The sequence below is a fragment of the Phaenicophaeus curvirostris genome, chromosome 2 (assembly GCF_032191515.1).
Source record: "Phaenicophaeus curvirostris isolate KB17595 chromosome 2, BPBGC_Pcur_1.0, whole genome shotgun sequence".
In the NCBI taxonomy this organism is placed as follows: Eukaryota; Metazoa; Chordata; class Aves; order Cuculiformes; family Cuculidae; genus Phaenicophaeus; species Phaenicophaeus curvirostris.
The window spans coordinates 30530039-30662592 of NC_091393.1; the positions used below are offsets into that span (position 1 = coordinate 30530039).

Below are 132554 nucleotides of genomic sequence, written 5' to 3' on the forward strand. Positions count from 1 at the left end.
AATTCTACACATCAAAACTCAGGGGACGGATAACTCTTCTGCAGGAAGCATCCAGAGGTAGCCTTGGTCGTGTCGCCTGTACACCTCTTGCAATGCCAAAGGCACCTACCTCTGACTTCAAAGCTGTCCTTATGGCTTTGGGTTTCCCTGCCTACCTTTACACTATTTCCTGCTACTGAAACAGCTCCTCGGTGGTGCAATCAATGTTTCACTTCTTATTTTTAACATAAGCTCCCCATCTCCTCTTACCCCACTCCCTTCTTCCCCGTTGGCTTTATCAAATTTCTATCAGACAAAGCTATGAACAAATAAACACTCCCCTCTTACAATTTACTATGTATACTCTATTATCCTGTAACTATACCATGGTCATCTCAAACGTCTTGCATGAACTATAACAAGTTATTTTTACTTATTTTTACTCTCTGCTTATTAGCATCATTTAAAAAATCACAATAGAAATTAAAGTGCAATAATCTATGGCAATGCAAAATGTTAAGTATCTGCTTTAGATTCACAAAGGCAAGGAAATTAAAAGAGGCTTAAACTGTGAGCTAACGCTTCATCCCTAATTCATTCTCTTGTGCCCATATACTGAAGTCTCAGCACAATGAATCGGTGAAAGGGCACATTAATGTGTTGTGGAAATGGCGTACAAAAAAATTGATAGGGAATTTAATGTAGATCTGATCAGAGACCGGGCCAGAGATTTCAGTGATGAGTAATACCAGGCAAAGAATTCATATTTTAATTCAGGCTTTCCTTGAATTTTTGGCTTTAATTCACACTCCAGATACTGCTGGGAAAGAAGGATTCTGCTGAGGCATCCTATACAAGGCAATGAATGTCTGACAGCAGTCAGTACTCTGTGATTTAATTGCATCGGTATTTCTTAAAAACAAGAGGCCATATGTCACAAAGCAATGTCAGGGTCCAAACTTCTTCTCTTAAAGACCACTAAAAACTATTAAGTTCCATTTACAACGGGAGACACATGCTAGTCCTAATATTGCAGAGTATATTTGTACTCTCAAAGGGCTCACAAGATCTCATAATCCTATGTTCTAATGAAGCAAAACCATCTTACATGGTATTAACATCAAATCAAACAGAAACTCATGCTCCGTGATAGATTTTTTCAAGAAGAAATGCCTGCTTTTCAAAGTTCTTTCTGCCCCGAGCTTCCTTTTTACATTTGCTATGAAATCAGACAAGATTTTAAAGAGTGGAGATTCAGAAAAAATACAGAAACGGTGTAATCTTTCCACTGTAAATACCCGTGCTGAAACGACAAAGCCAAGTGGAAGGTGTATGCAAAACCACTGCAAATAAATTGCTACATGTGCCATATCTCGTAGAACTGCTGAACAGTTTTTATTACATTTTTGTTCATTAGAGATTGCTATAGAGATTGCTGCATTGCAAGTAGCCACACCATTTCAGTGCTTTGCTGTTTCAGAAGAGCAGATTTTCTTGATTAATAACAAAAGGTTTTGTTGGGATCAGAGCTGTTTCCCACCATCTCTATGCAAACCCGGCAACACAAACTGTGTACATTAGCATTTCAAGGAGCCTCCTATTAATGATGGCAAGAAAAGCTCCTCTCGGTGGGTAAAATCCATTTTGTCCTCTCTTGTGACATCTGTTCTAACTTTTAAAGCCAGAAAGGAAACTAGATAATGCCAGAGAGTCTTTTGATTTACTGTATTGGCACTTGTGATGATGCTTCAGACTATAAAAGCATGTAACCCTAGTGGACATACATGACTGTGTAAATGTGAACATCTGCATATTCCCACAACATAGGGTGAATTGAAGAAGTAACTCCAAAGTTCTTTGTTAAACTTTTAACTAGCTTTTTTTTTTTCAGGATTTCATAATTATGCCTTCAATTACTTCTATACCGTACAAAATTCAACATTTTAAATTGCATTTTTATGTAAATGTTTACTGCTACATATGTTTTTTGATTTCATTTCATTTCCCAAACGCTTTTTTTTCTTCTTTTACATTTTTCCGTGAATAAAGACATTTAAGCAAATCGAGTTGGAGAAACTCAAATATGGTTAAAAATAATAAAACTCCAAACAGTGTAGGATAAGAAAAAGTAAACTAAACCCTGCAGATTTCTTACCTCTTCACACCATCTGTGCAGTATTGCTCTTAGGCCTTTTACATTGGTCATCCTGGGAACAAAGCTGAAGGCAGATTCCAGCAGTTTTTCCATTCACTATTCATTCAGAGGTTCATCAGCTCCATATGGATCCAGCCAACTGCTGTGTTAAATCAGAGCCTTTTCCCAGAATTGACATGGTAATGAAGTCATGGTATTGCTCACAGAAAAGGCCTCCATAGGTATTTTCCTCTCTAACAAATCCAGCCTTTTCACCCCATTCACTCCCTAAAATTATCTCATAACGTTACAACATCTGTGAACTGGGTTTTTGCCTTTTAACGTCTCGTATGTTTTATTACATGACTATGCATTACATACTGGTTAACAAGACTCCCATACAACCAAGCAAATAAAATAAACTTGTGCTCGTCTCTCCAGCTCAGATTGTTTCATCCCCTTTTCTTTTAACTTATATACACTATATTTCTTTTTCTCCAGACAGAGATGTCCAGAGTAGTGATGTGCAAGACGAACGTCATTTTTCTGATTTCTCATCAGAAACAGGTTTTAGAGATAGTCCTGAGCATAAAATCATTTCACCACAAAATGGTAAATCCATCAATACTAAGAATCACTAAAAAGAGACTTTGTTAGTGGCAACTATGCTGTACCAGTTCCCTTTGGCTTGTCAGATGTCTGAATCTGAACTTTGCTTTAATGGCAATAGTTCAGTATTTGTCAAGTTAGAGAATTAATATGAGAACGTTTATTTCTGTAATACACCATCTGCAACAAGTATGTAGAGACTGCCTTGATACGACACGAGGTAGCCTTATTGGAAAACCTCATCTTTCTCCCAGTAATAATGTACCTGAACAAATCAGATGTATAAACCCAACTATCATTACAGATGCACATGTCCTAGTTCAGCCCTACAGAGTCTAAGAGGACAGTCGGTTACTCACAGCGAGCACAGGCTTTTGAGACTGTTCGGCGATACGTATTCCACTTCGGACCTGCATGTATCCCAAGACTTTTCCTGTGTGAGTCAGCTCTGCCCTACTAGACACTGGCATTTGGGCCTGGAAAGCAGAAAGATATGGCACACGCAGTCTCCTTCCTGCACCCGAGCACGACATCCAACCAGCTCCATAACTTAGAAGGAAGCAGTACAGCTCAGAAACACACAGCGGTCAGAGATAGAGTGGGACTGATGCAGCAGCCACTAAAGACTCTTCCTCCAGAAACTGCCTGTGGTTACCTTCCCAAACGTTGAGTGCTCTTCGCAGCGCTGGTCCCTGCATCTCAAGATGGGTGTAGTGGAGATACTGCACGTACAGAGAAGGGCAACTAAAGCAACGAAAGGGACAGAGAAGTTGCTCAAAGACGGAATGAGCAACCGAAGATTAGGGCTCCAGTGTGGAGAGGAGGTAGCCGAGAGAGGGAATATACGTAAAGTTTATAGAATAACAACAGTGGTAGAAACACTGAAAGCAGAACTCTTCAGCGACTTTTGCAATACTGGAACTAGGGGGCCACTAAATGAAACCAGTAGGAGATTTGATTTAAAAGAAGCAAAGGCACTTCTGGAACTTGCTGATGCAGGCAGCTGTGGGAGGGGACTGCATCTGTAGGATCATTAAAAAAAAAAAAAAAAAGGTACCCTGATTGACCAAGACTCCACAAGCAAACAACAGAAGCAGGGCTACACTCCAACACCCCTAACACAACCGCTCTGGGTGCGAGGGAAGGGGAATGGATTGCACAAAATGACCAGGCTAGTACGGTCTCCCTACAGAACATCTCGTTTCTGCTCTTGGAGAAAGAATATCTGGGCAGCTAGACATTGGTCTGACCCCGTTAGTGCCAACTCAAGGTGTGTTTTACAGTCTGTGACTGTCACTCAGCCACTGCTCAGGTCCGGAAGCTTGTCATTCCTCCTACCCAAACAATGCCTGCAGGACTGCGCTGCCAAAACTGGCGTCAAACACAGGCCTGGTAAGCAAGTAAAACTATCTCAAGGTACATGGAGCATAAGAACACGTCACAGAGAACCGGGAACAGCTTTGAAGCAGAAACTGAGATTTCTCATTCGCATCCAACACAAATACTTCCCAGTGTCTCTGGTAACAGAAGGCACGCTGTACCGGGCAGTAGCAATTTATGGTTGTCTGATCAGGGTCCTCCAGCTGGGCATGAGACCTGGGACTGCATATAGTCACCGACACCTCAACGAGATGCCACAGAGTAACTGGGTGACAGGATTTCTGCTGGATTAGTTGCTGGGAAAAGGTATTCTTGCCTGTGCTTAGTGCAGTAAGACACTCTGTCACGATTCCTAAGATGCATTTGGTTCTCATCAGGAAAAGCAGCAACAAAAAACACCAGTAGGACACACATGCTTCTCACGAGTGAATTAATTCAGAAGCATCTGTTATTAGTGGCACCAGCCAAACAAACATGTCTTTAATCCTGACACCTTTAAGACTGCATATTTAAGGATACAAAGGTCCAAGTCGGAGGACATTCCTTCTCAACTTCTAATTCCAGGGGACTAGGCAGCTGTAAGGCACCGTGACAGGTCCACCAACGCAGTTTTTCAGAAACTTAGTGCTGGATGCATCCAAACTGGTCCTGGGATGCATGACTCAAGTCTGCATGAAGAAGCAGCACTTGATGAGCATGTACAACATCCTTAAAATACTTACAGTATTTGGAAAAAAAAAAATCTTTCTGTTTGTATATAAATAGAAAGAAATGCAAGAAGAAATAACATCTGCAAAGAAACAACACAAAGACAAAACATATGGAACTTCTATAGCAAATTATGAATACCCTGCCCACAATGACTTTGTTTTACCTACCCATGAAAAACAGCTGCTGAGTCAGCTAGAGCCTGCCCACTCCCTTTGTGGAAAGCTCCAGCTTTCAAACTAACTGAAGTTTCTACCACCTAACACAATGTTAACTGTTCGAGCAGGACATACCAAGCAAGGACAAACACCAAACTACTTAGAGACCTCTCTGGTCCCTCTGAATCACAAGACCCCGTCCTGTGAAGTGATACTGGGCATTGACACAACTGCTGCAGCAAAAATGTGGAACCGAGAGCAAAGCCCAGGCGAGTTTCAAGTCCTGGTTGGTTAGTCCTGTTGCGGCAGGCCACTGCGGCAGCAGCCTTGCACACCAAATGGATGGTTTCTACCAAGGTTTCCTGCACGACCTTCAGCAGCAGGCAGTTATGAAGAGGAAATGTGAATACTGTCTTCAAGAAATCACACACTACGTCTCCTCTTCGCCAGGCAGTAGAGTTTCCAAGTTGATTATAAAGCCAAACACTCCTGCGTAGTGAAGAGCTGAGATGCTGACTTGCTCCTTGCAGAGCAGGGGAGGGCAGGGAGGAGGGGAGACAAATCCTCAGTGCTGGTGAGGAAGATACACTTGCTGTCTTTGAGGACAGATGCTAAAGAAGTTGGCCATTCTCCGTCTGGGACACCTACTGACAACCGATCTTTTTAGATATTCAATGCACTTTAGATCTCTCCATCCTTGACTGAGGCAGAATAGCTGTTTAAATACAGCCCGGGGCAGGGATGTATGGCATTGTGTTGCAATTGCTTCCCCAATATTTGCAAAGAGATTGTTTATCTATTATCTAGGCATTACGCACCTCCCCTGCTTGCTTCTCCCTGTAGGTTACTATGAAGAACAATGCAGTCGTGCCTCAAAGTCTTTTAACCCACTATACAAACGCTCACCTCCACGGGCAGCTGAAACAAACTGTTTACAAAACCACTACAACTAACACCGCAAGATTGCAACACCGCATCTCGCCGCCCGCCACCTCGCAGTTATCCCTCAGCGATGTGTGCCAAAGGTAACGCTGACGGAGGGGAACGCTGCCAGCTCCAAACGGGACGCTGCACCGCGGCAGCACAGCGCTCAGTCCTTGGTCAGAGCAGCTCAGCCCCGCTCCCACGTAGCGCCGCTCCAGCCTCGAGAGGCAATTCTGCTTCCTCAGCCAACAGAACCCATACTTGCAGGTGGAAACCTGTATTCCAGCTCCTTCTTGCATTCCTGTAACAGCACTTTCCCTGCAACTTCTGTTCCCAGGGTGCAGGTTGTTTGATTTAGCGATGCTACGTGAGACAGGAAAAAAATCCCTTCCTCTTCTCCCAGGACTCAGAGATATTTTACTCCTGTATTACACTTACAAGGGTTGTAGTGAATGTAAAAAAAACCCAAAAAACCATAGTTTTGATTGAAATCAAACTCACAGGAGTTTGTAAAGGAAGGCAGGATCCTTTACTTGCTCAGTTCATCTCTCCTCGGCTGAAATGGCATCTACTTCACACCTACTCAGGGTTCTGGTACCACAACTTACTCAGTTGATTCCAGTTTTAGAAATGAACTGGGAAAAAAATTGCCAACGTGCAGAACGGCTTTGCCTGCTCCTCAGAAGACATGAGGGAAGATGCTTGAACATCTTCCCAGAGAGAAGTATCTGGGGTTCGAGGCACAAAGGCCCCAAGTATGAAGCAGATTATGCTGCTGTCACCATTGAAGGAACGAGGAAATACATTTCAGGGTCTTGTCCTGAACACTGAGTACAAACACACAATTTACAGAATGTAAAACATCATATGACTCACGTGTGTACATTTAGGACCACAACAAGATAAAAACATTGATTTTTTTTTTCTCCATAGCTCACAGAGGGCTCAATCCTACCCTTATGAAAACAGGAGAAATCTCTGCCTTTGTCTTTCAAGGGGCAGATATAATCTTTTGCTTTGCCCTCAGAGAGTCTTCAAACATTTCACCTCTCCTGCTTTTAGTCCGGTTTTCAACAAGCCACTTAGCAATTCTTGGAAATCAGCAGTAAGTGTACAGTACTTCTATTATTCATCTCACTTCTTTTAATCTTTCCTGTCTACTGCTGGTGAGGTTTTTTTCATTTCTAGGCAAGTGTTTTCAGCCTCCCTTCATCTGTTCCATTCTGGAGCTGCTGTCCTTACCACCTTGTTACGCTTCTTTCCACTGGATGCTTGTGTTTAGGTACACTTCATCCACATCATTGTTCCCAACCTGCAGCTTTTGTCTGCATTGACCACTAGCTCCTAAATATTTGCTGCCTCTACATTTAATCCATCACAAACCATAGAAGACCTATCTTACCCATGGCTGTCTATCCCTGGAAACAAAGATTGCAGATAATATGTAGATTTATAATCAACCGATACCTAAATCAATCAAGAAGTTTGGCTTAATTAATGACCACCCATACTTCCCAAACTAAAAAAAAAATAAAGTGAAGTAGTAAACTATTTCAGTATTTACTTCAGCACTTATGTTCCAGGCATCTTTTTTGGCCTTCCATAAGAGCACAAATAGTTCAGATGAGCATCAGTGCACAGAACAGGAACACATCCATAAAGCAAGATACTCATTAACAGTAAATTTCAGCATCCAGATTCCTTTCCAATATGCCAAGAAAAGTGAGATGAAGGACTGGCAGGGATTTCAGGCCTGCTGTATACAGCCTTTTGTAATTTCTTTAAAGATGAGGTAGTAGAAATTATGCTTAGTTGTTTGTAAGACTTATTTAGAAAGAAGCAAAGTTTGCTTTGAAGTTCACAAACTCACAAATATTTTAGCTCCTGGCTGATCTACTGAACTGCTTAGTGCAGCAGGACCAATCTGTTGCACTACTAATTTAAGAGATCTACGTATCTGTACTACTAATGATGCTGCCCTTGAGAGGAGAGGGAGAGCTTCCCTCACAAGACCTGATCCTGCAGACATCTTCAAGTTAGCAGGTTATGGAACGAGCAGCAGGATGAGGTACTAAGCCCCTACTTTCTCTTCTTTGGAGTTTGTTTACATCTTTTGCAACTTGCTTAATTTCACGTCACCTTAGAAACCTTGGCTGGCCTCCAACTGACCACCCAGCTACCAGCCAGAGCAGGTCACTCAGAATGCACTTGAGTTCACTCGCGTTTAGCTGATTTCGCTGCGTTAACTGCAGCCAGAGCAGAGTGCAGGCACCCGTGCCAGGGCTGCTCACTGCTGGTGGCAACACCAGAAAGCAGATAACCAGACACGGAGTTCTAAACAAACAAAACCTCAGGGAACCAGCAGAGCATCACACAGCATGGGAGCGGGTGCGCGGCTGGGTGTGCGCTGGCCTGTCTGTAGAGCAGTGCAACAGATCTTTGGCTCAGCAAGGCACCGCACAGCAAGCCAAGGACACGTAGGGTGGAAGGTACCCTCTGGAATGAGATAAATAACTTTAGTGTCTATTTGTAGGCGTCGATTTTGTGCGTTAGTGGTCACTGTCTACAACTGCCTGAAAGGAGGTTGTAGAGAGGTGAGCGTTGGTCTCTTTGCCCAAGGGACAGGTCATAAGACCTGAGAGGGAATGGCCTCAAGCTGCACCAGGGGAGGTTTGGATTGGACATTGGGAAAAACTTCACTGGAAGGGTTCCCAAGCACTGGCAGAGGCTGCGCAGGGAGGTGGTGGAGTCCCCATCCCTGTAGGTGTTCAAAAGACAGGTAGAAGTACTTAGGGCTATGGTTTAGTAGTGGACAGGGACGGGGGGACTTGGTTATCTCAAAGGTCTTTTCCAACCAAGGGATGCTGTGATTCAAAGGCTACAGAGACGTGCAACTGCCTCAAAAGCAGACACGCACATTTGGGCGGCTGGTTAGACACCCCTCAAACTCCTCCGAGTGCACCAATCGGAGCTCCACTGACTGCAGTTGGGGCCATTTGAGGTGCAATAGGGTAATCAAGAAATCCATGCAGGGCTGACAAGGACGGCCCACCATGTATGGGACTTCTTTAACAATATGGAGCAGCAGCTGGAGTCCAGATGGGAAACTCGAGCGCTTCAAATTGTGCTGGACTCCTAAACCAAGCCTCCGAATGTTAGTGCTTTAATCTGTGAGGTGAATCCCATGCTTACTTACAATAACATATATACGAATATTTTAGCACACATCTCTCTAAACTTTATGGGACACAACAGACCTCTGAGAGAGAGCAGAGGAGTCACCACAGGTTTGATGGGCTTGCGGAGGGAAGAATGCCCAATTAATCTTTACAATCGTTTTACATTTTCAAGGATCAGGTTAGTAGAAAAACGACTAACAACACCTTTTTAAACTCTGGAAAGCCTAAACACTTTGAGAAGCACACAAACAGAGGGATACGACACATCTGTGTCAAGTGTCACATCTGAACTCCAGAAGCATTGCTTCTGAAAAAGGAACTCTGAAAGGCTCCATTGTAGTCATTTGAACTGTGTAAGACACTGAAATATAAAAAAACATACATCGTACCACTGATAAGGAGACACCTTGCGTGATTGCATTGCAGGGGATGTTGCTGTTGTCTTGGAGAGGTTCATGGAGAGCAGAAAGGTGCATTCTGGAAAATCAAACAAAAACTACAACCCAAATCTGCTGGGCTGTATAGCTTACAGGCTTACAGCCCTGCCAGAGATGTTCAGAAGTAATCCAAAGGCAGCCTTTGAAGAGTATGTCACAGGCTGCAGCTGACAAGCCCCAAATGGGACAGCAGTGACAGATCAGGCAGCCTCTCTTCTAGCCAGAAAGGTACCACAACTGCTTTTGGGCAAAGAGATCCTCATTTCTGTTTCTCATCGGATTTGACTCCTCACAATAAAGGCTAATCCTTCATTTGACGTTTACTCAGTTTACTGCCTTTCTGTATTCTGCACTGACCACATCTGGACCACTCGGTATTTATTCTAGCCACTATACATTTATGCATCAGCTGCGTTTGTTCTAGCTATGGTTGAGATGGCAATTTCATTCTAAGTCTCTGCATACATTGATGGATATACTACCTTTCAGCTGAACTTTCTCGTGCTTGTTCTCAGGCCAGAACTTACTTTTTTCCCCCCTGAAAATTGGAAAAAAGATGTGTGGCCCTTTTCAAACCTCACTAATTCAGATGTGAGAATGCAGCATTTTAATAAAAACATCTTTTGATATGAGTGCTTTTTTATTTCTGAGTCCTTCAATTTAAAGTAACTCTGAAATTATGGGCACAAGTATTTCTTCAAGCGTCATCTTAAATGTGAAAAAGGCTCAAGGTTTTGTTTAGGAAAGGTAAGGTTTGTAAAGAGCAGGAACACCACGGCTCCTGTTTGTGCATGAACTCCAATGCGAGGAGAAAGCGCGTGTGACTGTGAGAATGTTTAATGAGTCACATTTGCATACAAATAGTTACAGAGCACTCAAATGAGTCATGAAAATTCACGTAGTTTCTAAAAATGAGTAGATATGTTAATGCAATAGTAAGGTTGAGATTTCAATTGGAGATAAGCAAAAATATTTACTGTTCTGATTTCAAAAGAGACTTTAACTCCTGCCCATTATTTCTACCTACAGCAACAGTCTATGTAGCGTGTTCAAATCAGATCTTGTCAGGATTTACCTACAGAGACCTTTGATTTTTTTCATTTCTTAAGAGAGGGTGGCTTTTTCTGTGCAATCCAGCATTCTTTTTCTTGCATTAAAGGTAAAGTGTATTATATCTCTATCACTTTCTATTTTGTGGTCACAATATCTGCTGATCTTCTTACCCTCCCTTCAAAAGAAAAAGCTTAAAAACAGCACTAGGGAACATCCTGAAGGTTATCAGATGTGGGGCACAGGACAGTGCTAGCCCACTGACTACAGAAGACGCTGCAGGGACAAGCTTTACCTCCTACCTGCAGGGACCGCTGCGGTGACAAACGCCCCAGTACAAGCACGCAGGCAGCCTGAGAACAGCCCACAGAGAGGGTGACGGTGCAAGGTGAAGGGGTAACTGGACGGGATTTCTGGAAATTAAAATATCAGCTGAGCAAAGAGAAAGCTGGGGTTGTCTGGGACCCAGAGCAGACAGGCGATGTATTTATGAAGCACATCCAGCAAAGGGTTAATAGGGCCACCTTATCAACGAGTCACAAAGAAACTTAAATTCTGGTAAAAACAGGTACATGGGCAAGAGATGGTGTGATGTGCTGTTCAGGAAAGTAAGGAAGGAGCCACAGAGCTGGGCTTTGTGCAAGGAGATAGCTGGGAAGAGGCAAGAGTTACCTTCTTTTGGAAGAAGGCTTGGTGCATATTTGCAGAATGGTGTCAGGCAGTTCTAGAGGACAAGTGAATGTGAATCGGGATGAGTGCAGTCTTCTGTTGCTATAATGACAAAAATGTAAAAAAAACATGAAAACCATCGAGTGCTGATGATGGCCAGGACCCAGGAGGCAAAGCAGAGGATTAACACAGCCTGAAGAGCTCGCTCTCCGTCCCAGTGGTTTACAAAAGCTAAGGTAATGTAACAAACAGCAGAACGAACAAAGGGGTTTTCTTTCTCCAGTACCAAATGCAACAGCTGAACAACTCAGCAAGCCGACTCTCAGGGACAGCTCTGCTCCCACACCAGCCATCGGAAGCACCTACCCATGCCACGAGTAACACTTGCATTGCTCTAGGAGAAGACATCACGTGAGGACTACAAGAACTAAGAATGGCCTGACTTTTGCACCTGTCATCCTTGCAAGCTGCTCAATTTTAAAACATTAGCAGAAATGGCAAGGTAACAGCTTGTGTTTGTTCTGTCAACCCCCCACTTCGAGACCCCTGACGCACCGAGAGACAGACTGCGGGTCGGGTTCTGCTCTGCCCCATTCTTTCTGTAGTCATTTACACCTGTACAAACTGAGTGGAAAACATGCAAAATGGTACCATTTTGTTTTGATAGTGTTTTACCCTCACTTCGCAGGGGTGAGAATGAATAGACAGGGTGCAAGGCAGTGGAGAATCGGGGACGCTCGGTATTAAAAAACAGTGCAGACAGCCGCGGAAAGTGTCAAACACCATACAAAAGGCCTGTTCATGCGTTCATGCTCAGCATCTGTGATCCGGACAGTATAAAGAGAAGTCACTATCTTTGTGCTACATGGGGCTTACAGCGTTTTGTTTATATAATCTAAAAACCAGCTGACCTGCAAGGCTGAGTGTTGCAGGGTGCTTTGCAAACAGCAACCTCGCTCCTTCACTGCATTTCCGAAGCCTCCGGAGCATACACTGAAGAATTCCCTCATTTTCAGTAGATGGTGAAGGCTATTGTCAGATGACTGATACTGGCTCTCCGCCACACGACGCTGGAGCCTACAGCTTTAATTAAAACCCCTAAAACAATGCGAAGAATCACCCGTCTGAAGCTCTGATTAGCCAGAATGCCTGCCTCTTCCAAACAAGGTTAGGCAAGGAGTAGCAACCGGGAAGGAAGCCCTTCTGCCCCTCTGAAGGGTTAATATCTGTGGCTCCACGTGCAAGAAAGCCGCTCCCTCAGGAGAGACCTTTGATGCTTGGAGCCAAGATGCGTTAAGGGCTCTGCCAGGGTGGACTCTGCATCAGTCCCGCAGCAACCGAGCTGAACTCACAGCTGTGCAAGAAGCACAAAGAACGAAGCACGATGGCTAAAAGCAAATTGGGAGAGGTGTGGCCGAAGGAGAGGGAAGGTAACAACCAGCGGAGCTGAAAGCTGCTCTTATCTACGGCGTCTTCAGTGACTGCTGGTGATTACTAAAACAGCATCGTGGCCTTGTCCCCCCCAGCAGGAAAGGGGCTGATAGCAAAACCACAGTAGAAATAATGGGCGCGTGTTTTCACACAGGCTGCCTAGCAAACAATTTCACTTCCACCCTGCCTAGCTATTATCAGCAATGCCCCACAAGCATCAGGGTCAAAGTGCATCTTAAGGAGGGATCTGAAGGAGAGCAGCTGGAGAGAATTTTCCAGACCTTTGTTCCACACATGGAGGACAGGATGCAGTAAAGCATGAAGATATCTGGGTGGGAAAAGGACTAATGTGTAGTAAAGGCCAGCATCGCTAGCGGAGCAAAGGTCACGTTCAGCAATGCGCTAAGTTAATAGAGCTGGAAAAAAAATGGATAAAGAGAGCCCTAAAAAAGAGCGAGGTTGTTTTTTGCCTGGAGCACAGAGGATGTAATGTGAGGTTAGTGGCTGTAGGTGCTGGTGTTCCTCTTTAACTATCTGGTTTGTGAACTGATGGCATTTTTTCTTGTCTGGAAGAAAATCTCAAGCATCCTGGCATTTTGTTTTGGTCTCCCTCATACTGTAAGCACACTTGAGAGCTATTAAGTCAAACAGCCACTAGTTAAGCAGTTAAAGCTGGGCTCTGACAGGTTTCCCAAGCTGCTTCTGAATGTATTTGGCAAATAAATTCCTCCTCATCTGCTAATTTCAGACTTTTAAAATAATTTAGCTCTCAAGTACATAACATAAAGTGATTATCTTGTTCTTCACAGTCTGAGGGCAGAATCTATTTAGAACCTGAGCAGGCTGGCTACACGCGAGTGGAAAGCTTTAGATAAAACGCACTTGCCAATCCAGAGCAAGGAAACGAATTCCCTCTCCACTCTCACAGGCAATCGCTATGCTAGCCGAGAATTCCACCTACGCCACAGTCACAAACACACCTGAACCCGTATCCAAAGCTGTGAAGCTGACAACAAGAGGCTTCATGAGTTTCACTAGCTTCGCATAAGGCCCCATGCATGTAAAGCATCAAGACTACCAAGTCTCCATCAAAGGAGTTTCCATGGCTTGCTTCATGTCGTACCCACAGCCACCCCCGTAACAGCTGATCCACACAGACAGCCTGCTTATTCTATACAGCAATGTACATTTGCTGCTTATATACATGAGCTTAGTGCCACAAAACATACCAAAATAGTAGAAAAGAGAGCAACTCACATACTGCAGATTGCCCCCCAAGACAATCTGCAAGGTGTGTTGCTTCTCTCACTATAGAGCTGAGTATCATCCCCCCAAATGGCAATGCCTTTGCCAGGTTTAAAATAGGAATATGTGCATTACAGGAAAAAAACACCCAGACAACCAAAAAATTACCTACAACTCTCCTATGACATTTGTTTTTCTTTGATAGAATCTATACAAACGCTATTGAGAACAAAGCAGAAGCTCACATTAAAAAAAGACAAAACCCTTGAAGCAGAACACGGCCACTCTGTACTAGATAATTTCTGCAAACATAGTAAAATATTCCCAGATATCAATCAGAATTTTAACATCAGCTGTGTCTTTAAAGAGATGCGGGACCCTATGGAAAGATCCTGCACCCCAAATGACACTGAACAGATTCAGGAACAAGATAACCACTTGATGTTATGTGCTTGAGAGCTAAATTATTTTAAAAGTCTGAAATTAGCAGAGGAGGAGGAATTTATTTGCCAGTTCTTTTCCCCATCTTGTGAAACTTTTGAGGATTTCAGCAGCCTTACTATCATGCATCAGAAGAAAACTCAAAGTATTTTCCCAAGTATTTTCTCAGGAAACTCTCAGAGAAGGGTCTGAAGTCTAAAACACCTGTCAAAAAAACAAGGCTTCAAGTCCTGTTCTTCCCAGTTCAGACTACAACTCAGACTTTCCACTGCACCAGGTGAGTGTCCTAGATCGCCACTTCTGCAGTGAGGCTTACAAGGACCTCATCAGGCTGGGAAACGTACCTGGTGTAAAACCATCACAGTTTGCTTCACGAGTTGTCCTGTCTTTAACAGGAGCCAGAAACACAGGAAACTTCCTCAAAGCATTCACTTTCTGGATAGCATGGCTTATTTCAGCTTGTCACTTGTCATGTCAAATGAAAGAAACCTAAAACAATGAATGGAGATCTGAAACACGAATTCTCCCTCTCCTTCATTCCCCTTTAATCCTTTGACTTCCTTGTTCCAGCTGAAAGTCCTCATCCAACTGTGACCGGTACTTTCCTCGGTCCTCCAGCCCCATCACGCTCAAGCCACCGTCCTTCCCCCCTTTCCATCAGCGTCACCTGGTCCCTGACAGTCGTCTTGGAGACTCTGCACCACCTTGAGAGTTCACAGCTGGAGAGAAGGAGCTAAAAACCAATCTACAGGCTCTGAAAAGCACCCTAGAAAGGAGGCTAGAATGTCCACAATTACAATGAATTTCTGTCCCCCAGATTCATCTCCCACACTTACTAGAATACACGCTGTCCTACCCTCAAAAGGAATATTCCCTTTCATGGGGAAAAAACAAACCAAACCAAAACCCAGCAATAAAAAGCTCTGGTAACTTTAACCTAATGGTCATTAGTGAAGCAGCTGACCAGAAAATGTGCTGGTTAACAACTCTAGTTCTGGCTGCCAAGCGTGTGATAGATGGTACCTGTTACTTCAGAGCACTTGTGTCCTGGTTTTGGCTGGAATAGAGTTAATTTACTTCCTAGAAGCCGGTACAGTGCTGTGGTTTGGGTTTAGAATAATGTTGACAATACACTGACGTTTTAGTTGTTGCTAAACAATCAAGGACTCTCCAGCTTCCTATACTGGACTGCGCGGGGGGGTGGCACGAGAAGCTGGGAAGGGACACAGCCAGGCCAGCCGGCCCAAACTGGCCAGAGGGATATTCCACACCATCCAGCGTCATGCTCAGCGCAGAACCGTGGGCGAGGCTGGCAGGGGAAAAACGTGGCTGCAGAACCAGCTGGGCACCGGTCAGAAGGTGGTGAGAAACTGTTCTGTGCATCACTCGTTTTGCATAGTCTATTATCATCATCACCATTTTTCTTTTCTGTCTTAGAATAAATAATTAAAAAAAAACCTGTTCTTTTACCTCTGACCTAAACTGTTTAAACTGTTCTTATCTCAACCCACGAGCTTCATCATTTCTTTTTCCCTTTCCCAGTTGTCTCCCCCACCCCAAAGGGAAGGAAGGAAGTGGGCAAGCGGCAGTGTGGTTGTTTTAGCTGCCTGCCAGACTAAACCACAACAGCTTGGCAACTTCATTACACTTCAATACTTAAGAACAACTCTCATTAAATTTCCATGTAGGAAACAATGTCCTGACAAAATTCGGCTTTAAATGACTTGTCCATCATCTCACAAAGAACTTTGTTGCAGAGGCAGGGATCGAATCACAATTTCGGTCACAAGTGGTGTCCCCAGGGCTCAGTGCTGGGTCCAGCCCTGTTCAATGTCTTTATCAATGACCTGGATGAAGGCATCGAGTGCACCCTTAGCAAGTTTACCGCACCTCGAATACTGTGCTCAGTTCTGGGCCCCTCACCACAAGGAGGATGTTGAGGCTCTGGAGTGAGTCCAGAGAAGAGCAACGAAGCTGGGGAGGGGGCTGGAGAACAAGAGGAGCGGCTGAGAGAGCTGGGGGTGTTTAGCCTGGAGAAGAGGAGGCTGAGGGGAGACCTCATTGCTCTCTACAACTCCCTGAGAGGAGGTTGTGGAGAGGAGGGAGCTGGGCTCTTCTCCCAAGGGACAGGGGACAGGACAAGAGGGAGTGGCCTCAAGCTCCACCAGGGGAAGTTCAGGCTGGACATCAGGAAAAAATTTTTCATTGGTCACTGGAACAGGCTGCCCAGGGAGGTGGTTGAATCACCTTCCCTGAGGGGTTTAAGGGACGGGTGGATGAGGTGCTGAGGGGTATGGTTTAGTGGTTGGTAGCAATGGTTGGACTTGATGATCCAGTGGGACTTTTCCAACCTAGTTATCCTATGAATCAAGTCCTCCACAGCAGAATTCTGCTATTTTATGGAAGCATCCTTCACAACCCTTTGAATACCTCCTACAAGAACTGAGGTAAGGCTCCCACAGAAAGCAACCTCCCTCCCTAAGTCACATCTACGCTGCAAACAAATAAGCAGTCCTGCAAATGAAGACTACCCCGTGGGCTGAACCATGGTGCAGAAACACACAGAGATTATGACTACGAGCACACAGCCTAGAGGTCACACACGGAGGCCTGTCTATCCGCAGGACTCCACAAGACCACAGCCAGAACGATGTCTTAGTGAAAGTGTCTCAGTGACTGTTCATTTTCTTACTGCTGTCAAGGGTTTTAATTAAAAAACGGAGAACCAACCCTGGCAGAGACCACGGTGTGCAGTTAAACCATACGCTGGCCGGGCTAAGGGCAGCTGGACTCAGAAGCCAGGGCAGCATCAGGGCACAGTAAGAGTCTTTCAGAGTTCAGCATTAGGAAGTAATAAAGCACCACAGAGGATATGGTTTTCTCAACTGTCTGTAAACAGAGCCTTGAAAGACAGGTTTCGATGTAGACATCAACCAGACACATGCCTTCAGTCAAGTGAGGTGAATCCCAGCTCCAGTGCCCAGAGACCTGCAGAGCTGTGAAAGACAGTAAGGAACACAAAACTACTGCTACTGAAGTGAAAACAAAGCAGAGTGAGAAGGCAGGAAATTAAGAAACTGCAAAAAGCCCCAATTCTGACTGTCCAACGGAGAATAACCAAGATCTTCAGCTAGGTATAAACCAGCTGTTTCACTCTGGCCCAAAATATTCTGAAAAGTTTGCACATCCTTTTATAGTTTTCAGACCTCATCTCTGCTGGCAAACATAGCTCGAGGCCTTAGGTCACTTAACTTTTAGTCCATTCCCAATTACTTTTATGTTACCAAATTTAACATTTTGGGTGCACATACAGTTTCAGTATTTTGATAAAAGAAGTAGAACAGCTTCCGAAGCACAAGTTTTGTAACACTTGAAGGCATTCAGCCTTATGGAATGATTGACAGGAACCACGTGGTGGAATCACCTTCAACTCTATTTGTAGCTAAAAACCCACCAGAAGAAAATACAACTTTAACGTCACCAAACCAGACACACAATTTGTCCACCACTCTCTCTACAACCTAAGTTTTGCCAAATGACCAGATCTAACCCTTTGATGACTTTTGACAGATATTAAATGATAAGAACACATAACTTGTCTTTTCCTGCAATCATCCATGTGCAAGGACCATACGTGCACCAAACCCAGACTAGCACAAAAAAACATTTGCACTCTTGAAATCTGATAAGAAGGCTGGGTGACCTTTGGCTGATCTCTGAGGGAACAAGGAGGTGCACATTTGGATTCAGGCCGTAGCACACCTCAGCATCACTCCACATTATCAAGAACTATAGCTTTTTGAAACTGAAAATTGCATGCTTACCTCTTCAAGACTACAATTAAAGGTAACATTTTTAAAGGCACCCAAGCACAAATTTTCGAAGTTAGAGATAGCTTTTTCTGGGTGTGCAAGTGCATAAAGCACACTCGGTGATACCTTCTGCAGTACTTAACTTTGTTTCGTTTAAATAAGGAGCCTTCCAGGTTTCTGAAAATCCCAGCTGCAGCCTCTTTATATTTTCAGACAATTTTTATGCATGTTTTTATGCAGCTGGCTCCTCTCTTAAAAACAGTGTGCAGTGCCTTAGCCACTTACACCATCCACACAAGTTTGCACAGCAGCATTTAACAATCCCACACTCAACTTTCAAACCCCCAGTGCCAGGATTCACAAGGGGCACATGTGGCCTTGAGGCTCCCCAGGCTCTACACCACGCGAGGACAACTCACCCCAGCTCTCATCTCCAGCCTCCCCGTGGAAGGAATGACCACGATTCTGAGACAGAACTCAAATGACTAACTTTGATTACATACCCAACTTTTAAAGGCTAAAAGGCTATGATGAATGAGAAAAATTAGTCACCTGCAGGGGAATTCACCTCACTTGGCATCTATAAGTCAGACTGCTGGTTGAGATGGGTCGTAGAGAACTGATGGGGAGTGACTGCCCCCAGCAAGGAGATGTTCCACCCGGAGAGAGGTGTCAAGGCACAGAATGAATCATTCTGCAGGTGTCTCTTGTTCTCTCTTCCCACTGACTATAGAAACACCAAACCTCTAATTCGTTAAGATAAGGCAAGATGAACCTCACCCTCACGAATGGGTGAGGCTGCCAGGCTAGGGCCAGTGTTCAGGCTTCTCACCATCCAGGAGATGCCTTTACCCATGAGCTACAGAGTCAGGCTCCCTCTTGTTTATAGTCCCTCCGGCCCTTTGAAATTGCATCTGTCCTGGCAAGCTCCAACAGGATGGGTGGGTGTCCTCCACCTGAGCCTTATCTTCACTCCTCATTAGGGGTGCTTTGCGAGTTTATATCACCTCTGATGAGGAGAACATGGGATCTGTGTCTCTCACTTCCAGGGCAAGCGCTCTCACGAGAAAAAACTGCTGATAAAGAGGCAGGTCTTTCCCTTTTCTCTCCCTGAACTTTCCGGCAGCTACAGCTGCTGTACCCTGTGCTGAGCTCCACGCTGACACTGTGTATTTGAGGCGATCCCAGCACCCCTCCTGGACCAGCCCCTCCAGAGATCCAGACGTACCTATTTTGTGATTCCCAAGCCAGTTTATGCAGGCAGCAGGCAGCTTAACCTAGATAAACGCTCATCCTGGGCCCATGAAGAAGCAAAGCTTTAACAGCCATGGGAACGTCACTGGAACTCAGGCGGTTCAGCCAGACTCACAAGGGAGCGCTTGCGTTTGAGAGGTGGGGCTCACGTCTCGCTAGGCTGCACTCCCAGTACCCAAACCCTGAGCAGGATTCGGCTCTTCTGACGACAGAAAATTTTACTCTCTGTGTTACTTAAGAAGGACTGAGAATGCTGTGGGTCCTGCCTGAACCTAACCAACAACCACAGCTTTGGTAAAGTACTAGATTAGTCCTGCCCGCTTAATACCAGGAGGCTTTCCGTCAGCTAACGGAGGCTCTGCCGGCACAGGCGAGATACGGATTCACCAGCGACGGGATGGCAGTTGAAGCAGATTCGAAGCAGATTCGATTTCTCCTCTCTGTTCACGAAACACTTTTACTGAGTTAAGAACAAACACACGCAGTACCTTATACAAACACATCTATCCTTAAAATTATAATAATTTTACAATTTTAAGGGGAAGGGGGCATTTAAAACCATACCTGTAACAGATGTTCAAAATCTTCTCCCATCAGTCCAATTCCCAATCCCTCCTTTTTCCAGTGAAATTAAGCCAAGCATTTTGCAATCATATTCCCATAGGCCAGTACCTAAAAATCAAATTTAGGCCAAAACGAGAGGCCAAGGGGAGCTGGACCAGCAGCCAGATAACTAGCAAGAGAAAGAACAAGCCCATTTTTCATTCCTTGGTTTATTCCTTACCACATGCGAGGCACTGTCAATAAACTCCAGCCTGGACCCTCTAAATGGATTTTCCAGCGAATTGTTGTGAGGGTGGGGGGCAAAAATTGCAGAGCTTTAGGCCTATACTAATTTAAAGGTATGACTAAAAAAGCTACAGCAGATGAAACACATTTGCTACGTAAGCCATGAAGTAAGAAGGGAACTCGTACAATCACAGATTTTAGCACCCCCTAAGTTAGAAAGCCACCTAACCAGTTCACTGCAAGCACTTCTGGAAAACATGCTATGCAACTTCATTAAACAGACGTTACATTAGTAAAATAGTTGAATATTAAAAAAAAATATATAAAAGTATCTGCTTTTGGATACGGGGTAGGAGTTAATACGTGGATTTAATACAGATCACAGCCGTAACCCTAACTACACCAGAGGGATGCTGCTTTCAGAAGGGTTTCGTGGCAGCATTATTCCAGCAGCTTCAGGTTAGCAACAGCCCTTTGCAGGTAGCAGCTTACGTCAAAGTGCCTTCAGGGCACCGATTCTACTTACAGAAATGAGAAACACCATAAAACAGGAAAAAGCATTAGAGCTGAAGTGTCTGAATTTGGACTTGATATAAATGTCCTGGCAAACCCACACAATTCATGTAGAAACACCCCTCTTTGCAGGGTGGTGCTAGAAAACACAGTTTGAGTAAAAAGGCATTCCTGCAGAGGAGCAGAGAGGGAGTGGGATCATAAAACGATAAACATGTCAAAACGGAATCGGAGCGAAGGCTTGTCCATCCTATGGTCCAAGGCTTCTGGCCAAAAAGCTGATACCTAGGAAAAACGACACAGCATCTATGGTTTGACACAACGCTTCCCAGGCCTCCAACAAGCAGCAGCTTGGGAACACACAGCAGAAAATGAGGGGTGTAGAGGAACAGGGACGACGGGAATGGTACTGCACAAAAGCAACGCTATTCCAAAGCATAGAGGGGGGAAGAGAGAGGAAAACGGGATCCTGCAGTTGGCAGATCCATGGCATTTGTAGATGGGGCCCAGAGTAGAACGGAGTTTGGAGATGGGACTCAGAGAAGGTGTGTCTGTGCATCCCTTGAAGAACACGGAGCGGATCCGAGCAGGGTGAGGGAAGCAACGAGCACCCTCACAGCCAAGCGAGGTCCCTGGAGGTGCAGGGGAGCGGTGAAGGCAGCCCCGCTGCCCCGAGAGGGACACGGAGCGGGAAGCACGGGGGCATCGCAAGCAGGACTCTCACTCACACCGGGTGACAAACAGCGACAGGAGCGGGGAGACGGGCAGCCCCATGCCACGGGCATGTGGCAGAGGGCGCGTGGGCACAACCGTGTCCCAGCCAGCCGGTGTCACAGCTGGGGACAGGGGGACAGGAGGGCCTGCTGCCCGCACAGCACCGCAACAGGGCAACGTAGAAATAAGATTTTTTAAAAAATCATAATCCCTTCCCCCAAGGCAGCTGCGGAGTGCGATGAAACCCCCTTTTTAGGCACAATCAGCCCCAAGCATCTGGGCGAGGATGAGGTGGGTGCGAAGAGGAGGAAATGTGTCAGCTGCAGCACCGAGAGCGCGGCGAACCCCGACGGGAAGCGAGTGCGCACCGCGCACCCCGCGAGATGAGCGGGGATAAGCGGCTTCGATGGAAACTGCAGCCCCACGAACCCAGAAACAGGCGGATGTCTAAGTTTTAGCAGGAGCCGGCTCATGACTGGTTTCAGCCACATTCCCCACCCCCTAAAGGAAAAAAAAAAGAGAGAGAAAAAGCTGCACAATGTGTTTCTTGTTATGGACAAGAAAAAAAAAAAAAAAAAGGGAGAAGAAGAAATGGGGACACAGGTTTTTTCCTGTATGGGCTACATCATATTAAGCTGTAAGTTTAGTTCTGGACAAACAATCTCTTGTTGCATCTCTGGGATGGAGGTTAATGAATTCCCACAGATGATGTTGGCCAAACAGTGGTCGGCTTGTGACTTGATTTCCAGCATCATGATGTGAGGGGATCAGTATAGAAAAGCACTTTGAAGGGAAGAGGCTGCCTACAGCAGGATTGTTTCTACAAGCTAATTGTACTGAGTGCAGCTGCACAAAGCTGGATCAACAGTAATAGAAGGCGGCGCAGACTTCCTGACGCCAGCCCCGCGGAGCTCCCACCAACAGCCTGGCAATTCCAGATTGTTTTCCAGACCTTATCTCTCCCCCAAGTTTTTTTTTTTTTTTTCTTTCGCCTCTTTTTTTTTTTTTTTTTTTTTTTAAATTTTGTGACCGGAACAAAAGTAACAGGAAAATCCTTTGTGAAAGCAGAAAACGCTGTTAGAGGCGAGAGCCCCTCGCAGAGGCTGCAACGAACTATCCCGCGCGTTCGGTGCGGGGAGAGGGGCGCGGGGGGGGGAACCGCCTCACACCCGCAGCCCCAACGCGTTATTATGGCGTTAATACCGGGGGAAACAGCCTCAACGAACGCCGTCCGCGCGGCGAGAGGAACGCGGGGGGCGCGGGGGCCCGTTCCCCGGCGCGGAAAGGGTGTCCCGGGCCGCAGGTGCGGGGGGGCCCGGTCGCCATGGCAGCCGCCTGCGCGGCGCCAGCGGGCGGGGCGGGAGGGGCCGGGCGGGGCGGGGCGGCGGCGCCGGGCGGGCGGCGGGGCCGGGGGGACCCGCTCCGGGCGCCGCGGGACGGGGGCCGCCCGCCCGCACAGCCCCCGGGGCGGAGGGAGCGTCCCGGGACGCGGCGGCGGCTCCGACGGCGAAAACGAGCGGCGGGGGCGCTGCCGGCGCTGCCTCCGCGGGACGGAGCGCGGGCGCCCAGCGGGTCGCGGCGGCGGTTGGAACCGGGGCCGTAACGACCGCGGCGTGTCCCGGTACCGGAGTCCCGAGCAGCCCCCGAACCACGGGTAAAATCATGGAATCACCGGGTTGGAAGAGACGCACGGGACCATCGAGTCCAACCGTTCCCATCAATCACTAACCCACGTCCCTCAGCGCCTCGTCCACCCGTCCCTTAAACCCCTCAGGGAAGGGGACTCAACCCCCTCCCTGGGCAGCCTCGGACAGGGACCAATGACCCTTTCTATGAAGAATTTTTTCCTAATGTCCAGCCTAAACCTCCCCTGGCGGAGTTTGAGGCCATTCCCTCTCGTCCTGTCCCCTGTCACTTGGAAGAAGAACCCAGCTCCCTCCTCTCCACAACCTCCTTTCAGGGAGTTGTAGAGAGCAATGAGGTCTCCCCTCAGCCTCCTCTTCTCCAGGATAAACACCCCCAGCTCTCTCAGCCGCTCCTCTTCTTCTCCAGCCCCTTCCCCAGCTTTGTTGCTCTTCTCTGGACTCGCTCCAGAGCCTCAACATCCTTCTTGTGGCGAGGGGCCCAGAACTGAACACAGGATTCGAGCAGCGGTCTCCCCAGTGCCGAGCACAGAGGGAGAAGACCCTCAGGGGGAGGCTCGGGTACAACTTTTCCCTCTGGCTGCAACCAAAACCCGCACAAACCGCGGCGTTTGTCCCCGGGAAGTATCGAACCCGGGTCCCGGGGGGCAGCCTCCCCTCCCTCAATCCGCGTTCGCGGGTTCGAGCCCGGCTCTGACCGCCGAGAGCAGCGGCAGCTGCTCTCGGCGGTCAGAGCCGGGCTCGAACCCGCAGCAGCAGCCCCGCAGCAGCAGCCCCGCAGCATCGTCCCCCCCCCCACAGACTCCGCCTCCCGCTCCCATTGGCCGCGCGTGCGGAAGGGCCCCGCCAACCGGCGCTTTCCCGCCGTGACGCGCGCGCGCGCGCGCGCGGGCGGCGGCCAATGGGGGTGCCGCGCGCGCGCCCGGCGCCGCTCTATAAAAGGGCGCGTCGCGGCGGCGCCGCTTCAGTGCGAGAGCCCCCGGGGCAGCAGCCGCCGCCGCCGCCGCGCTCCCGCTTTCATTCTCCGCTTATAAACCGACGCGAGCGGCGGCGCTTCCCTCACGGTCTCCCCCACGGTGTCGTCGCCAGCATGAAGGCGTTCAGCCCGGTGCGGTCGGCGAGGAAGAACGGTCTCTCGGAGCACCCGCTGGGCATCTCCCGCAGCAAGACGCCCGTGGACGACCCCATGAGCCTGCTGTACAACATGAACGACTGCTACTCGAAGCTGAAGGAGCTGGTGCCCAGCATCCCGCAGAACAAGAAGGTCAGCAAGATGGAAATCCTGCAGCACGTCATCGACTACATCCTGGACCTGCAGATCGCGCTGGACTCGCACCCCAGCATCGTCAGCCTCCACCACCAGCGGCCCGGGCAGAGCCCCGGCGCCAGGACCCCGCTCACCACGCTCAACACGGACATCAGCATCCTCTCCATACAGGTACCGCGGGGCCGGGGCTGTCACCCGAAGGGTCCCCCCCTGCCTCGCCTCCCGCCCTCGCTGACCGCGCTGTTCTCTCCCGCAGGCGGCCGAATTCCCCTCGGAGCTGCTGCCGGGGGACCCCAAGGCGCTGTGCGGCTGAGCCCCGCGGTGAGTGCGGCCCCCGAGCCGCCGGGGGTGCCGTCGGGAGCGGGGTGGGGGGGCCGGGGATCCCTGCGGGCGCCGCGCCGGGCGCCGCCGGTTCCCAGCGTTGGGTGTTGGGTGAAGCGCCGGGGCTGCGGCTTCCTCCCTGGCGCCAGCCTGTCCGCGTCCTGCCCCGCAGGCTGCTCACACGCCTCTTCTCCCTCTCTTGCAGGTGTGCCGCTGGCCACGGCTGGCTCCATGGTGTGTTTTTTTTGTTTTGCACAAGAAAATGTCTACAGTTTTTTGTTATTTTTTTTTTTTCTTTTGAGACGCTGAATTTATTTTTCAGCTTTATCTGGAGGGGAAAAATCCATATCTTAACTAAAAGGACCTTTTAAAACGCAATGAAGAAGAAGAAAAAGAAGTCGAGATTGATCCTTATCTCCCTGCCCCGTTCTTCAACTTGGACTGAACCTCGTTATTTATGAAGAGACTCTTAAATACCCTTTCCCTAGTTGGAAGGCTTCCTTTATCTACTATTCCCAACCTGGGGAGCGAAACCGAAATCTCACAAGGAGTTGCCCGTTTTAAAGCAGACTTTGCCTTTTTCCAAAGGTGGAGCGTGAGTACCAGAAGGATCCAGCGTTCAGCTCTTTGGGGAAGTCTGTGGTCAGAAATTACCTTTTTGACACAAGCCTAGGACTGAACGCTGTGTATATATTTATATATAAATATATATATATGAGTGAAACCTTGTGAACTCTTTAATTAGAGTTTTCTTGTATAGTGGCAGAAACTTGCATTTCTGCAAAAAGTGTAATGATGTACTTAATCATGCTAAACTTTTTATAAAAGTTTAGTTGTAAACTTAACCCTTTTTATACAAAATAAATCAAGTGTGTTTATTGAACTGATTGCTTGCTTTGTTCTTTGGGGACCAACTGTTTGCTGGTTTTGTGTTTGTGGTTTTGGTGTTTAATTTTTTTAAGTACTTCAACATTCTGTTATGACTTTACCAAGTAAAAATTAAAGTATGTAGAGAATATAAAGAATAAAATTACCTGAAGCGAATTATTCTTGTAACTTGGAAAATCTTATTTGAGTGTATATTCCTAACTCGTAAGCGAACCTGCCTGTAAACGGTGTGAAAGGGACTAGAGAAGGAATTTATGACAGAGGGGACCCTATTGACCAAGTGTTTGGGACCCTACAAAAGCAGTTAATCCCAATACAGTCCCATGGAGTATTGCCTTTTTTTTTTTTATTCCCTCCCACTCCTACGGATGATTCAGTTCTCGGTATTAATGGCCCAGATCTGTTAATTTCTGTTTAGAATAATAATGCGGAATTAAGGGTTGTGGGTGGTTATTAGTCCTCCAACTATTAAATTTCTCTTCAAAGGCTTTGAAAGTGAGAGTTGGTGATGCGTTAACATGGGACCTAGAATAATGGAGAGACTGCTGCCTTTCCACACGGCAATTTTCATGCTTCCATGCAATATTTCAATGAAATGGGGTTTCTAATCAGTTGCAGCAGCTTCTGCGTATGACTAAGATACTGAGAATTGAGCTAAATCGCTCTTGTGTTACTGATTAAACTTTGGCTGCTCCTAAAGGGACTCCTTCTCCATAAGAATTAAATTAAGTCTGAAATAGGAGTCTTGAGTTCCTGAAAGCCAGTAACAGTTTGTCTTCTTTCTCTTTTGCCCTCAGAAGGGAAACAATATCCCGTACTCAAGGGACAGTGACTGTACCAAGTCCATCAGCTCTGCTCAGCTGTCAGAAGGCAGGGGATGCTGGAACTGTGCCTGAGCAGATGACATTCTAATTTAAACTCCCTTCTTCAAGGCCAGGTTGGACGGCGCTTTGAGGTCCATTCCAACTCAAACCGTTCCATGATTAAAAACTTTGGGTTCCCCGAGGGCCGCTCGGTCCCTGCCAGCGGGTTCCCCGCTGGCAGGGACCGAGCGGCCCTCGGGGAACCGAGCAAGCCCTGAGATCCCGTATTTTCCTTTTCAGGGTGAGACCACAGGAATCGTTGCTTTAGTCTCACCATTCAGTTTATGAAATCAAAGACCTGCGGCCTTCAGGTCACCGTAATCATTTTGACATCGACCTCTCTCAAAACCGAGGCATCTGCACTCCGGTGTTTTCTAAGCTACAGGATGATTAACACGCTCCTAGAATGAAACCGGTTTCCTTCTCAGGCGTAGCCAAAAGAGAAATTCACAACTCGTAAGGCGTGGGGAGCTGAGCAGGAAAACAAACAAACATGTTTCTAAAAATGTAAATTAAGAAAGGAAGAAATTTTCCCCCTTTCAGGACTTAAGGCATCCTCTTGCTAGTGCATCCCTGGGATCAGAAGGGGCTGAAGCCAGGGCCTCTGCTTAGAGGTTCGCTCTTTGGATTTGTTCTTAAAGTTCTGGCATTCAAAGAGAAACAGCAAGGTCAAAGCTGAGCGCCCAAAGCCTTAACGTTAATTCCTGAAATTTCCTTGAAGGTATGAGATTGATGCTATAGGATTGTCACTGTCTGTCCAGAATCCATCAGAGAAATCTGAGACGTTTCCTCTCTTCCATGGTCCCTTCGCTCGCTCTGAGCAGAGCTGGTGCCGCCGGTGCTGGTGCCCGACCAGCTCAGCACAGCAGGTCGAGAGGACCCACGCTCAGCTGCGTGGCAGCAGAACAGCCTTGCCCACAATCACAGTTAAACACTAACAGGCCACACGTGAAAGTTGCGAATGCACCTACAGACACTCCTTCCCCCCCAAAAAAGATGCAACAGGAGATTGGAGAGGACTCTCCTGTCCAGGAGAGAGGTTGCCGTTAACAACACACAGACTGGCTGGAGCCATGACCGTGCACTGAAACATCTCACTTGGGTTTTCAGGGAACACTTCCGTACTCTAAAGCACAGAATCCCTAGATTGGAAAAAGCCTTTGAGTTCATTGAGTCCAACTGTACCTGTCCACTACTAAACCAGATCCCTGAGCACCTCAGTTGTCTGGCTTTTAAACACCTCCAGGAACGGGGACTCGACCTCCTCCCTGGGAGTCTGAGAACCCTTTCGGTGAAGACATTTCACCTGATGTCCAATCTGAACCTGCCCTGGTGCAACGTGAGGCCATTTCCTCTCACCCTCACCTGTTCCTTGGGAGAACAGACCCACAGCCACCTCGCTACAGCCTCTGTCAGGCTGTACACAAGGTCTCCCCTCAGCCTCCACAACCCGCCCCGGTGATACCTTCCAAAATGGCCCGTCCCTCACACGGGTGGCTGGAGCTCCTCCAGGTGAGGGAACCACAAGGAGTAGGTGCCTGCTTTGTTTGCTGCCTTCTAGGAAAATGGCTTTGAGTCACAAAGTCACAGAACGACCCGAGCTGGAAGGGACCCACAAGAATGAAGTCCAGCTCCTGTCCCACTCCCCGCCGATGGCGCCAGTGATGCCCACGAGCCACTGACAGAACCCGCGCCAACGCTCGGCCCAAACCCTCCAGGAGCGCCGACAGCGACTGGGAAGAGCCCTGGGAGCTGCTCCCTTGGTGGGAGCCAGGGCACAGCCAGGAGGGCCCGAGCGGGGTGCGGGACGGAGAGCAAGGTGTGGGGGGGACGGGGCGCAGGCAGGTGCGGGTGTTGGGGTGCAGGGGAGGCAGGCGGCAGCACAGGGCACAGGCAGCACAGGGAGCAGGAGGCAGGGCACAGGGCTCAGGGCAGGGTGCAGGGCGCAGGCTGTGGGGTGCAGGGCGCAGGCTGTGGGACGCAGGGCAGGGTGCAGGAGGCAGGGTGCAGGCTGTAGGGTGCAGAGCAGGGTGCAGGGTGCAAGGCGCAGGAGGCAGGCTGTGGGGTGCAGAGCAGGGTGCAGGAGGCACGGTGCCGGGTGCAGGCTGTGGGGTGCAGGAGGCAGGAGGCAGGCTGTGGGGCGCAAGGCAGGGTGCAGGGTGCAGGAGGCAGGGTGCAGGCTGTGGGGCCCAGGGCTCAGGCTGTGGGGCGCAGGCTGTGAGGTGCAGGGCTCAGGCTGTGGGGTGCAGGCTGTGAGGTGCAGGGCTCAGGCTGTGGGGCGCAGGGCTCAGGCTGTGGGGCGCAGGAGGCAGGGTGCAGGGCTCAGGCTGTGGGGCGCAGGCTGTGGGGTGCAGGAGGCAGGGCTCAGGCTGTGGGGCGCAGGGTGCAGGCTGTGGGGTGCAGGGTGCAGGGCGCAGGCTGTGGGGTGCAGGGCTCAGGTCTCAGGCTGTGGGGTGCAGGGTGCAGGCTGTGGGGTGCAGGGTGCAGGTCTCAGGCTGTGGGGTGCAGGGCGCAGGCTGTGGGGTGCAGGGTGCAGGTCTCAGGCTGTGGGGTGCAGGGCGCAGGCTGTGGGGTGCAGGGTGCAGGTCTCAGGCTGTGGGGTGCAGGGCTCAGGCTGTGGGGTGCAGGGTGCAGGGCTCAGGCTGTGGGGCGCAGGGCTCAGGCTGTGGGGCGCAGGCTGTGAGGTGCAGGGCTCAGGCTGTGGGGTGCAGGCTGTGGGGCGCAGGGCTCAGGCTGCGGGGTGCAGGGCGGTGCGCGGACGGGCAGTGCCACCCGCTGGCCCGGGTGCGGATCGCAGGCGCTGCTGCTGCTGCTGCTGCTGCTGCTCCGGGAGCCGCGGGCTCAGGAGGGCGAATCGCTGCCCCTTCCCTCCTGTCCCCGAACAACCGGGCTGCCCCGCGTTATTTAAAATCACATTTTTGCATCTGGGAAACGATATTTGGGCTAATTTGATTCTGCCAGCGGGGAACGTCACTCTAGGAAGTGAAGTGGTTCCTAAGATCCAAAGTTGCATTAAAATAATAAATACTTTGCTCGCCCGGTTACAGCACAAGCACCGTCTGATTGGTGCCGGTTTGCATTTAACTCTGGAAAGCAGAACGAGTTCCCTAAACAACCCTGGACCTGCTAGAGATTCTCCTACACAGCAGTTTGCGGCGCGGGTCAATTCACGCGATGAGGAAAAGATATGAAATAATTTCCTAACTAGAACGACCGTGTTTGTGAGCATCTCTTCTGCTCACCGCTGGCTTCACTTACTGACACGCAACGAGAAATTATTGGCAGAGCTTATACTGGAAGCTGCAAGGAAGAGGGATAACGGAACACAACGGCCGCGTGACAAAACACAGAGTAAACCATGCAAATGCTGGTATTGAATTCCATTCAGAAGTTTTTCACAGGTGCACTCCTTATCATTTTGCAAAGGGATCGGTATTTCTGATTCTACAGATAAATGAAAGTGTTCGAGCTTTGAAATCCAATTTGTTTTATCCACATCACCGTTTTCCTATCTAGAACAGCCATCTAAGTTATCACAATTCCTAAGCGTAAGAGGCAAATGCAAACACTCTTTTGATAAAAACAAAGCTTATATTGCACAGTCAATGCTTGCAAGAGCCCCTTGCTAATGTAAATCACGGGAGGAAACAGAAGAGGAAATGGTCAATCACAGGAACTGAGAGAAATTCATATTTCGGTTGGTTACTTGCCTTGAAAAGAATATTAAAAAGGAGTGGACATGGGGCAAAGACGATAAGCAGGGCCAAACTGAGAAAAATTAACCGCATAGAAAGTGTCACGGTGGACTGACTGCTGTGAGCTGCCCTACAGACAGCCCTTGGCTGGCTCCCAGTCCTTCCAAGGACACGGCGAGTGAATAGGCAGTGTGACATCACTTGAAGCGATAGGACCTACCCAGATCCAGAGTAACTGAACCGACTACATTATCTGCCAAAAAGAGTCCGTTGTTACAATTTCCAGTAAATATCCTCACAAATTACACCGTGTCTGTGGCAAACAGTTTTATGAATAGATCAGGTATTTCTACTCAAAACTAAGAGCTCGAGACAGCTCTCAAGCTTTACTGCTGATCGCAGAACTTCAAAAGCTCAAAGCTCCTCTTTTCTTTTTTTTTGGTTTTTTTTTTCTTTAAGCAGAACCGGACTGTAAACCTGCTGAATTTCTCTGTCATTCAGAAAAGAACAAATTACTTCGGTACTCACCATCTGGCGCTGCAGCAGGCGTGGGACGCGCAGCAGCGCCTCGTGGAAGCCCACCTCGCGCAGCCCTCTCGCCACCAGCAGCAGCAGCTGATGCCTGGAGAAGAACGTTAAGACCAGTGTTAGGTGATGCCTCCTCCACTTACTCTCAGCACCTCAAGCTCTCTGAGAACACCCTACTAATATGTTTGGCACGTAGATTCACTTTCCTGTACTGTTTGTCAACACCAAATATGAATATCCTACCTGAGTTACACCTGCCATCCCACTTTGTTATCGTCCTGAGAAGAGCTGTGGTGCTCCAGAGGGGGAGAGAGGACAGCAAGAAAAGGGGAGGGCAGGGATGACCTAAGACAAAGTATCTCCCCCATACGAGACTGGGCAAGATCAAAGCAGCATGTCTTGCCTTAAAAAAGCCATGAGGTTGAAGTCTGAGGTCTGTTTTCAGCCTTGTGCAAGGTTCTTTCACCTGGAGCAGAGCCCAGCCTCCTGTCCAGACCGACCAGCAGAAAGTTCCTGATGCCCCACAAAGCTGAGGTGGTTTAGTTACATCTGACACCAGCAAGGTACCTGACAGCCTCTGCAAGGGTCCTTCAGCCACACTGCTGAGAAGCTTATGCTCATCCACAAGTGCTGTATGAGAAATCTGCACAGTACTCGGAGAGGAGGAACATGCTTGACTCTGCTGGAAATCGATGTGGAGAGCAGAGAGCACGGGAGAGTCTGTACTCCCAGTGGGTGCTGGTGCTGACGCTTCTGCCACGGTCAGACCAGTAGCTTCATACCCGTAAACCTGTAACGGTACCAGAAAGGCTCACTGGAGAGGAGAGAAAATGCTACTTGCACACAGTTAACTACAAGAGATGTGGAAGATGACACAAGATACTTGTCTCCAGTCTGTTACAGGTAGGAGAGATTGGCTCCCAGAGCAAGAGTGTGCAAAAAAAGACCAAGAACAGGAACATGTAGTTATATTTTTAAGTTCAGTCTTAATTTTCAACATGAGTTAATACACAAGAATAAAGTGAGAGTAAGGTTATAGCTGAAAAATGAGTTAAGCTACGTTTCACAACTTGGAAAAGCATCTAACTTGTGTTTTTGTATTTGTGCTCGTAACTGCATGAAAAAGCCTACACCACCGCTGGGGGTTTGCTTTTTTAATTAAAAAGTTTGTGTAAGATACATTAAGTAAGACTCCCATTAGAACTTTTTGGAAGATGTAATGGTTAGAGGGCTGAGTAAATCACACGCCAAATCTCCAAACCCAGTCTAGTGCTCGCTGAAAAGCTGCTTCACCCCACACAGACATTTCCACCCAACAGACATGAAGCAAGGTGCTACACGTGGACACATGCTGTTTTCTAATCCTTACTGATTCTCACTGGACTCCGATTATCCCATCATTGCTCTTACCACTCCTACAGAAGAAGCTGAAGTGTTGGTTGGTCCTCCTCCTGTAAGTATTAAAAATTCACAGCACCTATAAAATTCAATTTCTAAATTCCACCGTAAATCTGCTGCTTCAGTCATTCAGAAATTTTAAGAGCTCCTGGGAGATCAAAATTTTTGACTGAATTCATTTGATTCATCCCCCTACCTAAGGACCTGTCCATCCTTCCAACCTAAATCTAACTTAGAAAAAAAGGCAGACTTTTAGGGGGAAAAAAGCTTAACTGTTTAGAAGTTTGAACCTTTGCAATAAATACATATGAACTGTCTAGGTTACGTACGCACCACATCCAACACACAATTAGCAGTTTATTGACAACCAAATTCTCATAATCTGAAAATCTGAAACAGATTGTCACTAATATTGAATGGTTTGTTATTTTTTGGCAGCTCTGAGTACTTACCATTATTTTCATTACTCTTTTAGGGGGTTCTGATGTCAGCAATGTTGTCCAAACAGATAACAGAAACGTAGATGAGAAGGACTTGCCAGGGGAAAGGAAGCACTGGTTGAAAGATTTCCAGAGGCAGAAACATCTACCTGGACTGCGGCAGACCTGGAGGAATGCAGATTTGTCAGTTCTGAGCCTTAAAGTAACTGAAATTTTTCAAATGGAAAAAGAAACTCAGAAGCCCGACATAAGAGTGAGAAAACGAAGCAGGTACTTTAAGATTTACTAGAGTTCCACTGGAAAACGTGAAGTGGAAGCATCCTGTCACAAAACAATGAAAACGTGACTAAAAGTGGAAGAATGAGAGAAGATGGATAAACAGTACGGAAAGAACGAGTATTATAGAATCGTAGAATCACCAGGTTGGAAAGGACCCACTGGATCATTGAGTCCAACCATTCCCATCAATCACTAACCCATGTCCCTCAGCACCTCATCTACTCGTCCCTTAAACCCCTCCAGGGAAGGGGACTCAACCCCCTCCCTGGGCAGCCTCTGCCAGTGCCCAATGACCCTTTCTGTGAAATATTTTTTCCTAATGTCCAGCCTGACCCTCCCCTGGCAGAGCTTGAGGCCATTCCCTCGCGTCCTGTCCCCTGTCCCTTGGGAGAAGAGCCCAGCTCCCTCCTCTCCACAATCTCCTTTTAGGGAGTTGTAGAGAGCACACCCACACCCCTTCTAAGAAAATCACCATGATTATGCCAGAGGAAGGGAAGAAAAGCAGGTTTTACACAAAGAATCACAGGTAATAAGAAAACCAGAAAATATGAGTGAGACAAAGAAGAACTGGAAGAACTGTCTGGGTAAGAAAGAGACAGAACAGAAAAAAGCATTTTTACAAGATAGAAAGTGAGTGAGGTCACAAATTCTACAAGGAAAAAAAATCAGAGTACGTATCAGAACTAAGGTACGGAAAACAAACGTGTCCTATGAGCTAAGGATGTGAGCGCACAGATTCGCTCCAGCCTCACAAAGAGTTTTAATAAATAGCTAAAAAGCCCTATAGTGACCCCACAGTATTTACAAATATAAAATGCTCATTCCAGCTTGCCTTGAACCTCAGTCACAACAGAAATTATTTTTTTTCCCATTTTGTAGATTATTCACAATGCATAACCTCTGGAAGCTAAACTGGGCTTTTAGCCCTCAGTTCTTACGCCTGATATAATTGACCCGATTTAACATATTTTAAAGGAAAAATAAGATAATTACCTGTAAAGGTATTTCTTAAAAACTTCGCTTTGCAGGTTCATTTACTAGGAAAATTATGAATTAATCATGTTCAGTAACTCAATTCCTGCCAAGCGTACTGTAACAACAAAATATCACAGGAAGCAGCAATTCACTTAATTAATGGAGAGGAAAAAATAGGTCAATTTTGACAACTTATTTTTTTGGATTCCATCTTCAGGTTCACTGGATAGTATCATTTCTGATGAAATCCCATGTGTTTAAAACATCCATGACATGATTTCAGGGGTTACTTATAAATGTGTAAATAAATAAGTAATCAGGAGATTTTTTTTTTTTTTAAGGTTGTCTGCATAATGAATAAAAAGCATGGGTTTTTTTCCTTCAGATCTATATGCAGCAAAGTATATAAAGGACTGCTATTATATCAGAAATAATAGGCACAATGAGCAAAGTTCAGTCAATGACAGAGAGGAAAGGAGGACTGTGACACTAAAAGCAAGATTTCTGTGGCCTAAACTTATCAATCAGATTTGCCAGTGAAAGTCGTTCACTAAAAAACAACAGCAGGTTCTTTCAGTACACATTTTTCTGGTTTACAAAGAGAAACCAACACTATAAATGCTATTTTTGAGGACATTCATTCATGCAACTCGAAGGTTAGAGAGGGAGTGGGTGTGAAAATGCAGCTTTTTTCCAAATGTAAGAAAGAGACACCCATAGCAGAGCTGGGAAGCAGGAGCACAGGGTGTGAGGATGAGCCTTGGTCCTGGGAGGCTCAGCACCAGCACCAGAGACTGTCCAGTACAGACCTCAGTGCAGGAGACAGGTTCAGATTGGACATTAGGAAAAAATTCTCCACTGAAAAGGTTTTCAAGCACTGGCAGAGGCTGCCCAGGGAGGTGGTGGCATCCCCATCCTGGAGGGGTTTAAAAGCCAGGCAGATAAAGTGCTTAGCGATATGATTTAGTAGTGCAAAGGTACAGTTGGAGTTGGTGATCTCAAAGGTCTTTTCCAACCTAGGGATTCTATGGTTCTCTGAACTGGTTCAGTCACTCTTACCTGCGTGAGCTGACCTAACACCATCAGACTGCAGACATACCCGAAAGGAAACGCTGGAGGGCTTTGGGTGGAGGTGCCCTTGGAGCTATTACTTCACATCATCAGTTGCTGCATAGCTATCCTTATCTTCAAGGCACCACCAGAATGAAATACAGGACCTACAGGTAACTGCGGGGCAGTTTCATGTGAGTCACAACAGACAAAGGTCTCAAAAAAAGAAAGACCTTCAGATAGAGATGCCTCTTAAGGAAATTAGTATTTCATCTAGAAGACATCTATGTTTAGTGTCCTGGAGAAAAAAAAGCAGCTTTCTATTTTTACCATCTCTTCATCTCTGAACTATTGCTGAAACGTATTTTTAAGTTTTTTTGATCAAGTGATGGCTTCCACACATTTCTTACGCACTTAATTACAAGTCAGGAGAGAAAGTCCATTTCATTTGATGCCCGTAGAGCTGGTGAATGATTTAAGGTGCTCATGAAAACACTTAAAAGCTATGATCATTCCTTACCTTTCCCTTCGAAGTTCTGATGTTTAAGCAGCTTGAACAATTTATCAGCTGTTGAAGGTGACGAAACACAGCTTCACTGATGTGGGGGAAAATAACAATCTTGTGGTTAAGACTTTGAACTGGGAGACACAGCTTTTATGCCCTATTTCCCACAGACTTTGTATCTGATCTCTGTCATGTTGCTCCTTCACATTTCTATACATCTGTAAAAGTGGGAAAGTTAGTTCTGTCTCTCTCTCTGGAATTCTTACAACCTAGCATGTCCAAACGGGTAAGATACCAGTAGATGAGTAACGTGATTTTATAGAGGTTGCATTTTTGCTTAAACAAGCATGAGATACACGTTCTCTCTTCCTTCTTGACATCCTATAACAGTACAAAGATGGTTTAAATTCAGCAGACCCGTGAGGAACCGAACAACATAACGTAAACAGCGCAGAGACAAAAAAGAGGCTGCATGAAACTGATGAAGAAGAGACAGGGCCCCAAACTGCAAAATTCCTCAAAAAGTTAAAAAGTAAAGAGCAAACCATTTTGCGTGGATTCTTTGAGAGGCATACAATTAAATATCGATGTCAGCAACACCATAACATGGAAACAAACACCCAGAATGAAGCTAGGCTGGGTGTAAGGTCACTGCGAAATACAAGAATGACACTTGTGACTGGAGGCCCGGCCACTGAGGGCAGGAACAAGCAGCCACAATTCCTGTACACAAACACGCTGGTTTGCTCCTCTGCCTGAGCTGGCAGCCCTCGTATCCCACACGACTGCAACGCTCCGAGGCTTCCCCTGCGACCGCTGCCTCTCTGCCTCCAGCCAGCTGTGTGTCCCCTTGCACTTGACGTTTCACAATATTGAGTGTGACCTTTGGCACTTGAACTTCTATTTCTGCTCTGCTAAGGGGAATGTTGCAACTCCTGCTCTTCCACGGGTACTTACAGCCAGGCCTACTCCGTCAGTGACTTTCCCAGGAAAACAAACGGTTTGGAACATGCTGTTTTTCCTCTGGGAGTCCCATTGGTGGCAAATGCAGTGACAGCTGCTGCTTGAAAGTAATTTTTGTGCATTTTGCTATGCAAAACCAACAAGTGCCAACCACAGTGGCAGGAGGTCATCTCACGATTCTTCCCATTCACTTACATTACTCTTGAGTCATGGAATCATGGAATGGCTTGGCTTGGAAAGGATCACAAAGCCCATCCAGTCCCACCCCTGCCACGGACAGGGACACTTCCCACTGGATCAGGGGCTCCAAGCCCCATCCAACTTGGCCTTGAACCCCTCCAGGGATGGGGCAGCCACCCCTGCTCTGGGCAACCTGGGCCAGGGCCTCCCCACCCTCACAGTAAACAATTTCTTCCCAATATCTCATCTCAACCTCCCCTCTTTCAGCTCAAAACCATTCCCCTCATCCTATCCCTGCATTCGCTAACCAAGAGCCCCTCCCCAGCTTTCCTGGAGCCCCTTTCAGTGCTGGAAGCTGCTCTAAGGTCTCTCTGGAGTCTTATCCAGGCTGAACAACCCCAACCCTCAGTCTGCCCTCGTACAGGAGGTTCTCCAGCCCTTGGGTCATCTCCGTGGCCTCCTCTGGACTCCTGTGCTGAGGACTCCAGAACTGAATGCAGGGCTCCAGGTGAGGTCTCATGAGAGCAGAGGGGAAGAATCACCCCCCCTTGACCTGCCAGTCACACTTGTTGATTTATAGATTGTTTTGACTGGATCCTTAGCTTCAATGAGAAGCAGAGCTATGCCACACCGACTTGAGCCAGTCACTGAGAGAAAAACACACTTTAATTACTATCTAGACAAAAACCTGTTGGCATGCTGGACAGGTCTAGGTGTTCAGAACCTCCTGTTTCTGACCTCATCAGTTTAGGGTTTTTTAATAACAGTTCTCAGGACTACAAAATTCTCCTGCACAATTAAGCTTTGTAAGATAATTGGAGAGAAGAAAAATATATTCAAAGATTCCCCGACCTCCCCCAGCACTGTCCTTCAACAAGCCAAAGAGCAATGCAGAGTCAACTTACCTGGAAATATTTTTCTGTTTCTGCTCGGTTTTCTTCTGAGAGCATTAAACAGAAAACCTCACGGTAACTGAATTCCTCAACTCTCTGGACGATAACTTCATGGCACAAGTGCTGAGGGACCTTCCTTGATTTGCTGCTTGTTAACAGAGAGGGTCTCGTGGGTGAGGGGCGAGTGGAGGCTGCCTTGGCCACAACAGCCATGAAGCAGCCGAGTTTAACATCTCTGGTACCAGGAGGAAAACCGACAGCAAGCCCCTGGCTCTGGATGTGAGAAGAGCAGAGGTCAGGGGGCTCAGGGAGCTGCTTAGTAAGGTCCTCTGGGAAAAGGCTTTTGAAGGTGCTTGAGTCCATCGGTGCTGGTCACTTTTGAAGTGCCAGCTCCTAACAGCACAGGAGCAGGAAATCCCGGAACACCGGGAGTGACGCAGGCGAGGCAGACGCCAGCCCGGCTGAGCAGGGATCTCCCACTGGAACTGAGGCACAAAGGGAAGGTGTGTGGCCAGGGGAAGCAAGGACAGGTGACACAGGAGGACTACGGGGATGCTACTCACCACCGTAGGGCAGAAATTTATGTGGCCAAAACTCAATTAGAGTTGACGCTGGCCAACTCCATGAGGGAGAGTAAAAAGGGCTTTTTAGAATATATTAACAGCAAAAGGCAGGCTACAAGTACCAGAGGTCCATTGCTTGATGAGTATGGACACCTCATGAACAGGGAGAGAGACAAAGCAAAGACGTTTACTGGGGTTTTTTGTCTCTGTTTTCAACACCAATGATGGCTCAGGCCGCCCAGAGCCCTGGGCTAGAGGACCAAGACGGTGTGAACAATAAACTCCCACTCAGCCCCAAACTTGGCTGGATTTGCTGTTCCAGCTGCATCCCTATAAGCTGATGGAGCCTGATGGGATTCATCTGAGGGTACAAGGGCATGGAGTGATAGGACGAGGGGGGAAGGCTTTAAATTGGAAGGGGGAAGACTTAGATTGGACATTAGGAGGAAATTCTTCATGCTGAGGGTGGGGAGGCCCTGGCCCAGGGAAGCTGTGGCTGCCCCATCCCTGGAGGTTCCAGGCGAGGTTGGATGGGGGTTGGAGCCCCTGATCCAGTGGGAGGTGTCCCTGCCCATGGCAGGGGTGGGACTGGATGGGCTTTGAGGTCCCTTCCAGCCCAAACCATTCTATGATTCCATGATAAATGTGAATGCATTTTGATTAAGTTTTCTTAAGACTATTTTCAAATCCAAATAATTCTAAGATATCTGAATAGAATAAATTTCAGTGCTACGTAGGATCAATTGGGAAGATTTTAATGACTACCTTCAGTAATTTTTTTTCTGAAATCTTTTCTTTAGCTGTGATTTACCTTCCTAGAAGCGTTGTTCGTTTACATATTTATATTTAATTGCACACATTCCAAGGCGGTTAAGAATTTTCAACCTTTGTACTAACCCTGGCATGCATTCATACCATATCCTTAGTTCATGCTGGAGACATAGGTGCTGTCATCTCAGTCTTGGCTCCACTACAGAATTCCAGAGTTCTCAGGAAGAATTATCCTTCAGGGTAACCTATAAATAGGGATTTTTCCCTCCATTTTTAAATGTGTATTTAAACATCTCTCTGCATTACTCTCAGTGACCTGGAAAGGGGCGTCCAAGTCCTCATACTAAGGCTGACGGATCAATCTTACAAGCTTAGTGTTAACTCCTAGTTATGTGATGGCAGAACTCTTGCTGAGTGTTGGCTCAAGGTCTGTTGGCTCTGCTCTAAGCAGAGGAGAGCTTGATGGCTTTCTACACTGGAGACTCTCCTCAAAGGTTACAAGAGTTCTGCCAAGTGTGCCACTGCAAGCGGGTTCCACTGCAGACATTGTGTGTCACTGTCCTGTTAGCAGCCTCTTCCAATAGCTTTGCTTAACTATTAACGTCATCCTGACTTGATCTTTTGAAGACTAAGACACCCCTTTTTCACATCCTGGTCATGGAAGAATGGCCTAGGCACAGGCGGCTACATGAAAATTACATTCCTTTGTGAACATAGAATCGCTCAGGAAGCAGGGAAGCTATAAGACTTCACAGATGCTTTATCCAAAAAAGTAGAAGTGGCAGAGAGGGGGCATAAGTGTAGATTTCACTTGAAAATAAATGTGACCATGAAGGGCCATGCTGTAACTCCAGCGAGGTTCTGTCACACAGTCCTAATCCTGATCATTACCAGCTTTATGCCTCACTGCAAACAAGTTAATGAAACCTGGAGAACCTTTGAGAGCACGTGCGGCTGGTGCTCCAAGATAACTTTGCCAAGTGAGTGTGCAGCAAACTGTGGGATGGCTGAGCTTCTTTAGCTCCAACAGAAAGTCCAAAGACTGGACCTTCAGCCAAGAGAGAGCAGAGAGAAGCCTTTGAGATAACCCTCTTCTAGAGCCCTTTATACTCATGATAAGGATCTCTCCCACAGCACAGGAACACGAGTACTCTAGCACTGACAGACCTCCAGTGTTCACATTTCAACAGGAAGGCTGAGTGGACTAGGACAGGTAAAGAGTTTTTCATCAGGTCAGAGATCAGGAAGAGATGTTATTTGGAGATTTGTTACTGACAGAGCAAAAAAAATCTGACAATGTGATGTAAGAAATGCCAGAAATGTGCACACTGAATTTCTGATCATACACCTGGGAACACCCTGAACAGGGATGAGGGTTAAGTGAACCGCAGGGACAGAAATTTCTGCTTCTTACATTAAAGAAAAAAAAAAGGTATTGAAATGCATCAGGATATATGCGCACACAAAATCAGGACAGAGAATTAGGATTCATCTCCCAATCACGACTCCAGCCATCCACCACATACTTAAAGCACTCGGGAGAGGAATTGGCAGATGAAAACAGTGCTTAACATATGAAACCCAAGGACTTCTGGACAGTGAGAGTAGAGTGTACCACACTACACCTTAATACAACATACCACTTGGGTGCTGGCAGTTGTCACTTGAACATGACACCTCTGAATGTGAGAGAAATGCCCAGCACATTTCAGACATAGGTTTTTGAGCTACCAATGAGCAGAACTTCCTCTTCTTCAGCCTTAGTATGTCTCCAAGAAGTGACACGCTATGGTCTTGTAATGAAAATACGTAGAAAAATATATCTTTCTGCATAAAGTGGCTGAGTTTCACCATCATAGTCAGAGATTTCTCAGCTTCTACAAGTATGCTGTGGGATTACACAGTTCACAGCTAGACCTCAAAGCAGGTGCTGCAAGGTATAAAAGAAAAAAAGACCCACTCGATCATCCAGTGGGTCTTTTCCAACCTAGTGATTCTATGTGAAAAAAGAGCCCTACAGGTGTTTTTCTGGGTATTAGTAACAGACTAGAAAGGAGCTCGTCACAGTAGGAAGACAAGTATCCAACTACTTCATCCAACTTTTCACAGCCTGAAATGAATCCTGAGGAGAAAAAAAGTGATAAGTTGATAAGTTTCTCTCCTCCCTTGAACTCCAGGGGCTATTTAAATACAGGTGATTATTTTTGACTACTGGCCCTGAAATTAAACAAACAAAAAAGAACTATTAAGTAGTTTACAGAACCTCAGCAGACTGTTCTTGTAATACCTTTTCAGCAGCCAGTAATTCAGCCAAGGGAGTTCTGGTCCATCTCTAAGGAGCTATCATCTTTGCTCAAAGACAACTGCTCCAAACAAAAGCAATTTGCGTTTTTTCTGAAAATCCAAATATTTTATGCATTGAGCATAAAAACAATGTTTTTCCTACCTATACTGGAAAATAGCCAAAGTGGGACTACTTTACTGAATTTGAATTTTAAGCATAAATGCCCTCTCTTGCAAATCTAGGATGAAACACCATTGCACTTTCTGCTTGGAAGTAAAGTGTGCGTACTGTAAATGCAGAAAAATGAGTTGGGAAAATGCGAAAAGTTTGAGAAAAATGGGTCCCAGTATTGCAAGAACCTGCTAGGTACTTAAAGAGATCACTGTATAGAGAGGCGTGGAATTGATGTGAAGAATGGGGGACAAAAAAGGGAAAAAAAAAAAGAAAATTAAAAAAAGAGATAATTATTGAACACCGTAGATATTGACTACAAAACTAAAGACTTGGGTTCATATTAGCATATAAAAAGATCTGATGAAGCTGAGCTAGTCTGTCATCAGATGGAAGAGAGGCAGAAGGTAGCACAGATGGTGAAAACAGAGGAAATTATTCATGGTTCCTCATCACACCTTGAAAGGAGCTACTAAAAAGAAAATTAAGACCAGAAGGCATCCAGGAACAACAAAACCTCTAAACCCTCCTTTATATTCTAAAGGTGTAAATATGTCCTGAGGTTAAATAGGCTTATGGTTTGAGGATTTGTCTTTTATAGAAAATGAAAAAGTCAAAATTTCTTTTTATCTTTCAGAGTAAAAATACCTGAACACCAAAGACTGGCTCTTGAGTCTTTAAACAAACGTAGAACCTCATAAATCCTGACATACTAGATCAACAGTCATGAACAGGAGTTTTCAAAGTTTGTCTTTCTTCAGACTACCTCAAAGCAAGAGCTAAAATGTCCTGTACACTGTTATTGGCGGCGCCAACCTGGTCATTCTACAATTCTGTGATTCTATGAGGATGGAGAGAATCATAGAATCATAGAATAACCAGGCTGGAAGAGACCCACGGGATTATCGAGTCCAACCATTCCTACCAAACACTAAACGATGCCCTTCAGCACCTCGTCCACCCGTCCCTTAAACCCCTCCAGGGAAGGTGACTCAACCCCCTCCCTGGGCAGCCTCTGACAGGGACCAATGACCCTTTCTGTGAAATATTTTTTCCTAATGTCCAGCCTGAACCTCCCCTGGCGGAGCTTGAGGCCATTCCCTCTTGTCCTGTCCCCTGTCACTTGGGAAGTACAATAGAGCAGAAATGAGGAAAAACTGGATTGCAAAACCTAGACCCTACCTTGTTTGTAAAACCTTCATAAGGTTAAAAAAGAACTAAAATCCCCATTCCAGCAACCACCATCACAACAGCAGAACCGAATCTGCTGCCATTACCAAAGCAAGAGAAATCTGCTAAATGGCCTCAAGCTCCGCCAGGGGAGGTTTAGGCTGGACATTAGGAAAAAATTCTTCACAGAAAGGGTCATTGGTCCCTGGCAGAGGCTGCCCAGGGAGGGGGTTGAGTCCCCTTCCCTGGAGGGGTTTCAAGGATGGGTGGACGAGGTGCTGAGGGACATGGTTTAGTGATTGATAGGAATGGTTGGACTCGATGATCCGGTGGGTCTCTTCCAACCTGGCGATTCTATGATTCTAAATCGTGGTGCCAGCAGTGCTGAGGCTGTGGTGAAAGTTGAGGGAAGGCGAATTACACTGTGAGCAACCAAAGCCCCAAGTACGAGTCGGGCGCTGAGGCACAAGTCTTGCTCCAAGTACTCCACACGATGTACTCGTGCACCAGGCACACGAGAGGGGCAGGATAGGGGCACATCCAGTGAGAGCAAGGGAAAGCCCCAAATGACTGGCGTGCCAAAGACATCCCGAGTCAGAACACTAACTTTTAGCCAGAAGGAGAACACCACAAACAGGCAGCAAGGTTCACAGTCAAACACGAAACAAAGAGGATGGAAAACAAAAACGCCAAGTCATAACAGGAATCTAATTTCATAGTAATCCTTCAGTTTAGATCTCAGGACATCTCCTGGTTTACATGAACATAAGAGAACGGGGGCCTCTGACTAGACATAAGGAGGAAATTCTTCACAATAAGGGTGCTGAGGCCCTGGCTCAGGTTGCCCAGACAAGCCATCACTGCCCCATCCCTGGAAGGGTTCAAGGCCAGATTGGATGAGGCCTTGAGCCCTTGATCCAGTGGGAGGTGTCCCTGCCCAGGGCAGGGGTTGGAACTGGATGGGCTGTGAGGTCCTTTCCAACTCAAACCATTCTATGATTCTATGATATCAATAAAAGTTCAATTTGAGTGGTAGATGAAAACTCACAACTCAAATCCTGACTCTCCTAGAAAGTATCTCTAATTCTATTTTACCATTGCTGAGGTGGGAAAGGATTTTCCTGGTGTCCAAAATGAGACCTGTAAAATTTTGCTGCCTCTCAAAAGTACCATGACAAATTCAGAAAGATTTGAAAGTAAAGAGATTTGGGAATAAGAATTGCCTTTAGCCAAGCACAAACCATCACTTTTTTTCAGAAGGGAGAAATATTAAAGAACAAAAAAGTTAAATCTCTGCCGACTGCTCCTCTGTAGTACAGTTAGTGAGGAGAGGCAGTAAGGCATCACAGAATTTTCATTTCAGTTTTACTGCTGTTCCCCACAGTCAATATTTTATGCCTGTGTTTTTATTTCTAGGTTCCAGGGACACATACAATCCATTCAAACTTTGTTTTTTTGTTTTCTATCATGAGACATCCTGGACACAAATAAAATCTTATAATGGGCCAGTACTATTCCTCCCCTTTTCTTTCATAAATATCAAACATGTTGTACTGAAGTAGTGCCATACAGACACTCTGGTGCGCTTATGAAGATCATTCTGCAGTCCACGAGGACACGTAGTATCAGTGCTCAGAAAGGAGACTTGAAACATGGAAGAACCGTGTGCACTGTGCTGTGTAGTGGCAATATTCACACAAGCAAGCACGCTGTGTTGCTAGAACACCATCTTGCTAGAACACCACCTTTAAAAGAAATATGCACTTACTCTCAAATACAAGCTTTTACAAGCTGAAACCTCACACAACCTCTCACCTATTTCTTTTCCTCCTAAAGACTATGCTCTTCTTGTTCTTCTAAACTGTTCCAAGGGTGGTTTTTTTTCTTTCCATCTGAAAAGCAGGTGACCCCAAGATATGACAGACTAAGAGAAGTGAACTGGCCAACAGTGTTTCTTATAAAAAACAAAGAAATATAACATAGCATGCTTTTAGGGAAAAAGAACTTTTTTCAATGCTTTTCAAAGCCCAAACACTTGGTGTTAGAGCATCAGCCTAATGACTGAGAAAACATTGCTAAAAACCTGTAGCTCTGACTCTTTCCAGAAGATGAGGCATAAATTTCTAACCGAAACCTTCACTAAAATACTGAGTGCATCACGGGACTAAGAGCTGCAAATGAAAATACTAACATTAGACTAAAAGCTCAATAAAAGACAAAAACCTCCTCTGCCATTACTCTCACATTTTACCACAAAAGAACTGAATTGTGACAGTGCCAGAAGCTGTGCTCAGCTGCCATGAACACGCCTCTATTACAGAATTCCACATGAAGACTTCAACAAAGCAGTCATAAGCAACTGAAACATAAGATAAATTAAATCAAGAAACACACTATGGCCCCCCAAAAAAGTAAATCAGCTTTTAATTGCATTTTGACTTCCATAACCTGCCACCAGGTTAACCAAAGGACAGAAGATTATCTTGATGTTAAATAGCTAAAATAATATTTTAGCCTGATAGGTCTCCATGTGCCAACTGCTCTTTAGAAAACTCTACTTCTGTGGGAAATACATTGATATTATTTGCACTTTGTATTATTAACATTTTTGGGCATCCACTTCCCTGTATTTTTTCCTCCTTTTTGTTGAAATTCAGAAATGTGTGAGAACACATCAAACTCACAAAACTCTTGTGTATTCCTATGGAGGAAGATTCTGAGTAAAATTATTCCCACCCCACCATTATACTGCTGAAATGGGCCTTAATAAAGATAACTGAAATCCAGAAAATGTAATGCACAAGGCTAACAGAAAACAGTTTGTAACGCGAACACAATCCTTGCAGTCTTCTCTGCTTAAGCGGGATTTGAATTTTGCTCTGATTTCTCCCCAGTACAGCTATTATTTGGCACAGAAAAGACCAAAATGCTAACAGCAAGTAGGCTTTATCTTACGCTAATTAGCACATTGCATTTCTCTTACGTGTCTGAAACTCACTGTACTGGGGATTAACACTTCTATTTCAGCACAACTGTGGCTTTCAAGTTAAGAGACCTCAAATATCCAGGTATTATTTTCTTTAGTAATTTCTTAGTAATGTATTTGTATTTTTTTTTTTTTGTATTTTGAGTCTTGTGTCCAGTTCTGGAATCCTCAATGTAAGGAGATGGAGCTGTTGGAACAGGTCCAGAGGAGGCTACAAAGATGATCAGAGGGCTGGAGCAACTTCCCTGTGAGGGCAGGCTGAGAGAGTTGGGTTTCTTCAGCCTGGAGAAAAGAAGGCTCCGAGGAGATCTGTAAGATCTTCCAGTACCTGAAAGGAGCCTATAGGAAAGCTGGAGTGGGACTATTCATAAAAGCCTCTGGTGATAGGACAAGGGGGAACGGATATAAGCTAGAGAAGGGCAGATTTAGACTAGACATTAGGAAGAATTTCTTCACCATGAGAGTGGTGAGGCACAGGAACAGGTTGCCCAGGGAGGTCATGGCTGCCCCATCCCTGGAGGTACTCAAAGCCAGGCTGGACGGGCCTTGGGCACCCTGATTTAGTGGGATGTCCCTGCCCATGGCAGGGGGGTTGGAACTAGATGATCCTTAAGGTCCCTTCCAGCCCTAACTATTCTATGATTCTATGATTGTATTTAGAAACTTAAATAAACCCATCAGAGATGACAAGGCTTTCTAGCATCAAGGCCATGGAGTGCAACATGCTGGACCAGGGATAACAGATGCTACTGAGATCATCTGCCCGTGTGTCTCGTGGCCACACAAGGAGCTTCCTGCATTCCTACCATGACGTCCAGGAAGCTTCCCACAAGAGTTGCAAAGGTAAAAAACAGGCTTCAAGGATTCCATGGACAGAAGCGAACAGATGAACAAGAGAAACCAGCTGTTTTCAGCATGCTGTATAAACCCACGCTAAGTGTGTCCCAGGAAAGCTTCCCAAAGATTACATAAAGAAAAAAATAACAGAAGAAACAAACATAAAAAACCTAACAGCACTTAAAAAGAAACCTTAGACAAGGACTCAAGACTTACCAATGCCTCACACACTTTCTGCTGCACAGAAAGCCATACAGGGTGACCAGATTATCCCAGAGTGACCAGGACAGCAAAAGATGGAAACCTTTTCTAGACTCTCCAAGCATTTTACTGTATCATTATTTTGTTGTAAGGTTTACAAGTCCAATGCAAGAATTTTCCTCTCCCCTTCCTCAAACTGCAGTACTGAAAAAGGTGGAAAACAGCCATAGGAGTCCCACGTAAATCTTGTGATGTTACTGGCATTCAATTTTTCCTTTAAAAAAAATCATTTATTTCCACACATCCAGACATCAGAACAAGAAGACAAGGCAAACTGCACCATTCAGATTCAGTCAGGCAAAGAAGCCATGGTTTCAAGTTCCTGTAGTGTTCAGTCATCCAAAATTAGAGTGGAGGCATAAACTATCATTACAAGCATTCTGGAAAGTGAAGAGTACCAGAAATAAGTTTGCAGTTGTCTTCTTGTTTTATATTCTTCATTCATTTCCATTCTCCATGGAACTCTTGGGTTCCCTGAGTCCCACAAGTCACAGAGCTAACATTCAATATTTCAACACCGGAAATTGTTTACGGTTTCTTAACTCCAAGAACTGTGCAACAAACTAAGCTAGCTGGTAACCATAGCAACTGTGGTACCAAAAAAACCCCAAGGTTCAGCTACGCAATTTATTTTTAATTCTTACAAATGCTACTCTTCCATATTACACGTCACGAAGCACGTACAGTAACTAACAGGTATCTATTAGGTACTAAAAGATACGGCTTACTCCTGTGCTGCATCAAGTACTCCGTTACTCTCTTCTGTCTCTCTTTTCCTCTCTCTCTTTATCACTGAGTACTACACTTTCTTCTGTTTGCTTATCAACACCTGTATAAAAAGAATGAAAAGATACTTCAATGGAGAAGAAAACTACACTGTCATTATTTTTACACAAGTAGATTCCAAGTGTCAAGTTCATTTATTGCCCTGTTAACACAGAGCTTTTGCAGCACAACACCCTCAGACTGGCTACCATTCCCATTCTGCTGATCCTAGGAACTTGGGCAGGAAGGCATTAACTAACACGCCCCGGACCTCATACAAACAACAGCTAAGTAACACAGAGCAGGGAAAGGAAGCAGGACTGAGCCACTGTTCGGAACTGTAATTATCTGAGGTACTCACCCCCCCAGGTGAGGCATGGACCTACGTACCCAAAGCAAGAGTTACATGGATCCCTGTACAATCTTACACAGACTAACGATTGTTCTTTAGTAACGGTGAGCAATTACACTGGTATTAGTGAGTACAAGATAAAAACACTGAAAAGGTTTTCACTCAGCTACCTATTTCATCCCAATTTTGGTATTTTATGAAGACCTGAGGGACAAAAATTTCAGGAAGAAAAAGATCTCAGAACCATATGAAAATTGAGAATTCATCCATCTGGATTATTTGAGGATTTTAACAGAGGAAATGATTTGAAACAATTGGTTATCTTTCATCAATGCTGTCCATATGTGTAAACGAAGGCAGCTGCACTTCTCTCTTACAAAACAACACTTGCAAGGATCTTTCTACAAAGAGCTTTCACATCCCCAACATTTCAGAAAGCAGCGTTGATGGACTTGTGTTCTGTTTGGTTTGTTGTTTTGGGGTTTTTTTAATAGGAAGAACCTAAATCAAAAAATTGTTCCCAAAGATCCAGCGAAGTATCATGAAGGTACAAAGGCTCTGGGGGCTTCTTATTTTGGTTTAGGAGGCTCTTTGGTCAAACTAATAATCCTTCTAACAGATAAAGCTATGTGCACATGAGTTTCCAGTACTTCTGTAACACTGATGAGTGAATTTTAACTCCATCAAATAACACCCCAATTTAACAGGTCACATCTCCAGTCCTGCAACTATGAGACAAAATAAAGGGCTTAGGTAAAAAAGCCAGTTTTTCTCTGCTGACTCCGGCATAGAAAAACATCCTCTTGAATTGGATAACAAGGGTCACAAGCACACGGTCCCAACGGAGGCATCTGGTTGGAGATGCACTCAGGCAGAAACAAAACTGCACAGAAGTGCCAGCACACGTTCACCACCTCAGACAGCAAGATTGCTGCTTTGGAGGAGTCGGAGGAGGCCAAACCTCTGCAGCTCACATCACCTCCTTTTGAAACAGCTGCTTTGGCTGCTCCATTTATCAAATGTGTTTTTATACTGGATACTTATTTAGTGTTGTGTTAATAATATTGTTTTAATGAAGTCTTTTCACTCAAATCCGTCAAGTACTTCAACCAAAACAAGGAGGTAACGTTTTTATCGAGTGAAGAAACAAAATATATCGCAATAAATAGAAATTTGGACACAAACCCAACGTGCCAATTTATTTTTTATTCTCCTTGTACTACCAGAGTCTAGCTCAAATGACTCTTCCTCAAAACATGCAGATTTCACTTGACGATACAAGGTTTTCCTACAACAACATTCAGATACATTACTTAGATGACATAAAAATCTCCAAGTGCTGTACTTCAGGAATAAAGAGCTTACAGCTCTGACAAGATTCCAAAAAGTAGGCATTATTTTTAAAATGGCAAACATTGCTTGTTTTTCTTTCCATTACCAAACAATAAACACCATACCAAGGAAAGATCACACAGAGCAACAGACACTCTACAAGTTCTGACACGGTGTCCATACTGTATCCCTACAATATTTTCATTTACTCAGGTGGCTGCATCTATTTAGACTTGTCACCATAAAATCATGTACCTATAATAAATAACGGATGCACTAAATCAGTTATAAGGTATTGCCTTATAAATAACTGCCAATTCCAATGACATATCAAGACAATGTTCCTTACAAACTTTATCACCTCTCTACTCAAAGCTCACAGTCAACAGCAACTACTGAAAATACAGAGAGTAAAAGTACATGTACACCCATACAAGTATCTTAACACTCATATTTCAACATACATGTTGCACACATCAATCCACTAATCAAATGATGTTTGATATGGGCACCACAGGTTGTGATGCTTAATCTTCTGGCATCTCAAACAGCAGAGGTGCACAGTCTTAACTTTACTTGCGAGTATGCAGACTTAGCTGGAACGTTTAGAATGGATAAGTAATGAACATCCCAACAGAAAAGTAAAATCACATCATAACTTTAATAATTAAACCATGCTCAATTCTGTAACATCTGCCCCAATCAAACCTTTGCACAGTGTCTTAACAAAGAACTTTCTTTCCATGCTGACAAGTACTGCTTTTATATGTGGGGAAGGTCTGAAGTAACTTGCTTCTTGTAAAAATCACTTCTCCTCTCCAATAAAATGACTGAAAATAATCTAGACCTTCTACTACAATACCAAAAGCCTAAACTACAGAGCTCACTGTAACCGCTCACTGACAAAGAATTCCAAGCAAGCTAAAATTCCTGCGCGTACTGTTTGAACCTAGCTGCTTTTTACAGGATACTCTCCCTCTCTTCTCCAAACCCAGCCCCTTCCGAGGCTGTAACAGTGTGGAGCTCTGCTGAATCTTTTGAGAGCCTGGTATAACTTGAACGCTGGCTTCGCTTATGAGCAACACTCTTCAGGTTCTCATTCTGGACTGCAGTTGAATTTGAACCTGAGCCAGGGTGCAGAATAATTTGAGATGGATCTCTGATACCTTGCACTTCTTCAAAATTTTGATTAGCTCGATTGTTTGGGGCACTGTTGTTATTTAAAGTTACTGTACTAGGGGTTCTATTTAAATTATAGACTTTCTGGCAAGCTGGCCAGTTCTCTTCTGGGCTACTTGCTATTAAGCTGCTTTCAGAAGGGCTCTTCTTATCTTCTGAGCAAATAGACATGCGAACCACAGCTGGATCTTGAAGGCCACTAAGGCTGTGTGGAATTCCTCTCTTTCCACTGTGACTATCATCTTCAAGCTCAATGAGATTTGCCTTTTCAAGCTGTGAATCATCTGCTCCCTCATTATGGAGGGAATGATTTGGAGAACTTTCATTCGATCTCACACCAGAGTCAGATGAATCTTTCTTATCCAGAAGGGCATCTGTCAAATACTCTTTTGCTTTGATGAAGGTTCTAATAGGTTCAGATCCGTGTTCTGGAGATTTGGGCTGCTTCTCTGTTTTGCCATCCATTTTCTTCTCTTTACCTTCCTTAAGGAGGGGAGTATTATCCGATTCCTCAGTTCCTGACTCGTCTTCATCACTTGGAAGTTTCTGATACCGGAGAGTAACTCCCTTGAGCTTTATATCTGCAGCCTGGAAAATACTTGTTCTTTCCAAAGACTTCTTTCCCGGGAGAAGCTTGGAACCAGACTGATCAGATTTTTCATCTTCTTCAGTGATAGGATCCAAAGGAGATGCATCGTTAGTTGAAACACCTGAAGTACTGTAATCACCAACATCATTCCTCTTCAGCAAGAAGGATTTCCTCCCATCATCTTGTTTCTGTTCGCTATCTTTTCCTTTTTCCGGTTCAGCACTGGAATGCAAGGAACCCCCCGACGTACTCTGCCCCATATAGAAAGCACTGGTACTGTGAGGGGAGGACCTACCGCTCACTGTAGTAGAATTGGCACCTCCTTCTAACTGTGACATTTGAGCAATATACTCTCTGTACGCATCTCGGTATTCTGCCTGCACCTTGTCAGTAAGCTTGGATATCTCAATACTAGAATCTTGAGAGTTAAGACTTGAAAGACTTGGAGTTCTACGCGTCTGTGACTGGAGAAAGGAAAAAAAAAAAGGAAAGAGAAGAGAAAAAAAAACGGTTACAATAATTATTTATTTTTACTTTTACTGGTCTTCTAAAATAAAATAACTCAAGGCATTAAGTATGTGCTTAAATGATTTTTTTGTCGCCGTGAATGGATTATGCAAGTGAAATTGTCAATGCTATAATTAAAATATGCTTACTATAATCATTTATATGCAATCACACACACATTCACCAAACTTGCAAACTGTTCTTATTGTTGGTCCCCATAATGGAAGATTTCCACAAAACAAGCATTTTATCCAGCACACTTGAGGCTAACTCTTTGGAGTATATAATTACAACAATTTAATTTGTTAGTCAAGATGGGCTTCTCTAGGACATTTTTGCATGTTTACAAAATTAGCATTTTATATTAGTAAGGCAGCAAGAGTTATCTAAATGCTGAACATCTTTCAAAAACACTTTAAAAAGTGCAAGTATATCCCGGCACAACTACATTGCACATAGCTGAGTTCAGAAAAATCAGTTACTCAGATAAAGACATTCCTCTTTGCCCCCACCTCTGGCTTATTTGGGGCAACACTGAAAATGAATCACTTTTCAAAAACCTACTCGCTATTAGAAAATCCTGTTCAAAAAAAAACCAAAACTAAAAGCACCTGGGTAATTCTAACAAGCTCAATGTAAACAAGAAGATCCATGTGTGGATTCATACACTGTGAATGAATTTAAGATCGAGAAGAGAATTGTTTAATCATACAGATATACCCTCTTGGTACACCACTCTCCTTCTCACACTCTGCTTTTCTCCTTCCCCCCAGCCTTTTCCTGCTTTCACACGCATCCTTCTTATCTTTTTTCTGTTCACCATCTTTTCCTTTTCCTTGTTCTGCATTGGAATACAATGACCAACATGCTTCTTTCCTTCTCAGAAGATGCTCACAATGCCACCAGCAAGCAACAGACACGAGATCTGTAGGTCACCATTCCATTTTCCTTCTACATCACCAAACAAGTATCACTGACTGCTTTTCATAAGATTAATAATGTTGTACACGCACTAAAATACTGGGGAACAGCTAAACTCGATTAACTAAAGGAAAACAGTGTTTAAATGACTTCTACCTGCCATGACTCCTAAATAACTCAATGTCCAAAAAAACCCACAAGGATCCCAGAAGCAGTTAACACTTAATTATTTATGCATATTTACTACTATTTATCCATGCTCGCAGCAGCTATGGTTTCTCACAAAAAAAGAAGTATCTGATGATGCTGGGCACTGCCAGCAGCTCTCCTCCTTTTTACAGGGGAGCAGCAAGATTATTTTTTTTTTAATGTAAATCGGCATCAATTTTTAAAATTCCAACAGGCAAATTCCAATGTTTTCTTAAGGACAAACAACCTTTCTAATTCTTTTGATCCAACTTCAGGTAACTGCATGGGCATCAGAAGCTGTACTTACCAAAACTTGTATTTTAAAGTGTTTTAAAAAACACTTTCTTGTACTACTTTCTGGGCTTTGCCCACAAAACCAATGCTACAGATGTGAGTCTGTGAGTCACTTTGGTTTGGAAAAAAAAAATCCATTGATGGTCTGTGGCTGGAAACAGGCAGCAGGGGTAATCGGAAATTCATCTCTGGGAGATATACCCCCAACCTGTTTACAAAGGCTTGTAGTGATAGGATGAGGGGGAATGGGTATAAACAGGAGAGGGGCAGATTTAAACTAGATATAAGGAGGAATTTCTTCACTGTGAGGGTAGTGAGGTCCTGGAACAGGTTGCCCAGGGAAGCTGTGGCTGCCCCATCCCTGGAGGTGTTCAAGGCCAGGTTGGATGGGGCTTGGGCAGCTTGATCCACTGGCAGGTGTCCCTGCACATGGCAGGGGGGTTGGAACTAGATGATCTTTAAGTTCCTTTCCAACCCAAGCTATTCTATGATTCTAACCTATTTTCAGTGGCGATTTTGAATATTAAAAATATAACCTATTGCTAGGAATTTGGTTGACTTCCTATTCTGATGCACCCTATAGATTTTCTAATTCAGACTTCCAAAGATAAAAAAGTCACCAAATGCTGGGTTTTTTTTTTTTGTTTTGCTTTGTTTTTAATTCTAAGCACTATTTAGATACCAGTTATTTGCCTTGTTTCTTAAAAAGGACAAAAGAAAATCAGATGCTTGGGGCAATTTCATAAGATACAGAAGAAAACTAACCATAACTATGGGAGAAACCACAGTTAGAGAAGGATGTCAGCTTTGGAGTCCATGAATAGATTATGCATTACCAGGACAAGGCTCTGATGTCACAGAGTGCTGTAGTCAGCAGTGCATTTTTTACAAAACAGATAACAAATCTATCTGTGACCCTCTGAACAGCACGTCTGTCCAGCACACAGCAAAAATACTTCAAACACAAAGTCTGAATGCCTTGATAAACAGAAATCTCGCAGGACACTGCCCTAAGCTAGATGAGAAAAGTAGGATAGTTTTGATTCTTTGCTTTTGAAAAATGATTACTGCGACAGATGAGTAGTTTTCAGATGGCAAATGCTTTGACTTGGAGAGCATGGTTCCAGTTTATATCTCAGCAAAACTGGTCTTTGCCAAGAGTGAGAACTGAAAGAACCTGAACTATCACAGATGTCTTATTTCTTGACCTGCCTATAGCCAAGAACGGAAAAACCCATTTACTACACAGGTAAGGAAGCAGAATACACTTCTCTATTAAATACCTGCCAACTTAAGTTACTATGGCGTGGAGGAGCTTCATCAAGACCAATCGTGTTGAGTTCTTCAAAGCTGAAGTTAAGCGTGTAGGGAGCTTGACTGGAAAGACCCGTGAGCTCAGTGTGAGGCAGCTCCGTGTTATGCCCAGGACGACGGGTAAGTTCACTGTGAGGAATCGCGGTGGTGACGTGCTCCGTCGTTCCACGAGGATCTTCCTGAACAGCCTGATTTTCTGAATTTCTCATTTCAAGTATCTTAACACACAGAAACAAACAGCAGAAATGTAATTGTTTAAATGAAATTTTTTCAACATTTTAAAAGAATATTCCTACTGAAAATAAGAACAAGGATTTCAGGACTGTAAAAGTGCACTTGCATACATGGCTGTGGTCATGGAAAGGTAAAAATCTGTTCACCAATCTAGTGCAAATCATATTTTATATTTTCATAATTTCTTTGTATTTACAAATTATTACTACTGCTCAGATTCTTAAAAGAACTCCTATGCGACAAAACACTTAAATTCTTGTAAAACTAGCTGAGATACATTACAAATTTAAAAGCAAAATGAAACATTTCCCTTTCATAGCTTAATCAACCTGAATCTAACAATAAATATCATCTTGCAATTCCAGTGTTTTTTGAGACTGATCTAACAGTTGAGAGACATACTGTTATTTTCAGAAAAAAAAAACCCCTGGCAATACACTAAAAATACTTCAGAGAAACCCCAGCTCCCTGCGATGCGTAACCCTCACTGTAGAACTGTCATTTACTCTCAAACTGGGCAAGGGGAATGGGGAAAATCAGATATTTGTGTGTAGGCTTTAATAACGGCACACAACGCAGCAATCTTGCATTGTACAAGTGTGTGCCATTCAAATATTACACATTTATTTCATTGGCTTGATTTTTAGCTTCAGTTTCTTTAAAAATTACATTACGCAACTGTATGCCAAGCATCAATAACAGCCTGGCACTATTCCCTTGCACTTTCATACTCTGAACTCCCTGATGAACTTGTAACAGGACAGGGGCTTCAAAGAGAATTAAGTGCTGACAATTTCATCACACCAGGAAAATTCAAAAAGAGAACCCACACAGGAAAAAACAGGTCTTACAAAAAGAGAAGGCAAAGCTTCAGAGTTCACAATGAACTAAGATGCAAATCTAAAGAAGAACTGGTTTCTTATCAAGTGCTCAAGATAAAAAGACAAAGCAACAAAATAAGAAATTCATGTATGTTTTAGGATGATATTTATCTTCTTAAAGATAATAACAAGAAAGCAGCAGGGAAAAAAAAAAAGAGATAAGGTTCCTAATGAAACGATGACTAATTCCTGATGACCTGAACGCTGAAGAGAAAGGCTTACCATGCTCCTGAACAGGTGCCAGTCACCAAAATTCATATTCATTTCTTTCTTCAGTTCATCAATGTTGCACTGAGCCAATACACGGCCATTAATATTTGCCTAAAAAAGTAAAACTAAATAATGTAAATTAACAGTACAAGATTTTGGCGTTGCAGTAATAGACAAAAAAGGTAACTAAAATTGGATATACCAATGAGGACTACTAGTGAAATTCCCCAACATCACCCTAAAGTCCAAAGCTTTGTAATAAACATATTTTTATAGAAGAATTTTTACTGGTGATCTCTGGTGGACAAGAACCTGTGTGTAATGGAAAAAAATGAAAATATTAAGCCCATAAAAAATGTGTATATGAAAGGAAGGCAATATGATTGTGTTCTATAAAAGATGTAAGGAAACAACACATCAGTAGCAGAAAACTTCACATGGAGTAAACCACAATACCCTGCCTAGATTTCTGACTCAAAACACAACCAGACCACAGATGCCCAAGTATCAAACTTAATTGCCGGATACTTAATTAAGTCCCCAGCATTATCTGATCCCTGGCTTGAGGCACCTAAGATCAAGTACTACCTCCATGAAATTCCCTCCCGGCAGAAATACGGGTTTACATTCCTCCCATCACCAAAAAAACCTGGGGACAGAAGACTAGACTTCTCTCTAATTTGCATCATCATCATCGAGAGATCAACACAGAAGAGCCTGAACACTACTTTGTTCCACAAAGGGAATTCCTGGTGTTAGAAACGCTTGTACGGACCTTAACTTCCACCGCACCAAATCCAATAGAGAACCACTTCCATTCGGTAACAGTGAGCAGTACTTCTCTTTATACCACGTATCCGTGGATGGACAAAACATAAAAGGGGAACCATGTCTTAGGAGAGAAACCACAAAAGGCAAGACCCAAGTTGAGAGCTCCGCTCAGTCTGAGGGATCTCATTGGTTTTGTCTCCATATCCCAGCAGACAGTCTTCATCAGACCAGGAAAGAGACCAGGATGAGCCATTTTCATTCTTCGCTTCTACATGATATCACTTTACTTAAATATGCAAGGATGTAAGAGGAATCTCGTTAGAGGTAACTGATGAGCACATTCTTTTGGTACTCAAGAGCCACTGAAGCAACTGGTAATTTTTGCAGCCACACCTTATGAGCTGCAATCTGACATCCTGCTTCTCGCTTTAAGCAATGCAGCTGAAGCTTCCCATGATAAACCTGTCTCTGAATCCTTGAATCAACATCCTCCCTGTATTATTTAAGATATGACAGGCACTGGGATAAACCAAGCTCAGAAAAAAAACATTCACTAATGACAACGTTCCTACTTTTTCCTTCTTTCTTTGTAAAAGGAGCACGCAGAATGGTGAAAAAAAGTAATAAAGACAAAAATGACTCTGTGCTAATGCTTAAGAGAAAAGAATAGTAACACAAAAATGTACAGCAGTCCTTTTCTAAAACAAATAGACATGAAACGTGGTAAGAGAGAAATGAAGCCATCTTCACCACTCATTTACAACAGAAGTGCCAATTTCTCAGGAAAAAAATGTTGCTACCTGGATAGAAAATAACATTTCCAACCCTGCCTATCTACACGTGGCAATTTTGAAAACGTTTTATTGCTTCTTTTTTCAAAATAACCGGTGTCATCAGTATTTATATTTCTGAGCCTGCTTTTCCTTTCTGACAAGAGAGCATTTTCTCTTAGAAATATAAAATATACATGCTTACATTAAAATGACTCCAAAACTTAGCACATGTAGAAGTTTGGATGTTGTTTTTGATGTGTTTCAATAGGCACCTCCAAGAAAAGAGGCAACTAAATATTTGCTTTTCCTTGTGCATCTCTATGTTTAGGTCTTACATACATGAATGGAATTCAGCTGATACCTTTCTTATAGTTGCAGAGTACTGAGGCAGCAAGCTCTGGTCCAGACCATCAATCTGCTTCAGCTTCTCGCACACAGCTTCCACACTCATTGTGCTCAGAGGGACGTGTGATGCTCCTGCAGTTGATCCTGTGCCCGCTCCTGCTCCCTGCAAGAGGTGAGAAAATGTGCACATAAGATCTGTTCAAATACTCGTTACATCCAGAATTCCACGATAGGCACTAACACAAACCAAGCTCTGATGAACTAAGTTTTAAAATTAAGATATGAGAATAAGAGTGTACAGGTATTTTTAATCACTACCTTAATATCTATATACTGGAAAACATTTATTATAGGTATCTAGATGAGAAAAAACACAGCATCTTGAGTCCTGCCTATGTGAGAAAATAACTCCTTTAAATAACGTTATTTCAGAGAAGCAACAGAAATATCAGAAATATTAAATAAGGGTTAATCAATTTCAAATGCATCTTTACTCAGAGTTATCCCTGACTTTAGTAGTTAGTTTGGGGTTTTATTTGTTTTTGGGGTTTTGGGTTTGGTTGTTTTTTTTAAACTTTAATTTTCCTGTCTTAAAAACTCCTGGTTTAGTACAAGACAAAGATGACCTAGAACTCCTCAATTATATGGATTCTTTGGGTAATTGTAGCATCATCTGACCATCTCCCAGAGGTTTCCTCAGCTCTGTTTCTGCAAGATGAGCCAAGGGGCTGTGCACCACAGAGCAGGAACACCGAGCAGCACTGCCACTCCCCTCCGAGGTACTATGAGGATCCTTCACGTATCTCAGACTTTGGCGGGGTTTAGGTAGCAATTATTCACAACTCGGATCTGTGACATCTAAGTTGTCTTGTTAACATTGCCAGCTTCTAGGAATTTCAAAGAATAAGTGGATAAACAAAACAAATGGATCTTCAGCTGGTCAGTGTGTTCCCAACCCCCTCCACATTCTCCCTGGATGGGGACCTGTGCATTAGGCAGGGGAAAGTGAAAAGCTCTGAACAGTTACGCTAGTGATGCCAGATTCCTAAAAGCAAAGTCAGATCTATCTGCTGTGAGACACTTGTAAGCCCTTCTCCTGGGAGGGAGGGTGCATCCTCCCCTTTTCCTGAACGTGACGTTTTGGTTTCAGCACTGCAGACCATGTGCCACACGAAGCTCGTTCTGTGAGGATGCAGAAGCGCTTCTAAAGCTTCAAAGCTCAATGTCACATGCATAAATCCTAGGATGTAAAAGTACATTTTGCCTATCCAAAGTCCAGTTAATTGAGTTTGACTGTATTCTTCAAATCACCACTTCTCACAGTCACAATGCCTTTTCCAATTTTTACTGAATTACCTCAAAGTTATTTAATTTTTCAGAAATAATATAAATTAATAGAAATATATTGCTTACAATGACCAAGGATTGTCACACAGAATGGCATTAACCGTATCTAAATTATCTAAATCAGAATATGTAAGATTTTATTAAAATATTAATTTCAAGACATCAATCCAAAAATCCATCATCTACTCCCATTCAACCTCAGAGTTATTTCTAGCTTATTGTTAATCTGATGTGGGGAAACAGGCAAGCTCCCCATCAAAGCTACTCTGGGATTAAGAGTTTAGATGCTATTACATGTAATTCTCCCAAAGTTCTTTGCCAGATGTGCTTGAAATGGACGTAAACCTCCCCTCGCGTGCACTGCGGGAGGCTGCGGGGCACCTACCAGCTCACACGCTTGAGGCACCAACATTTGTTCCTTTGACCATTTATATATTTTTATGTATGTCAGCTGGACACTAAACAAAAGACAGAACCCATTTCCTACGTAGGTTGTGTACTTAAATTATTACATAAAAATTAAGCACTACAATTCCACTGAGGTCTAAGCACCTAACTCAGTGGCTTGGCATTCCTTCCAAGGACAAGACAATTACTTCTCAGATTCTGCAACATCTCCCTAATTAGACACCTTAAATACTTAATTAGTTATCGTATTAGACATGTAAAAGCGGAAATTTAGTTCTTTATTTAGTCCAATATTTAGCACAACTAAAATTTTTATCATGTTATGGATATAAGCCAGCCACCAAACTGATGAGGATGACATGAAGCAGCTTCATCCATTAACTACTTATCATATACTTTTTATGTACATCTCTACTTTTCCTCTTTAAAAAAAAAATTACTTTGAGCTTCTCTTCAGAATGCCTGTTCTGTCGATCATTTCCCCACAAACACATTATTTGCTATTGCCAAGTTAGACAACACAACAAAAAGAAGAGGTATTAATTCAAATCTTAATTATTTTTTCAAAGAAAACTTATCAATTAAAATAAATCTTATAGGCAAAATTACACCACAGCACTACTAAAATAAACGGTCCCTAAGCAACATGTTTAAGCAACTGCCTTTGTTCCCTGAATCTATTAAATACATTATTTGCAGATACTGATAGGTAAATAAAGAGAAGTTTTAAACAATTTAATAGTTCTCCTCTGGATCAAAATACTTTTTAACAATCAATAACAAGTCATTCTTTCTGCATGCAGTAACAGTCAGTTCAGAAACTCTTCTTTCCATTTATTAAAAAAAAAGGAAAATCACTAAAATATTTAGACTATTTTTGTTAAAGTATGAACTGTTAGAAATAGATGCCCATTAATCCAAATCATTCTTTATAAAAAGCACTCTCTAAAGAATAAGTAATGTAATAGCTTTAGGGATATTGTCACTGTGTAAGTGAATTAAAACTGTGCTTAAACTGACACATTTTTCAGCCTTAGTGGTTTTGTTAGAGATGCTTAGAGAACATTAGTCTGAGAGTATTTGCCATGCAAAAGCTAAAAGCAGCTTGTCAAAACAAACCTCAAGGCTAGTAATGAGCATTAGTTTACAGACAGCCCAGCACGAAGCGCCAGTACGACAGCTTCCAAAATGACTCTGAAATAAGGGAGCGATAATTCACAAAAAGCAGCTGTACCTGTCTGTGTGTGTTCAACCCAGACTTACAGAGCTTTGGGAAAAGGATGAAACACCGTGAAAAGAAACAAGAGCTTAAACTGACACCACGAAGGTTGAACACACAGATAACATGCTTTGAAGTAAACAGAGGAAATCAGTGTTAGGACAGAAACAGAGCAGTTTCATAATGTGAAGAAACTTTAGGAACAGACCTTCAGAACATACACTCAGTACACGCGATGCAAATCCTAGTTTCCTATGAGCAGGACGCTTCTCCTCGGACTTGTAAAAAAAGTGACACTTGCTGTATTTGGTTTGCATAAGAGTTTTATGTTATGTTTCTGACAGAAAATCCTGCTTTAAACCAAACGTTCTCCTGCCATCTCAAGATCACATTATACCAGCAAACTATTACAACTCAGCTACCTCCGAGATCATGTGTCCGTCCAAGATCTCCCACACACGTCTAAAAAAAGCAAACCACCCCCCCACAGAACTGAAAAGCTACTTCTTTTCAGAACAAAGTCAAAGTACAGGAATGCTACGTAAAAGCACCTGGAAAATGCATGTAAGAAAACTGCCACGCCACATACTCTCGTTCAAACTCAAGCTTTCCAAAAGCACTTGCAGGTTCCCACAGTGTCCTGGATGTGCACCCGCACCACAAGCTCCGGGCCGTGTAAGCGCTCGTCCGCAGCACACATCCTGCATCCTGCGGTGTTATATACTCAACGCAGTATGAAAAGTGTATTTAAACAATGCAAATTAAAGCAGATGATTAAGTTTAGGACAGAGAAGCACTTCTATGTTAGTTTGACTTCTACCTCAATAGGGAACGCTCTGAAGAGACAAGAGAACGCTACAATCCAATGATAAACCCCACAGAAGAGCAATCAAAGTGTTTTGCAGTTCTGGTGAAGAAACAATTTTTACAGTGAAGTCAGCAGAAATGCATGTTCTTCTCCATCACAGGCTGGCAATTTAAGTTAAGGCTTCTTTCATTAGCGATTTAAGTCGATTCTCTAAAATTCGCAGTGCGCCTTTATGTTAATACAACTGCAGAGGTGGCACTGGTAAACTCACCCTTTCAACATTTGTTTTGATCCACTCAGGAAAGAACAGTAAACAGCAGTCTGAGATGGACAAGTTGTATCATCAGCAACAGAATCCAAACAAAAAGGGTGGCAGAAGTCGAATTATTTATAAAGGAAGACTACACTCGAAATATTTGTGACTTGCATTAGGCTAACTCAGACTTGCGCTGATTTTACAGGATTAACGACCAGGATCTGCCATTTCAGAACTCTGTCGACTCCAGCAGCAGGCTGAGAGCAGCAGGGCCAGAGCAGGGAACGGCCTCAACACAGCCCTGCCAACTCCGGCAACGAGCGGCAGGGATGTCTGTGTGAAAAAAAAAATTACACTCCCAAAGAAGCTGGTTTTCGCTCTGTAAGAAGTAGAATATTCAGAAGAAAGATTATTCCCTCTTTTACACAGATGTAAAATCGCAGCACTTCTGGCTCCTTGACAGATTTGCATGAAAGACAATTTTGATTCTACACGCTCCTCTTGTTTTCAATCATCAAACTCTTCATTAACTATTTTGTACAGGTTTTTTTCAGCTTATTTCATTACTTTGCATGCGCCGATCCATTTAATGAGTAAAAGCTGCACCACTTACACAGCGGCAACGACCCATCAATTAACGTCTACCTAGACAGCTGGATGAAATTACTGTACTCATCACCTCTGGATAACTGCAGTACCTAAATCAATTTATTTCCTTTCAAAGAAATTCCAATAAAGTCTACAAAAGAAGCGGGTTTAGGACGGAGGAAGCCCCACTGAGGTATCCTGTCAGGCACTCTCTCTTCTTGACCGAGAGAGCTAGTCAAACACTGGAATAGCTTCCTAGAGAGGTGGTCAGTGCCCCAAGCCAGTCAGTGTTTAAGAGGCATTTGAACACCCTTAACAACAAGCTTCAACTTGGTCAGCCCTGGTGTTCATTTTAGATGCTTCCCAGCTGAAATAGTTCTGTTCTGCTCTGCTCTATTCTATTCTAATAGCATCCCCTGACTAAGAACATTTTCCCAAACTACCCAAATGATTTGAAAAAAATAGAAAAATTTAGACTTACACTGTAGGTTAAATACTGCTAAATCTTACACAAGTGTATGATCTGATGTGCTGTACTACACACTCACAGAAGTATAAAATAAACTCAAAAATAGATCTAATAAAATCCTCCATTACCATTATTTGAAGTAAAGTTTCTTTTCCATGTTCTAACTCCTGTATTTTCTTACCGGCAGCCAAAAGACTACAGAACTTACAGGAGACTTAAACTGCTGCTTGAAACTGCAGCCTATGTGTGCTTAAGATACACACTCAGAGCAAGCAGCAACCAGGTCCAGGTCAGTTGCTGCAGCTCATTCACTGCTTTTCCCTAAACCCAGCTTTTCCAGTTCTGTGTCCCTTCTCACGCTCATGGATGCACACATCACACTACTACTTTTGAGAAAGTCCTTCTTTTTCCTCTTGCACTGATAAGCTGAAAAGGTCTGGGAAGAGAAAGGGATACTGAAATAGGGAATAAAACACAGGGAAGGTGTCAGCATCTCCGAAAATATACTACCAGAAAAGCTTACTCCAAAGTCATCCCTTCACACAAGGTGACCTGGAAGAGAAAACATTAGGGTACATTTTCCATCGTCTCGCCCATACACGGATGCCCAGGGAAGGTGATGTGCAGTTAAACACAGTTCTGAAATTTATGCGTATTTTTTATCTTTGCACAACTGTGGAAAGATATTTTTGTAATTATTTACTAGAAGAAAAAATTAGCTGAGATCAAACTACAACTGTTGCCAAAAAACTACTGGCAGCAAGCATTGAGACAACGACAATCATATTAACCTCCTTGCGTTGGTAATAAACCATGATCTTCCACGGATTCCCACAGCTAGAGTTAAAACACATACCCATGAAGAAGATATCTTCGTGTGAGTACACAGGATAAAACAACCAGTCATAGCAAGGGAGATGTCAGCGTTCTGACTCAAGAACAAGCTTATAACCAGCAATTTACCTTTGTTTAATTTCTATTGGAAGTTGCTGTGTTAACTGCAACAGCTTTATGCCACCAGCTAAAGAATTATGGATCAGGTAAGAGAGCCAACTGAAGCGGGAGAGACACAGCTACTTCATTCTAAAATCTGAGTATCGAATGACCAGCAGTCATTCTTCACTCTGCGTAGCTACCACAACACTCTTTTCGCTGGAAGCTCACCACAGCTACCAAGAAAGGCAAGGGGAAAACTACAGGGGAGGAATACAATACGACTCACAAGTGAAGTATTAGCTCTTAAATTCATTCACAGACTACATTAGTTTTCAGCTACTCTATTTGCCCACCAAAGCCACTGATGCAGTGTTAGTGAACTGCAGTTATTATTAATGCAGACTCATTACTGCTGAAAAAGCAATGAGATGCGAAAATTTCCACACCACATGACTACTCATTTACCATCGAGGGGTCTGTGGGTGAAGGAAGCCCCTCATCAGCATCCTCCTTGATAACATCCTAACAACAACAAAATATTATGGTTTGGGTAAAACAATCAAGGGCTTAAAAAATATGAAATAAACAGTGACTGAGAACGATCTCGTAATAATACATAATTCAACAGAAACACATTTGTTTTCCTTAAGTGCTTAAAAAATTTATCACCATGTAATAGCTTTGCTTATTGTATCAATATCCTAGAAATAAACTGACTGACAAGTGAAGCTTTTACTTTTTTAGCTTTCCTTAGTTCTTAATTCCATTTGAACAGCCATCTGTCAGTAAAATAAATACTGTTAAATAGGGATTTTATGATTTTATAGGAAGCTAGAAAAGTCTGTTCATTCTTCCTTTTCAATGGGTAAATAAAGTTGAATTATCCATACTTACACAACCTACAACTGATGCATACTCCAGATAAAATGTATTTTGTTTTACTGAAACATTTAAAACATTCCTTTTAACTTTTTACTTTGGCCTTACAAATTCTAGTATTCTCTAGAACATTAAAGGACGTATTTTTAACTTATAAAATATGAATATAAATTTACAAGTACCACTCATTTTCTTACATTATTATGTCATTTCAATCTCTTTACTGTAGTACAGCTGGTGCTTTTAATAGAATATCTTCCAGCCAACATTACAGGTCCTACTCCTCTAATCTTGATACATGTACGTTACAATTGGTTTTGCTCCGTAAGTAATTTCTTAAGTTAAAACAAAATACATTTTACATTACATGTTAATAACACCTTGGCTTAAACAATTTGCAATATACAGCTTGTACTTGTCTAATAGCAAATCATCAATAATAATCTTCATTTTCATTACTTGTTATATGTATTGTCTAGGTTAGTATTTGAATTATCCTTCAAAATACTTACTAGGCCATTGCTCTGATCTCTGGACAAACCCGTTTTTAGTGGTGGACGTGAGATGAGATGAGAACTGCCAGGGCAATACCTTGGCATGTAAAGATATGGGGCAAAGAATGGCTATGGAAAAAAAAAATGTAACAAAAAAGGGACAAACAATTACACAAATAAAAATGTAACAATAAAATAAAACTTATTTCAACAAAACACATCCCCTAGTTGAGTTCAATAAAGCGAAAACCAGCAATTACTAATAGCTTTTTTTACTGTTTGCATTGAACAGAATTGAACCAAAAGCTCTAGAGTGAGTTCTTCAAAATCCCCCAGCGCCACAACCCTTACCCAGGGTGCCCTCGCATGGTTCTCGGGAGGAACAGAGCTGGAGTGGTTTGGGTAGCTACACTCTAACATCTGTTCCAAGTATGGGGAAATATGATCATTTAAGGATAATTCTGATAAATTCACTCTCTCATCCTGCTAAACGAAGAATTAGATGCTCAATAAAATTACAGCATTTCCTAATACTGAAGACAACAGCACCAAAAGCATCACTAGAGCTCCCAGTATTTGTGGTGACCAATCTGAAGGCTTCCACAAATACAAGATTTTATACATCCATAAATAGGTTTTTATAGCAGACTACATTTGAGCTTAGTGTTCTTGGAAATTGGTCAATGCATGTTGTTCAATACAATATCATTTTAAAGGACACTGTTAATTATCATAGAACAAATATCAGAAACATTTTTTAAAAATAGAGACACGTTTTTTCCCCTCCACAAACATAAGTTCTAACGATAATTTCTATAACCAGGTATCTTTTTGTCGCTTTTTACCAACAAATTTCAAGAAAGTCAAAATTTCAATTTTCCAAAAGTCTTATCAGCACATCAGTGTAAAGAGTCCAAATGAGAACTTATAGATATCTAGAGATCTCAAAATTACAAATACATCACCAACAGAGGATTCCATATGCTCCAGCCTTTCGAGTTTTAAAATCAACTGTAAAAACACGTTCCCTGACATTCCCATGCCACCCACTGGCCCACCACAGCATCTCTGCGTGTGCACGCACGAGTGTGCGTTTCATGGTTACAAACCTCCAAACTGGCAATGCCACTAGGAAGTACAAACTGCTTTTCCAATATTGTGATATTTTGGTTTGATCTATCTGTGAATCTGAGGTTTTGAAATAAAGACTTTCATCTCCTTCTCACTTCTCTTGTAAAGCCATGGAATGGAAAGCAATAGAGCCCTGAGATTTCAGGAAAGCAGCTTTACAGTCCTCATTGCTTTCAATTCATTACTCGGTCCCTAAAAAATATACACATGGATCTCCCAGTGTTGGCTGTATTGCCGATCTCCGATGCTTCTATACCGAGTATTTTAAAAATTGTACTACCCAGCTATTTAACCAAACAGAACATCCTCAGGTGTGTGTTTCTGCACATGACAAGATTCTGAGCAGGCTGCTGCACCAAAGTCAGCACAGTGTCCATAATTTTATGACTCCATGGCCAACATATATAAGGGAGCAGTAAAATTTGTCAGTGTTCCACTTTGGGTTTGTCTGTAAGAACTAAAAAACCTTTGCGTTCAGAAGTAGCTGCAAATGAACTGAGAAACTAAAAGTTTAATTCCTGCCCACATCAATCACTGAGATGGCGCACGCTACAACTTTTGAGTAATTTCTGGAAAACAGTAATAGTTCCATATTCTTAGCTGCTAGAGGCAGTCTTTGCATGCTCTTTCACATCATTACCACAAAAAGCTCACATGCTACAAAGCAACGGGAGATGTATTGTAACCATCAGTCTAAATCATAGAACCATAAAGGCTGGAGAAGATCTCAAAGATCATCAACTCCAACTGTCAGCCCAACACCACTGTGCCTGCTCAACCATGTCCTGAAGTGCCAAGTCCACACGTTTTCTGAACACCTCCAGGGATGCGCACTCCACCCATTCTCTGGGCAGCCTAATGTGGAAGTTTGTTTTGTTTTAAATGGAGAGAAGAACCAAACTCAAGCCTTTGCCTTATATTTATTTGCTAGAATAGGATGACTCTGAAAATGCACTCATTTAAAACTATTGCACTGTCACAAGGCACACATTCTATGGTATTTTTGGAAATGAAATTATCTTAAAAAAAGTTCATATTATTTCTAGATTCATTAAATGCCTCAGTTTTCCACTAAAAGCTTAAACCATGTGGAAAATCCTCAGGCATGAAATGCTCAAGGATCGTACTGCACTCCCTGCCCAGTGTTCACTGCAAAGATCATCCCCTGACACACAGAGTGTGCGCCTGCCTTGTGGTTGAGAGGAAACAAAACTACAAAGCAATGAAAAAAATGCGTCCAATAAGGTAATTATCCCACAATTCTTTCATAACTTCTAATTATGCCTTGAGCCCACTTGAGGACTCCACTGCTTCCCAGCCGTGGGATTAATTCTCCATTATAGGCTTGAACTCTGCAGACTTGACCTTCATGTGAAGTACAGTAACACAGGTATCATGAAAACACGAGACTGATATAAAATCATGTTGGGCATAAAGCAGCTGTTCTCCAGGTTTTCAGATGATTTTGCTCGTCTTTTGAAAAAAAAAGTCTTTATGTACCTTTCCTAGTTCCCACACAGGAAATCCTAATTAAGACTTTCCTACAGCTCTGACCTTCCCCGTAAGAAACATGATCTCCATCATGATCCACAACAGCAGCAATTTTAAGAAGCTGGGCTTGAATCCAACTTGTAGCCAGGCTGTTAGCGGTAAAACATACGCATCCAGCACAGTCCTGGACTGAGTGCCAGAGCGCCAAGTTGAAAAGCTGCTAAGTGGGTCTATCATCTTTCCTTTACACCTATACAGAGGGAGAATGGGGTTTTAAACCAAAAATTAATGCATTATGTCACTGGAAGCTTAACGTCCACAACACAGCAACGTCTAAAGAACAAAGCAGAAACATACATAATAAAAAAATTGTATTTCCTAAAAATAAACAGGTTTTTTCCTCTAAAGCTCGAAGGCTTTTTTTTTCTTAAGCACAAACAAAAACAGGACAGGAACCACCTATTGGTCTGAATTAAGGCATCTATCCCCAGAATTTAGGGTGTTTTGCCATACAATTTCAAGAGAAGCATTTAAACACATTGTGTTGTGTCCTGCAGACATCCAAGACGTCTCTCAGAAACTTCTACTGTGAAGAACCTATTCTTTGGCTGCCGTACTTTTTTTTAAATACCATTCTTGCAAAAAAACAAGATGTGAAATATCATTGAAAACGCTGAAGGAAACAGTCTTTCACTCTAAATTTTCTACTATTCAACCATTCTCAGCACTTACCTCAGCATGTGGTGTTCATGGCAGTACCTTTAGTACTTAAAAGTCATGAATACAGCTCTTTGTAAATAACTGAAAGCGTGAAACACTAAAAACAATTATACCTTTGAAAGGCAGTATAAAAATCCAAAGAGAAAGGCCAAAAGACAAGTACTGCAGTTTCCAGCAGGCAAAGAAAAAAAAAATCAGCATGCCTGGAAGCCTGTGTGTGCACTTAATGCAAACGAACAAATAAGCTGGTTGTAAGAACAGCTTATGACTCACCAATAATTGCTTCTGTAATGCTTATTAGAGCCAAAAAATCCCACACGTTTCAACTGTGTATCACTCCATACTTTAAACCTTGTCATGTACAGTAACACAGACACAAAAACAGGGCTTCCAACTAAACACCTGCTTTAATGAAGCTGAGATGATAACACTATGAAAATTCACGTGACAAGCATTTATCAGTATCGGCCTAGTTCAAAGCATACGTCACGTGGCATCTTGGCTTGGATCAGAAACGGCGTGGCCAGCAGGTCCAGGGAGGTTCTTCTCCCTCTGGACTCGGCACTGGTGAGACCGCTCCTCGAATCCTGTGTTCAGTTCTGGGCCCCTCACCACAAGAAGGATGTTGAGGCTCTGGAGCGAGTCCGGAGAAGAGCAACAAAGCTGGTGAGGGGGCTGGAGAACAGGCCTTATGAGGGGCGGCTGAGAGAGCTGGGGGTGTTCAGCCTGGAGAAGAGGAGCCTGAGGGGAGACCTCATTGCTCTCTACAACTACCTGAAAGGAGGTTGTGGAGAGGAGGGAGCTGGGCTCTTCTGCCAAGGGACAGGGGACAGGACGAGAGGGAATGGCCTCAAGCTCCACCAGGGGAGGGTCAGGCTGGACATTAGGAAAAAAAAATTTCACAGAAAGGGTCATTGGGCACTGGTAGAGGCTGCCCAGGGAGGGGGTTGAGTCACCTTCCCTGGAGATCTTTAAAATGCAGGTGGATGAGGTGCTCAGGGACATGGTTTAGTGGCAGACAGGAATTGTTGGATTCGAGGATCTAAGAGGTCTTTTCCAAGCTAGTGATTCTATGACTTTAAGTTGTTCTCAGCAAAACAGTACACTGTTGCTGTACTGAGGGTTTATAAGATTAATTTTAGAGCAGATAACTTCAAGAGTTCTGTGCTTTGCGTACTCTCTTCTGCTCTGGTTAACAAACACTGATTTAGGAGTAACTCCATTTTCTTTCCAGCTTATTAGCTTAAACATTTACCCATGGTCAAATCTACTTAAAGTTGAGGCCATTTCCTGTATAAATCTGTAACCTATGACTTATATCAGCTTTCTACCTATTTTCTCCAACAGTACTGGGGAAAAAATATAAATAATAAAGCTTAAAATCACTAAATACATAACACAAAACCAGAAATCTGGCTATGCAGTGAAGTACTTAATTCCATTTTTCAAGCAAGCCATGTCCAAGACTATGCTTCCTGAGGCCCACCAATAGCTCAAAACATCTGTTTTATGCAGTTTATGTTAATTCTGTTAAACTAGTACAACACCGGTTTAGGGAGAAGATCCCAGAATAATTTTAAAAAGAGACAAAAGGGAAGACAGCCACATCCTTGTGAGGTAGCTCCCCACTCAGATTTCTGTATGTTTTTAGGAAATTCACTAAGAATAAGCCGGGATCATTTCCAGTCTGTGAGCAAGTGTGTGAATGACTGAGCACAGTTTACCCCACAAAAATTAACACACACCCACACCTCAGTATCCTACAATTGAGCAGTGTCTCAAAATGATCTGACTTTTTTTCCCCTTGTGTAATTTGTTTTTCTGACAATATTTACCAAATATTTCTCCCCCAGACAACAGCAGCTAAACATGACTGTGGAATTTACCAGCTTCTGGGCTTCTCTCAGTTCCTAAAAAAAACTTGCGCGGGACTTTTAATATTTTACAGATGACATCTGCAGTATCACCAGATTAGAACAGAAAAACATTAATTGGTTCTCGATTATTTACCCGATTGTAAAACGGATGCTGAGGTCCTGTCATACCACTATAGTAACTGCTGTGAGGCTGCGGTGACAAAACTCCGCTGTTGAAAGGTCCATTGAAAGAGGTTGTAGAAGAACAAGCTGATGAAGGCTGACTGAACAGAGATGTGGCTCTGGCAGGTGCCTCGTGTAAAGGCAATGTGGGATAAGGAAGTCCTCCAATATTCATTTGATCTCTTGCAGCACGAACGTCTGAAACATAAAAGTGTGAAAAAGAATGAGATTTTCCTTGAAATATTTGAAGAAGTTTTCATTTGTCTGTCGGTTCATTAGAATATATTTTTGTGTATTTAACTCCAATCAGAATGTCACGTGTTGCATTTAGCTGCACTGGGTCTACTTCACAGAATCACTAGGTTGGAAAAGACCTCCAGAATCATTGAGTCCAATCATTCCTATCAATCACTAACCCATGCCCCTCAGCACCTCATCCACCCGTCCCTTAAACCCCTCCAGGGAAGGTGACTCAACCCCCTCCCTGGGCAGCCTCTGCCAGGGACCAATGACCCTTTCTGTGAAATTTTTTTTTCTGATCTCCAGCCTGAACCTCCCCTGGCGGAGCTTGAAGAGGTTAGTGAGACAGAACTTGTGAACAAAGTCAGGCCACCCCACTGCAGCTATCAAGTTCAGAAAAGGAAGTTGGAAATAAAGTAAGAATAAAAAGGATTTCAGTTGAGGACTGAAGAAAAGTCTCACGACAGTAATAACAGACAGTACTATTAATATCTGAATTCAGTTCCCACCCAGAATACTGACTGTCATATCAAGACTCACAAGGATCCTATTTTAAATTTAATGTTCTGTTTTTTTTCAAAGCTTTAACACTTCTTACAGGGTGGAAGTGTTAGGATGACTTAGCCTTACTCCAGAGCCAACAGCAATCCCTAAGAGTGGCCAAGAAGCCAACTTGTATCTCTACTATTAAAATATATCATTGTGGGTACTGGTTTTCTCCACCTGCTAAAGCAGTCCAGATCAAGAACAGTGGACTCCCCACCCCAAAGAGATGCTTTAGTTCAGTATGATCCAGCCTTTAGAGCAAAGGTGCTGAGAGAAAATGGATGGCCTGTTACTGAAGTCAAATCAGGCAATGTGAAGGTCTGATTTGATGAACGAATCAGGATTCTGTGTAATATGCAAAGCAGCTCTACCTAAAATGAAAAGAAACAAAAAAGTATACTCACCTGCAATGATTTCTCGTAGCTTGGGATCCAAGTTTACAGTACATGGCAAAAAGGTCCTTACATCACGTGCAACAAGAACAGGTGTTCGGGAAGATAAAAACACTTCAAAGTTCCGTATATCTGCATCAATTTCAAGTAGAGGTTCAACATCTTTAGTGGTAGGAATGTTCTTCGAAATTCTGTGGTGGGGGGAGAAGGGGAAATCAGATAAATCATAAACCATGTTTATTGCAGAAGAACAATTTCACATTTTCTAATCTGCAAAAAATCTCAAACTGCTAAGTAATCTGATCTACTTGTATGCTTCAGAGACATCTCAGAGAGGCCATACAGAAGACCAAGATCAGATCAGGAATTCACAGATCAGTAACATGAAATCCAAAGGAAGGAAAGTTAGCATTTGTCCACATCAGCCTCAAATAAGCATTCCAATTCTGAGAGCTCAATCAGAAATTCCATGGCTAAAAATCTCATTTTTATTAAAAATCTCATTTAATATTTCTTGTAACAGGTACACTCAGGCATCTTAGACATTGACCAAAACTCAACTGTGCATGGTTTCATGGTAAAAGCAGATAAACAACCACCTGCTTTCAAGTAATTTCTAAGACCAGAAGCCACAAAGAGAAAAGCAAACCAACAGCACATGATCAATATGAGGGACTCCTGATGCATTAGGACTACTGTCAAGAAACCATGGGGGTTCTTTTGCAGCACTAGTATAAAGGACAGCTTTGGGAAGGAACAAGGAGAACTGAATGTCAGACCTGTGGAAGTTAATGAAAAGCTCCTACCAAACAGAAGCAAGCGATGGAGGCAGATGGACCTATCTCATTTGACATCTCATCTGATACAAAATGAGAAATGACAATCGAAATTGAGGATTGCTAAAAGGAAAAAGTGTTTCCCACACCGAGCATAACAGAAAATGGAAACAGTGAAAGAATGCACTGAGAATGGCTGGCATGGCTAGGGTAACGACTATAAAGTGACAGTGAGGGCACTCTGCACGGATACCGGTGAAGCAATCACACAACTCTACCTGAAGTAAAACCAGAAAAAATTATGAGGAAAAAAATTAGAAGTAAATAAAAAACTATATAAAAAAATAAAATTAATAATGCAACTCAGCAGTTTATGGGCTTTCTCAAAGACATTTTATGACCGCAGTTCCAGGAGAAGAGACGATTTAGCACAGACATGTTTGACTGCTTGGTGAGCTGCTGTACCTTGCTAAAAGAAGTCATCAGAGCACAAAAAAGCCTGAGAGTCTTCTCTTATTCCTGGACAATCAAAGCAGCTAAGGAACCGCCAGTGCTGTCGTGGGGGACAGAGTGCACAGACGCATGGGTGGAAAGGGAGGAAGGAGCCCTTATGTACACTCAGTAACTGGGTAAAGTGCAGCCAAGAATCTCTCATGTTAAATAAACACATACTTGTGTGTCTATGAAAACAACAAAACACTTATAATTAAATTTTATCTTTAATACAATTAATGAACTAAGTCTATCATTAGCTGAATGATCATACCTTATTTGACAATTTGTTAGCTTTTTAAAAGCAACAATTTCCTTTTATATTTACTTTCAGATCCTCTACAAAACAAAGAATTTTATGTACCACGGGATTATTCCAGGGACAACAGTGCCAGATTTAGTCTATTCAGCACTGAATGTTAAGAAAAACAAAAGAATTGAGGATCAATGCTAGATGCTTGAAGCAAAACTCTCTTAAGATAAAAATGTATTTTAACTGGATGTTAATCTTTCAATCTGATCTTTCAACAAATTCCTATAAATTTTACCGGAAAACATCTTAATAGACCATGTACCCAACAGATGGAGGGTACTGCCATATCATGCTGTCATAAGTAGTATCTACGAATAACTCTATTTGCAGTAAGAAAATGTACGTGAGGCTTTACAGGCTCAGCCTTAAGAGAACAAGAGGTGGTGTTTCTGCAAGAAGCAAAACTTGACACCCAGAAGTCAGTCACAGTTTCAAAGAATGAAAACAGATCATTCTCCAACAGTGTTCAAAGAAATCTAAAGGGAGCTAAAAGTGGCCCTCTCCTCTAGGAGTGAGTGGTCAGAAGAAAAAAATTAAGAACATCGGCATTACCAAAGGAAAGCTTATATACCCAACAAAACCTGAAAAGTGTATATTTTACACTAATATTACCTCAGGTTATTCTATATTGCTGTACATAAAACTACAGCTAAATTGACTGTAAATACATATGTTTGTATTCAAACATCAGAAATGTAAAAAAAACCAAATCCACTAACACACCCTGTAATTATATAAATTTAAGTATTCTAGACAAGAGTTCAATACTGGTAAACTGAAAATGAAGTCAGTTCTGAAGGCAGGGACTGAAGGGTTAAAAAGTGTGGCCTACTTCAACACTTAAATCTACCAAGTGAAAAGCCAAAAGAGAATGTGACATAGATTTAAATAAAACACACAGCTGATGAATCACATGAAACAAATTAGCTGAATTTTAATGCCGGCTCTACTTAAGCCTGAATGTGAACAGTGTTCTCAATGCGCTGAACAAAGCTCCTGTTCAGGAGCCAAGAGCCCACTGCTGGTGCGCAGATTGAAGCCTCTGTTCTAACCTCCTGAGCCCCATGTCTTAAACTACGCCTTTGAAAGAAATATTTATGTAAATTATAATCTTCTGGCAAAGCGTCACAAAAATTGCGTGTGCCTGTACTTCTCAGATAAAAACAATAAAAGGTTAGCATGTAAAGCACCTCAGGAGTTACTTTTTCTAAAACATAAGCACACAGATCTAAAAATACAGCACTGCAAACACCCTTTTCTCATTTGGGGGCTGGATTTTCCTGAGGCAGAAGAACTGTTCTTTCAATTGGACACATCAAAATCCATCAGTGTTACAGCATCTGTTTCCACGAGAAACTACCTGGATTTGAAAGGAAGGGGTCCAAACCAGAACATTACTTTGAACGAAGAGAACCTTAAAAATTGCTTTCAGTGTGAATTAAGTTATATTCCAACAACTATGGATTATTCCTGGCTCTTTTCTGTAATAAGGACCATTTACTGCAAGTACATAGAGGCACATTATCATATCTTCCATTCAAGAGACCGTGAATTTGCTTCCAGTTTCTTCTGGTATAAATTGACCTTGCACCTGCACGGCTGGCTGGGGAACAGCCACTCTGGTACAACAGAGGGTTCAGCTTTGAAGGTCCCAGCACAGATTTCATAAAATCATAGAATCACCAGGTTGGAAAAGACCTACCAGATCACTGAGTCCAACCGTTCCCATCAATCACTAACCCATGTCCCTCAGCGCCTCGTCCACCCGTCCCTTAAACCCCTCCAGGGAAGGGGACTCAACCCCCTCCCTGGGCAGCCTCTGCCAGGGACCAATGACCCTTTCTGTGAAATTTTTTTTCCTAATGTCCAGCCTAAACCTCCCCTGGCGGAGCTTGAGGCCATTCCCTCTCGTCCTGTCCCCTGTCACTTGGGAGAAGAGCCCAGATCCCTCCTCTCCACAACCTCCTCTCAGGGAGTTGGAGAGAGCAATGAGGTCTCCCCTCAGCCTCCTCTTCTCCAGGCTAAACACCCCCAGCTCTCTCAGCCGCTCCTCTTCTTCTCCAGCCCCTTCCCCAGCTTCGTTGCTCTTCTCTGGACTCGCTCCAGAGCCTCAACATCCTTCTTGTGGCGAGGGGCCCAGAACTGAACACAGGATTCGAGCAGCGGTCTCACCAGTGCCGAGCACAGAGGGAGAAGAACCTCACTAGACCTGCTGAAATTCTACAAGTTACTCTTCGGCAAACCTCATTTTGTTCCTGTAAAATACGAGGAGAAAAAAACACCTACGTGGACAAGAGTCATTAACTTCTGCAAAATTAATGTGAATTTTCTAGAGTGATTTGCAGCACTATCAACAGAGCCACAGTGCTGCAAATATGTTTTCAAACTGAAACATCCAACAGGCTGTTTGGACATTGAAAACCAGCATTTGCTCACATCCACACACGTATAAAGTCATAGAGTGGTTTGAGTTGGAAGGGACCTTAAAGATCATCTAATTCCAACCTCCTGCCAAGGGAGGGGACACCCAGCCCTGAACACCTCCAGGGTTGGGGAAGCCAGAACTTCCCTGGACAACCTGGGCCAGGGCCTCCCCACCCTCCGTATGAAGAATTTTCCTCCTAATGTCTAGTCTAAACCCACCCTCTCAAACTTAAAGCCATTATAAAGGCAAGAATAAAAAGTCATCGCAAACTCAATACTAAAACACAAGGGAATCAATGCTTTATCTTGATTAAAAACAAAAAAGCTAGCCTGATAGCTAGACAAAAATTATACCCCTCTCAGAGCACATTAAGCAGTACAGACACTTCACTGAACAGATGCAATAGCTATTTTAATACTCCTATTACTGTAGGTATTCAAGAAAGCTTGTTTTGCAAAACTGTCTCTATCCATTCAAGTAACAGTAGAAGTTCTAAGTGTTCCTGCTTTTGATCATTTCAGAAAGAAAAATAATTTTGATCCTTGAAAAGATCGATATTTATTGAACTAATCTCTGACACCCAGCATTATGCACCATCACTCAGCCATATTTAAAAGGTCTACTTTTAATACGACTTTCCAGAATACACCCTACACAGACATTCTTAGTAATTAAAAGAAGTATTAATATAGTTACAAATGCCTGGGTTCATTCACAGATTTGCAGTGCTACTTGAATTACAGAAGGCAAAAGAATTTTTTAAAAAAAAATATATTTATTACACAGATGGAAGAGCAGTGAAACAGAGCAGTACTGAAGAATCTAAGGCTACTCAAAGCTGCTCTGTAAAGAAAAAAGTAATTCTGTCTCACTGGCTGACAAGTCCAACAGGATCACTCATTCAGTGGAATACAAGAATATTGTATTAATCTGGTTTTGGTACTTTTACTACTGAACGTCAGTTATAAAGCTACTTTATGGCTTTATGTAGGGATTCTTTTATTCTGTACCTCCACCTGTAGGACTTGGGAAATTCAGCAAATATTTGCAGGTGCTCTAGCACTAGAAATGGCCATGGCTCATCCTAGTCTCCAGCACAAGAAGATTTTTGGGGGCTACATTATGGCATACAGTGAAACCTCAGAACCAGGCAAAAGTCCCTGGCAAACACTTCACGCACAGAAGCAAAGTTCCACTTCGCAGGGTAAATCACAGACTAAGCCACCAATTTGTTGCAAACACCATCCAGAAATGGAGGGCAAAAAGGTACAATTGCTTTACCACATTAACAGGTTAATAATCAAAACTGAAGCCAACCAGGACCAAAGGAACATTACTTCCTTTACAGAGCACTTGGATTGCCTGATCTGCTCCTTATCTTGCCCTTCTGAAGCAGCTTCAAAAGTCAGAGCTGACCTAAGGAGGCACATTTATAGTATAGGCACACGAGCGAGTCGTTGCAAGGAATAGAATCATAGAATCACCAGGTCGGAAGAGACCCATCGGATCATCGAGTCCAACCATTCCTATCAAACACTAACCCATGTCCCTTAGCACCTCGTCCACCCGTGCCTTAAACACCTCCAGGGAAGGGGACTCAACCACCTCCCTGGGCAGCCTGAAGGCTCAGAGCATCAGCTTCCAAAGAACTTGATACTCCACGCTACTGCTGAGCCATCGGCTTTTACAGTGAGGCACAAGTCTTCTGAATATGAAGAAAATATTTTATCTCCTCTTTTTCCCCCAAGAGATAGATTACATCACATTTATTGTGGGGCAAGAGCTGGAATCCTGGCCAGTAGCAGTATGCAGCTGAGAGATGGATTTCCAGCTTATCACCCGACCGCACAATTTTTCCCGTGTTCCCAGGTTTTGAATAAAGATTCTACTTTTGACAAAAACATTCAGCAGACACCAAAAGGCATTCACTCCAATTTTGTTTCACAACTTCAATTCCCCCAAAAGTACAAGAGTCTCATGAATTGGCTCACATGGGTTAGAGATGTTTCCTGATTTTTATTTTTTTTATAGTGTTGCTAAAATTAAGGCTTCTGTGTTCTACCCTACCCTAGTCTCAACTTGCGGTGCCTGGAGGGACCTGAAATACAGACAGCAGCATCTTTGAGAGGTGCCATTAATGCGCATGAACTATGCTGTAATCACATTAAATTACCTGAGAAGTACTTCAGCAATATGACTTATTACTCTACATTACAAAGGTCACCACAAAAGCAAAAAATACTCCTCTGTCTTGTTCTGACTGGCTTTTGCTCCAATTCTTTCTCTCTCCCTATTACGTTTTCACCTGCCTTCCCTGTAGTTGTCATGTCCTCTGGTACTCTCTGCGCTGCTCCTTCACGCCTTGCCTCACCTCGGTCTACTGAGCAGGCAGTTTGGGGAACAACCACCTACTACTCGACGGGCACGTTGCCTTTTAACCTGGAGACCACACCACTAGCGCAAGAAGGAACTTAATAACTTTGTGCTCTGTGTTTTAAGTAGGAGGCAATAAAAGGAAAAATGAAAACCAAAAGCAAGTTAAATATTTAGAAGTAATAACATGCTGTGAGGTCCACAAGAATATTAAATTGCCTACTTAAAGGAAGCGATTTATATAAACCTAGTCTGGGCAAAAGATGATTGCAGAGACCATTATAAGCAGAGGGATGAATGGGGCACCTTCCATAGGTTTTCTATTTCTAATTTCTATAATCGCTAAAAAGCTACGCTTCTTAAATTAGAACATCAATAGACTTTATGCAACTCGCAAATCCCTCAGAAGTTCATTTCGCCATTTTTATTAAAAGGTATTTAAACAGTGTCAAAACTGGAATTAGAATAATAATCTCTCAGAAAAGTTACATTTCAAATGATCTTCCTCAATTTTAAGGTTGCTAGAGATTTGCTGAAAACATGTAACATACTTTTTTAAAAGAATAATTTAATACATACTTGTCTAAAGTGCTACAATGAAAAAGTAGAGAGATAATGCTTATCTTCAGTTTTTATTTTACTTTTCTTCTTACTTATGTATATTAACAAAAAAACTCAAATGATTTAGACAAAAGCTTTTAGCTCAACACATAATTGCAACAAAATTACAATAATTGTACCAATTAAAAAAATCCTGAATGAACAGTTTGTCATCTTAATGTTCCAATGGTTTATAGAAGGATCTACTTAATTAGCTGAAATTGCTTTCCAATGTTAGTATCAAATGTCATTTGTTAAAAGTTGAACGATTTTGAAAATAATTTAACAAAGCAATTTTACAAAACACCAAGAACCAACATTTTCTTTTCAGCTGAATAAAGCAAGCAGATGTGTCATCAAATTGCTATAAAAATAAATGAGCCTTTATATGGGAAAAAAAATAAATGTTACTACTAGTGCTACAGAATACTATTTTCTGATTTTTTTTTAAATCAATTTCTTTAATAAAATAATTTTGTATCATTTATATCTTGGTGGTATTTTTAGTATGCCGTAAATACACTTTCTTAAACTGGAGTAGTAAACAATGAAGTAGAAAGTTTTAACTGTACATGAGACAGAAAAATGTCTGAACCTGCCTAAGTGATTTCCTAATTTGATTCACATGGGCGGGTCACACAAAAGAGCCAAACTTATGAGTAACGCATAGCACCAAGGAAATCGTGCTGCACAACTCCAAATCCCCAGTAACCAACCGCTGTTCCACTTAACTGAACTAGTTTTTACCAGTTTAATCTGCAGAAAAAAGAGAAACAGAGGGCGAGTTGTCAAGTATTTCTCTGGTTACTATTACTAGAGACAACTATTTCTCTGTTTGCTTCCAAAAAGGGGTAAAAAGACTGAGGAAAAAAGCAATCAAAATCATATACAAGTGATGAAACTGGAAAGACAACATCTAGAACTGAAGAAATGCCAACATTCTCCATCATTGATAAATCAAACAGAGCAGACATCTTCCACAAATTATTCCTTAGAATGGTGTAAGAGTTGCAAAAGTATTAAAACCAGCAATAAAGGAGTTATGGCTGTCTTAGATTCTTTAGTCCGTCTCCCACTGAAAAAAGAATCGCGAACAGAAGAAACATACTATCATGCTATTCTTGTAAATTTAGCGTGTTCTGCCTAGGTACATTGTTCTGCCATCTAATTTGACATCCATCCTAGGTAGGCATGCACACACGTGTGCACAAGTACTTTATTGCAGGGGTTAAATGAAGCCCAAGTGGTGGATGACTTGTATGTTGCTCAGTTTTAACTAATGGTTACTGAGGAAAGCACAATAGTCTTCTCATCTTGGAAGATATGCAGCTTTTTTCAAAATCAAAAATTTAAGACTCCCGATTTCTATGGCTTCCTCCAGCTTCCCAAAAAGCACGTTTTCAAGGAGATTAAGAAAGGTGGAGATCCTAATCTGAACAGATGGCTCATGAGAATTTCTTCTATCCTGAGCCAAGTTCTCATGCTCTAATATTCTGAACGAATATATAAGAACAGTCACATCACAGAAATTCAGGGACTAGCAACTACTTGCCAATGTCCTCACGAAGAATCAATAAATTCTGTCTTAAAAACACCAGTGTGCGTAAAGCCTAGGCAAAGAATGACAGGGAGGACTGCCCCCCATGACATCAAGCACAGTAACATCACAGCCAGTGAGAAGCACAGGAATAGGCTGTGTGAACACAAGTTCTGTATCATTAACCAAAATGCAAATTCAGTTCCAAGGACAAGGACTTTCCTTTGCCCAGTGAGTATCTTTAAGCACCGAGACAGTGAGTCATGGTCTCTCTTAGGACTGTCCTCCTAGATAGACTGGTTTTACATCTCTCACCATTTCACCAGGTAACGGTTAGAACCATTTCCAGAGAGATATGGAACCTAGATTCTAACCACATATGAAAGAGGAAAATACTCACCATGGATCTTTAAAATTCCTGGGTGAACATTATACCTTGATGGCATCCAGACCATGAGGAAATTCTCACAGACTATTATCAGCTTCATACTGACTTCTTATCTTTTCCAAGAGGGCCTCCACAGCAGATCAGTCACTAAGTTGTTCTGGTAGCCTGTAGTGTGGTGTCCTCTGCCATCTTCTTTATGAAGGCCAACTGGAACTTTACTACACGGCCAACACCTTCCTGGACTATTCATCACATTCACTAAGACCAGAAGGTTTCTGAAAACGGTCATAAGGTCTCCCCCAGTGTTGGTGTAACACTTGAAACACAAAATTTTATATAAAATAGGTATTGTCACTCCTCTTCCACATGTATTTCTCAACTAAAGTAGCCTTTGCTGCTACGCTTCCTCCTTTACCTAACCTTTTCCTCCTGTTGCAAATTTGCTCAAACCACTTGTACCTGTCCAGTTTCTTTGAGGTCTTCAGCTACTGACTCGCAAGGATTCTGAACGCACTCTAGATGCACAGGCGAGCGTCACGAAGACTCACCTGAGGCCTCGCATTAGCAATTCTGGACATTCACGCACTAGCAGAACTGCAGGTGTTGCAGAAACTTCTGGGATAAAAATTTAGACATCTATAGTTTTTTGAGTGCTTACAAGTTTAGTCAGTCATGTTCTGAATCACATTCTTGTACTCAAGGGACATATACATGCTTGAAGTTCCACTTTCAGCTGCATAAACTTTAACATGTGGGACAGACTTCAATCAGTGCAGACATCTCACCAACCAATGGCTTTTGCAATGGGACAGACAGGCAAATCTGCCTTATATCAAACAGAACCGGCCAGCTCACATACACAGAAACTCTCCCCAACACCTTCAGCTTTCAGAAGAGCAAAGGCCTACAGGCCACGAGGGTTACAAAATTGCTTTAAGTGACTTCTAGGAACATCTTGCAATAGACAAAATACTGCAGACTTTGGTTTCTGCCGTGATAAGCAGGATGTTAACAGATAAAATACATTCAGCCGATTATCTCATTTAGTGAGTAAACTTAATGAGGAGACGGACTAAGAAGACATTCCCTCCCATACGATCAGATTTAATGGCACGATTTTTAATCAACAAGGTGGCAATATCAAATCACTGCCATCTACAGTCTTAAGCAGCAGAAAATATCAAGAAACAAAGTAAGATAACCAAAACACAGAGCCTCAAGCTGAAATGAAAAATTAAGGCCCGGGGGGAATAAATGCATCTGAGCAACAACTGAGAATCCAAAAAACAAAAAGGTATTCAGGGAGAGGGGAGAAAGTATTCAAGCAAAACAGGGATTCCTCGCTGCACGGGAAATCAGACAGTGCTGATGTTCCCAGCAAAACCTGATGTGAGACCAGGGCTTTCCCCATCCCCTTTAGTATCTCTTCTGTTTGGGTACAATCTTTTTGCAATGCAATGACTAGAATCACAGAGTGTTTAGGACTCAGATACATAATAGATTTGCATAATAATACCTTCCTTCTTCCTGTTGCTTTGCTAATACCTCCTAAAGTCTCCATTTCATCTTCTGACTGCTGTTGAACACATTTTTTCAGAGAAATCAGCAATGATTTGTACATTTCTTTCCTCAGCACAGATTTACAGCCCATTCCTATGTCAGCAGGATTGCCAGTGAGATGATTTTCCCCAGTATGTTATGATACCTGGAACCGCAATGACTTTGATCTGCAATTTACTCACAGCACCTTCCACCCACCTCTGTGAAACAGCTGTATATCCCCACATTGCACCTTCTCCATCTGCCAGACCACTTAGAGGCAGGTCAACGAACAGAAACGGTAGCTTTGGAAACCTTACCTGCAAGTTTCTCATGAGACACTCCTATCTCTTGCTTCTTTCTTTTGTTCTCCTGAGACAATCTTGCGCGTTATTACCTTAAATTTTAATACACTTAAAAGTTCTTAGATCAAGTTCTTGCTTAAAATTTCTTAAATTTTGAAATATTACATTGCCTTCTTCACACGTTCATTGACTTTGATGAGAATTCAGTTTCTTGAAACATATCTTCTCCCTACAAACACCACAGTGATTTTTCCCAATGCATCATTTACTTAGATCTGGCAGTGACATTTATTCTGGTGTCGTGCATGTTTCATTTAGCTCCACAAGAGAGCACGTTCCCATAGTTGGCTAATTTACAAGTCTGAGAAGTATCAGTTGCAAACACTCAACAGAAACTTGCTTTAATCTGACAACTTAATTCTCTTCTAAATTCATTTACAGAAAGCCCACGTATATTATTCCACTTCAAGACTTTATAAATTTGCTTTTTGCAACTTCTGCAAACCACTTTGGCATTACATAAAACCAGCATCAGGAAGACTTTACAGCAACAAGCAGAAGAACACGGCACAGCACAAGGCAGGTCCTGCATACGCAGCATACGTCCTGCTGCAAGGACAGGCTGAGAGTTGGGGTTGTTCAGCCTGGAGAAGAGAAAGCTCCAGGAAGAACTTAGAGCAGCTTCCTGTACTGCAAGGGGCTCCAGGAAAGCTGGGGAGGGAGGTGCTACAAGGGCATAGAGTGACAAGATGAGGGGGAATGGCTTAAAACTGGAAGGGGGAAGATTTAGATTAGACATTAGGAAGAAATTCTTCGCGATGAGGGTGGTGAGGCCCTGATCTCACCTGCTGCCCTCCCTGTAGCCCAGGCAAGCTGTGGCTGCCCCATCCCTGGAGGGGTTCAAGGCCAGGTTGGATGGGGCTCGGAGCAGCCTGGTCCAGTGGGAGGTGTCCCTGCCCATGGCAGGGGGTGGGACTGGATCGGCTTTGAGGCTGGATGGCCCTTCCAACCCAAACCATTCTATGATTCTATGACAAACATATAGGAATATTAACTGCATGTCACAATTTATAAATAAAATGGTAAAAATAATTGAAGTGGACCAGGATGGAGAGATGGTTAATGACAGTAGTGGACTTGACCACAGACAACCTAAACACAAAAGAGGAAAGCAAGCACAACAGACAAGAATTCAGAATTAGGAGCTTAACCTGGCAAGAAGCAAGGCTACATGAAAATCCTGATGATAACAGAAGACTTGAAAAGGCAACACATAAACCCAAAGGAGTAAATACTCATACTAATAAGTATATCAACTGGAAAGCTAAACCAAGCAAAGATCCAGACCAGCAAAGAGAGAGGCTGGAAGTGAGAGGTTAGAAGCGAGTTGGAACAGCAGGTGAGTTTGAGGAAGTAAGAAGAGTAAAGACATTTTTTTCCAGAAGCTGGACTGAAAGCCAACAGTGCAGACTCCGCATTTTATTTTCAAAATCTGACACAATTACAGAACACGGGCTTGTTCCCCTCTACACAAGAATTACAACACAGCATCTCTGCCCATTACCAAAAGAGAAATGTAAGTGACACCAACCCAAAAAGGCTGCTCACAGAGGTGTGCCTGTGCCACAAACTTAGAGCTTAGTTTTGGGCTGGTATTTTTTAAGATGCTAGGAAAATGTTGCCAACGCAATGTTCAATAGGTTTTCCCATCTCTGCATAGTACGATACAGTAAAGACACACAGTAAAGACTTCCTGACAGAAGAGGTTTCATACTCAAAGTCTTCCATATTCATCATAGTATCTATAGAGAAGCACTCACAGACTCCTTCCCCAACAACACTTCACAGTAAGTGCTGGTTGATGAGAAGCTCGACGTGAGCTGGCACCGTGCGCTCACAGCTCTAAAGGCCAATCGTGTCCTGGGCTGCATCAAAAGAAGTGCAGCCAGCAGGGTGAGGGAGGAGGTTCTCCCCCCCTGCTCTGCTCAGACTTCACTTGAAGTCCTGCGTCCAGCTCTGGAGCCCTCAGCACAGGAAAGACACGGACCTGTTGGAGCAGGTCCAGAGGAAGCCATTAACTGATCAAAGGCATGGAATAGCTCCCCTGTGAAAAGCAGCTGACAGAGTAGGGGCTGTTCAGTCCAGAGACAAGAAGGCTCCAGGAGACCTTATTGCAGCCTTTCAATCCTTAAAGAGGTCTTATAAGAAAGATGGGAAAAACTTTTTAGCAAGGCCTGTAGCAGTAGGACAAGGGTAATGCTTTAAAACTGAAAGAGGAGAAGTTTAAACTAGAGCTTAGGAAGAAATTTTTTTCATTGAGAGTGGTGAGGCACTGCCACAGGTTGCCCAGAGAGGTGGTAGATGCCCCATCCCTGGAAAGATTCGAGGCCAGCCTGGATGGGGCTCTGAGTGATGTGATTTAGTTGAAGACATCCCTGCTTGCTGCAGGGGGTTTGGACTGGACAGTCCCTTCCAATCCAAACCATTATGTGATGCTATGAATATTAGTTAGCTTTTTTTTTTTTTAACAACAAATCAAAGCAAAGAGATTTAGGTGTACTTTTGTAGTAACCAAACTGAGAGAGACAGTTTACTCAGAGTACTCGAGCTACGGAGCACAGAGCTTCCACTAGCTTCAGATCTAGCTCTGAACACCGAGCACTTGCTAGTCTCAGCCAAACAGAACTATAAGCTGCATACCACCACCTCCTAGAGGCACAAATATTGTCCAGGTGAAATGTACAGAGCAGCTTTCCATTGTCTCAGCTGAGTTTTCTTTCCACCTGTAAGAGACAGCACTGAGGTGTGATGGCAAAGGGCCCTCCCCTTTACGACACAGCCCACTCATACAGTTTGCAAAATGAAAATTTGGACAAGACAGAATTTTATAGGGGTAAAATAGTGTATGATCACAGAAATTATATCACAATGCATACGTAGAGGGGAATGAACTGCAGAGTACTCTATTCTTTCATTTCTTAATGCCTGACTACTCGATTCTTTTAATTTTACTGTACTTTTTATATGTTGTGAAAGTATTGCTTATTCTTTGAAATACTGAAAAACATAGCACCTAAGCAAAACAGATCGCTAATGTTAAATATGAATACAGAACGTGCCAATGCAAACAAGCAAATAGATGCTGCCAGACCCACACTGGAGAGAGTCACTGTGCCAGTGCCACCTGCCGGCACAGCACCACCCTACAGCCAGGCCCCACACTCAGCACACACAGATCACACATCACAGCATCAGCTGCGTTTGGCAGTGAAGAGCTGGTTATCACCTGCCTCCAAAGGTACAGCAGTAAAACATCATTGGTTTTATTACCGCTTGTCAGCCTCAGAGCGCCCTCAGAAGAGAACAGCTACTGCCGCTCTTTAGCGGGAGGTACCTGGAACACATCTATGACTCTGCCCCGCACGATCAGCGGGTACAAAGGTGACAAAGGAGAGTTCTCCCTGCAAGGGAATCCTGGTGACTCACAAGCTTTTTAAGAAATGGTATTTTAAAAGCTGGGAAAGAACTATAATAATAGGCATTCTACTTACACAGAGAATGGGATCAAGGGTGTAACTCCTACACCTGACACTGAACATACAAGAGTCCTCTCGTCTAAGGGAGCAGTCCAAGCAGAGCCCTCTCCCCACACACTCAGAGTGCAGAAATGCAGCAAAACCAAAGAAGAATTTGCTCTGTCACGATAAAAAGTAGTTTGGCATGAACTAGTCAATCCTAGAAAAATTACATTCTTGCTCCCATTCTAAAGTACCAAACTATTTAAAAAAAAAAATCCTTGCAGAATAAAAAGCAGAGAAGAAGTAACACAAACTCAGTACTGGAACAGAAGCTATACAAGAATCAAAATCTGGCACCTATGCATGAGACCCCAAATGGAAAACCTGCTTTATAAACTAGAAAACCTCAGAAAACAAACACTGATGCTTTAAAAGAGGAACTAAAGTGAACACTCTACTTCAAACTGATACTTGTCTTCATTATCTGTTTCTGTAACTTTAACCAGTTGTAGATAAAAAGAACAATGACACAAAGGATTATTTTGGATAAAACAGAATTCTAAGAGCATTAGATAATCCCAGAGAAGAATTCACAGACCTTTCCATATTGCGCATATGATCGCCCAAACAAGCAGACAGATGAGATCTCGGCTCCATCACTACATCAGCAGTTACATATTTAGTCCCTTGCACAGCTTCAACAGAAGTGGCTGAGAAAGACATTGAGTCTTCCTGAACACGTGGCGATGTTATTATTATGAATGTTTCTTTTTATGGTTAGGTAATCAAAGAATCTCAGTCTTGTAGTTTTATCATTTCCGTATCAACTAATCCTGTTGTTATTTTTTGCTAGAGAATGCTGAATGTTGGTCCTCTTTTTCTTTTCCTTGTTTTCCTGCTACTGCAGGTAGAACACGAAGAGCTATAATTAAAAGATCATCACTTTCCCTTTTCTAGTGCATGGTTCAGGTTTCTTCACTGTTTCTTCAAATTACAAGTCCTAGTTTTATACACTACAAATTTATTTTGGTCAAATGTTACCTAGTCAAACCTGTCAATAATGAACTGTCACTCTACTCAAGAGGCTGTGTTACATCTGAAGACAACCTGCACAGCAAGAGGCACAACAGCACACAGGGAGTCACACATCTCCACACCTCAAGTAAGAAACCCCGACACACTTCAGCTGGCACTGAATATCAGTGTCTGTACTAACAACAAATAATCCAGAACCCAAATAAGTGATTCACATTCAATTGCCACTGTCCTTTCCTTCTTACCACACTGGTTTACCACAGATGCAATGTTAGTTTATACCAGGATTACTAGTACACCCTTAGGAGAACAATTCAGGTCTCCAATAACTCCTTCGGTTTATCAAAAGCCCTAAACACTGTTTTGTCTCGATGACAGCCTTGGGCTTTGATCACTCCACAGTGATCTATTACTATTGATTACTGAATCAAACGACTGTAGTAAGTTTGTTGAATAAATACTGAAAATATAAAATTATGAAATGTGCAACACAGCAAATCTAAATAAAGAAAAGTTAAAAAAACCTACAGCAAGAGTACTGGAAAGCAGGACAGGAGAGGGAAGCCCTAATGACTCTGATTGACTGTACTCACCTGATGACATAAACATTGGTGGCACTACTTGTGTGAACCCACAATGGGGACATGGGGTCCCATTACTGCATCGATTTCTCAAGTATCTGTCACTTGCAGAGGAAATGTAAACCCAGAATCTGGATCCACTCCCAAGAGGAAAGCATCTTCTAATCCTGCATTTGTTCACCCCTGAAGTTTGCTATTTCAGTGACAACCCCTCAGCCTGAAGCCACCCCACTGTACTACTGCCCTCTTTGTCATCTTCAGTCCTCAGCCTCATCATACCCAGTCCACCCTTGTCCCTCCACTGTCTGGGTTCTGTATTCAGATCTCAACCTCAATCTCATCTTTCCCAATCTACCCTAATTCCACACTCAACACTAACCATTTCCAGCCTACCTCAGACCCTCTTCCATCTAATCTCTCATTCCCTGACTCTTAGGGTAGGGCAACTTCCCAAAATTTCCTTTCCAGGTTCACTCTCCTCTCCGTTCTTTCCCTGGACTCTGCCAAGTCTCCAGATTTTCTGACAATCCCGCTCTTCCCCTTTTTACCTCAGCTGCTCTTTTCACAGAATCACAGGATCACAGAATAACCAGGTTGGAAGAGACCCACCGGATCACCGAGTCCAACTATTCCTATCAAACACTAAACCATGTCCCTCAGCACCTCGTCCACCTGTGCCTTAAACACCTCGAGGGAAGGTGAATCAACCCCCTCCCTGGGCAGCCTCTGCCAGGGACCAATGACCCTTTCTGTGAAGAATTTTTTCCTAACGTCCAGCCTAAACCTCCCCTGGTGGAGCTTGAGGCCATTCCCTCTCGTCCTGTCCCCTGTCACTTGGGAGAAGAGGTCAGCACCCTCCTCTCCACAACCTCCTTTCAGGTAGTTGTAGAGAGCAATGAGGTCACCCCTCAGCCTCCTCTTCTCCAGGCTAAACACCCCCAGCTCTCTCAGCCGCTCCTCATAAGGCCTGTTCTCCAGCCCCCTCACCAGCTTCGTTGCTCTTCTCTGGACTCGCTTTTCATACGCTCTCGGTTATTTTCAACACAAGTCAAGCCCCCTTCCTCTCACTGACTTTCAGATTCTTTTTTTTTGTCCTATAGGCCCAAGTCCCAGTCACAACCTTTCTCTTCCATTCCTCCCACTGTCATCAGGTCACTTGTCACAACGCACGAGTGCTTTCTTACTCACAGCCAAGTTCTGAAGAGCCACGTTGAAAGGCAACAGAGGCCCCACTGGCTCTCAGCTGCAACACCCCGACTGCTCTGTTGGACAGCAACTGGCACTGGCAATGCAGAAAATCACATTAAATAGTGATTAAAGTCATTTAGAAGTTTCCAAAAGTTCACAGAAAAGAGTAAGATTGTGGGAATTCTAGATCACAACTTGGGAGCTGTTTGAAAGTCGTGTTATTTTAATAAATCAATGCTGACAGCTATTTTAGTCACTGGCCGTGCATACCATTACCAGAATAACACCTACCTCTCGTAAATGGTTTTTAAAGTCAGCTGATCTGGGACGCCTTCAGTCTCTTCGAGATGCAGGATGAGCCACGATGTTCTGTACGGCCACTGCTCTGTGAGATTGATCCAACTGGCCAGTCTATCCCAATTGAATGTGATCTGATTAGCTCTCAATAAACGACCTGATGTAACAGGCAAGGAAAGAGGAAACACGGGAAATTTTTTTCCATTTTGAAAGATACTCTTTTTTCCCCTCAAAGTAACAATGATGCAATCCTTTAACTTGATCTGGAAGTTTCTAATATTATATTTTGAGCTCCGTAAACTCAAAATCATCTCAAGTTGCACCTAAAACCACCATATGACAGCCTAATAAAAAGTCTTGCAAACACTGGTCAGAACATGAGACTCTCCAAAACTTCCATTCCAGGTTAAACACTAATTATTACCATCCTGTTACAGGTGAATCATAGGTTAATTTAACAAAACCTCAATAGTAAGTTTCACACAGCACTGACTACTCAATCTGAACACAAAAATCATGCTAATGCTCCGAAAGATCTGCGCATCAGCATATGAAATATGGGCAAAACAAGATAAGGCTACAACTGCCATCTTCAATAGCCAATAATGTGAAATTCAAAGCTATAAACATAAGGCTGTTTTAAGTTAACAAGTTTTAAGTGTGAATTACAAACAAAAATAATCTTTAAAATCAGCATTTCAAGTTTTGGCAAGTTTTCTAGAATTGCACTATTAATATTGGTGAAGACACATAATTTACGGCCTGAAGGCTCTGCTAGTGCAGCCGTTCAGGAAATCACCACATATAATCGCAGACTGTGGAACACTAGAAGTGTTCTTGCAGGGGTTGGTTTGTTTTTACAACTAACAGTTTGTGATTTTGTAATACTTTCACATCTGTTCTATAATCTGCCAAAACCAGACATTACACACCACAGATTGTAATGACAATGCTAAGAGACCGCACATTTATTTAAAAGTTTAGCTAGGAACGTTGTCACATATGAATGATCGCTAAAAAGGGGAAGAAGCAGGGGAAAACAACATATTAATGCTCTTCTATTGTATTAGCTTTAAGTCAATGCAACAGAAAATAAGCCATGGGTTATTTTACTCAACTGAGAACAGCATTTACATCTAATTCTTTGTAAACCTGAGTGAAGGTAAATTGGGGCAATCCAAACTGTGCAAGCACTGAGGATGGAACTGCAGAGACAGCTCACCCCTCTGCATTACCCAAGCCGGTCCAACAGAGCTGAACCTCAGCTCAGAGACAAAACTCTAACCTTGTTTTGTACTTTCTATGGAGCTGATCCCCTCAGCACTGTACCAGAGCTGAACCAGCTCCACCTACTTGTGACACGCTGGAAATAAACGCTCCCAAACACAGTGTGAAGCGAGGTAGTGGGTGCAGCAGAACTGCTGTGGCGGGTTTCTGCAGCCAAACATATGAGCAGGAATAGCTCAGTTTGGGTCTGTTATTATTACTGTGCATCTCCTGGTGAAGCAAACGCCCCAAGTAAAACTGGACATGGTTCCAACTCCAGCTCCGTGCTCTGCAGCAGAGACGGGCTGGTGTCTGAACTGTGCCCTGTGCAAGCAATCTGGCTCCAGTCACCCGATGCAGAACCAAACACCAGATCTGCTGGATCCTTCCTTGATGCACCTGCAGGCAACTGTGATATTTCTGTATCGGTAAAAGTCTTCTTCCTAAAAATTCTCCCTCTCAAATGATCCATCTCTCATTAGAAAATTAAAGTGACTTTTTTACTTTAAATGTTATTGTAGAAAGATAGAGGTCATATTTCTAGAAATGACAAAAGTCATTTAACACAATATTTTATTGCTACTATTACTGTAGTCTTCCTAGCAACCTAATTTTATTAGGCTTACTGAAATCACAAGTCTTAAAGATTCTGTTTTCATTAACATAACCCAAAGCTTGTGATAATTTGATTAACGCTGAAATAACTACAAAAACAAGAGCAGAACTCTCTTCCTTCAAAACAAAGCAATATTCACTTTGTTCTCCACTTCTAGTATAGTACTGCTCATAATTTAGTGAGATCCTTTATAAAATCAGGAGCTCAGGCTAAAAGAGCTGAAGTGGTATAAAACGAAGTAATCCATTATATTCAGGGGAAGAGTTCTACAGGACAGGAACCATAAAGAGTAGGATTCATGTCAACTTCCAAGATCTCCCTTACAGTGTAATCTAGGAAGCTGTAACTAGGATCAATTTGCTAAGAGCTCAAAGTTGCATCACTTCTTCTGAAAGACACCACTGATGTACAACGGGCCAACGGGAAAGCTACAATTGTGTGCAAGCCTAAGTATAAATAAAAGAAACAAAGCAAAAGCAGGAATATCTGTATGGTTTTTTTCAACTAGCTATTTCAAATTTTAGAAGCACTGTATTTTCTTTCCTAGACTTATAAATATTCAGAATACAGAGCCTGGAACAGAGAAAACATGACATTCGATCCTTTTGAAAAAGCTAGTATTGGCTTTCACATCAACGCAAAAATGAGTTAAGGATACTGAAATCAAGCTAGAAGCTTATGCCAGGATATTTTTTTCTGGTTAAAGATCACGCCAATTCTGAGTAAAGGCCCAAGTTGCCCAGAAGGCTCATACAGCATAACAGCAAGTGCTTATGCAAAAGCTTCAGAACCTGGGGGAAAGCAATACCGCAGTCCCTGGTAATTTGTGGTTCATTGCTTGCTTTCTGTTAGCACTTGATGAATTTTACTTTCAGGTACGTAATTGCTCCTGAATCCATGTAAGCTTCCCACACTCATGTGACACTGTTGCAGAGTTATCCACTTAACCACATACAGTGTGAAAAGGCACTTGATTTAGTTGTTCTGAACCAGTTAGCTGTCAGTGCCTTTTAGTGTCTGTAATAGAAAAGACAGCAAATAATCATCCCCCACTCACTCACTACATGAAACATGACTTTATTAGACTTACGTAAGTCTAATAAAATGAACACGAGGCTGACTGGTTGAGTTTAGTTTACACACTGAAATGTCTAAGCACAACTACAAGCAAATCAAACAAAACATGCCAAACTTGCCTGTCACTGAAACGATATTCAGCAATCGTCTCATGGTCTGAGGGCTGATGTCACTGAACCAATCCTCTGTAACCAACAGCTTGGTCAAATCAAAAGACATCTGCCGGGTCATGGTACGTTGCATCTGGCGTCTTCGGTAAGTGTCCTGATAACGACACAAAAAAGCAAGGAACATTTATTAGCATCAAAAACTTGTATGTATTTGAAATACTTCAGTTTCACTTCATTACTGAGTTAGAACCTCTGTGAACATGTGTCTGTGAGGCTGACACGAAATACTATACAAATATTTATCAGAATTTAATTCTGATTTAGCTGTGTAACAGTTGAACCTGATTTCCATGAAAGCTAAAAACTAGTAAGAGTTACAGGTTTTAATTCTATGACAATTCTGGGAGGGCATCTCACAGTGACACAGTGAGATATTTTGTAAAAATGTTACTAATTTCAGCATTGCCATCACTGTTTCCCACTGTCTCTACAAAATATTAATACTATCCATTTCCCACTTAAATTTTAAAATCAAAGTGAACATTGGCTTCCTCTACAAAACTCCAAGTCTCTCCTATGGCAGCTCAAAAACTTCCAAATTCTCAGACTCCACGTTGCTTTTCAATGCTCCCTAAATACCTCTTATTAAACCACTTTACTGATTTTATCTAAAGATGGGAAAACAAAACAGAAAGCAGGAAAGAAATCATAGTGGACACGATGCAGTGGAAGTCTGGTACTATAATATTCTAAATTCCTTGATTTGCTCAGTTACCACCTCCTGCTGCAACACCCTGTGATGAAGTGACACCAGGCTAAAAATAATCTAAAATATACATACTCGCCTAGATCATAGCTACCAGCATTCAAGTTCAGTGCTCCGTTTTGGTCCCTGCTGCACAAGGAGCATGAGGACAGGCTGGAGAGGGCTCACAGAAAGGCCACAAAGACGATCAAAGGACTGGGAAGCCTGACATGAGGAAAGGCTGAGAGAATAGGGTTTGTTTAGCCTTGAGAAAAGAAGGCTCAGGGCAGACCTCATCACCATGTTCCAGTATTTAAAGGGTGGCTACGAAGAACACAGACTCTCTTTTCACAGTGAGAACAGTCAGCCACTGGAATAATCTCCCCAGGGAAGAGCTGGATTCCCCAACGTTGGACACTTAGGATTTGGCTGCACAGCGTGCTGGGCCATCTCGGCTAGACCGTGCTTTGGCCAGGAGAGGCTGGCTCAGATGACAGTTAAGGTCCCTGCCAACCTGCTGTTCTATGATTCTATGATATCAGCATGCTGTATCATTACCATCTCAGCATTCACACAGTGTTGGATTTAAGTATTTGTGCAAAACAATGCAATGGTTTGCAAGCAAACTTTTTCCTCTTTGACAGAGCATCAGTCTACTGATCTAAGAATGTACTGTTCCTACATGCATCACTTATAACTTCATAAGAATGGTTTGACAAGTCTTCCAAGTTGACATGATTAAAAACATGACAGAAAAAAAGAAAAGAACAGAAAGGAGAAAAGGTATTATCAGTTTCTCTACTTAGTCTAAAAATCTCTCTCACCCGCCTATTGAGAGCAGTTTTGCTACCGAGCTTGGCCATGTCTACAAGACTGTTCTGCGAAACTCTCCTGTCAACCTCTTCATGCAACCCTATGGAAAGGAAATAAAAAGGCAGGTATACTCTCCATTCATAGACATTGGACTGATTTATAAAATAACACTAATCATCTGCAAATTATTTAAATAGTCTGTTCCAAAACCCTGGTTTTTGGAACCCTGGTTTTGTTAATTTCACATCATCCTTCCGCACAACCTCACCTGCGTTATCTGCATAAGGAATATCCCCATTGGTTGTCGAAGCTACCATCAGTTTTTTTGCATTACTGAGCCCTCGGCTATTCAGAAAAACGGGCAAATGGACTATGTTGCGCATGTAATCATGTCCATTTATGTTTGAATCACGTAGAACACTGTTGAGATTCTGGTTAATAGCCTTTATAATAATGTGTGGGTCACTTGCAAAAATAGCAATAAATGGGCCTTTCGAAAACAAGACTCGCACCTGTAAAAAAAGTAGATGGTACATCTTGTCAATAATAATTAATAATAACTGTGGATCATTTGAACATCTGACTCAACACTTCATATTCTTTCTGTTCAAGTTATAAACTTGAGAAGAAATATATAGAGATTTCTGTTTCTTCTATGCAAGATATCTAAGGTTAGAAACTTATCCACAATTAGAAATCAGCATAGCTGACAAATAAGCAGTAGCAGTTACAGTGAGAATCATCACCAAGAAAATACTGTGCAGTCATGTCCTAGCTCCACCAATTATTTAGCATTTAAGTATTACTCAGTAAGTACGAAAAACTGTCTGAACATTGTAAGCTTGTTTCAGCAGGAAATTAATTTTCAATAATTCACATCTCACTATTTCAAAAATTTTCACAGGCATTACCACGTACAGCCCTCCTGGGACTAACTGTCAATTTCTAAAACCCATCACTTTTGAGGCCATCTTTATAAAATGATCCAACTCACAGTATCGAGCATCTGTAAAACTTTGTCCTGCTCACAAGCATCCAATCCGTCAATAATTACAACAAGCCTTGTCTGGTTCTGAGTGAAGCTGTCAATGGTTTTCGCCATTCTGGCCATCAGTTCCACTTCACATTTCAAAACCTACAAAAATAAAAAGAAACGAAAGAAAAGACATCTCTATAACACTCGAAACTTACAAAAATACATAGAATTCCTTTTACAGATTGCTACTTGTCCCAAAAATACTTCAATAAGATTAAAAAAATACATGCTTATAAATACTTGAAGTCCTAAAATGTCACTTCCAGAATTTTAATTCCCTATTTGTACAAAAACGTACAGAACTGCACATTCCACTTTAACATCTCAAACTATCCTTATTTAAATTCCATTACAGTGTTATTTAAAAAGTAACATTTATGTACTGTAAATCAGTATTTCACAAGTAAACACAAGAGCATTTGTAGCTTCAGCTAATCCCCAAAAAATGCTTTGCATATGATGGACACTTGGGTTTTCTGTCTGCCTTCCAGCCAAGCAACTGCTGCCAGGGCAGCATCCGAAGAGTTTTTCAACATTAAGTTACACATTTATCAGCTACCCTTAATACGAAAACAAAGGTGCAATTCACCTGTCTTAATTTCAGCAACTAACAGGTAGACATTAAACTCTGATCTCCTCACCACTCGATTAATCTTGAACGTGCACATAAGATGACCTAAGCCATGCAAACAACTCTCCAGACAGACACACTGCTCTCCTCCAATTTCAAAGGGGGAACCTAACTCCAAAGGGGCTGAAGTTATGCCAGTTGAGTATCACTCGGAAAACAATTGTCAGGAAATAGCAGCAAGACAGGACAAGGTCTTCTGTGCTACAACAATGCGTGCAAAACACATTCTTATACAATGCGCTGGCTGTCATCTATGAAGGTAACCACCACAATGCTAAAGTTTATTTTCAAACAGGAGAATACAGGATATTCAGTGGCAGCCTGATGGGAACGTTCTTTATCAATTTAAAGCCAATCCAGTAAAACATTCCTGTTTTCTGTATTTTTTCATTAAATACATGAACCGGTTTGGAATGTTCTTCCAGTGCTACCATTCCTACCTCAATAAAGAGGTGCTGCTGACAGCTGAACTTAAGCGTGGTTCTTCACCTTCAGAATATTTCAAAAACGTTATTCGTTTTAATGTTATGATCTAAAGTAAACTTTTACTAAATTGTGACAATTTAGTACAAATATTTCCCTAGTACCTTCCCCTCAGCAAAAATACAATTAGAAACTGAAAAAATAATCCAAATTTACCATTCCTGGTTGAGCAGACAGATCCCGTACACTAAGCATAATTACCAGTGGAACAGAGGCGTTCGCTTCAGTAAAAATTCACTAAAGCTCATTCTCACACTGCAAGACCAGCCCGAATGGTTCCTCATCTTAAAAAGGCTACAGGCTTGGGGATTTGTTTCAGTCCTTTTAACACCCAATTCACACGAACATTTACCTTCATGAACCCCTCACTTTTTAACTTGTGCAGCTTGGAGGCAGCATTGTGAAGACGTTTTCTTTGAGAATTCAAAACTGAATCCATCACTTGCCACCACGTGCGACAATTCAAGATAAAAGCCAAACCAACAACACAGGTCACCGTTATAAGAATAACATTCACTGTCATGTTGGCTTGATCCACGTTAAAAAAGGCCAGCAGGGCAATAGCAGAGACAACGCAAACAAGTATGAACAGGAAAATCACAAAGGATGGCAGACAGCAGGTTTTCTTCCATTTCTTTTTACCTAGGAAACAAATACTTGCCATTAGAACGAGTGTAAAATGTAAATATAGGCCAGTACAAAATCTTTTAAGTTGCATAGTTCTCATAAAACACTAACTTGCACAAAAGGTTACTGCAGTGCTACCATGCAGTCACAAATATGAAAAAAGGTCTAAATTTGCCAAAATTCTTGGAAAATTTGAAGCAGAGATATTCCTTTAATCTTCAGTTAATTTCCATTGTTTCAAATCTACACTGGATGGAAATGGTTAAATACATTTCATATCCCTTTCATGACATCTCTCAGAAAAGTGTATTTATGCAAGTAAATGCTCAGAAAACAGTATGGGAACTATTCTGCTTTAAATAGGAACATTATACTTGCATAACCTAATAGTAACGGTGCCACTGGAGAACTCAAAATCGCAAGCTACGAGCGGAGAACCCTTTCTCGTACATTAAAACCTACACAAAAAGGGAGGGCTGCAGTATGTCAGGTCTGGCTAGATCACAATGGACCTCAGAAGAGAATACAGACCCTCTGACTTCAACTGGATCGATAGGGAAGAGGGAAAGAAATACTGGATGTCAGCACAGCTACTGCCGTGATCAAACAAACAGCAAAGAAGCAGCCCCTGCCTTTAGGATCTGTACACAGCCAGCAGCGCACACAGACAGAAGATTCACATCTTCTGAACATGTTTTTTCATAACAAAAACACAATATAGGAATAAACTCATGCAAAATGATGACAGAAAAAAATATGAACTGGAATGGAAAAATAAAATTTTAAATATCCTACAAGGAAAGAATATCCAAGGTTCATACATGGTCCATCTACGATATTTTAGACAGAAATGCATAATGACAAGAGTGAGGGGCAAGAGAGAAGAATAACAGCACCAGTATTTTCAAGCAGGGATGCGAGCTTCCTCTAGCTAGGAGACAGAGCTGGATCAGAGAGAGACTTGGGAACCCTCAACAATGAAATAGCGAGTGAATAGGCTCATCTGCGAGTTTACAGATGTAACAAAAATTAGAGATACAGGAGAGAAAAAAGAAACCTATATGGAATTTCTATCACTATCTAGAGACAAATATCTATGACCTCATACCTACAGACACCTAGAGACAAGGAGAAGATGTGCCAGATCGAACAGATACAATTGAAAATGAATAAATTAATTGGATAATGAGGAAGAAGAGCACGGGAATGCAACAGACTCAGAGAACGCAAGAGAAATGTAAGATTAGAAAGACAATTACTGCAGATAACCACAAGAAGCAGCATTACGCTGCCACCAGCAAGTCAATTTCAGGAGAAATTACAGCATCGTGAAAGCTGTTTAACCAAGGTTAAGAAGAACTGCAGAACATTTAATGTAAAAATAAGGGTGAAAAACTCCACATATCACTTTTGTAAGGAACATTCAGAGAATCTGAGAAAGAACAATGAAGACTGATTTGTGTTCAGCAGGTAGCATGTTCTTTTCCACCCCCTGTAAGACAGGAGAGCCTAAATATTTCACATCATCTAACAGACTCCTCAATTAGTGGTCAAGGTCAAAACAAAACGAGAAGCAACCAACTGAAACTGAACGCAAAGGAGAAATAAGCCCTCTATTACTTGAAAGTTACACTCAACAACTCCTTTTTTTCACAACATCATATTCTGCTCTGTGTTTTTGTTTCAGAAATCTACAGATGAGTCAGAAGAAAAAGGTTTGTTCCATTTGGATCAAGTAGGAATATTCCATCCCATCTTACCAGCACTGATCACAGTAATGTATGGCTTTGGACCAACATGTTCTAGACATTTATTATTTCCAAGAATAAGTAGTGGTCACTCATAAAAGCTCTAAATTAAAATCTGATGAGCTAAACAGAAACTTCTCTTAGCTTATCTGACTCGGACACGATGACTTAATTGCTGTAAAATAAATTGCCTGTAAAATAAACATACATTTCCACTGACACTTCTGGAAACTACACCTCACTGAAGATACACCCGTATGATATTAATAAAATCAAGATGAACAAAGAAAACAGGGCATCTTACTCTCCAAAACAATACAAGTTTTCCCTTCTGTGTGAATTTCTGCATGGCTAAAACAGTTTCTAAGAAGAGCTTATAATGTGGGAAACAGAAGCCCTGATAACAGTGCATTGAAATGGAATAATCAGAAATGCCATTCAGGTAATAAAAACCTTGCGTATCTTCTGTCTTGAAAACTCGAAATAGCCTTGTTGCTAAGAAACCAAATTCCCTTTCACACGCATCAGAGAGGGTAGCAATCATCTCAGCCAATGAAGTTTCTCCACCCACACTGGACAGTCTATTGTAGTCTGTAAACAGAAATCTGAAAGAGAAAGAAATGTGTATTTCGTATCCTTTAGAACACTTTAAATATTTTCTGGCAACAAAACCAAAAATCTTCCTGCATCTCTGTAGCTAAGAGTTTTTTCAAGTGGCATAACACCTAAAATACTTAAATTTTTTTTTTAACTCTACATGAAATTTAAGCATTTCTCTCTTTCTTTCTTCTCCTGTTATCAACCTCTTCTTTGTCCCACTTTCTAATCTACAACTTAATTTCTTAGAAAGATAAAAATGATCACATCATTAATTGCATCTCAGTTGGCAGTAAAAACATTAAAATACCTGTATGATGCCAGAACATTTTTATAATTGCATTCTGAGCTATTTTCAAATATTTATGGAGGATTAAAAAAAATACAGAAGAACATGATCACTCAAAAGCACCATGAGTCTAAAATACAAGTCTCTAAACAACAGGAGTAAACAAAACTAGAAAAGACATGGCATAAATTTTCTTCCTTTTAGGTAAACTAGAAGCTTTGAGCAGTCTGATGCTCTACTGCAAAACATGACCTTACGAGAAGCAATCAGTGAAACAAGCATTAAATGCGATATACAGTAAGCTATGCCAGAAAACTAAATTATTTTGTCTGTAACAGATTTAGTGTCATAGTCAAAATCTCTAACACTAAAAAGCAGAAACTTTCACTGACTCTGGCACAGAGCTCTTCCTGAAAACACTACTATCTTCTTCACACTGAAAAAATGTAGCTATGTGATCTTCTAGGGCTACTGGTTTTCAAACTGCAATCTTAACAGCTTTTCATAGAGGAAATGCAAGCACACTAATACGCACAGGTGGAAAAGTATCAGAGTGAACCTGAATAATTCATTCAAAAGGAAATGAAATAACTAACCTGACAGGTAAAGCTTTCGTGGTTTGCTCTGGTAATTCTGGTGGGTTCACAAACATGAGTTTGAGAAGCAACTCCAAATATCCAATGTGTCTGGCCAACCTCACACTCAACACCCAGGCCCAGTTCCAGCTCTCACCTTCTCTTCGGCCACCAAAGTAAATTACAGCTGGAATATTATAAAGAGATGTTACGGCTATATTCTAGCCAACGTTCACAACTGAAAGATCCAAGAAGTTTGAACAGATAAGGCATGGAATAGTGTAAAAGAAGTGGAATGAATTTTTAAGTTAAGGTTAAAAATGGGAATGGTAAGAGTAACATAATGAAGTTAATATTCAAAATTCTTCTTCGTTTTCAAGAATGCCCTCCTGGAAATCACAAAATCACCAGGTTGGAAAAGACCCCCAGGATCATCGAGTCCAACCATTCCCATCAATCACTAAACCGTGTCCCTCAGCACCTCGTCCACCCATCCCTTAAACCCCTCCAGGGAAGGTGACTCAACCCCCTCCCTGGGCAGCCTCTGCCAGTGCCCAATGACACTTTCAGTGAAAAATCTTTTTCTGATGTCCAGCCTGATTACATGCAAATTACATGGAAAACAGAAAGAAAGGGTCCGAAGGGGTCCTATTTTCTATGAAAACATTTAGTATTTTTTCTGAATCACCAAGCTTGCCTACAAAACAACACTGAATTCCAAAAACAGATAAAAACCTTCACAAACTTCACATAAAATAAGACTTACTAAAGAAAATGTAGAGAACCGCTAATAAGCTGAGTGACACCGCTATTCCAAGCTTTGCATCCACTGTGAAAGCAAGCAACAAACCCAAGCCTCCACACAGCAGAAGTGTGAGGAATACAACAAGCCAGGAGAACTGAAACAGAGGTTCAATCTGCTGTCCTGCGAAAGTCTTCATTTCATCTAAAGCAAAAAAGGTAGAGATCAGTTAACATGTTAATTCACTGTAGAATAGAAAGCAAAAAAAGGTATTTTAACAATCATCCTTGAAAAGAAACACTTTTTCCTTAGGCTGTTTAACTTTCCCCTTTTATTGACCCAAAAAAAAGACGACGACACTTGAATTCTTCAAACATTACTGCAAAACACTATGTTGTCATCCATGCTGTGAATGAAACCATTTAAATACATAATACTTGCATTAATTTCTACTTCTAAAGGCATGTATTAAAAAGGCACGCCATTTCCAATCCTTCTTCACAAGTTTAAAACACATTTTATTACACAGAGAAAAATAAATCCACAGTATCTGTCAAAAAAAACCCAGCTCCCAAAACTTCCATCATTGGAATCTGGACCACATTCCTTATTTAGTCAACATAACATTATAACATGAAGGCTCCAGTATGTACTTCTGGGTTTTGATTCCTATTTACAGTAATTTTCCTGAAGGAGCTTATTTAGCACCTATTGATAACGAAACATCAAATACACAACCCAGAATAAAAATATGAATGAGGAACAGGAAGAAAATACTGAAAAAGCATTCTAAAAGCAAAAGAGCTCATCAACAAAAACCACGACAGTAAAGAAGGCGCACCACATTTTGTTCATGACATGGGGCATGAGGTGAACAAAATTAGTGCAGAGACACCGTTTTGACTAATGCAGAACCTTTTAAAAACACAGAAATCACAGAAAGTAAGGAATATCAAGACTGGTAAAAGTATTTTGAATTTTACTAAAACATCTCAGAAAAACATTGCTTGTCAGAAAATGCTAAAGCTGTCAATAAGATGCCTGTTCCCACAGTGATTTATATTGACTCTCTTCATATACTGTATTTGCACCATTCTGTGATTTCAGTCAGCTAAACAGCTCCAAGTAAATAAGGGGAAAGGGAAAGAAAATTAGGTGCAGAGAAAATACAGAAGAGAATATTAATAGCCTGGAATTTGTTCTTACACTTAAAAGAAGATGACACACAGTAGGCACAATAAATAAATACTGCAGCAGAAGTCGTCCAAGCCCAGGCTGACACACAAACATTTCCCCTAAGGCACATTTCAGTGGCAGTACTTTCAGCGGTATCTACAGGATGTATTCCCTGCTGCAGATAACCCACAGGACAATAGACAGCAACACTTAAAAGCTGTCGTGACATTACATAAATGAACAAAGAACCCTATGGATGAACCGACCACCCTAAAATGTACACCCTTCTGTCACAGAAACAGAGACTGGAAATAACATTTACACAGATCAACCTCTGTTGTGAAAATTAGTAACTCCCACGTGATGCTTTACACAGATATAGTTGAGCCTACAGAAAAGACCAAAACAACTTTTACCTTCCAGTTTTTTAAGCAGGAAAGATTTTCCACTTCCCCACTGTGCATATAAGCCCACACAGATAGGTGGCTGCATGGTCGGTTCGCTCAGAATATCAGCCAAGGCACTGCTGTAGAGATCGTAACCCAGCATATCGCCGTCAGATTCCGTGGGAGACAAGTGTCCTGTGACAGGAATGCAACGTTAGAGAACTCTCCTTTAAGAAATCTCTCCAGTATCACAGTTTTCATACACATTCACCTGCATTTGAGTATGTACTCCTCTCATATAATAGCTCTTATTATCAGTACACTATTCTTCAAAGGAACTTTAAACCACCCACATAAATATTATATAATTATCAAAACCATTACAGCTTGCCACAAGCGGCTCAAACAAAATCACAAATCACAGCAACTCAAAGAAAGTAATTCCTGCACAAGCAAGATTAAGTAAAAACAAAACAATCAACATAAGTCACACAGAATTCAACGCCAAAAGTCACAAATAAAAGGTGCATTTAACTTTTCTTAGGCTTTTAGAGTGATGAGGTTTTTTTGCCAACTGATTTTCTTGAAGGTCTCCCATTAGTTGCAACATTAAAAAAAAAAGTACATGGCCAGCACTGTTCAATACAGAATTGAATAAACTGGATTCTCAAAATACAAGTGATGTGAAAAAAACATAAAATCAAACACTTATACTCACTGGCTCCAAATATCTGTGTTAAAATACTCTTCTGGTGGCTACAGTCAATATTGTAAGGTGTTTCTCCTGCTTTGTTGGGTCTATAAAGCAATCGACCATCTTTTGGATTTCTTAAGAGTAATTCAGCAAGCTTACGGCTTCTCCCACGAATGGCAATATGAAGTGGAGTATCTCCTTTCTGCAATTAAGCGAAAAACTAGTAACGGCTAACAAAACTATGTTCAAGACTATGAACAGTCCATATGTTCCACATGTTTCAGGTGTGTTATTTAAATGCATCTTAAGGTATTCTCAACAGCACCAATGCCGTACAGCAAGCGTTTCTCCTCTCAAAAAATGCACTACGAAAGTTTCCGAAAAGACATGTAAAAAGGCAGTTCTTATAATGCTAAATCCAAGGCACAATCTTCTTCTTTAAGTGCTTATATTAGCATCTTGAAGTTCACGAAAACGTAGTCTCTGCTGAGAAACAAGCACTTGCTAGCCTAGCAAACTAAGGGACTTGCTTGGGCCAAGAGATATTCTTGTCAGAATTACTTCCATTTCTGTTCTGAGCTCCCCGAAAAGCTTTCCAGTAAAAGTTTCCTCATTACATCAAATCAACATTATTACTTATTTCCCCTAACTAAAATATTAAGAATTAACCTCAAAGAGTTAACCTCAAGTATCAAATAAATGTTCCTGTATTTCAAGAGTTTACAGTTAAGTTAGATAATGCATAAAAGGACATTAACAAAATGTTGTTTTAGTCCTTCCCTAATGTCTTGGGCTTAGTTAAATGTGCATTATTGAAAAATAAACATCAGTGATAACCACCATTCTCTATACTCTTTTTCAAGTATATTAAGAATTAGTAATTCTTATCTGTGAAATTTTTATTCCTGACCTGAATTTTTTTCTTTTCACATTACTAAAATCTTCATAATACAAACAAAAAATCAACACATTAATGCTGGAAATTCATTTATGTTTATGTATTCCGATGTATTTAATAATTAAGCATGTGGGAGACTAAGCATTTACGTATTATGATCTATTTCATTAAGCATATGGGAAGCTCTCTTTCTGTATTAGCCTTGACAGCTCGTGACAAAACTCTGCTGCAAAACTAAAATTATTAAATATACTAAAGTGGAAAAAGAAAAAACCCCAAATATTCTTTACCTTGTCTACAGCAGAGACCTTAGCTCCTTTATCCAGAAGAAGCTCCACTATTTCAATATTTCTCATTTTGGTTGCCTTTATGAGAGGTGTTTCTCCATCCTAAAAGGGAAAAGTAGGCCTAATAAAAATATCATCCCTGTATACTGAAGAACAAGCAAAAAGTAGTGACAGCGTAACAAATCCCAAATTTTTAGGAGTGTTTTAATTAAGCATATCACTGTGCAAGTAATAATACTTCAGTGCATGCGCTACTGAAAAAGTATCACAGACCCTGTCTTCTTGACTGACGAGAATCACAGAACAAAATACATTTCAGTTAATAACAGTGTCAAACAGAGAAAGACAAGATTCAGGTACAATACGAGGTATTCAAAGAGAGACTCGTCGAAGAGGTAATTCAGCGCTGTACATATTTCTGCCTCTATTTGTTTTACTCCTGCACGTGCAATAAACAGTGGTCCGAACTTTCATACTTAGTAATATCAGACACCTCCTTCCTCAGCTTCCAGCAGCACCTGCTCCCTACTCCTGATGGCTGGTCACGTCAGTGACACTGGGGTTAAAGTATCCACACTTTTCCTGCTATTGAGGTTTACTAGCAGGTGACGTGTGTCAACACAGGGGACATCACCACTGCCGAAAATAAATTCTGTATTTCAGAAGAATTTTTTTTTTAAGAGCACAATATACCAACACTTGACAAAAATGGAATTTGTTATTACAATCTTAACATCACATAGGAGTTGAGAAACGAACCAATGGTAAACAAAGCAATTTGTTAAAAATTCTAATTGTTACCTTTGTACATGTTTCAGTATCAGGGTTGCATTGCAAGATGTCCCTCACCATTGTAGCATTTCCTTTCTCAACTGCCCAATATAAAGCAGTTTTATTATCCTGAAAACAAGAGAGTATTACATGTTAACAGTACTTTCATTCAGTTGGATTAATTACAAAAAAACACGTATAAAGTACAACCACTATATTAAAAATAGCACATAATACAGCAAATTTTAACACAGCTCAGGGCAAAAGGAAATGACACCAAACCTAACTGGCACACCAGTAGAACTTTGAGGCGGCAAAAAAAACCTGGCTAGAGTACACAAATCTATTTTAAAGATCTGTGGAAAATACACTAAAAGCTTTAACAAGGCAAGGAGATTCAACCTGTCTTGAAACAGTTCCCAAACCTATTATATGAGTACCTGGTTATAACTCAAACATGTAAGCTCCCTAATGAAATTAAACAACTTTTCCAGAGGTTGTCTTTTTCACCTCTACTACCCAAGTCATGTTTCTGCCTGGTTTTGTTTTTTATAAAAAAAAAAGCATTTCTCTCCTATTAGAACATGAAGTGCCAACCGATTCCAGGGCTTTAAAAATAAAATCCATTTTGTTCTCAATTTTACAGTACAGCCTAATAGAACTGTTGAACTGGCTGGCTGGCCTAAAAACAGGCCATGCAAGCTGGAAAGTTGTAGAAATAGATGAATGCGAAAGTCATCACAATGCACCAGAAGGCCGATCAGCCATACATTGAACCACTGAACCAGAGGGAATGGTCAATAGTTGCAAATATGCTTGTCTCGTCCATTTCGTCTCCCCACCAATGTGTGCTATCCCAGGAAGTCTTCATGCCTGCAATCTTCTTGTTGCCTAGTGGCACCAAGACCTTTTCTGTTTGATGCATACTTGGGTAGAGACATTTAAGAGAAGTCTCTGGACACATACCCGCTTCTAAGTAGCAATGTCGAAGTCCCCCTGGCAACCTTCTCCCTTGCTTCCCTCCTTCATTTGCAGCTCTTCCTCTCCCACTCATGCACTTCACAGTAAATGGAGTTTAAAGCCTTTCTTGATAGTTTTACAAGCACTCATTGCTGATTTTGACCCTAATCTGAAGATCTGAAGCGCACAGCCAGAATCTTCCCTTCATGGCACTCATTCCTGCTGCGTCAACAAGGCCACAAATGTATTCTCTAGATTAACCCCTGCAAATACCTATACAGACACCCTCGCACTGCCAGAAGTCACAGGCTTCCCAGCTTCCAAGGAACTTCCGAGGAAGCTGGGTCCTCTTGCTGTTTCTGCGTCACCTTGGTTATATCAAGACACTGAAAATCACCAGATTTTCAGACTCGTGTCAGCAAGAAGCTGAGACACACTATTTCAGGTATCCAGTGGCAGGTTAGAGAGATCCAGACAACCCTACTTCTCCAAACTAAAAGCTTCTTGGCTTCTCAAACAGGCTCTGCATCAATAGTAAGCACTGAATTGCTGCAGCTCTCAGCGTCACGTTAGATTTGTGTTCAAACTTGGCAGAACAAACGTGCCTTCGAGCAGAGTAAATTGAATAGTTTCAATCAAAATAAAGCACGCTGAATGCAACAATAAAACCAACTACTGTGCTGAGTAAGAAGAATAAAAACTATATCTTAATTGAAGGACAAAGAAAAGAAAGAAAGGGTAGGTAGAAGATACAGAAACTACTGACAACAGTATTTAACAGCAGGAAGTTAGTGAAGAAGAACCAACCAACCACAGAGACAGAACTGGCTAACCAGCACTGATAACAGATACAATCTAAGAGCTAATATGTTTCAATACAGTGATATTAAATTTAAAATATTTGATATTAAAATAATAATGTTAAGGCATTTTAAACTATTTAATTATTTTAAATGTCTTCAGCAGTGCAGGTGTAGTAAGTTCCATTTATACAAATTAACTGAAACAAACACCACATACTCAACAGCAACGTGATATATTCTTAATGTTTGATGGGAATCTGAGTTTCCAACAGAGCAGACAGAGCAATGTTTAAAGCCTTGTTTTGAGAAACACAGTATAACTGTTTGGTATTCAAATTCACATCCTACCTAAGAACCATTCTAACATTTACGCTGTTGTTCTTACCTGACCTCTGATGTCTATATCAGCATATTTATGGAGCAAGGCCCTCACAATTTCAACGTGACCTCCTCTGACAGCCCCAATCAGCACTGTATCTCCGCTCTACAAAAATTGTGAAAGAATTGTGAATTAATACTATTAGAAAAAAGAAACACAACACAGATACAAATTACAGCTTCTAAATACACATTATGCCTATTTGCATTGAGAAAGTTGCACTCATTCGAAAGGAAGATGCAAAAAATAGTTCTATCTGTGCAAATGAGCATATAGAGGAAAAAACTCTGGATTCCTTTTTTTAAATTCCTTTTTTAAATATTATATATTTATGGCAAAACAACCAGCCCCAAAACAGGTCCAGCTTAAACCATTATCTTAAAAAAATAACAGCACAAATTAGCATGAAAAAATCCAGCTGTTCTCTGTGTTTACAGCAAGACCAACCACTCACAGTAATAAGCTCTTTACAATCAAACAAATAATTGCTCATGGTAATAACCTCTTTACAATCAGACAAGGATGCTGGCTGTCTCCTTTAGATGTTTCACAGCTGACAAAAGACCTTCAAGAATTTTACAGAATTTTATCCCTTTTTTTGTGCAGGTTTGACTGCTATCCTGCCTACATACATCATGCTGTTGCAAAGAAAAGAAGCAAACCACTAATTTTTATCTCAAATTGATCAAAAAAAACTTTGCTGTGGTAAATGGAGCTGTATTTATGCCAAATGAAGTTACAATTCTGCTAAAGCTTTTTGATTTAACACAACTCAGGACATGTCAGAATTTCAGAAAATGAAATCCTGGTATATCCTAACACTTCTTTTATGATGAAGCAGAAAAAATAAATAAAAGTATAGCTAAAGGACAGGTGTGGAATTCAGATATAATGCTTAGTAGTAGCGGAACCCCCATCAATCACAGTTGTTACATTCTTGGCCACAAACCAAGACATTTTCCTTATCAAAATCTATTCAAGTACCTGCAACCAAGACTCCTCAAGGATGTAATTTTGGAATACAGTCACCTGTACTGAAAGCTGTATTTTGTCCTTCCCAAAAGCACAAAAACACAGCCAGTTGCAGAACTTTGTGACAGAAGAGGCTGGAAGGGAGACTGCAATGTATTTTCTTAAATATTTGAAGTTCTGCTTTGACGTATGCCTGAGATTGTATTTTTTTGTCCCATGTAACAGTGCAGCTCAGTACACACCCATCTAAGAAAGGGACTAAGCTGACACTTGAAATACAGGAAAATGAATCCAATAGTCCTTTATAAACTGCGAGGCAGATATTAGGAGGTTTTTCTCTGTTCTCTGCAACCCAAGCAATTCAATTTGGGGACTGGGAATTCAGTCTGAAAACCATGTTCCTGCTCTAACTAAAACACTGATCTTGACAGAGGCCCCTAAGTTTAAGTACCTACCACCTACAGCCCCAAGAGTGCAGCGTCAGTTCAGTGTTTGTTAGCCTTATGTTACAGAGATGACAAATATACAACCAGAAATAATTTCCATGTGCTATAAGGAATCCCAAGAATCCCAAAGGAAAAGAGTAGTTCCTTTAGTCTACCCTTTGGCTTCACACAGCCACATTTGCCACTTAGCATAATTTTAAATAGCAATACATAAAAGTGCCCCTAGATGGCGTAAAAACCAGAAAGCCAGAAAAAAACAAAGCCAGAAAAATCACGTACCCACAAATTTGTGTGCACTGATATTTATCATTATAAAACCATAATTGCAATGAAAATTCACTCACTCTATCAGGAATATTGACATAAGTTCCAGCATCAAGAAGATCCTGCACGATCTCAGTATGCCCCTCCTTTGATGCGATCATCAAAGCTGTGTTCCCATCTTTATCCGTAAGGTTTACATTTGGGTTCCTCTTCAGTATCTCTTTCACTGTATCCGTATAACCACCCTTCACTGCTACAATAAGCGCAGTCATAGAATTCTTTAAAGAAAAACAACAGATTTTATTGTATGGTGGATATAGAAATCATCATTTTATCAGTAGTTTAAATAACAAAAGAACGCTCACAGACATGACTTTTTTAAACAACCAAATGCTCCTGCAGCTTTATCTTTTACAGTGCACGTACTATGCTTTTTTTAGAAGAAAAACAAACTAAGTGCTATATCAGAGAACGCTGCAAACACAAGCAGAAAAGCACAGGTCAGTTTGTTCTAACTCCAGAATGTTACATGCATGGAAATATCATTTTCTTCTTATATGGGAACACAGTGTTTTCAGAGCATCCAGGTCTGCTGCCAATACCACTCACAAAGGGGTTTTCTGAAGAGCTTCATATGTAATCATAAGAATATCACACTTTGTCCTAATCTTCTGCTTAACTTTCACTCATTTTTTATTTCTACTAGCATTTTAAGTTTCTTACACAACAAAAAAAACCTAAAATCTGTTTTGTTTAAAAGCAATATGCAGCTGAAACCTAAAAAATCCCAACTTCTGAAAGGTACAGCCACCACTATTGTTTTCAAAAGGTGCCTTGTATTTGAGTTACTTTTCGAATAGCACTGAGAAATACGTTGTTTGACATGTCAGGCTTGAGTAGAGTGAATTTTGTTACTGTTAATCTTCAGTGAACAATAACCTAAGTTCATTTATGTTCATTGAAATTCATACTTTTATATAACAATGCGTCACCTGCCACTACAACTCCCAAGTTATGTAACACTTCTATTAAAAGCCACAAAAGCTCAAAGAATCCTCACACATAGCTTGCAAATATACTATATTCCAATATCAACATTTCATCTTGTTTCCATTTCTTTTTATTTGTATTATGAAATGAAACAGGACACGGATGTATGTACCCACACCTGATCACCAGAACAGTTACTTACAGCTCCTTCTTGATCAACATCAGCTCCCATTTGCAGCAAGTATTTCACACACTCCAAATGCCCTTTCCGTGCTGCCCAAACCAGAGGGGTGGTTCCATACTGAAAAACATTTATAACATTTTTATCTTATTGCTCTTGCATTTAGTATCCCCTACAATCTAGTACTAATCCTTTATTTTACTGCTTTAGTTTTTACAAAGATATAATTTGGTCTTGTGAATTAACAGGAGCATTTGAAAAGCCATTTTAACTTTTTATTTGTAGTTGACAGCTTTAAGCATTAATTTTCTATGCATCCTCGGACAGCAAGGTTCCCAATAGCTTAGGAAACAGAAACACACTCCACTGAAATACATGTTCACAACCACCTTCAGCACACTATGGAAAGACATCTTGCAAGTGTTACAACTTACCCCAGCACATCAATTCTAATCTCATGGGCAAAATATAACAGCAGGTTTTCTCCAATCAAAAACTCACAGATTTAAAACAAACAAACAAAAAAAAAAACCAAAAAAACCCAAACTTACATCAGTAAGGAAAGTCCCAAGCATTAAAGAAATTAAATATTCTATAAAGATAACTTACTTTGTCAGAGCAGTTCACTTTAGCTCCATGCTGCAGTAAGAGATGCACTATATCCGAGTGGCCTCGTCCTGCTGCCCAAATAATTGGATAAACACTGTATTGCTTAGAATTAAACAAAAGAAATAAAATCATAGTCAATTATTTTTCATGAACAATATCAACCACAAAGCTCCAAGAGACAATAAACTCATAGAAGAAGGAACATACAGAAATAAACCTAACTACATATCAAAAACTCTTGCCTAGTACATTGCCCAGATGATGTCTAGGACGATGTCTACTGTTTTGAATAAATTTTGCTCTACAGCTCCGTAAATAAGGTTTAAAAATTCACATCCTTGTCTCAACATAAACATTTGTAATGCAAGAGAAAAGTAGACAGCTATGTGATTATCCCTAATCAACGAGGACTGCGTACCAGCCACGTCATACACAACGCTGCATATGCAAACCAGATGAAACACACAATCAGAAGGGTAAGTTGCTAGAGTCTTCTGTGATTGTTCACTGTTGCCTCAAAAGCCAGAGGTCTGGCAGCATAAACAAATTGTACATTCAAGTTTCAACATGCCTATACATTTATAGAAAGTGCTTATAAAATGAAACAAATCAGAATATATTTGTTTTTTAATTCTCTCTCATATGTATGGTACATATTCATATAACCTAGTCCATTTGGTAACTACTATAAAATAATTAAAACAAATTATTGTTTCCAATCACAGATATTGGTTACATCATTAACTTACATAGACACAGAGAAATGACAACTGTTATAAAAGTAGCATTAGCTACACTACTTATCTTTTCTATTATTTCCTCTCCTGCTAACTTCAAGCTTATTAAGAGCTAAGTGTTCAACTGTTCTAACTATAAAAAAGAAAACTAAACTTAATCAAAAGCGGTGCCTGTCATGCAGATTCTTAAAGCAATCCCTTTACTAGTGAAGTGCAGTGATTAACATTACACTGCAAAAAATGGAGAACTTTTAATCAAGGTTATATAATTAGTGTACAATTCACGACTTTAAACATTTGGGGGGAGAGGGTTGTTAAGATTAACTTACCACTCCTGTGATGTTTGGATTTGCTCCTTTCTCCAGCAGCAATTTAGCTACTTCAGTTCGGCCTTTATATGATGCCCACATCAGGGCAGTCCATCCTCCCTGGCAAGCACAATTCAAAAAATGTAAAAAAAAAATGAAAAATACTCTCTAGAAACCTAATTAGTGACTGTCATTTAATTTTGCATTTGTCCTAAGACTGTTTAGCAAGTTCAAAATGTAACAAGGCCCAACCACATAACCTTGTAATCATACTTATCTAATCAGCACACAGGCGAAAATACCAGTTTCCTGGTGAATGCAAAATTTGGGAGAATATCGTGTCCCAAACATTCCTGAATTTTCAGTAAATGCACAATTCAGACTTCAAGTGCATGCAAATCTGCTCACGGGACTAACAAACCAAAAAGAAAGCACTATCTTAAAACGAAAGTCTAGAATCTAAATCAGTTAACTCGAAGGGTTAATTTTTCATTTGTGTGTCAGACACCTGGCCTTCATAAAGTACCTAGGAAGCAATTTGGTTCTTCAAGAAAAGCAGCAAATCATATGTCCTTTTCAGAGGTTAATTTAACAGCACTGAGTACATAATTAAAGAATAAAAGATCTTTGATGCGTTTTACAGGACTGAAAATCTCCCAACTCCCAAAACTGTTAATCTTACTTAAAACATAAAAGCTACTTTATTTTTGCATGAGGACAACACATACCAAATCCCGATGCTCCAAATTGACATTATGACTGAGCAGCTCTGCTACAATAGCTGTATGTCCTTCTTTAGCTGCTGAAATAAGAGCTGTCCAATTGTCCTAGAAAAAGAGAAAAAGGAACAAATGCACAGGGGGATGTGGATGACAGCTTCTTCGATTTACGAACACTTCAGCAGATACATTTCCTCTTACATCACACTTACCATGTGTTCAGATATGGATTACTAGTTTATGTGCTATACACTGATAAACACAGCAATAGTTTATATGGTAACTGTTCTTCCTGTAATTATAGAAACTGTAACATTTATACCAGATGTAATAAAATGTCCGCTCTTTCTTTCCTCCTTTTCTATATGCCAGTTTTCATACCAAACCTTTGCTGTATGTCTACACTGCTACAATTAAACTAAATGCAGAAGAAAAAAATGCAAGCAACATCCTTTTGCTGTTTATCATGCTTCACTGGAATAAATTTTATCTTATATATAATCAATTCTGACCTTTAATTCTCCCTTCCCCTCAATGCTCACCTAAATACCTTTTCTTTGCCTGCCTCATGAAATTCCTTCATCTATCGTTAGGCACATTCAGGTAAAGCAGCAATACTTACCGCATCTTCCAAGTTGCAATTAGCCCCCTTCTTGAGAAGCTCCTGGACAATCTCTAAATTGCCTTGTTCAGCAGCCAACATGAGTGGAGTCTGGCCATTCTGAAATTAAAATGATAGGAAAAGTGATGCACTGGGAAGCGATGCAAAAGATGCACGTACAATAACAAATGCCAAAAACTACAGATGAACATGGTCTTCAGTTTCTAATTGTCACTGAGAAGCACTGGTTTTCAAACCATGCAGGCAACTGGCAATAAGAATGGAGAACATGACATTAAACCCTGTCCCATAAGAGATTTAAAAAAAAAGAAAAACAAAGTAACAAAAAATTCAGACATTAAAAATAGCTACTAAAAAAGACAGTTACATTATTACATATCTTTCTTTCTGAATTATTTCCCACTAGAGACTTCTCTAACACTGCCTGTCACACCTTTACATCTTTAAGTACTGGGTCGTGTTGTTTAGCAAATAATACATAAATTAAGGAAGCCTAGGAACCACAACAGCCATTGAGACATGCACACCAATTCACAGGAACAGTAAGATTGCTGGCTGAAGTCTTGGAAAAAGCAGCACGGTTCTACACAACGCTTTGGTCGGAGAGCACATCAACCACACACACCGGTCCTGCTCTGTGCCACACAGGTTTCCAACTGGCAGCCTTATCGCAGGGAAGATGAAAGACAGAAAATCTGGGTTATTTGCCTTCAAGGCTGTTTTAAAAGTCAGCTGCAACCTGTCACTCTTCCATCAGTCTACTTCTGTGTCAGCAAACTTCTCTTCAGAGCTGCACAAACAGAAGAAAACCCTCAGATACAACTACTCTGCATGATGAAAAGTACAACTTATTAAATCTGACAGTAAATTTAAAAATTTCAACAAGCACAATAAACAAAGGGAACGTTTTCCTGACCTCTCTTTCTGTGTTTTGTCTGTACCATACAAAGAACTCAAATTACCAACTCTACAAATAACACAAAAGCTACGTTAGATGTTATACATCAGCAACTTGCCTGAAAAAGAAAAATGAAAGCAGAACCAGAATATGGCTAAGATCAATGATTTTTATTAGCAAAACAGTTAACAGTAAGATTAATAAAGATATTTGATGAGTTCATTCTGCTCTTCATGTCAAAAAAAAAAGAAAGAAATTCAGTGATTGTTTCAAAAAAAAGCTTTCTGGTCCACCAGCAGCTCCCTAACCAGTCTCCACAGAGCCTTCCCCATGATGCCACGGATAACGCACAGCATCATTCATGAAAGGACACAACCTAACACCGAACACTGCAATTCCTTTATGGGTAGAAATTACACTTTTGTGTGAGTTTATGTTGTTGTAAGTGTATGTTGTATAAATTCAAAATGATAGCTTTGCTTTTAGATCTTAAAGTATATTTAGTCCCACCAAGCAGGAGTTAGATTCAGCTCTGGTCATCAAGAAAAATAAAATGTTCAAAAAAGAACACTGATGTGGTCACCCCATCATAGAAAGCTACTCGGCTGGTCAGATAGGACTTGCCCTTGGTGAAGCCGTGCTGGCTGTCTCAAATCACCTCCCTGTCCTCCACGTGCTTTAGCACAGCTTCTAGAAGGTTCTGTTCCATGATCTTCCCAGGCACAGAGGTGAGGCTGACAGGTCGGTAGTTCCCAGTGTCATCTTTTCTACCCTTTTTAAAAATGGGGACAACGTTATCCTTCTTCTAGTCATCAGGGACTTCTCCCAGTTGCCATGACTTTTCAAATATCATGGTCAGTGGCTTGGCAACCACATCAGCCAATTCCCTCAGGACTCTGGGATGCATCTCATCAGGTCCCACAGACTTAGATGTGTTCAGGCCCCTCAGGCGGTCACAAACTTGATCCTCCCCTACAGTGGGAAGGGCTTTACCCCCCTTCTCATTGTCCATTGATCCAGGAAAGGTGAGGAGCAGTTGCCAGTGCAGACTCAGGCAAAAAAAAGTTGCCGAGTACCTCAGTCTGTTGATACCAAGTCACCATTTTCATTCATCAGTTGGGGGACGCTTTCTCTAACCTTCCTCTTCTGGTTGACAGACCTGTAGAAGCCCTTCTTGTTAGTCTTCACTTCCCTTGCAGAGTTCAGCTCCATCTGCACCTTGGCCTTCCTGACCCCATCCCTCAGATACTAGTATCTGATCTGTGACTAACACAACCAGGCAGTCCCTGTACTCTACCCAGGTTCCCTGTCCCTGCTTGCACTGCCTGTGCAGCTGCCTCTTGCCCTTGAGTATGACCAGCAGGTTTCAACTCAGCCACACTGGTCTCTTCCCTTCCCTGCCTGATTTCCTACATCTGGGGACTGAGCGCTCTTGTGCCTTAAATATTTGCTGGCTCTGTTCTGCTCCCTTGTCCACAAGAGTCGTATTCCAGTGGGTCCTACTGACCAATTCCTTGAAAGGCTGGAAGCTTGTCTTCCTGAAATTTAGGGTCCCGACTAGACTCCTCGCCTGTCCCATAACCCTCGGGACCTTGAACTCCACCAGTACATGATCACTGCAGCTCAGGCTGCCTCTGATCTCGATGTACTGTGCTTCTGTACGTCACAGCTGGAACATACGAATTATAAAGAGACACACCTGTAACTTTTAGGGAATTCATTCAGTGGTGTTACCTTACGGATCAGCTCTCTCACAGGCTGTGAGAGAACAGAAGATTCAGAACTGAAGATGGAAACAAAGTCTATTACACAAGGCGATCACTTATCATTAGCTGTTCAGTAACCAATGTATCTGGTATGAAAGAGGAGAATGAGCACATGGAAAGGACGTGCAGGGAAAAGGCAGGGAGACTGAGGCCTCCTCTACTGCATTGAAACTGCTGGCGTTAATCCAACAAAACCTTCCATACGCAAACTGTCTGGAACATCCCGGTTTTTCTAGCAACCGATCACAGTCAAGATCCAAATGGTCGGCAACCATGTGGATGACCCCACCATTAGATAAGTCACTGCAGCCTGGGAGGCCCTGGCACTAGCAAACCCTCGCTTGCCAGCATCTTTTTAGACTGACTCCACTGGCACTCCTGGTTTGGTACTTTGTTTTTATCCAAGAAGAAAAGATGCCTTGGCAGGTCCAAAACTGGAAACAGAATTGCACTCAATGCCACTGAATTCCAACAAAGAACGAGCACTTAAAACAAAACATTGTGGCTTTAAAGGCGAAGCAAACCATACGCATCTCCAGCAATTGCCTTCTCCAATGCAATCTGCCAGAAGACTGAAAAAATCAGGTGTCAGGGATCTCTACAAAAAAGGCATTACTGAAACCCACAGCATGCTTATCCCACTAAGAAGAAAAGAAAACTTTAGAAAAGAAGGTGAAGGCAGTGACACTGTTGATAAAGTTGTCAAAGTCTGATTTCAGTCATGTTGTTGAGAGGAATTGCCAGCAGAGGGAACAGATTATTCCTCTCCTCAGATACACAGCACACCAGGTGGTGCAGTTCACGTGCGTGCTCTGAAACTCACAATTTCACCCATCTCAAATACCTCAGCATATGCACAGACACAGCATGAAATGAATGTGCTGACAATGAAAGAAAACTGTTTTAATTGAAACCAGATCTAACAGCTATAGTAAGGCAAAATTCTGTACATTGTTTTCACACTCGCATGATGCTTTCTGGGTTTGTGTAATATATCCCCAAAAATTCTTTCCATCTTATGTAAGATTAAACAAATAATGCAACAGAACGTGCGTTTTACAGGACTTTTTTTCCACTACCTGCAGGGAAGGGGAACCTTAGGAGACTAAGGCTGATTAGTCTCCAAGATGCACAAGACAAAGATGCTCAAAAATACTAAAACCAACAGTCACAAGATGCAACAAAGGTTATTCCAGTGAAACATAAGCAACGTGTTTTTAAATAAAGAGTGGTTAAGCACTGGAGCACTGTCCAGAGAGGGTGCAGGTTCTCCATCCTTAAAGACTTCTGAATTTTACTTGAGTAAGTCCCTGAGCAAGCAGATGTAACCATGAAGTTAGCCCTGAAGTTAGGAGGAGACTGAATCCAATGAACTCTGGAAGTCTCTTCCCAAACAATGTTCGGGAAATCAAAACAAAAATTGACGATACAAGCTGCACGTCTAGATAAAAGAGAAGTCCAAGTGCTTACCTGGTGCATCAAGATAACTTTAATTTCAAGCATCATGCAAAACAATGTAATCGCCACCAACAAACATTCGCATGAACCAAACCTCTCAAGAAACTCTCAGGATGCCTTAGTCCACTATAATGAAATAGCGCTCATTTACTTCAATTGCTGATGGCAATATGCTCAAATTGGACTACATCAAATGGCAAAGCAGCAGCTAATGATTATCATACTCTCCCAGGACTGAGAATAATCCACATTTCAACTCCCTACCGTGTAACTAGACTTCCTGTGTAATACCAGTAAAGTCATTTAACACTCCTGGTTACATCTAGCCTTACCTTTTGGATTCCTGTCTTTTCTTTCAGAGAGGCTTTTGCTCAAAATAAATTACAAAAATATGCCCCTGTTTGGATACTACAAAAAAATATCTCTTGCCTGGAAATCAGGAAGAGTTATCATCCCAGGTTTCATCACAAAACAGAAAGGGCAAGAACGCACATGCAGCTGGATCTGTGAACTAAGAAACGATTACAAGCCACAGAAACACAGGTATAACCCCTATTCGCAAAGTAAGAATGAAGCCATGTTTTCCAGCTCAGAAGAACACTCAGAAAACAAACACAATGAAAACTGCTGAGGTACTCACAAAGATTAAATACTGTGTGTTTAGTCTGTGCAATGTAAGCAATCAGTTGAAAATAAAACTGAAATTCATACATTAAATAAACAGTGTGAACTCACTAACTATTCATTCTGTCACTAATAAGCTACAACGTGAAACTGACCTTTCCAAAAGTCATCTTACCTCATTTCTCTCATCTACATCCCTGCATTTCTCAAGAAGCGCTTTCAGAGCAGGAACGTTTCCTTCTTCTACGTAGGTCAACAGACTCTGACTCATCAGACTTGCCATCTTCGCACAGTATTTAAAATGCTTCTATAACAAAGCTTGCCTGTAGTTCAGAAAAGGAAAAAAACCAAAAAGCAAAGCATAAGTAAAGGCTACGAGAGTTAACTTGGACTGTAGAAAGCTTGACTTGTACTTGCCAGTAAGTTTCTGGTGGGTACAAACACTTGCCCTTCTCAACAAAACACTGTGGAGACTCGTGCATTGAAACACAACATTCCAATGAGAAGGCAATTGCTCGATCTTTCTTGTTCATGGAATATTACCGATCATATTCTATGTTTTAAGTATTGTCTAAATACTTAAATTTTGAATGGGATATATAACAATATTTAATTTGCATATTTTTTCTGCATATATAACATTATGGGAATACCGTTATGTTACACAGACATATTCTCTATATGCTAGTTACATTGACACTATGCAATATAAAGAAATACGGTGATAAAATCTAAATTATAGCCATACATAACTCAGAAAAAAACATTTATTAAAACAGTTATCAGCAACTCTATCCAGACACATCTGAATGTGATGGCAAATTGATAACTTGCTAGTCAAACTTTAACACAGCATCTGCTGCCTGATTACATGGTTTTAACTTCTAATACAGAACACAGGAGAGGTTGTTCTTGGTTAAGGCAGACCATGAAGAATGATTTAACTCCCTAAAAAGCTGTGGGCTAAGTTCAGAAAACCAGAAATACAAACACATGGCTCCAGAAGTGGCATTATTCACTGCATCTAAATGAGGTTTCCCTGGATGCAGAACAGATCGTGGGGCTAAACGCAAGATGCCACCTACCCCCTACCACTATTTTCTCCACCAGCGGATGACAGGATTGCTTTCTTTCTGGAGTTTTCTTGCATGATGGCAGCATAACAGCAGAGAAAAAACTGCAGTTTGGTGTTAGCTGAAGCCTACTCTCCACCAGGCAGAAGCCACAGCCCAGTGGCTTTCCCAGGCAAATGCTCTTAACTTTTACTCTCACATAAAAGCAGCCAGTGAATTTCTCTGCACTCCCAAAAGAAGTGGAACTTTAGCCAAAAAGAAACAAGAGGAAGCCAGCAGGAACTTCACTATGCTTAGCACAGAGAAGTTAGTTTTAATTTAGAGATATAAATCAAACAATCTAGCTCCACCTTAAATTGCTCGCACAGATCATAACACTATCGCACTACCTCTCCTCCTTTAGCAAGAAAGCATAAACAGACAAACATACAACCTGACCTCACTGACAGCACCGCAGCCGCCAGAGGATGTAGGTATAGAAACACCTGGTTCGTAAAAACACCAGCACAGAAGCAAACACACCCAGTCCAGTTAATATGACAGCAGCTCTAGGCACATGTAGAAGAACTTTAGGCACACATGAACATCAAGTGACAAAAGAAACTGAGTCTACTTGAGGAATGTAAATGGAAGAACACAAGGGGAGCAGAGGGGAAAAGCAGGGACTGTGACTCCCACTATAAATCTGAGCTTAAAATTCAGGTTGCAGTTTAAGGAGCAAATTCCAAGGAGGATTTAGGCATCTGAACGCTCCATACTCCAAATGCCCACATACCACGTAAAAAAAAACCCCAAACTATCACTCAGACATTATTTAAATGCCAAACCTAAAATTAGTTAAAAAAAAAAACTAGATTGGACATCCAAAGCCCAGCAACAGTTTTGCGAGAGAATGCAGAAACAGCCAGTCTCTCCCATGAGAAAGTTATAAATAAACTAAGCACACATTTACTGTACAGTTGAAGTCCCGTCATGCCAAGGCCATGGGCAGCACAACAGTGGTGTCATGTAACTGTATATTTTTTACAGTAGGAGGAAGTGCTAATTGAGAGGTTGCAAACTTAAAAAAAACCTCTAAACCACATAAGAAATGAAAGGTTGAAAAGAAGCAGTGACTGTAGCGACTCAGTGCTCACACACGGGCTCCTACTGCCAAAACACAAATAATGAGAACAGTCAGCATCTTGCCTGGCACCCTGCTGCCAGTCCAGACCAGTCCCCTCCCTTACAGCCCTATAAAGGTGTCTCAGATATTCTCAGGCTCCTAAAATGATGTCAGATTTCACATGTGGGCACCTGGATTCCTCCCTGCATTTTTTACATCTTCCAAAAGAAATCCACGAGACGTGACTTGCCACTAGTTCCACTGCTACCACTGCCATTTTCTGATCTCCCGGGACAGCACCCCAGCTTTGCCCTGTGGCTGTACCTTACATCTCCATGCTGTCTTCCATACCAAATACTAACTGGAAAAACATACTCCAAATTATCAGCAGAACACGACTGCAATGTCTCACCAAGGGAGCTGCACTCTGCAGCTGCAGTAGTTTCACCAATTAGCTCCCACCTAGGGCAAAAAAGTATCCAGCACTGCTTTTTCCTCAAAGTCAGATTCTTCCCTTGATGCTCCTTACTGCCGAATTTCCAAGAGGCAAAGGCAGCCCCTGCTGCTCTGTAGATAAGCATCCTGCTTCAGAAAGCATTACCTGAACTCCCAGTTCCTGAGACAGCGCAGCTTCTGCCTCTGTGTAGATTTGAGTTCGCGGAGGTACCCAAACCTTTGACTAACAGCAACAGATCTGATGCTAAAAAACACACTTAGAGCTGCACTGCAAACCCCATCTTAAAATGACTTAAAAAAAAAAAAAAAAGATAAAAGCTTTGTCAGGGTGAGCCATCTCAAGTATATTAATATTCTTTGTCACCTACACTTCATTTTCACATAATAACCCCTTCTTAGAATTACTAATAGTTTATTTTATAAAAACAGTAACAACAAAATCAAATATTATGAGCTTTATATCCTCACACACTCTTCCACTTTTCAAGCAAGCTTCTTCGAGCATCTAAAGGATTAAGATTGCTAGAGGGCGTTACGAAAGCACTCCCAGCAACATTTAAACACAGCATGAATTTAACAGGTTAACCTATGTGTCAGTATTCTTATTCTTAAATAAGCCCGGCAAAATATAAGAAAAAAAAAACTCCAAAACCCTCCTAGAAAACCCTACTGCCCCACCAGCAAACACACATTAAAATAAAAGTCTGTGTTAAGATTTTAGCAGTGTAACTTCCTCCCTCCAAACAACAAACACGCCTGAAACTAGGCTCAAGTTCATTCAAGCTATTTTCACTCCTGACAGCAACTCATTATAGATTGAGAACAGCTATGGTGCTCTTATTTTCAATGAATAAGAGTTAAGTCCCCATCTCTGAAGGTGTTCGGGTTGGATGGCCCTTGGGCAGCCTGATCTAGTGGGATGTCCCTGCCCAGCGCAGGGGAGTTGGAACTAGATGATCTTTAAGGTCCCTTCCAACCCAAACTCTTCTACGATTCTACGTTACATTTCAATAATCAAGCACTGTAATCAAAGTCTGTACAGACGCTGGACACCAAGGTGCGATTTCTTCCAACGCTTAAGAATTCTGTTAAATTATTATAAATACTTCGACCGGAGACTCTGAGGGATAAGCATTAATAACTCTAGATAAGCATTAATAGATAAGCTTTAATAACTAGATAAGCATTAATAACTCTATTCTGCCCCCACAACGGAAAAAGCTCCTGAAATATATATTTACACCCTTCTTAAAACAAACAACACTAGAACAAGGAAACTCCTAGTACCTTACACCAAAATAAAGAATGAGAACTTAATCCCTGCCAAACTTCATAAATCAGTGCAAAACCAGTACCACTGCATGATCCTTAATTGTCAATTAACTGCATTTACTTTGTACTTGGACACGGAAGTCTTTCCACAATCTGTAACTAAACCAGGAGCCCATTTAGGAGCTGATTCCCTTCCCAATAAGGATTCTTGTTATTTTTTTCCCACCAAAGCAAGCCAATTCCCAGCCCAACAACCAGCTCTTAATTCACAATCCAAACTTCCAAGTCTGGAAATGTCACAACGCCCTCAGGCAGCAAATCCTGGCATTTTATAAGACTAACAACACACTGAGAACTATGAAAAGAAATATTAAGAGCACAAACGCCCAGGTGGAGGTAAGGTTTGCACAAGGATTACCCTGTTTTTGCAAGGCGCTCATCCCGAGCTGAAGCAGACGTTATCACTGCTTTGGAAAGACCACAAACATTTGCAGATTTGCAAAAATCTCTAGCCTCAACTGCACTAATACTGACCGCAGGGGTCCTGACAGCCCTAATCTGCAGATACTTAGTGTACTCTCAGAATCTCATACAGTTTCTAACTACTTTTTCACAGTCCTCCTCCCGTCCTTTTTTTTTAAACTGTGCGAGCTGTGATCATTTATATGTAAGTATCAAAATAGGTAAGCAAACACCAGCATTTCTGAGAAGACTTTCTTTTCATGTTTTGTTTTCAACAGGTAAAGATAGCAGTGACATACATAAAATTCCTAGTTTTCATCATATGGAGAAAAACATTCTCACCTTCTTTTTAATGTTTCCTTCTATTTCCACACACAAAAGCTACCTTCCCAACATGCAATGCTGTGGCAGAGGACTCAGCTGTAAAAGGAAATAATTACAGTGTTGCTGAAATCTGGGCATGAACAAAACATGCAGCATTTTGCCCTGAAGAACTGGAAATGCAATCATTCCAAATAAGATTGCAAATAAATGTGGAACGCAGAAGAGCTGTACATGTAAAATGTACTATAAAAATATAACATAAGTCAGCTTCTTATTCTCACACATTTTTATATTTTATGATAGCATCAAAAAGGACAAACAAGTTGGAACATCACTTCTACTCACGCTGCAGAGCATCTTGCTAATACATTCTTTATGACACCTCATCGTAATTACTTGCTAAACGGACACACTGCATAAACATCAAGAGATGACAAGCCAGGCGTTACCCAAAGGGATGAATATTTTTAACTACTCTTTCTACAGGGACTGAGCCAACAGGGATTCTACTTAAAGAAAAACAATTCCAAATGGTTTAAATAAGTCTCTAAAATATTAACGTCTGGTATTCAGAGGCAGGACAAAACAAGAAACCTAAGTTTGCATAAGTCACCTAGACCCACACCTCATCTCAAACGCCTGAATTTCCACGGTGACTAATGACTTTCTGCTAATTTTCAGCTTTTCCTTATTTATCTGGAAACATTTATTCTACTTCCCTTAGCCGTGCTCCTGTTATCCAATTAAGAAAGGCTTAACAGAGTACCTTATTCTTTTATTACTTCATAGCAAAGAACATAACTAGAAAAAATAAAAATACTCAAAAACATAACTAGAGAAACACAGAAATACATATTTTGAAACCCGTAACAAACAAAACAAAGAAAAGGAGGCCCCTATGGCTGAACCCATTATCATTACAGTACTCTGTAAGAAACACAGAAAAATGAAGATACACAAGCCACTCTTTTCCATCTTGGGCACTCAAGGCAACGGCCATTTCCAAACACTGAGGTGAATTTTTTTTTTTTTATTAAATAAAACAATCAAAATCAGAGCTCACACCCAAAATACGAGCAAGAGGCAAGCACAGATTTAAACAAAACGACACCATTGTCATCTGAAAGCATTTATCAGGTATGACGAGGTTCCAGCCTACTTAAAAGGATCAGTTAAAAGAAAGTTGTATAAAGCATCAAATAATAGAATTTAAGCCTTACTAGAGGCTCTACCTGTCTGACTGAATATCTGTGTGGCCAAGGAACAAAAAAGTCTCGCTAAGCAAATCTGAATTCCAGAAGAAAATTCAATCCCTGCACGAAACACAAAACACTCAGTCCTACAAGCGGCTATTTCAAGTCCCACGCATATTAAATAAAAGAAAGCAAACGGGAGGAGGCATCAAGCTTTTAAACACATCCCATCAACCAGCATAAACCACTTCAACCCGCACAAAACACACACGCCTGCAGCCACAGAGCCTGCGGCGACACCCTCACGAAGGAAACGCAATTCTCTGCACCTTAACGTCACCTCTCGGCTTTGGGGGTCAGCAGGGCTAGGAATAAACCAAAATTACCTAATTACTCGGCCACACGGCGGCTCCCAGGTGGATTAAGGAGGGGGTGGGGAGCGGCCCCAGCGCTCAGCAACCAGCAGGCACCTCCGCCATCTTGGCTGCCTGGGCGCCCCGCGGCGTCACGTGACCAGGGGGCGGGGCCTCCACCTCCCCCCTCGAACGCGCGGCGCCGAGGGGGAGGTGGAGGCCCCGCCCCCGGTCACGTGACGTCGCGGGGCGCCCAGGCAACTTGTCTCTTCGCCTCACGCTCCTCTTCTCCAGGATAAACACCCCCAGCTCTCTCAGCCGCTCCTCTTCTTCTCCAGCCCCCTCACCAGCTTCCTTGCTCTTCTCTGGACTCGCTCCAGAGCCTCAACATCCTTCTTGTGGTGAGGGGCCCAGAACTGAACACAGGATTCGAGGAGTGGTCTCACCAGTGCCGAGTCCAGAGGGAGAAGAACCTCCCTGGCCCTGCTGGTCACGCCGTTTCTGATCCAAGCCAAGATGCCACTGGCCTTCTTGGCCACCTGGGCCACTGCTGGCTCATGTTCAGTCGCTGTCAACCAACACCCCCAGGTCCCTCTCCTCCAGGCAGCTTTCTAGACAGACTTCTCCTAGTCCGTAGCTGCTCAGGGTTGTTGTGCCCCAAGTGCAGGACCTGGCATTTGGCCTTGTTAAACCTCATGCCATTGGACTCTGCCCAGCGGTCCAGCCTGTTCAGATCCCTTTGCAGAGCCTCCTGACCCTCCAGCAGATCCACACTTCCACCCAGCTTAGTGTCGTCCGCAAACGTGCTCAGGGTGCACTCGATGCCTTCATCCAGATCATTGATAAAGACATTGAACAGGGCTGGACCCAGCACTGAGCCCTGGGGACACCACTTGTCCCTGGCCTCCAGCTGGATTTCACACCATTTCTCACCACTCTCTGGGCCCGGCCATCCAACCAGTTTTCCACCCAGGAGAGTGTGCGCCTGTCCAGGCCAGAGGTGACAGTTTCTCAAGCAGAATGCTGTGCTTGTAACTACTACTTTCTCCTGTGTTAGTTTGCTTTATTTCTACCTGAAGCAAATGACGCGAAGAGCCTATAGGTACGAGAGTCTTTACAAATGCTTTGGATCTCCCTTTTCTCTCTTATGGTTTGTGTTTGTTTTGAGTAGTGGAAGAAAAACAGTTTGAAAAGACACAGCTGTTAAGTTAGATTTTAACAGGAGAGTTGTATGCAGAGCAGTTGTGACAAACTGTAAATCGATTTAATTCAGATGGTCGTATTTTTATGTCATACATGTTTTAAAAGAGATGGGTAGTTTCTTGCTTGGTCAGTACTCACAGCCATGAATTATTCTCTGCAGTTCTTCAAAGAGTGAAGTACTGTTTGTTTCCCGTCCTCTTTATAAAAACCATCTTGGAAGAGCCATTAGGACCACTTACCATCTTATAAACTAATATTTTTATATCCAGGCTTTCTGGAGCGTCCGCAGCAGGGACAGAAAGAGCAAAACCAAATCAGGTGTACTGAGCCCAACCTGTGCTTCCTAAACAAAGCGTGGCTGGCTGCATCCTGCAGCTGTGGTCACTTTAGTCGTCTATTGGTAATGAGTTTTACAGGGGCATTCACCCTCCTCGCCTGCAAATGCTTCCTGAGGTTCCTACCCTGCTCCATCCCAGTCCACCTCCAGCCTGCCTTGAACTCTGATGACAACCCTCCTTGCCAAATGAGAACAAGCTGTACCGGCTGGTGACAGTCACCTTACCTGTGTAAATAATTTTAACAAGGTTTATGTGTTTTTCTGGCTTAGCTGTGCCCCCTCCTGAAACTCCGTCTTTACAAATCAAGGAGTCATATGTCGCTTAAAACTCTCCATGTATCGTGGTGTAGAAACTCTGTGAGCTTGTCCATAGAGCTTCTCATGAAGATGGATTTGACTGTATAGGCCTAAAATTCCTTTTAATGTAGAACAGCAGCTTGAGGACTTACACGGCCTCAGGCCCATGGCAGGGGGCTGGAACTGGGTGGGCTTTGAGGTCCCTTCCCACCCAAACTATTCTCTGATTCTATGATTTCCATGACATGCTTTGTCAGTTTGGCTTGGAAGACCAGGATTTACAGTGGCTGCATAAATGGGGAAAAGCCCCAACTGTCTGTGGAAGGATGAGGGGAACGCTGTTGAGCCGAAAGAGAGGAGGTTGAGATGAGATCTCAGGCAGAAATGTTCTGTGCGGGTGGAGAGATCCTGGACCAGGCTGCCCAGAGCAGTCATGAGAATTAACAGTCAGGAGTCAAACAATATGCCCTCACAAACTGCCCAGAAATGCAGCTTTCACCAAATCCTCCCCACAGCCCTCCCCAAACTCCCCCAAACCACGACTTTCGCCTCATATCTTTTCAAATTTCAACTCGATGTCCCCCCGTGTGGGAATTTTTACCCCACATCCCCTAACCAGCTCCCCCAGTACGTGACTTTCACCACCAATCTCATTCCAAATGGTCCAAAAGGACAATTTTCACCGCAAATCTCCAAACTCTCCAAAACCACAACTCAACACCTCTGGGAACTGAGGGGATGAAGGGCACTGGGAGGGGGATGGGGAGGAGAGATGTGAGGACTGGGAAGGGATACTGGGGTGGGATGGAGACTGGAGGGGGATATGGTGAGGGGATTAAGGCCCGGACTTCAGTCTGATGGATCGAAGACACTTTATTGAGTATCAATCAGCCCCACAGCATTCAGGCCTTCTTCTCTGTAAAATGTCTCCACAAGTAATGCTGCCCCTCTGCCTGGCTCAGCGCCACCAGGAGCAGATCCTTTGCAGAAGGCTTTCTCTTCCTCGGTTGTTGTTCGGAGAGCCCAGCAAGAAGAGGGCCGCATTCGCCCTGTCACAGACTGAGGTGGAGATGTCTATTCTGAGGGGTACAAGGGCTGTGATGGAGAAAAGCAGAGCTGAGATGAAGTCCCGCGTCTACAGAGACCTCCAAACATCCCCCCCAGACCCCACCCACCCCATCCAGTAGACACTTGTTGAGCAGGAGTGCCCCAGCTGCCCCACACAGGCTTCCCTGGAGCAGGACCTGGCAGGGTAAAACCCCATCCCCTGTCCCACCAGCCCCGGCCAACGCAGCCTTGCCCCTCCTCACCTTTGCAGATCTCTGACGCCTTCTGCGGGTTTTGGTCCTTCAGGGGCTGAGCAGCAAGCGCTAGGGACAGAGCTCCATCAGATCCCCCTTGCTCCCCAGTGCCGTGGTGGGAACGGGGACAAGGGTGACCCCAAACAGGGACCGAGGGGTGGTGGCTCACCAAGGAACGTCACAGCTGCCTCTCGCACTACATCCCCAGGAGCATTCAGGTACTGCAGGCTCTGGTTTACATAGTCCTCAGCCCTCTGCTTGTCCTGCTTCAGCTGGAGAGACCACAAGAGTACAGGCATGTCCCAGTCCCTCCCCAGCTGGCCGCCCCAGTCCCTCCTCCCAGTATCCCCCGCTGCTGCTAGGACCCCTCCCTCCTTCCCACAGAGTGTGGACAAGAACCCTTGGGGGCTCTGTTCTTGAGGATAGGGAGCAGGGACGCATCTCCAGGCTGTGGGCTCCAGGCTGGAGCAAGGTGGGTGAGACCCACACCCCAGACATGGGGGGCAGCCCTAGTCCAGCCTGGGCCCCGGGGTATGGGGGTTCTTCTCACCAAGCGCTCTGTCATGTTCCACGTCCCCTTCATCTGAACGAGGCTTTTGGGCAGTTTCCAGCCCAGGAACTTTGCCACAGCCAGGAGACCTTCCTGGGAAGCCTGTGGAGCAGGAGAGGGTGGGAGATGGCACCGCAGCCCAGACAGGGAGACTGGGTGTCCTCCTCCTCTTGGCTTTGTTGGTGGGGCATGGTGGCCTTAGGAAGGTGGGACCTGCCCTGGCCCAGGTGCCTGGGAGTCTCCTCCCTGCGTCACAGCTCAGCTTTGAAATCCGTACCTCACTCACGCTCGGCGTTTCGTCACGTAGTTGAGCCACGAGCGGGAACAGGGCCGTTCGCACCTGCTCCTTCATCTGCCTCTTGTGGTTCCACACCACGCTCTTCAGCTGCTTGGTGAAGAACCTGATGGCTCGTTCTCTCACCTGGCTGAGCGTCTGTTAGGGAGAAAGACAGCAGGACTTCAGAACCAAGTTCTCTTTGCCCGTGGTGAGCAGGAGCATCATCATGGCTGATGGGTGAGGAGATGCTCCAGGCTGGGATTTGGTCACTGGAGGTGTGGGATAGCTCCGTAGGGTCAGCTGAATGGCCCCAAACTTGTCCAAGGCCCCTCAATGGGCTTTCCTGACCACCCAGTGCTCTCCACCAGCTCCACCAGCCACATTAGGGATGAGTTCCCACCAAAACGGGCTGAGGAGTAGACGGGCTGGTCCTGGGCAATGCCTGTGGGCCACACACCCCTGGCCACGCTGCCTGGGGAGAAGATCTGGTCCTCTTCCCCAGCGCAGCTAGGGAAGGAGGAGCCCTCGGGGCTCTGAGAGCAGCTCTCCGGGAGAACCTGGGCTGCAAAACTCAGGGGAGAAAGGCGAGAAGGTGGCCCTGCTGCAGGTGCTGCAGTTGTCCATGCCCAGCGCCCGTCTGCGGGGCTCGGGCTCTCCCATAGCCTTACGTGATGAAAGAGGGGCAGCAGCTTCTCCACCAGCTGCACGGTGATGGCGCTGGCCGCCTTCTTCTTTAGGTGACCCAGAACGATTTGGAGGATCTTCAGGGCGTTCACAACAACCTTTGCGTTTTCGTCCTCCAGGTCCTCAGCCACATCTGGCAGGAGGCTCTCCATTCTTCTGGCCTGTGTGAAGAAGAGAATTTCCTTGTTGGGAAAAGCTCCACGGCTGGAAAGCTCCCCAGGTGGCCACCCTGGCGGGGATGGCGCTTGGGGCCATCACCCCACCGCCTGACTCCAGCCAAGGCCAAGCCACCACCTTCCCCACCGCCCCAGCTCCCGGCTGCCCTCGGCCAGGCCGTGCTCACCGTCTCGGGTCTCTGAGCGAGTGTGAGGAGACCCTGGAGTACTGCTGGGCGCAAGGCCAGGCTTGGGCGCCTCAGGGATCTCCAGAATTTGTAGAGTCCCTCAAAGTTCTCATTTTCAAAGTCCTTGCAGGCCAGGACCTGGAAGAAAGGCAGCAGTGATGGAGCGGCAGAGCAAGGTGTGGCTCCCCGCTCCGTGCAGCTCTGGGTTCCAACAGCAGCTGAGGCCGAGGCCACCAGGGCTGTGGGTGGTAACTCACCAGCAACTGGAGGATCCCTGTATCCTCAGGCAAAGCGTAGAGGAGCCGAGGAGCGTGTTCCGCCTGATGCCAGCTGAACAGCCCCAGCAAGACTCTGTCCATCGTTTGGGGCACGGAGAAAATCAACTCCCACAGGGGCACGGCAGAGCTGCAAGGCAGAGCGCTCGGTCAGCAGGGCGACCTCGGCCACCGCGGCCTGGCCTGGGGCAGCCCTGCAGGACAGGGACCCTGGACCTCAGCTGGGGTGGCCTGGGCAGCAGGAGAGGAGCGAGGGGAGGTTCACTGTGGGGCTGGGAGGAGCGTGGTGAATCATGGAATGCCCTGAGATGGAAGGGACCAACAAGGATCATCCAGTCCAACTCCTGTCCCTTCACATGGCAACCCTAAAACCCACCCCGGGTGTCTGAGGGCCTTGGCCAAAGGCTTCTTGAACGCTGTCAGGCTTGATGCCGTGACTGCTTCCCTGGGGAGCTGTTCCAGTGCTCCGCCACCCTCTAGGTGAAGGACCTTGTCCTAATGCCCGACCCAACCCTTCCCTGATGCATCTTCCTGCCGTTCCCTTGGGTCAGGGAGAAGAGCTCAGCCCCTGCTCCTCCTCCTCCTCCCCGTGTGAGGAACCTGCAGAGCACCATGAGGTCTCCCTTCAGTCTCCTCCAGGCTGAACAGAGCAAGTGACTTCAGCCGCTCCTCACATGGCTTCCCCTCTAAACCCTTGGCCAACTGTCAGGGCCAGGACCTGTCTCTGGGTGGAGCGATCTTCATGAGTGTTGAGACCGCTTCAGTAAGGTGATGCTCGGTCACGAGGAACAGAAGGGCGTCCATGCTCTTCCGGGCTGATTCCGTCCTGATGTCTTCGATGTTTTCCTGGAGGCACCTTATAAGACTGGGCACCTGGAGGGGACACAGGTGAGGATGGAGCTGCCCCTGGAGAGCAGCCATCTCCTCAGCTCCATCCCTCTCTGCTGGTTTCAGGTGGCTTCAGGTGCCCGGGACACCTGGGTTTGGGAGGGGGTGATGGAGGAAGAAGGTCTGACAGGACGCAAGGGTTGGGCCGTCCAGCCCCGGGCCACTTACGTCCATCAGCCAGCACTCAGGGGCGCTCATGGCCACGTCCAACACGTTTCTCGCCTCCTCCTTGTCAAAGACACTGGACTTCCTCAGTGCTTTGATGGCCACACAGACGATGTCGGTCTTCTCCACAGCGTCCAGGTATCTTGCAAACCTCTGCAGGAGGAAGGGAGAGAGGAAGAGATGTCCCAGTGAGAGCCCGGCAGCGCTGGAGACAACACCCAGAGGAAAGTGTTGGGCTCATGGGGGCAGTGGGTGACCCTCAAGCAATCCAGGCCTTGGCCAGCGATGCTGGAGGCGCTGCTGGGAACCCTGGAGTGCACCCTCGCTTGGGGACAGCAGGAACCTTCTCAGCAGGGACAGCGAGGCCACGCCAGCCCCACTGAGTCTCCACGCCTTTGCTCCTCCAAGTCCCCTGTCAACGCCTCAGGCAGAAATTCCAGCGACGGAGGAGCTCCTTACCGTGAGCACGTCTCTGGTGGAGAGCAAATGCATCGCAGAGGTGTCCTCAAGATCCTCGTGGATCTGTTCTCCTTCGTTCTTTGCCATTGACCTGCCTGAAGAAGCAGGGAAGAGGCAGAAGGATCAATAAGACAAAGCAGCTTGGCCAGCAAGGTCAGCCCTATCATCACCATCCTCAAGATCTAATGATGCTTAAAGAGAAGCAGAGCTACCAGGAGATGTCAGCGTGGAGGGACGAAGCCTACCACAATGTCTCTTACTTTCTTGCTTGCGGATGAAGTTGAACAGACAAGAAAGTGCTTCCAAAGCTGGAGCTTCTTCCTCTTTCACAGGACATGGGAAGACAAAGAGATGACCAAGCAGTTGGCCCAGGATGGGGATCTGCAGCCCTTCAAAGCGGACAGGGCTGTCCGTGGATCTTGACGCTTCATTTGGGACCTGGGTGAGAGAGGCAGAAGAGCGGGAGGGTTGAGGGCTGCATCCCTGGAGAGTCAAGGCTTTGCCGGGCGATGGCAGCTCCGGCTCCCAGAGCAGCCAACTGGGCAGGAGCTCCCCGCAGGGAGACCTTTGGCAGCTCTGGTGGGCAGGGAGGGGACGTGGCCTGGCTGGAGGGTTCCTCGCTCCTCACCTGCAGCGTGGGGTTGTTGGTCAGCAGACGAATCAGCTTCCCAATCCTGCCCAGGGCCTTCTCGCGCACAGTTGATGTCTTAGAGCTGGTGAAGTTCAGAAGGGTCTGGGAAGAGAGAAGGTCCTGGTGAGCCCTGGGAGCAGAGTTCTCCTCCAGCAGAAGCAACGCTGCTGAGCTCCTGGGCTGGACTCGCCCAGGCCATGAAGGCTTCCTCTGCTCTCCAGCAAAGGCTCCAGTGGGGGCCGTGCCCTAGGAGACCTCACAGACTTGGGCTGATGGTTGGACTGGATGAGCTTAGAGGTCTTCCGCAACCTTAACGATTGTATGATGCCATCAGGGTCTGACGGCCCTGGGTGGTGAGACAGACCCTGTGGGCCAATCTTGTGGCCAGGCACAAAGGCAGATGCCACCTTCTTGTGCTCCTGAAGAGCCTGGTGAGCAGCCCCTGGTTCCCAGAGGAGCTGGGCACCCTCCCGGCCAGAAATAAATACTGCTTTTGATAGTCACCCTGGGAGCAACCTTGTTGGCCTCCAGATCGCCACACAGACAAACGAATCCACGTTGCCCCCTGTCAGGGCCGGACACGAGCGTGTGGCTCGTAGGTCCGAGTTGTGACACCAGAGGAGCTGGGCACCCGCCCGGCAGCGCTCTCTCCGCCTGGCACTGAGGTGGGGACCATCAACTCCAAGTGGACACTCTCTTCTCCCAGAGTGAGAAGCAGCCCCTCAGAACCCAACTCGTTGCAGACCTGGAAGATGCTTGTCAGCTCCTGATTGAGTCTGGTGACCGGAATGGTGCCCAGCAACTTCTCCATCATCGTGTCCAGGGTTTCCAGGGCCTGCAAAGAAGATAGAGAGTTGTGGCAGGGTTTCCCGCTGTCCCCCTCAGCACCAGGATCCCATCTCCCAGTGCCGGGGCAGGACTGCCACACGTCCCAAAGTGCACAGCATCCTGTGGAGGTGACCGGAACACGAGAAGAGGACGAAGGCACGAGGGTGGGCAAGAAAAGCTGAGCCCCTGCCTTGCACCTGTGGTGGTAGCACAGCACGGGGTGGCCAGGGAGCAGCTCAGAGGGTGTGGGGGCTCCTGTAGCTCATTCAGCGCTTACCGAGGTGTAGCGTTCACGGATGGATTCCATCTTTAAGAAGTTCTTGACTTTCAGAGAGATGGACAAGACCGCTGTCAGGCAGGTTTGGAGCAGGAGTTTCTCCTTGCCCTCCAGCACTGTCTGCCAGGAGCTGCGGGGAGAGAGAGGAACCAGTCAGGCACTGGTGCTGGGAGCGGTGCCTGGAGGCCTTGTGCACACGGATGTGGACATCAGCTGTGCCCATAAAGGATGTTGAGGTACCTCATTTCGGTGATGGCATACATGGCTTTCTGCCACAGCTCCATCTGGAGATGTTCGTCAGCGCATTTCTCTTCCATCAGCTCCTGCAAAGACCAGCTGGTGTGGGACCTGGCAAGCAGCAGCACCCAGGGCCACCAGACCCTCATAACATCATAGAGTCATTAAGGCTGGAGAAGACCTCTGGGCTCATCCAGCCCAAACATCAGTCTAACCCCACCGTGCCTACTAATCCCCATCTGAAGCGTTACATCTCCACATGTTTTGAACATGGACGGAGACTCCATCGCTTCCCTGGGCAACCTCTTCCAGTGCTTCACCACTCCTTCCGTAACAACCTCGTTCCAGTGTCCAATCTAAACCTCCCCTGGTGCACCCTGCAGCCATTTCCCCTCGCCCTGCCCAAGCGTTGCCCTCTTCCTCCGAGCTCCTGCTTGACCTCTCACCTTGACCTTCTCCACCACACGGTAGCTGTGGCAGAACAGGTCCAGGCCGCTCGACAAGCGGTGCTTCTTGGCGGCCTGGCACACGGAACCAATGCACTCAAGGAACTTCAGCTTCTTGCTGTTTTCCTGGAACAAAGACCAAACAGGGAGCGTGAGAGCGGGACGCCCCTGGCCAGCAGGACAGGAGCAGGGCAGATGGAGACCTGGGAGAAGCCGCTCTGCCCAGGCAGCGAGGGGCAGGGTTACCTCCTCTGTGCAGTCGACAAAGGCGCAGATGAAGTCCACCGTTTCCTTCACCTTTGCGTAGATGGGCAACCAGTTGGTGTCTAAGAAGGGAGGAGAGCAGGGAGGGCTGTGAGAGGGTGTGGTGGAAGGAGACAGGAGACTGCTGGGGACAGACCTGGCTGCCTGGCCGGGTCCTGCTCTTGGGTCAGCACAAGCCCCTGCATCGCTCCACGTGCAGTTGGGCTGC

At 43.2% G+C, this 132554-nt stretch overlaps 2 protein-coding genes across 4 annotated transcripts; one reads left to right on the forward strand and one right to left on the reverse strand.

Annotated features, from left to right (window-relative positions):
* Window positions 1-24046: 24046 nt before the first annotated feature.
* Window positions 24047-25540, forward strand: ID2 (inhibitor of DNA binding 2). Its single transcript, XM_069850947.1, has 3 exons — window positions 24047-24507; window positions 24593-24657; window positions 24863-25540. The coding sequence occupies exons 1-2, from the start codon at window positions 24160-24162 to the stop codon at window positions 24647-24649; spliced, it is 405 nt and encodes a 134-aa protein (XP_069707048.1). The 5' UTR covers window positions 24047-24159; the 3' UTR covers window positions 24650-24657; window positions 24863-25540.
* A 23100-nt stretch (window positions 25541-48640) lies between these two features.
* Window positions 48641-121431, reverse strand: KIDINS220 (kinase D interacting substrate 220). 3 transcript variants are annotated; one of them, XM_069851618.1, is made up of 30 exons: window positions 121357-121431; window positions 116822-116969; window positions 111901-111999; window positions 111288-111386; window positions 110581-110679; window positions 109515-109616; window positions 108927-109025; window positions 107815-108012; window positions 106059-106157; window positions 103941-104039; window positions 103143-103241; window positions 101979-102156; window positions 101291-101455; window positions 99723-99902; window positions 98978-99143; window positions 97949-98100; window positions 95473-95762; window positions 93965-94105; window positions 93239-93482; window positions 92982-93070; window positions 91422-91566; window positions 88338-88500; window positions 70989-71167; window positions 69770-69996; window positions 64436-64546; window positions 63510-63566; window positions 57030-57176; window positions 55137-55235; window positions 53769-54017; window positions 48641-51038 (listed from the first exon to the last, which is right to left on the reverse strand). In XM_069851618.1, exons 2-30 carry the CDS (start codon window positions 116927-116929, stop codon window positions 49767-49769), a joined length of 5355 nt encoding a protein of 1784 aa, XP_069707719.1. In that variant the 5' UTR covers window positions 116930-116969; window positions 121357-121431; the 3' UTR covers window positions 48641-49766. The 3 variants fall into 3 exon arrangements, with proteins under 3 accessions (XP_069707719.1, XP_069707720.1, XP_069707721.1); XM_069851619.1 differs by lacking the exon at window positions 63510-63566; XM_069851620.1 differs by lacking the exons at window positions 63510-63566; window positions 64436-64546.
* Window positions 121432-132554: the final 11123 nt, after the last annotated feature.

Excerpts from the sequence above, each read along its gene's own strand:
- ID2 (XM_069850947.1), top strand. The coding sequence starts at position 24,160 with ATGAAGGCGTTCAGCCCGGTGCGGTCGGCGAGGAAGAACGGTCTCTCG. Across the intron at positions 24,508-24,592 it reads TCAGCATCCTCTCCATACAG|GCGGCCGAATTCCCCTCGGA; the intron begins GTACCGCGGGGC and ends TCTCTCCCGCAG.
- KIDINS220 (XM_069851618.1), bottom strand. The coding sequence starts at position 116,929 with ATGGCAAGTCTGATGAGTCAGAGTCTGTTGACCTACGTAGAAGAAGGA. Across the intron at positions 109,026-109,514 it reads AAGTGAACTGCTCTGACAAA|TATGGAACCACCCCTCTGGT; the intron begins GTAAGTTATCTT and ends AATGTTTTTCAG. Across the intron at positions 95,763-97,948 it reads CAAGACAGAAGATACGCAAG|GTAAAAAGAAATGGAAGAAA; the intron begins GTTTTTATTACC and ends TTTGTTTCCTAG.